Source organism: Ammospiza caudacuta, chromosome 4 (genome assembly GCF_027887145.1).
Source record: "Ammospiza caudacuta isolate bAmmCau1 chromosome 4, bAmmCau1.pri, whole genome shotgun sequence".
NCBI classification, from domain to species: Eukaryota; Metazoa; Chordata; class Aves; order Passeriformes; family Passerellidae; genus Ammospiza; species Ammospiza caudacuta.
Genome location: NC_080596.1, coordinates 58,952,702 through 59,096,880, shown reverse-complemented (window position 1 = coordinate 59,096,880; position 144,179 = coordinate 58,952,702).

Genomic DNA, 144,179 nt, shown 5'->3' with positions numbered 1-144,179 from the left:
ACTTTGGGGTCTTGTAATAGAAATCAGAGTTTCCTCAAAGTAGGGAAGGCTGTTTTGAAAGAGAGTCAGTGTATTGATCAAGGCAATGTGGGGAAGGAGGTGCATGCCCTTCAACAGAGACGTGAGGGCAGCAGTGCTAAAGGAAAGAAGAACTGAACATCTCAGGGTCTCCTGGAAGCCTCTAAGGAAGGACTATGTTCTCCACCTAAACAAAATCTAAAGCACAATTAGAAGTTTTGTTGTGCCAAAAAATGTAACACACTGATTATAATTTATTGAATGCACATATGAAAGAATTCAGTCAAAATGTTTGCCTTTGCATAGCAAGGCCCCAGCTAAACATCCTCCTGTTATATAATATTTTTTGCCTGTTCCAGAGGCTCTCCATTGTGGTTAATTTGCAGTAAAGACCAGAGCTACTGCCTCCCCCTCCTCAACACCAGTTTTAGGAGAGCCATGAGAGCCGTAGCTCCTATTTGACACACCCTGTGACTGACAAGAGCTATAATAATTATTTTCTTTGACTGGATGCATTGAGTATTGGCTCTCTACTCCTGAGAAATTAAGACAATTAAACACTGCAACTGTTAGGCACAAAATCTGCAGTGACAACCAAATGACCATGGCTTTCCTGTCCACCCAAAGAACAAAGTCTCCAGGCACAGCAGGTGACCAGCAAATACTAATGGAGCAGCCAATACACAGAGGAGCCCTTCCCTTGCACACCCCATCAAACTGGCTGAAACACCTCTCATCAAAATGTTCCTGCTGGACCACGGAGCAGTGCCAGGCTGGTGTCCTGTGGAGGAAATACTAGAGAGTGTTGTGAGCATACAAGCTTTTCTTTGGGGAACTCTATTTCAAACAACATCCTCAGGTTTTCTGAATTGTGGCATTTTTAACAAAAATTTGTTTGGGGCTTACCATTGCTGCAAAATGCTGTTTTTACTTTCAGAAATTCAGATCCTTTTTTTTTTTTTTTTGTATTTAGGACATTTTTTGTGGGTGGTTTTGTTTGTTTTTATGCTCCTGAGATGACATTCTGGTTTGGGATTATTGTTATTATTTTAGAATTTTGATTACTATTTCCATTACATACAGAGCGTAATTTAGATATGTTGACATCTCTAGTAGAATGAAAATATGTTTTTCCAAACAGCTGGGAGTGCTTTAATTGCAGATGGGTCTCAACCAGCTCTTGAAAGCTGTTCCAGTGTAAACCTGACCTCTCTGCCTGGCTCCAAAATTTTGTGATGCACAACATTTAAAACTTGGACCTTCCCCCCCTGAAACACTGTGAGTATGTTTTGTTGAAAAATTTAATAATTTTTACTGAATCATGGACATGGAGTAAAAAGAAAATCACTCCCAGAAATGCTATGATCTACACGCATTTTTAAGACATGGAGAGTAAATGTGAAATTAAAAAGTTTTGGTTCAAAATGGTTTATAACAAAATAAACCTGACAGAAAGCTGATGGTTGTCAGGAGCTTTTTGCAGCACCAGTGAGAAAAGGAAGTTTCACAGAGATTTTGGAGTTTGGTACATTCTTCATTACACAGAATCTTCTCGATTTCAGCCACAGTTTAAGCCAGGTCTTCAGGAAAGCAGAAGTACATCCTCCAAAATATTGAAGGCTAATGTAAAATTTAATTTAATTCTCAGTTTAATGCCAAGACAGGGGCAAACAATAGAGGATTTTCTGCTCCTTGCTTTCTTGCTATTTATGAAAAATCAGCTGCAGAGAAAGAATGATGCCAAGCAGCTCCTGCCTGTTGTGCTGCTCAGAGCTGCTCTCAAGGGAGGAGAGGTTATACCAGGTGCAGCCAAATTCCAGCCCTGCCATCCAGCAGAAGGGATTCCATGTGCCAGGGCTGCCCACAGGACAGTGCACACAGCTGTGAAAGCCCAGCTCCTGCTGCCCAGCATCCTTGTCAGCACCACACTCTCTCCAAGCAAAGGTGGGCACAAAGAAACCTCCCCAACATCCAAATTTTGCTCCCAACATTTGTTGTGGTGTCACTGAGGACTTTGAGGTTAGCTGCCTGTTTATTTGTTTTCCATCCTGGGATGCTGTGTGATCTGTTTTAAGCCTGGAGATGGAGAAAAATGCAGCTCTGCCTTCAGCAGTTTGTGTGAGTGACAGTGACTGATGCCTTTTGGAAGAGCACCCCAGGGGCCATGAGATGAGTGTAAATTCTGTCTGGGTATTGGTCAGCAGCATTTGTACCGAGTTAGTTTCCATTATTCCACATGTCAGGAAGAACATTTGTGCTTCCAGGCCACTAGATGATGATGGCACTGTAATTACAGCTGCATCTGAATTAACATTCCCGCATGAATAAAACATTAGCATGATTATTCTTAGCTCTTTAACCAGTGGTCTGTGGTCTCATCTCATTATAGCTACTTTCTTAACCAAACCAAACCACACACTCTAACAAATGAAGAAGAGAAATAAACACAGAACATCTCTTCACCTTTTTCCCATTTAAGACTGGGAGTTGGTTAAATAATAATGAAGTATCTCTGAAAACCAACATGTTGCCAGAATTATGTGGCCATAATAGGATATCTGCGAACTTTAAGCCTTTGCTTCATGTCCATAAAGGTTTGATGCACTTACAGCTGAAGACTGCAAATTGAAAATGCTAGATGTGTGATTATGTCTTTTTCTACACAGGAAAACAATTTGCACATTCAAATCTTAGTATTTTGCATTTAAACAAAATCTTTGGTGGAAGATTTTCCACAGGTGGAAATGTTTTCATAGGAGCTTGGAGTCCTAAAGGGACAAAGCAAAGTCAAGGCCCCCATTTTGATGTGCTTGAGTGCAGGAATTGCCTTTGCCCTGCACTCCTCATGCCAAGGGCTGGACAAGACCCCACAGAGCCTCCAAAGCCTTTTCAGTGTGTCTGCACTGGAGCCAAAGGTGTGACACCAGCTCAGAGACCCATTCCTGAGGTGTGCTCTTGCTGTAATCTTGCCTTTCTCAGCAGCATCAGTAGAGGGAAGAAGGGCATTTTTTGGTTTGTGGGTTAATGACTCTCACACAAGTTGAGCTGTCTGTTGCTGTGATTTTAGACTTGGTCAAAATAGAAATACAAAAAACTATACTCTTCCTGGCTCCCTGGAAAACCCTGCAGTGTCACCACCATCCCCTTCTGTGGATGATTTTTTTAATATTTAACTCATCTGTTTTTACCTCTTTGAATCCCTTTTAATCACTAATAACTTTTGAATCCTCTTGCCCGCTTCAGCCAATGCTTGACATGTTTGTGACGGTATCAAGGTATCATTAGAAGTTTCCTTTAAAATTATGTTTCTGTAGAGAAGATCCTCATAATTTTCTCATCAGAGAAGAAATTGGTAGCAGGAACACGATTTTAGAACACATCAGGGAAACCTCACCTGAGAGAGAAGGAAAGGCTGGAATTGCTCAGAGCTCACATTTATTTACATGCACTGGTTGTATGATGGCTAGACTTAGGAAACCAAGTTCTGCTGTTCATGAAGCTCCTCTGGCAATTTGGGAAGCACAGGTGAGCCTCACACTTCAGCCTGGTACCTTTGTGCAGTGTTTGAGAACCAAGGGCTTTGCCTCTGTCAGGATCTTCCATTGTATTTTTGTAAGGGCTGAGGGCTCAGACACTGCAGGCTGTGAAATCTGCTCCTAATGATGGGTTACAAATGAGCAGCCTGAGCCCAAGCTTGATTCATAATGAAAGTAATTGTAGGTAGCTGCCCATTCCCATTCCAGCTATTGCAGGGAGACTCTTCCAGGGGATGTGTGGTTGTGGCCAGGCTGTGCTGGCTGTTTTTGCTTCTTCTTGAAAGCTGAACACTGGGCTGGGCTGGCAATTGTGTGAGAAAAGTAAACCTAGAATTTCTTTTTATAGCAGCCTCAAGCTAGACCCAGATAGCAGGATGGGTGACAGGAATGGGAGTTCCAGCACCAGGAGGGGACCACTGAGTCTGTCTTCAAGGATTCAGCTGTTTCCATCATCAGCCATTTGACTCTGGTTCAGCAAAGGCATCTTCAAGTATTCGAAGAGACAGATGGGCCAAGCTGAGTCTAGATGTCACCAGTCCATGGGCAACTTAACAATTTGGTCTCAGAAATATTCTCTCTTACAATTAAACCTGATAATTCCTGGCTTCCCATTCCACTGAGGGAAAAGTCTAACCCTTGCAGAGGCTGAAGATATTGGTTATAGATGTTCTGTTGGGAGGATGACAGCTTTGGTCACATAAGAGCTTTCTTCCATGGTAGCTGTTCCCGGTTTAGATTTATTTTTTTTTTTACCAACAACATTTAACAAACAACAGCAGAAAAACCCCTCATTTAAAAAAATGCTGGATTAACTTCCTGAGAAACTGGCAGAAGAATCTGCCTTTGCCCTCCCTTAAATTATATGTTGTGCTCCCCTGCTGGTACAATAAAATAAAATGAAAAAGAATCTTCTCCATTTTTCTTTCACCAGTGCGTTAGGATATTGTCAGGTCAGCCCTGGTGGTGGGGTAGCAGATGACTAATAGCTGTGGTTTTTAATTAAATGTTATCAGAAGAGGATGATAGATTAGCATTACTACCCCCTACATTTCCCAGAACATTTCAAAATTACTTTTTGAAAAATGGACTTGAAAAGAAGAAAGAAGGGGGAACCATGAAACAATGGTGGGAATTCCTTGTCCTTGCTGGACTAGAACAAAAGCTTTCAGTCTGTCAGAGAAGGAAAAGCTTATTTATATATTTGTTAAAATTAAACCAGTGCAGGCTAACTTGTACCTGGCTGGGATTTCTGCAGCAGAGCTGGACCTCACCTTCTCAGGTCCCTGTTTCTGCAGGCATTTCTAAAGAGGAAATGTAGGCATTTGGGTATTTAGAGCTGTGGCACCTGGAAATGATAAAACATGGGATATTGAGTGAACCCTGCATTTCTACTGCCTAGAGGTTTGCTGGGAGTAGGTGGGGGAATATCTGAGCTAATAGAAAGGAAAAAAACCATTAATCCTGAAGTAGCTCATAATTAAAGGCTACCATTTTGTCTCTACATGAAATAAAAGTTCAGAGTATGAAATTTTTCTTTGGGCAAGCACCAAGTTCAAATAATTTCAGTGCAGGTGGCAGGATCCCTGTTTTCTGTGGAGAGATATTTGGTCCTTTCTCCTCTGCTCACCTTTTTGTTACTTCTATTAGTTACAGCACTCAGGTAGTGAAGATAGAAGAACACAATCTCTAGACCCACCTTTGCCTTAAAAAACAGCTTAAGAATATTTTCATCAGAAAACTAAAGGCCATTAAAGTAACTAAATCCTTTCAGATTATTGGGTTTGGATTGTTCTTATTAGAACAGGAGCTGAAACTCTTCTTTAGCTTCATTTTAGGTCCCTGAGTGCAATTCTGGATGCTGCCCAAAATGAACAAGTGATGGGGAATAGGGGTGCAATCTATAAATAAAATGAGCACATCATTAACTTTTTATCATCATTGTAATTTTTATTAGTCAAGGATTTGGCCCCTAGAAGCTGGGGCATTTTTAATGAAAAAGACACAAATAGCTTGTAAGTCAGGCTATAAATATAAGGCACTGGAAAACTGGGCTAGTGCCCAGATAGATGATCATATTTTAGAATAAATTTATTTATATTTCTCCCTTTCAACCAAAAAGGTGCATCAGAGCTTAGTGGCAGAAAAAAACCCCATCTTTATCCTGATCTTTTTTTCTGCTGAGCATGTATTTTTTTTCTGAGTTTCTTCCATCTTTGTCTATGGCAGGCACATCCCACAGAACACAGATACAATTTCAAAGCAGTGGTAATGGCTATTAATGTTAAAATGCTGATTTCCCAGTTGCCTTGTTGAAACAGTCTGAGCTGCAGCACACATGCCAATAAAATCCCACTTTACATATAGTGGTAGGTGAAAATATGATAGAGGTTCCTTTCTCTGCCAGCTCTTTAATTTCTGTCCAAGGAAACTCGAGTGAGGTGCAGTTCTCCTACAGATGCTGATTAATTCTTTGGTCCATTTAGAGCGTGCTATTGCATGAAAACAGAAGAACCTGTGGGAGTTGGTATTTCCTTGATTTTTTTTTCTCCTGGACTGCACTGAGCACATATTGAGTGCATCAAAATGCCACTTCAAGAGTGAATAAAAGGAAAAAGCTGCTACATAGCTGGAAAAGAGCCTGCACCAGAGTTTACCTACTTTGCATTTAGGATGGTGACACAGAGAGGCCTTGTGCTCCTGTCAGGGTGCCCTGTGGCCAGTGACAGAAACATGGGCAGTTCTAAATTGAAAGAGCATTTCTATATTAATTTATCACTCTGCTATACACAGGGCTAAGTATTTTCCAGAAGCTGCTACTGAGCCTCGGAGAGCTGAGGGAGCTTAAATGGTTGTGAAAGAAATACAGTTGCTTTCCTGATGTGATGTTTTTGGCCTCATGAAAGGGCATTTTGTTTAGGTGGTGCACAGAAATCTTAGAAAGTGCCTATGGACACAGATACAGTCCCTGGGGCAAAGCAGCAAACCTGAGCAGAGAAAGGATCATAAATCATGGGCCTTAATGTGCAGCTCATAAATCCCGTGTTTGTAGGAGCTCTGATAAGGCAGGATGATGTTGGAGCACTTTCACTCCACATAACAGAGCATGTGGCACTTGCATCCACACAGCAGTGAAATGAGCTGAGATTTGCATCTCATTTTTCTCTCCTCTGTGCCACTCATGGCTACAGGGAATGTAAATAAGAGAAAGGCCCCTGGTTTCACAAGAGTGACTCCAAATGTAAATCTTCACATTTGGGATGGGGAATACACTCTGAATAATGTTCATTTACATGAGATAATCATATCAACCTGGGAATCTATAAGTCAAACATCTGTGCTTGTTACTCACAGTAATTTGTATGTATACATATGAATGCTTATTTGATATTTGCATATAAGATATTTGCATATTGTGAAGGCAAAATGTGATATACACCAATCAACTTTCATGTGTCTGAGTTGTTACTAAATGATGGCTGGATGCTGCTTAGATAACCAGTCTGATAGCCAAGGAAATCCAGATTTTCCCAAGCAGTCTGTGCTTAACTCCTCAGGAATTAGATGCCCTTCCTAATGGCAACATTTGCAATAATTTTGGGGTTTGGGTCTTTCAGTTAAAGTAAATTTGAAATAAATCTACCCTAAATTTGAAATAAATCTCCCTAGATATCTTCTTTCCTCTCAAAATTTTAACCCGTAGAGAAAAAAAATGAAAGGACAGATATTATTATTGTATTTTCTGCAATCTGAGGAAAATTTTAATGAACAATCTCCCTGTTCAAGGTAAGGTGCATCTGTGGTATCCACTGAAAGGAAAAGAAGTTGCACTGTGCTCTCCTTAAGTGCTAAACCTCCAGGTTTTTCTTGGCTCCCAGCATTCCTGATGGTGATTCAGAGTGCCCTGTGATCTTTATCAGCCCTGTGCATGCCACAGAATGTTTTGGGTTGGAAGGGACCTTAAAGACCATCTAATTCCAGTCTCCCTGCCCTGAGCAGGGACACCACCCCTTAGATTGTGATCCTCAGAGCCCCATCCAACCTTGAACACTTCCAGGGATGGGACATGCACAATCTGGGAGAAAATCCATGTACCTCTCAGACTTCCTCTGTACATACATCAATGTAAGTCAATAGATTTTGACCCTGGGGACTTGTTGTGGGAAAAATATTCTATCTGGCATGGTGCAGGCTAGACAAGTAATCAAATATCCTACCTTCTTCATTCTTTCTTGCTGCTTGGGCATTGGCAGAATTATTAAATAATCCCTCTAAATTAAATTTCTCTTTCATTTTGAGAACATCATATGGATATCTGTGCTTTCAGGACATAACTGGAAGAGTGGCTATGAAGATGATTCATTTTCCTTATCCATTTTAACTTGATAACCACAAAAAGTAGTAGATGCTTTCTATTTTTTCCAGTACAACAAGCAGTAGCATATGTTTACTGCACAATAATTTATTCTCACAGAGGAAGATGATATTTCCCTAATGACTCATGTTTCTGAGAAATATGAATTGTCTCTCCCTTTACATCTTTTCCTCTTCTCATCTCTTTTGGATGAGAAATCATTGCTTTCTTTTATGTCTCAGATGCATCCAGCAAAGTTACTACAAAGCTCCAACTCTCTGTGTTCTCAATGAGCCCATCAATGACATCTCCCTGTAGCATCCAGTCTTTCACTTGTACATTTTTATTTATCTCCTGCAGCAAGCTATTATGTAAAGTTTTGGGTGGGGGTCTTAATCTACAAACACTGTAGATTAAGACCCCCACCCAAGTGGGGTCCTTTAAAGTCTCCACCCTTTAAATTCTCTTGCCTTTAAAGAGAACTCACTCCAAAGTGTGGCTCTAGCTGCCACACAGTGCTCCACACAGAAGTGAAAGCTGCATCAGAAATCTGGAAATGCATGTTGTTCCACATTACTTCTTTCCTATGTCTGGAAGCTTTTTTCTTAATTTTGAAAGGGTTTGGGTTTTTGGTGGTTTGTTGGGTTTTTTTTTAAGCAAAAACAAATCTTTGAATCCCTGGGGCGCTCACTTTGCCCTCTTTGCTGAGCGGTCCTGACAAAATCATTGGAGGACCAATATATGGAAAAACCCTTCAATCTCATGTTTCTCATTTAAAAAGGAAGGGTACTTGTTAGCATATTGTCTGAACGCCAGAGTTCTGACCAAATTCTTGCACTAGTGGAATGCCAATCCTTGGGTGCAGTTTGCAGCGCGCAGCAGCATGTCAGATGTCAGCAGTGCCTTGGGGAGCTGAGCTTCAGCCTGGAGAATTATGTCCTCATGAAGTCAAAGATATTACAAATGAAAAAAACCCTGAGGCCACTCTGCACCCCTCATCTAGGGAGAAACCTCTTCTCCTTGAGCAGAAGAGTTATTTACATCTCTGTGTTGAGATTTTCATCCTGGGAACTGGAGACACCACAGGAAGGACATGGACACAGTGGTGCAGACACATCTCTGTCTCATCTGGTTGTTTTTTATTGTGTGGGATCCTCACTGAGGGGATTCTGTACCTGCTGCCTTCTCTGCTCTGCCTGGCTGTCCACTCCTGCCTGCTGGCCCCCAACATTGCTGCTGTCTCATTTTCTCTAGGAATCACCTACTAACGCCCCTCTCCTCCATTCAGGAGATCATGAGCAGGTTGCTTCACTCCACAGCATGCACAAGGTATCCAAAGTATCCATCCCACCTCCTTTTTCTCCTCTTCTTGTTTCCAGCACTGGGAGCAATGCCTTAACTTAGGTGTAGTTTCTGGCCCACGTTCTTTACTCTGCTGCAGTCATAAACTTTAAATGTCTCTGTGCTATTCTGTCTTTTCTTTTTTTAGGAGAAATGCTTCTCCAACACAATAAAACAACACCTGTGAAATAGATTTCAGTCTTCTCCAAGGTCTCTTTCATTTCTTCCCACTGTTCTTCATTACAGTTCTGTCTTTTGGATTCCTCTCCTTCTGGGAATCATTTAGAGATATAGAGACATCTTCTCTCTCTTCCACAAGCTCTTCAAAGTTTAAATCAGTGCTTGTTGCTGGGAAACAATATTTGTTTTCTTTATCCAGTGAGGGGCCAGTGCCTAGTTCAGGTTGCTGGCATCTCAGAAATCATTGTGAAGGCCTTTTTGGCAATGCCAGGTACAGAATGCAGCATCCCCATCCTTTGGTGGGGACAAGGCTGGTTTCATTGGTGCCATCAGCTCAGGGAATGCATCACACAGGCCAGACCAGAGCTGTCCTTAAGCTTGAAATATGTCAGGGAAATGCTGGGAAAGGTAATGGGAAGGAGAATGACCCACTGCAGAGCTCACAGTGGTTATCTGAAGTAGGGAGGTGCCTTATTGTGGAACCTGTGTGACCCTTCCAGGCTGGTGACACCGACTGACTCCTGGTCCACACAGCCCTTCCCAAACTTCCATGATGGGGCCTGGATCCCTCCTGGAGTTCTAAGCAGCTGTATTTTTTATATCTGGCTTTATTTATTTTGGGGATTTCCTTCTCTTTCTCTCCCCTTGCTTGCAGAGGTGCTAAGTATTAAAATAACAGTGAGGAAGGGGAGAATTCACATCTTGGCATTTCTCAGTGAAAGTCTGCCAGACATTTAATAAACTGTTTTATGTTGAAAACATTTGAAGAATGACTCTGCAAACAGTGATAATACTTACTCATTAAGCTTTCAAACAGCCTGGCCTGACAGCCTTAACCTTTGCACCCTGCAAGTGAAAACATAAGGCACAAGTAAAACCCCTTCCTGCAGTAACTCCAGTGGGCTGAGTAGTGGATTACACCAGGTATGAATTTACCCCCTGGCATTTGGTTCATTTCTAACAGCAAGTCCTCATGGCTTGGTTGGAGCCCCAGTGCCTGATATAAGACTCCCAATAGAGTTAATTATTCAGCTCTTTACAATAATCCATCGCCCAGTCAACCCACAAAGCATTTCGTCACAGTAGCAGCCTGAATGTTCAGTTAGGGGACCAATTAATCAAGCTGGCATTAAAAAAATATAAAACCACATTTTATAATAGTGTAAAACATCAATGTATTCATTTGAGTTGCATTTGGCATATGCAGACGTGCACACAGTATCTCTACAGCTTGATTTATTACATTTAAAACTGAATGGTTTTGGAAATCAATTTTATTAGCCTTCATTATTTTAAAACATAAAATAAAATGAAAGCATTACTTAATAATGGCTTTTAAATTCTAGATAAAGATGCCCAAAGGAAAAATATAGAAACCCTGGAGCATTGTATAGTATTCTTTATTTTTTTTCATGGACTAGCTCAGTGATTTGGAAAAACAAATGATGGGAGTTAAGGAGTGTGTAAAGAGATGAAGCTGTAGGTATTGCCACTTGTCCAGTGTGTGTGGGAATGAGTGGAAGTGATTCCTTTTTCCCCAGCGTGCCTTGGATCAGAAAACACAAATAAGTGGCATCTGTCTCACTTACCAACAGCACCTCAACTAAAAGAGAAACTGAATGAGAATTGTCTTTTAAGAGACAAGAGCACATCCCTTCTGTATTTGCAGCTGTTTCTCTATCCAGAGTTACACTGGGGGGAGGGGAAGCAGAGGGTGGAAAGGGACAGATTAGAAATTAATGGAACAGAGATAAAAGTGTTGCGCCACTGAGAACCTCTGCCACAAGCCGTTCCCAAAGGCAGGTAACGGGATCCCTCTCCACCTGTGCAAGGGGGAGGCCAAAAGCAGAGGTTTGCTGGAGGATTGCAGCAGCCAGGTGGGCAGCATTTCACCTCCAAGGAGTTGATATTACAGGAGCAGCAACCAGTGCAGGTCACGGTGCCTGGAGCAGTGTGTGACACTCACAGGAAAAGTCTTGCCCTGACAGTGAGCGTGGCCTGGGGCCTGAGGTGCCAGGGAGGCTCTTGGCCACACACTGCAGCTCCTGCCTTGTCAGGACCCAGGACATCCCTCTGGCTGCCCTGAGCAGCCAAGACCCCTGCCAGGGGGCCCAGAGACCCTGGCACAGAGCCCAAGATGCCTGTGGGTTTGATTATGACCCATGGAAAAAGTTACCAACCTTATATGAAGATCTGCAAGCCACAACAGTTTAAGTAGAATGACAGTGAATTTATCACAGGGTGGAAAAGTAGATTTTGGGGTTTGTAGAATGGGGGTTCAGGGGGCAAGATGGAGGGATCTGGGCGTGTCCTGCCTTTCTCCTTCTTCTTCTTGGCCTCCATCTTCTGCTGTGACGGTGGCACTTTTAGATCAGTTTAGAGTAGAAGCTTACAGTCTAATACAGGTGATAGGTATTGGAAAGTAATTGTAAATATTGTACACGTAGTTTTTAGTACAAAGACACAGCACTGCTCCAGTGCCTCTGTCTGTCCTGCTGAGCTGACCTCAGCAGGGCAGGAGAAAATATTTTATAGATTAGAAACAATAAACAACCCTGAGACTGAGAAATGAAGAGCTCTGACTCCTTTTTTGACTGCCAGGTGGGGAAAAGAGACTTTTTAACGTTTCTCGGAGTCACAGTGACCAGCTAGAGACCCCAACACTGCCTTTGTCCTCTGCCTGTGCTGCCTTCCTCCACTGGAGGTGAGGAATCTGCTGTGCCTGGGAACTGCTCATTAGTAGAGATGTTAGACTGGGGAAGGACTTTCCCTGAAAAATTCACTGCATTTTTCTGGGTTTTTGATTAGAAACAAAAAGAAGCAAAACATTTTCAATTATTAAAATTTTAAACATACACACATAGGGAGATAAATATAAATATGTATGTATATGTACTTGCCTAAAAAACATCATTTTGTATGCTTCCACAGTAAAGTTTTAACCACTCACAGGTCTTAAAGTACCCTTACTTTTGAGATCTGCAGCAGATAACGTGGAACCAGTGCTGACGAGGCTTGGCTCAGGAGCAAACTCAGAGGCAGTGTAAGACATCTCAATAGGGTTTGGTGCTGATAGAGACATTGCAGCCAGAGGAAGGCATACAGCCATGGAAAGATGAAAAAATAAAATGGTGATTATGGATTTGCTGGTGAAATTCCCATTATCAACATCAATCTATCCTGGTAAGAACTCTCTACATTTCACAGAATCACAGAATAATGAGGTTGGAAGAAACCTCTAAGATCGTTGATCATCTAACATCTCAATCAGACTATAGCACCAAGTCCAGTCTTTTTTTAAACACATCCAGAGATGGTGATTCTACCATCTCCCTGGGAAGACCATTCCAGTACTTTATTATTCTTTCGGTAAAAAAAATTTCCTAATATCCAACCTATACCTTCCCTGAAGCATCTTGAAAGGCAGAAATGGGGATTTCTCTGGAAGACCTGCTGAAGTATTTTTTCAAAAGCAGTATTTGAACACACTCACCTGCTTTTGCCTCAGCAAGTTCCAAGGGGTGACTTCTGCAGGAGAGTCTGGATTTTTGGTCAAGAACAATGCCTGGTTTATTGTGTCTATTGCATCCTGTTGGAGTTGCTAATGACTGCAACAAGGAGCACGGCAGGGCTGAGGGTGCTGGCAAGCCAGGACCTCAGTGAAACCCAAACTCTGCCTTCCCTGAGTGTGTTCAGGAGGCAGCTTCCCGGTGTGCCGCTGTGTTTTATCCAGGGAAAGATCTCTGTCCGCTGCCTTCTTCCTTCTACTGCAGGTTCAACTTCTCAAAATGTGGAATTATTGGGGGAGGGAAGGGTTTTCCCTCTCATACTAGATTCCTTCTTTGATTTTTTGTTCAGTGTGTTTTTTATTTGTTTTTTTAAAAAAAAAAAATTTTTTTGAGAAGGCATAATCACAGGATCTCATCTGAACTTTCTTGTGCTAAGACATTAATCTGCATTTCATAATGTTTCAGAGCAAACAGTGCTGGAGTGAACATAAGCTCTCCCCGTCCATACTTAACTCACTCAGCTCCTCTCTGCAAACAGAGATGACATTTTTGTGCACAGCAAGCACAAAAGAAGTAGAGGGATTCAGTCTGGGAGGGTTTTTGTGTTTGTAAAGTTCCCCCACTATTTTATAAAATGAAGACAAGTCCAGCTGGGCTTCAAATACCAAGAACATGCCAAATGGTTGTTAGCTAAGGGGCAGCATCAGTCCCTCTGGGATGGGGTAAGGGGATGGAGACAAAGCGATTTAGGGGAAACTGAAGCAAATAAACTTTCCAGCCAGATTTATTAAAATTATCCCTCATTTACTTTAATTCTGCTGTTTAATTTTCATCCTAACTCTTTTCCCAGTATTTGTAGCTGCTACCTGCTATGCTGACTGGGGCTGCTTAAGCTGGGCAAAGTCATCTGACATTACAACTAGTCTGATGGTTTCACAGTGCTGCCTTACCAGACCATCCAGGTGTGGCCCTGGGTGGCATCACCTTACCCTAAGCAGGCACTCTTTCCCAGCTAAAGTGACTCCTCTCCAAGGAAAAGGCTCCTGGTGTTCCACAGCTGGCAAAGGCTCTCTTGGCTCCAGGAACAGTGCAGGGCCATGAGGAGACACAAAGCTGCCTGGGAAGGAAAGGGGAAGGACAAGTCTGAATCTATGGACAGTCAGTCCTTCTCCCAAACAGCATCCCTGCCATGAGAGCAGGAGCAGCAGGCTCAGCTCTGTAAGTCTCCTGTTCCATTTTTGTCCTCTTCTCTTTGTTACCTTTTGAGAGGGTCACAGGAAAGAATCTTGCATCCATGATTTGACATCATTCAGCTTTGCATATAGAGCTGAGAAATCTTCAGGATGTCCTGCTGAGCCCAGGACATTTGGGCTTGCTGGGAGTGGCCCTGGGATCTCAGCCTCTCACTTGTTTACCCCTGACTTTTCTTCAGCACCTGCTCTGCAGGCGCAACCAAAGCTGCCAAAGCTGACCTTTGATAATGCTTTCTGTGGCTTTCCAGGCCATGGAAAACTTGTCTAAGCACAGGTGATGGTCATGAGTGGCTGAGTGCAAGCAGAAGACAGTGTTCACGGCATTGCAGGTGGCTCTGCCCAAGCTTTTGGCCTCCAGCTCTCCTGGGAAAAAATCCTTGTCTTCTCTGAGGGCTCTGCCCTGCCTGTGTAACCTCAAAGAGCTAAAATTCATTCCTCCTGAATCCTGCAAAAGCTCAAGCCCATGAAATGAGCTGAAAATAGACACAGGCTGCAAAACCCAGTGCCAGACATGGATTCTCTTAAAGTTTGGTGTATTCAATGCTGGGAATTCGCTTCCACCCATGCCAGAGGTAATGGGATTAGCCCTGAAGCCCTGATCCCACTCCCTAACCTTCCCAGAGCTCAGGGCAGCCTGGGATCCTGCTCTGAGCTTCAGGCCTCTGCAGCTGAAAGTGTTTAAATAGGAATGTCCATCACCCAGCGCGAATAAAAGTGAGAGTGGCCCTTTTAAAAGAGAGCGATGACTTGATCAAAATGCTGCTTTGTCATATCTGTTTCATAAAAATTTGCCCCCTCCAGGCCAATCCAGCTTGATGTCAGTGGTGAACGCCAAGCACAGCCTTGTCTTGGTGAGCACTGCACAAAGCCTTAATTTCACAGCCTTCAAACAACAGTGAAAAATCACCAGGAACTTTCTCCTCGGGTCTGGGATCTCCCTAGCAACCGCAGGCCAAGCATACTGTAATTCAATTTACGCCTTGAACTCCTTCAGGAGTCTCTTCTTTAAAATCTGTCACAGTCAACGTGCCTTGGGAAACTATTATAAGTGCCTGAACCTTTGACCAGCGGAGAAAGTAAAGCGTTGGTACAAATCTCGTCAGCATGTTTGGTCTGTTTTTATGTTGGGAGCATGGTACATTTAACATTCATCCCGCAGCCTCCACCTCTTTTCTGCTTGGGAAATGCACCCTGCATCTGTCACACTGTCTGCGCTGAAACCGGGGCCGGCCATCCCTGAAAGGAGGCGCGGGGGAAATGCCTCCGCTCAGCCAGAAGAATTGCTTTATGTGGAAATGCACTGACATGGCCCTGGGCTCGTTGGGAGACGGGGGTGTCATGGGAAAGATAAGCAGGAGTGACCTGGCAGGTTTGTGAATGTCTCAATCGGGGGCTGAAGTGGGTTGAACAAAAGAGTGAAAGCTTAGCAGGAAAACACAAATGATAATGAACTGCTTGCTGTGTTTAAATAGCCATCCCCAAATAGTTCTGCAGTGAACACTGTCAAGTTACTTGAGTCAAAGTGAGGTTTATAGGCCTGTAATTTTGGGGGTTATTTGTTCATGAGCCCTGTGTGAGCATCTTGAAAAAATTACTGCTTTTGCTGACAAATGCCATTTTTAAATTAACCATACAATACTATGTGTTATAAATAGTATCCTTTTCTGTCTGTTAGCTCTGTGTCTCAAGTGTGGTCAAAAAGAGAAGGGATGAGATTTTAATGAGTAAGGCTTGGTGGGAAACATGTTGGCATTGAAATCTAGGGGCAGTTTTAGGCTAGCATCAGCTGATGGGGGGTACACCCAGAGACAAGAGGGGATTTTCTCCCTTCAGGGTGCTGAGAGCCTCCATGCAGAGCACCTAACAGGAAACGACTGCTAAAGATAATTTTCAAGTAATTACTTGAACATATTCCATATTCCAACTCAATCTGAGTATTTTGTCCCAGAAGCTCATCCTATCAACTGGGAATAGCAAGTCTGTGTACTGAGAGGGTATTTTCCAGAAGGACCAAAATTAGACATCACTTTTCCACCCTCCTCTCTCACTTGGCTTTGGAACCACATCCTAAATAAAATTATGGAGCAGGGTGACTCCAGGATGCACCTATGCAGTGGTTATTATGGATGGCTGGTCCAAGCTGAAATTGCTGATTTCAGAGCATCAGGGAGTAGCTCCTAAGGAAGTCACTCTGTGCTCAGCCCACACAGCCTCTGCTCACGGAGTGGCTTCAGCTCCAGCCCTGCTGGAGACATGGAGCAGCAGCCAGCAGTAAGCGGAGTACCTGTGTGAAATCCCACAACCCCTGAATGGGGCAGGCTTCGTGCTCACTGCAGGACTAGATTTGATCTCAGCAGTCTTTCTTCACATTGCTTAATGCGATCATATTTGTATTTTCAGTCCTGCTGTTCACTTTGATCTCAGGGAAGCCTTGTAATGCAGGCTGGGGATGGTATTTGGCTGGGCAGTAGCTCCATCTACCCTTGGAGAAGAACAGCCTGGAGCTTTTTCCAACACCTGGAGAAGTACTGAGATAAGGACAGTTAAAAATTGGCAAGGGTCTGAATCTGTGTCTGCAGCTGAGTAGAGACTTGGCATCATTTTATGGCTGGGAGAACCTACTCTGTCTCCAGTAAGGCTTACAGGGACTGGGCATTGCAAAGTGGCTGCTGAAGGGCAGACAGGGCTGCCCTGAAATGGCCAGGCCACATGCAAAGCCATGGAGCTGGGCACTGCACTGGGAGTGCAGCAAAGCTGGAGCAAATGCCAGCAAATCTGAGTTGAGTTTAACCTGTCCCCTGGCATTTCTGCTTTTCCCACGCAGTTGTGCTCATTGACCATGTGGGTCTGAGTCACAGCCCTTGTCTGTGTTCCTGTGTGCACTGGCTGGTACAGGGAGGACTTAGGTGTAATAACACCCTGTCACTATTCATTACAAACACAAAATTGCAGCTGGAAGACCCACGGGTTCCCACGAAAGCAAGGCTGTCTTTCATCTTGTTGTCTCTGCTTTAAATAATTCCTCACTGTTCAGGGAAACTGAACAAACAGGTGGGGGAAAAAACATGCATTACTAATTAACTAGAGATCATTGTTGTACACCAAACAATAATATCAAAATTCATCCATTACAGTGGAGGGGGACTGTTTATAGAGGCATTGATGAGTAAAACATTAGCAGCATATCTTTAACTGTTTCATGTCCCTAGGAGAAGTTAAGGAAAATACTGGGATAGATTTCATTCTCAGAGTGGTGTAGAAGTGAGTTACTACATCATGGTTAAAGTTGGGCACCCATTTATTTAAGATAAGTCAGGATAAGTCTGCCAGGATGGCCATCCCCATCCCACAGGTCACTCTCAGAGGCTCTGTGGTAGGCAGCTGAGGTACTGGGGATGCCTGGATGCTCCAGACCAAAACCTGAAGCATTTGCAAGAGCAGGGAAGAAGATTATAGTAACTGCTTTGCACCAGTGGCATGCTGCTGGCTCTACATCAAGAGAAAAAAAAATTAAATATAATTTATCTTTCTCTGAAGAGTTCACCAGCCAAGTTTTGAGGGAGTAATCATTTTACATCTCCTGTTCGCTTGACTGTATAAATACAATACCTGCTTGAGAAAGGAACAACAGTGCTCCTTTCAGCCTTGCAGGATTTCAACTCACAGTAAGTTTATCTGACATCTCTGATGATTAGCTGTGAACTTATCTCGAGCAAGAGAGAGGGGTGGAGGGAGGGCAGGAGTGAAGAAGATAAGCACCAAACAAAAGGTGTTTGTCTCTCTGTCTGGGTGCTGGCTTGAACCAGCCCAGTCTGTCAGGTACTGAAATACGAAGTAGCACATGAATTTTGCAGCAGGGAGAAGGAGGAGAGTGTGGAATCTAAACTCATTTTAGACACCATGTCTTACTGTTATTTTTCTTCCCTGACAAATTGTATGGCTAATTCCATGCACTCAGTGGGGAAAGTGCTATTGGCAGGTAAGAGCTTGCTGTAAAGTGCAGTAGAAGATTCCCAATTATTACAAGTAAGTGTAGGCCAGAGGAAAACTGATTCCATTTCCAGCTGAGTCCTGAAGCTTGAAGACTTGAGGATGCAAGGCAGAGGTTTTCCTATAGGGCCTGAGGGAACCTATGATCAGCTTTAGACCACGATCCAATTCCCAGTGAATGTAATGAGAAAGGTGTTGTCCACCTGAGTGATTTGAGGAGAGATCCAGGCATTTTTGCCCAGTCTCCACCACCTATGAAGCAGCGGACATCAACTGAAGTGATGCCTCAAATGCAGTTCTCACCACCACGAGGTGTTATGGCAAAAGTCCAAACTTACTCAAAAGTGTTTACACAGAGGTCCAAAGGACAATTTCTTCATGAGCTAGTAAACATACAGATGAAAAAAAGTCTTGAGGAGAGCAGGAGATCCCTGAGGTTCAGGAAAGTTCCAGAGGAGGTGTCATGCTTACCTGCCTCAGGCTTCATCTCTGGGTATCTGCTCCTGACCCCCTCTGAAGGACACCAGGAGAGCTGCCCACTTCTTCTATCTCCATTCTTACAGAATCCAAAATAGAAGCAGAAAACTTCTTGTGAAATTGCCCATAATTTTTCAATAGAAAAGAAGAAAAGCTTTAATGAAACGGAGCACAATGTTCAGTCCTGGCTTTGTGCCTGAAAGATAGCTGTTTTCTGGATGCTCTGTGCTGTGGTGTCTCACATTACTCAGGGGCTTCCCCCTGCTGTAGATGCAAAGCTGTTCCAAAATAACCCTGAAGCAGTAGTTGTTCCTGAAATAACTGTCCCTGAGTAACTCCATGTATGGACATTTTATTCCTAATTACCAGGATCTTCTGTTGGTGGATTAGCTTAAAACATCTTTCTTTTTACCAAATAAGAGTCTTCATATATGGGTTATTCAATAACTATCGCTCCCTTGAATTTACCTCACCTTTAACATGACAGACCTTTCAAGTAAAAAGGGGCCCAAGGACACAAGTTTATGTGCTAACTGCTGGCACATGCTGATTATTCATCATTTCACAATATTAATAAAGTTTTAGCACACAAATGGCTTTTTCTGGAGTCACTAAAAGTGCTTTGAGAAATCACAGTGGAGTAAGCAGCCTTATTTCCATTGCACAACCAGGAAAAACTGAGGAACAAATACAATGAGGCGTGATATTCAAAAATGATAAGCAATCTGAGATGTTCCATTTTGATCAAAACCTAAGTGAAGAGCAAGAAGAGACTGAACTTAAGATAATGGTGAACATCTAAACTTGGAAAACAGACTGTCTTAAACGTCCCCTGTTTGTATCCAAGACTGGATACAACAAAACTTTCTTGTCAGTCCTGAAGATGTTGGCTCTGGTTGTGAAGATATTGTTTTTAACATCACTATTGATGCATGCAAATAGAGATTTGGGGGTTCTCATTCCTTACACACTTTTCAAACATGTGGCAGAGTGGTGCCTGACCCCAAAAGCTCGTTCTTCAGACAGAAACACATAATCACTGAAGAGACACTGGTTAGAAACCAAGGCAAAGGAAAATCAGATTTTTCCATTTCTGAGATGCTCAGGAAAGTGGCAGAGTGCTGCCTGCTCAGCTGCTCTTGGGCTGGATTTTCTCATCTGCTTTGGACAAGAGGAAGGAGCTGGTGGAAAAACAAGGGCAGACTTTGCAGTCATTTGGTGGGAACTCTTCATTTTCCCCATTTGGCAGGGAAACTGTCTGAAAAGCAATTCTTGGAAAGCATGGGTCTGGCCTCATCTCCCCCACCTGCCTAGCAACTTCAGGGAAGGTTTGGGAAGCAGCACCAAGCCATTTTCTTTCTCCCTCAGCCATTTCCCCCTCTCCCAGGCCACAGTCAGCATTGGAGTTTCTCTCTTCCCCCCTCTCTTTCTTCTGTTGCAACGCCAGTGGTGTCTCCTGGCACTTTCCAAGGTGAAGTCAGATTTTGGCACCATCTCTTCAGCTGTGATGAAAGTTACAGCAGGGAGGGTAAGTGGAATTTGATAACAAAAGGTCTCGAGAGGCCTTTTCATCTTTGAACCACTGGCAGTGCCAATAAAGTCCTGTTTCTATCTCAGCATCAACATTCACAATTGTGCAAAATAATAAAATGGGAGATAAATAAATAAGAATTACTGCAGTCAATCTGTTAAATGATTTTTCTTTTACTAGATTCCAACAAATTGCTTAAAACACTTCTTAAACTGCCTTTATTTTCAGGAATGTAAATACTATGAAGGACGCATTGTACAGTGGCTGGCATGTCTGGAGTACCAAAGACAGAGTCATAATCCTTCCCCTCATTTTTCCTGGCTAAATATCCTTATGTGGTCAGAGTGACCCTCTGTGCAGTCCTGTCAATTTCTAAGTCGTTTGAGATAAGTGTCCCTTGATCAAAATGGAAAGTTTGTGGAAATTTTCTGAGAAATAAGCATTTTGAAAAACCATCAACAGCTGGCAATGAAGAAAATACACTCTCCTCCCCTGCTCATGCTGAAATTCTATGCTCAAATGTAAATATAATTTGAGCATAAAGCAGTAAATTTTTTGAGCAGCAATCTAAATAGTGGCTAAAGAGGGGAAAAAAAATCAGACTGAACTCTACTGACCCCTGTGTGTATGTATTTGACAATATAGCATCTCTAGCCAAGGTTTAAAAATGGTGCACTCTTGCATCAGGGGGTAGACTGGACCTTATTTCTAAACTGTGCTGCAGTATTAGACAGGCTCATTTATCTTTTGTTTCTTCAGTTGGGTTTCACAGAAATAAAGGGGATGACTTTGCCAAAGCACATTTTTCAGAGTGAATAATGATGAAAAAGCTGTGGTGTTCTGTTTGCCAAAGTGCAGTATTCTGCACTAGTGCACAGAGGCCTCCTGTGATGGAAATGTCCAAACTGGGAGGACCTGGGTCAGGGACAGTGAGTGGTGGGACTGCTTCAGAGGAACTCAAAAGGCTCAGCACAGCTTAGAGAGAAGAGGCACTGGGCTGGCAGCAGCCTCATTTTGCTCTTCAGATGAGGCATTTTTCTTCTGCCCCACACTGGGGTGGTAGGGCACAGCCCCCAGTGTCACAGGCTCTGAGGATGCAGGTACAGCTGTGATTGCTGGGAAAGCCTTCTTCAGAAATGAAATTAGAAATTAGTAACTTTGCTGGATTGGGGCATAAATGTTTTTGCTTGGTTATATTTTGGTTTTAGTCCATATCCTTCTTAGAATCTGATAAAGATTATGTTGATTGTTTTGGGGTTTTATTTAATAATACAAGAATCCAAGAGGGAGAAGAAATTCTGCACTGAGTATAGATTTCCCTGTGGTGCTGATAGTGATAATGGTCTCTCCATATCCTTCTTAGAATCATAGAATCACAGAAGGATTTGGGTGTGAAGGGACCTTAAAGATCACCTGGTTCATACTCCCTCTGCTGTGGGCACCTTTCACCAGACCACGTTGCTCAGGGCCCTGTCCAACCTGACCTTGAACACTTCCAGAGATGGGGCAGCTCTCGCTTCTCTGGGCAATTTGTTCTGGTGCTTCGCCACACTCTGAGTAAAGAATTTCTTCCTAACATCTAATATTCATCTAAGTCTTTACCAGTGCTATTCTGAAAACCTAGGAGAGATTGGGAGTTTCTCCACATTGAGTTTTCCATTCTGTTCCTGCAAACCTCTCACCTATTTCCAGAGAGAGAAGTCAATGGGTCAGATAATTCCTCAGCATGGACATTGCCATGGCATCCTCTTGGTGATGCCTGAAGCATTTGCCATGAATTTCTAGCAAAATTTGTGATAAACGCTTTCTCAGCCACTTCTGGTGGCACATCACCCATTAGCCTCTTGTGTTTGGGCATTTCCAGGAAAACTGGAGCTTTGCAGGACCATACCCTGGCCTCCTCTGTGGTGTATTTACCATCTCAGAAAGAGTGAAGAAAACTTCACAAAGTTACTTCGTTATTTTAGTTCACAGTTGTTTTGCCACTGAAGAATAAGTCACATCTCATCATTATTCCAGATACAACCAAATTCTGGCATCTGTTAAGAGAAGTATATTGTATGCGGACTGAACTTGGTCTGGAATATACAAAGTTGTTCTACTGCTAAAGATTGTGTTGATTGTTTTGGGGTTTTTTTTAATAATATGGGAATCCAAGAGGAGGAAAAAATTCTGCACTGAGTATAGATTTCCCTGTGGTACTGGTAGTGATAATGGTCTCTCCATTTGTTTGCACTCTCCAGCAAAAGGACAGGTTCAGTGGCTGGTATATTTTGCCTTCCAGTCTTCTTTGGCAGCACATTTCTCTGCAGAAGTCTCTGACATGAGTAATACACACACAATAGAGTGACATCAGCCCAGGTCTGAGGGGGGAAATGCTCTCGGGCCTTCCTTGTTTATAACACAGGCCATAAGCCAACTTTCACCCTGCTCTACATCAAATTCAAGGTTAGGTGACATAATGTAGGTCAGGATTCAGCTGTGTAAAATCTGAGAGAGGACGGAAAAGACTGTGCTGGCTTCCAAATGCCTTAATAAGGGCATCTTCCTTTAAAGAGAGGGTTAGTTTGAAGTAACTTCTCTTATGCTAACAGTTATGACTAGGCAACTGTAAGCCCTTAAATCAAGTAGGATTTTCTATGCAAGGCACTGCTAAAGTCCACAGTTTTCAACTGCCTGATCTAGTAGCCCATGCCTGTTCAGGAGCACCATTTGTTAGGGGAGGAAGATTTGAAGTGGAGATCTGTATACAAATGGCTTTAGTCAGGAAAAACAGCCCAAATAGTTCATGGCTATCTTAATGTGAAACTATAAATTGCAAACCCAAAACCTGTGCTTTAAAACAGGAAGAAAAAATCAGAATTTTTGATTCATCAAGGCCTGCAAAATTTCATATTTTCTGCAATTATCTGAGGAGCTTCAGAAAGAAGACTTAATGCATGCAGTGCACACACACTCATGCACACAAGCACATGGAATATATCTCCAGTTACAGGTGTTTCAAACTGGTGCCATGTCACCGAACACCACAGAGCCCTTCACAGAAGGGGAGCTTGAAATGCTTCTTCTGCACTGCTCTTGCACATCCAGGCTTTACAATAATTCATAGAATTGTCAAGGTTGGAAAAAACTTTTAAGATCATTGAGTCCTACCATGAACCCAGCACTGTCTAGTCCACCCCTAAATCATGCTCCCAGTGCCACATCTGCACATTTTTTGAACACTTCCAGGAATGGTGTTTCTATCATTTCTGTGGGAAGCCTGCTCTCATATCTATCCCTGTTTCAGTGAATAATTTTTTTCCTAATATCCAATCTAAACCTGGCAGTGCCAGTCTGATGAGACTGGATAGTCCGGGGTTGGTATTGTTTAGGATTGACCACATTTAATACTTTCACAAAAAAAATCCATGTTTGCACTGCAGGTTTGCTCTGTGGCTGCCAACAGAAGGTAGAATAAATGAAATAAAGGAGTTGAGGAAAAAAATCCAGGGAAAGATGCTGGCTGGTAGAGCTGGCACTTGCCCTTCATTTTCCCCCTGGAACAGATGTAGGTGTATTGGCAAATGTTGTTTCAATTAACACAAAATAGTCCCAGCCTGGATTTGATGTGTTACACCACAGTCTGGCCACAAAAGGAGCATTGATTTAGGGGGCTGGTTTCACAGCCCTGTTGCAGAACAATATTAGTGGGTTTGAGGAGAGATTTGCCCTGACACCTTTTGTCCGTAGCTTGCAGACACCATTGTCCGTGGTGCATAATCTGATTTAGCTTAATCCAGCCCTAATGGGAACTCCCACCTAGGAGCTGGGGGAACAGGAGATATTGCAAGATTTCCAACAGGTCATGGTGGTCTTTTTTGTTTTCATTGTTTGCTACCTAAAAAAGAGAAAGAAACCCAACCTGAGCTCCCCCCGGAGCAGATGGAAAGAGGAAAGCATCTCCAGAAGGTAGTGAACTGATCTCCCATGTAAAACAGGTCTGAGAATTTAACCTGGTGACTCCTTGTGTTTTTGTGTGTGCATGTTTGTGTGCTATTCTTTTGGACCACGAAATTAACCCTATGAAAATCTGAACTAAAGGGTCTTTGCAAAGACCATTCAACCTCCATGGAAAATCCATTTGTCAGGACACTGAGGTTTATGCCAGACTTGAAACACTGAAATTACCCCTAAAAATCCAGCACATACTGCAGAACTTTGCTGAATTGGGACCTTCCAGGGTACAGAGATGAAGGATTTCTTTGCAGTCTTAATTGTTTGTTTCAGTCCTATTCAGACTCTCTCCTTGTTTTGTCCTTGACAGAAAAATGCAATCCCTAAAGCTTCCTTTCATCTCCTTGCTCTGTAAATGATTTTGTCATAAGAGTTGCCTCCGTTTTAAATAAATTTTTAAAAACACAACAGATTACATTTAGTAGTGTTTACTAATCATGCTGATTCTGAGAAAAGTATGGATAAAGAAATTTGTGCAAATCCAAACCCTGGATAACGCTGGGGATCTTTAACCCAGGACTGCTCACTGTTGGAGTAAATAAAGAAGTGAACACATGTTACATTAAAACTAATTTCAGAAGCAAAATAAAATTTCTCTCAGTGGAAACAGTTTTTCTTAGATATTTTGTTTGTATGTCCAAATGCTAATAATTTGTTCTCTGTTTTTATCCCTCTCCTCCCCCTGTCCCTGTTAATGTGTCAGGTTTCCTTATCAGTGATAATGGCCCCGTGCCTTTCAGTGACAGTCACACACCTTGAGGATGGTCCCAGATGAGGCTGAGACAGAAGATTGATACAGGAATTGAGTAAAATGCCACTTTTTATTCTGACAGTGCATTCCCTGAGAGAAAGGGAGAAGTTTTTTCCCTGGGAGCATCTCAGGTTGTAGCTGTCCCCTATATGGGTCTCCCTACATAGTCAAAGAAGGAAAGAAGAGCTTTAGGGGATGATCCAGTCTAGTGATCTCCCCAGCCTCTACCCCTACCAGCTCAGTTTGAGCCAAAGCAGAAGAGCAGGAAGGTATTTGGCATCCTCACTTCTCTCTAGGAGCCCCTCTGCTTGGCTCCCTGTCCTTTTGCTCAACACCAAGCAGAAAGTGATAACAACAACATAACAAACTTTCAGCAGCTCCAATTAAAAGAAAAAAGACTCCACTGTTTCCTCTCTCAGAAGCACAGAGAGCTAGAATGTCAGCCAGCTATCAGCAATACCTGGAAAACATTGTGTTCTCTGCCAGCAAAGCTGATGAGGGTTTTTTATTTTAATGGTTGTGCTCTGAAAGATCTACTTGTTAGGTACATTGTACACCATGGGAATGAGGTGTGGGGTGGTTTTGGCCCTGACACTCTGGTTTTACTTTTTTGAGGATTTTTCCACGGATCTCCAAGGGGAAACAAGGCAGTCAGAGATCTAAAGGGTTTTGTCTGCTGTTCCCATCACTCCTGTGTTACACACATCTGTGTTTCACCATGTGATTAAATCAAGTGTTTGGTGCCAGCACAGTAGCTACAGCAGAAGGAGGTGCAGAGATTAATACACCACAAACTCAGAGAGAGCTTACAGCAAGGACACAACCAGTAAAGGGCAGCACTGTGTCCTGTGCCCCCATGCAGTGGGAGTTTGGGCTGGGAAAAGCGTTCTGGGCTTTTAGAGGGCAGCAGAGCATTGCTGGGGATAAATAGCTATTCTAGAAAATTCAGTCTCCTGCTGTAAACCTGCTCACTGCAGAAGAGCTGGAAGCTGTACAGTGAATCTGGTTGCAGGGCTGCAGGCTCCAAATTTTGATAGTTACTGGAAAAGAGTTTTTTTTCCCCAACCTGAAACCTGGAAAAAAAAAAAAAAAAAAGCAAAATGCCACATTATCCACATGGGTACTGTTGAATCATGTCCTTTTGACTTCCTATCAGATACACTGGCTGCTCACCTGCCCAGGTAACTTGGGCAGTGTTAAGCACCTTAAAGAATGTCCTGGGATTAAGATCTTCCTACATTAAAGAAAATTATTTTCCACTTTCTTCCCCTAGAGCAATCTGCACGCAGCTTGCTGACTGTGCAAGCCAGACTTTGGTGCCATAATTTTCTCTTGTGCCCATTTGCTACATCCTGAGTCACAGAGTTGGTAGAAGCACGGACAAACCATCATAAATTCTCAAATGCACAGGAAACCCAGCATTAAGGGTTTCCTTAATGGGAAAAGGAAGGTGGCCAGGCTGTCATCTGTCCCTTCAGGGAAATGTTTGCCATCTGCCCTGACCCTTCCAGCAGGCCCATAAATGCATCTGTACAGGAAAAGCATCTCCACCCATGTCTGCTTCTGAAGTCTCAGAGCCATGCGCATCACTGATCTCAAAGCATATGATGATACATGATTTTGTGAGCAATTGCTGCTCTCCCATACATTAAGACCTTTGTCCATTAGACTGATGCTCTTGGCAATGAACTTGCACAGTTCAGAGATTAGAAAAGTGCCTATTTCTTGTGGGATGCTTCTGCTAGCAGGACTTTGTGAGACAAAGCTGCTGCTTGACACATAATTTGAAAATTTATTATTTTTACTTACCCAGAAAGAGCCCCTTTTCTTTGACTCAATTTGACTTTCTTCAGAAGCTGCTTCTTCTGAAATTTTTCAGAAATTGTTTCTTTTTTCCCTTGGGTCTCCTAACAAAAATGAAAGCACTGCTGTTTTCATTAGTATTTTCCAGAGAAAAGTTTAGGCTTTTCTCAATAAAGGGCGAGTTTTTCTGCTGTTGAAAGCTGGGGTTTTTTATCTTTTTTCCCTTTTCTTTTCTTTTTAAGTTAGAAATGCTAATGTGCTGCCCTGCAGGAATTTCCATTTAAGTGCCTTATACTTACATTTGCCTCAACTGACCACACTTGCTCAGATCCTCTTTCCTATGACACACCACAGCCTTCTCTCATGATGTGAAAAACCAGTTGTGTTCTTTGTGTTCTGGGAGATAATACTTGGCCAAGCCCATAAAAGAAAATGGGAATATAAAGGCATCAGAAAGTTCCACCATTTGTTGTGGAAAACAAGCTGAATCTAAGCATTTTATTTTCAAAGTAAGTATTTGAATTATGAAGGAACACTTGGCATTTTCCTCAAAAAAGCAGAACTTTCACAAATAAATTAATTCTGAAAAAGAAAAAAAAAATGACCTCTCACCCCAAAATTCCTGACAGCTAATTTTCACTGGAAAACATCTTTTGTGGAAAGTTTTGATGCTCTCCATATTTGTGTACTTAAAACTACATTTGTGCTAATGTGTCTTTGCTGATTAGAACCTCAAAATTTTGCATGTTTCAGAATTTATTTTATATATTTGTTCCCAGCCAAACCATACCATATAAAAGCTGGCTTATTATTAGTAATATCAAAAAAAATTGGCTAACAAGAAATCTTGGATACTGCACACACACTGATGGTCTTTATAGAATAAATGCTCTGTGCTCTGATGTGGCAAAAGAGGTCATTTGAGTGCACTAACTCTGGTCTTCCTCTCCCTGTTCTGCTTGAAAGAGATTTGAATGTGAAAAGGTTTTGGCACTCCAGGCTCCAGGGTTTGGAACAGTTTTCAAAATTGGAGTCTTAAAGGTCACTTTTCTCTGAGGAAGTGAGGGACCCAACCCCAATATCAACCATCAAAGAAACACTAAAGTAAAAAGTTTTTTTCAAAATCATATTGAAGAGGCCAGAGATGGAGCTGTTCCCCATAAACATGTGAGGCCTCTGTGTTGAATATATATTGTTTTATCCCTGCAGCATGACCCTGTCTCTCAGATAAGGAGAAGCAGTAAAACAGAGAGGATGTGGTTGCTGTAGTGGAAGTTGGAAAACAAATTCAAGCTTAGGAGGCTTGTTTTTCCTCCCCTAAAATTAAAACCAGTGCTCCTGTTAGCTTCCTAAACTCCATCCAAATTTAGCTGATGCTCTGACAGTTTAAAAACAGGATTTCATAAGTTATTTCACATTTAACAGTGGTAACAACTGGCTGGGAGATGTGGGTGAAGGCTTAGGAGGGTCAGGCACACTCATGCCACCTTTTTCCCTGCCCATGATGAACCAAGGGAAGTGTTTGACCCAGAACAACTGTAAGGCACTGGTAGCCATGGACACCTTGAAACAAGGGCCATGGTGAAATCCTGCTGGCCAGGGACCTGCCTGAGCCAGCCAAAAGCTGTGCTGGTGGTTGTGGTGTGATGCCACCTCTGTGCCACTCAGGGAGACAAAGGGCTTAATTCTGGGCTGGAGGGAGATACCTGATAGGGGCTGAAATGCACAGCAGATGCTTTTTGAGGGGACTGAGCATGTCCTTTTCCACCCCAGCAGAAGCAGGAGGATGTGTTCCCTACCAGGTGACCTCACCCTGCACTTTACATATAACAGCCTGGTGCTTCCCACAGATTTGGATCCAGATTCAAATCCCTCTTCTGGCAGATGCAGAGCAGGATTTGTGCTGTGCTTTCCTACCTGTCTGTGACCAAGCAAGTTCGGGACATTCTTATCTCTCTTCTCCAGCTGTGCTCCATCAGGTTTAGCAGGTCATGTTCAGAAAATAACTCCCGGGTTAGAAGCCCTTGTTCCTCAAGCAGTCTGGCTTAGCTCTCCAACAGTCCAGCACCAGCAACCATGGCCATGTCCCAGAAGTGTTTGTGGAGACTCAGCTCCTGCACATCCTCCTTCACCTACCACAACTCAGCTCTGGGACCTCAGCTCCATGCCCCAACTCCAAGGGTTGCTGAGGCCAACCCTTTAAGATCAACATAGATCCCGAATAGAGAGGCCTGATCACATTAAATGACACAAGGCCTGAACACATTAAATGACAAAAGTTTTTAAAAATATCAATTTGTTTGATACATATTGTAAATGTTGCTGTTTTCCTATTCAAGCAACCGTGCTTCATTTTACATGCACTTTTTGAGCCTGCAGGAGTATCTCAGTCAAGATTTTGGGAATACTGAATTGTTTGACAGGCTTTCAGCCACAGCTAGGGAGAGGTACTTTGGATGACTGCTCTTTGAGAAGGAATCACTGCTATAGTGAGGAAAATGTTTCTGAAGCCCCCAAACTGCCTTTTCCACCACTCACCAGCCTGCACCCCATTTGGGTGGGCTGACAGCAAATCACTGTGCTCAAGCTGACAGCACACTGAGCGGGTTTTAAATTTCCTGCTCTCTAAACCATGCTGCAAACTGAATCAAAACACTTTCATTAGAGGGATGAAAATAAATCCCACCAAAGCTGCATTTTATCATGTGGATCTATCAGAGACGAGCAGACTGGGTTGTGTGGGGTTCAAGGATGTGGCCATCCATCAGTGCCCAGAGCCAAAAGGGAAGCTGTGGAGAATCTCTGCTGCCTGCCCACATGTTAGACTCAGCAAGCAGTGCCACCACCTAGGAGGACCAAACCTGGCACGCTGTCACTCGTCCTTTGGTTTTTGGGAAGCTTTGATTTCCATCAATGGAATTGGGGCTGGCAGCATCATAAAGCCATCTTTGAATTATGCTGAATTTCCAGAGCTAAAGCAACATTTTGATGGCATTTCTACTTGTGATCAGCATCCAAGCACAAGTGTAAGCCTTGCAGCACATGTTCGAGGAGGTGGGTGGGCTCTTTGGGCATGTCCTCACATTGGGGCTAGCACAAGCCCCAGCTCAGGAGCTGCTCCCAACCTTTTCCTTTTCCCCACTGAGAGCACAATCCTGGTTAGCTGGTGCTGCCAGCTGGGACAGGCTGCCCCAGCAGGATGCATTGCCTAGAGCATCTCTTTTGCTTTCACTTAACAATCTGCCACCACTCCCAGCAAGATTTGGACAGCATTTCTCAGCTCCTAATAACTCTTTCATGCCTTCCCCAGCCTCCATGCCTGCACCCAGGAGAACAGCCCCAGTTTCCTGGAGCTAACTTCCCCAGAGCAGTGTGGGCAGGCACTGCAGCATGTCAGGAGAAACATCCACTTAATTTTGGGTTTGTAGCCCTGGGCCAATATTAGGCCTGATCTGACCAACATCCTAGGTGGAGGTGTTCATATCTGGACAGTGTTTTCTGTGAGGAAGTTGAAGATGTCTTTAGCAGCGCACAGCCCTCTTCACTATGCAAGCACTGTCTGTTTGCAAAAACAATTTCAAGATGCAGCATAATGTACATAAGTCACTGACTGTATTCTTAGCTAGAACAGCAAAAATGCGCAAGCATATAGGCACAAATGTACAGAAATGCATGTTATTGTGATTTACAGCTGTCAGAGCAGTTCCTGACACTGAAAGAGCTAAACTTAATTACCAATCTGGAATGAATCTTGATCTTAAAATATAAAAAGAGAGCAAGCTGCCTAAGTGTATGCACATTCTTTCACTGTAAATAGCTTCCCAAGAATAGAGGGCCAAATCCTCAGTTGGTGTAGGCTGGTGTTGAATTTTGACAGCTAAATCCAGAGAAGTTGGCTTTTCTCATAGGTTCTAGCTACAGGTCTGATTCTGTACATTTTATAATCTTTTCATCAGGAGACCATTCAAATCCTGTAGAAATTTCATGAGGGTGTTTATTAATGACCATCTGCATCCTCCAGCACTATTTGCCTTGGCATCTAGATGGAGCTGAGGAACTCTGGGTTTTATTCCTGTCTGAACCTCTAATTCAGTGTGACCTTGACCATGTCCTTCATCACCTTTCTCACTGTTGGTCACAGCATTCAGACCAGGGAAATCGAACTTCAGCTCACCAGATAGAGCAGAAAATGCCCTCAATCAAGAGGATCCATTGCACAAACACAGGACTGTGTGTAATCTGCCTCTGAGTCCAGACTTCTGGCCAATGCCTCCAAGTGTTTCCCCTGTACTTTCCCTCTCACTGGCACCCCCATTTGTCATTGGGTGGTGATTTCTTGGCTGCACAAGGCAGTGTCTCCTGCAGGCTGCAGAGATGGTTCTGTGTGTCTCCTGGAAATGTTCTGTATGGCACTGGCCATACCCCAGAGGCACTCTGCACCCCCTTTCACAGACTGTGAGCCCTTGGCCAGGGCAGTCCTCCCTGTGTGTTTGTGTAAGACTTCATGCACAGAGGTTCTGCCTCAGCTGGGGCCTCAAAAACACGGCAATAAAACCAGCCATAAATAACAGCCCAAGACAGGGTGTTAAACCCACTGATGGCATCTGAGTCATCACTTCAGCCTCTTGATGGCATGACCTTGGAGGTAGGCTGTTAAGTCTGTAAAAAACGTTTAGAAAAATAATAAAGAAAAGGTCTCTCAAGTCCAGTGTCTTGCTCCAGTGATAGCAAAAAGGGTAACAGGAGACTGTTGTTCTAGCTCTGTGCTGCCTTTTCAGATCTTGTTTTTGTTTTCCTGCAAGGAGCAGGACTTTATTGGCTTGTTTCTGGGTGCACACATGAAGCCTTTCATCAGTGCATGTTTCAGTAACAGGCCCCTGGATATCAGGAACATTGACACATTCATACAATGTCCCACCCCGTGATTTGCAGCGCTCCTACGGCTCCACACTATTAATGAATGAGTGACTCTTTTCATTACCTTGCCATAGATCAAGTGTTGGCCTCTGATTTTGACAGATGATTCAAATACATCTGGTTTTCCTAACTTAAGACCGCTCAGCTCCTCCAGCTAGCGCTAAATGATGTTGTTTGCTTGAGAAGAATAAACTATTTTGGAGGGACATACAAAAGGCACTTTGACTGCAGCACGGACTGGGAGAGAACGTGGCTGTGCCTGAAAAGTGAGTCTCAATGGGGCAAAAATCTACTTGAGTGAATTTTTTTTCTGGGATTGTTGAGATTTTGTTGGGGAGCAGGCAGCTTTGCATGAAGAAAGTCAACAACAGTCCCATTTATAACCTGTGAGGGCCATGAAAGTTTCATTTTCTGTGCACAGTGAAAGATCCCTCTATCTATAGGGATTCCCCTTGATATTATGTGACAAATGCACCCCAGTGTGATGCCAGCAGCTGCATTTTTCTTTGGTTTCTGACATGCCACATCCTAAATTTAATTGCTCTAATTTGTTAACATTATTTTATACTTGACAAGTATCCTTTCTAAGGTTCTCCCTGAGCCATGGCAGCTCACTCGCCACCTTAATGCCTTTGCATAACTAAGAGACCCCTGTTAAGTGTGCTCTGGTGCAGCAGACTGCTGTACCTACTTGGACAAGCATATGTATTTGCTTAAAATAGGAATAGGATGAAATTCAGGAACAAACTCAAAGAGGAACAAACACTTTTTGCTTCCCCTAGAGTAGCCCCAGCCACAGAGCACAGAGGTGTAGTGCTGCACTGTGTCTGACTCATTACTGCAATGCAGTTTAAATACTTTACCCACACTGGAGCAGTTGTATTCAAAAGAGTTGAAATAGGCCCTTGTCCCTCCACATAGCCTGGGGCAGGCAGGAGTGCCCCCAGAGATGGAGAAAGGAATGTTTGCACTCTCTAAGTCAAAGGACCGTGGGTGTCTCAACTCCTGGAAAAGAGTTCAGGTGATGGACAAAGGATGGGCAGCATGGGTGGCCATGCAAAGGGAGTGCTCCCAGCTGTGCTTTGGGAGTCTGGTTTAATGGGCACCACGAGGAAGAGGTTCTGCACACCAGGAGGCACATCTCCATCTCCCTTTGCTGAGCTAGTCTGGCACCCAGGACCAGCTCAAGAATGGGCACAGAACTGAGAATGGTGCTGATGTTACTAAAAAGTGGCAAATCCTAAAGCTGCACTTGGAGCATTCATTACCTTCTGCTTCAACATCTCCCTCCTCCAGCAGCGTCCCCAGCCCACTACTCCAGCACCTCTGGGCCCTGCCAAGGCTCTGCCAGGGACACTCCTGTCTGGGTACCTCCAGCTGTTTTTTGGCCTCAAGAACTGTGTGTTGTGTATCACAGACAATGCAACCAAAGAAACTCCCAGCTCTTCATTTGCTGCTGGAATAGAGGAGCTGTGGTGACTAACATATGAGAACAGTGTGCAGCTCTGTTAGACCAAGCTAAAACTGACCTAGCATCTTTGGATGCCTCAGCCCCTGCAGTGTCCAAAGCAGTGGCTCTTTGCAGCATCCCCTCTGCAGGATGGGAGGGATGAGCTGTGGTGCTGCTCATCACCAGCTCCCTGATGGAGAAAGCAGAGTCAGAGCCTTGCAGATTTTGCATTTGCACTCAGTGTGAAGGTATCCTGATAGTCTTGGCTTTCCTATGAGACCTTTAGGCTGAGGAAGCAGCAGCTCAGACAAATGTATCTCACAGTAAAGGATATCCTGCTCAGCCAAAATAAAATCTGCACGAATTCAGATGACCAGGAAAGGCTGGGCTTTGCAACACTAGAAACTTCATATGATGAAATCCTTATCCTATCCAGCTCTTACCATGGGCCTGAGAGATAATGCTTCAGCCCGGGACCCTGGCAAGACTCTTACCTCATGCTGAATGAGCAATAAAGGCTCTTAAACTACTAAAAGATTTTCAGGAAAATTTCAAAGGCATTTGGATTTGAAGGGATGCAGAGGGGAATTCTTAGGTACTTATGTAGTTACATGCCTGAGTAGCTCTAAAAATCCCCTGTTTAGTCTGCAGCTAGCAGAGAGCAACCCAGGTCTCCACGTTGCCACCTGGATATTGGCCCCTGGCTGCACCTCAATTTCTGTGTCCAGTTTTGTGCCCTGCACGACTAGAAGGATGTGGAGGTCCTGGAGCATGTCCCAAGTAAGGAATGGAGCTGGGGAAGGGTGTGGAGCACAGGTTTTATGAGGAATGGCTGAGGGATCTGGGGGTGTTCAGCCTGGAGGAAAGGAGGCTCATGGGGACCTTCTTGCTCTCTACAAATCCCTGACAGGAGGTTCTAGTGAGGTGGGGGCTGGCCTCTTCCCCCAGGTGACAAGAAATAAGAAAAGAGGAAATGGCCTTAAATTGCAGCAGGAGATGTTTAGATCAGATGCTAGAAAAAGTTCCACTGAAAGGGTGGAACAGGCTCCCCAGGGAAGTGGTGGAATTGCCATCTGTGGAAATCAGAAAGTGTGTGTGGATGGCACATGGTTCAGTGGTGAACACGCTGGTGCTCAGGTAATGTTTGGATTGATGATGGTAGAATTCCTTTCCAATCTTAATGATTCTGTGTTTCTCTGATTCTTGCCCTTCACTACCCATGGCACAGCTTCCAACCCTGGTGACACAAGTATCTGTGCTCAACTCAGGGCATTGATTTGAATTGTGGCTGAAAGCAAAAAGAAAAAAATGCCAGGTGATAAGGATTTAGGAATCTCCCTAGAGAAGAACAGTCTTTTCAAGATCAAAATGGCATAAAATCCAAAAAGCAATAAAAATATTCACACTTCAGAGCCCAGACCTGCTCCCTCTGAGTGTCCACTAGAGGGGTTCTTGTACTTTCCACCAAAATGCCAGCACTGCTGGCTCTTGGAAGCAGATGGGGGATTCCAGAGGCAGGATGGATGCAGGAACAGCAAAGGGACACGAGAGTCTGTGCCCATACTGGCACCTCAAAGCAGAACTAGTGTGTGGAGGTGCACCAGTCTCCCATCTATGCAAGCTCTGTCCCTGGCAGGAGAAAGGGCAGTCCCATCTCTGCGGCACCAGCTCTAGAAGGGCTTCATTAAAACTCACAGGACAAACATGGCTTTTTCAAAGAAAGTGCCTGTTCCCATTTATCTGATTGAATTGCCACCTCATTTAATGGTCAGTTCTCACACTCAGGCTATGCAAAACTCACCAGCCCCTTCCTGGCACTGCTTTTGCCCCTCTGTTGTGGCACAGTGATGAGCCAAACCTTCTGCTGCCCTTCTGTGCTCCTCCCTAAAACCTGGTCACACTCATACCAGGAAGGGGGATGAAACTCATCTCCAGATTTGCCTCTGATGTAGGAGAAAGAGGCAGAGGAAAGGGACAGCAAAATGGTGATTTTTGAGCTTAGAACAAGTATTTATGAGATATCATTACCCAAATTAATTTCCTGCTGCTGCTGTACTCACAGGAACCAGTCATGCACGCTTCAATTACTTCCCCATGGCCATGGAGGCTTGGCAGGGAGATGGATTGGTATGAGAAACAGTGCTTCAAAAAACCATCAGGGGATATTTCCCCAAGTGCTGCAGGTACAGGGTGGCAGGGTGCAGTACTGAAAGCTTTATTAGTTCCTGTGTACAAACCCATAGACTCTCTCCATCTGTCAGAAGTGTGAGCATTTTAATCTCTAAGCACTTGTGAAGCACATCAGCATCACTTTCTCTTTTAACCATTAACAGAATAGCGCTGGAGAAACGTGAAGTGTTTTCCTTCAGGCCATCCAAAGGAATGAGGACAAAGGTGAAGGAGTCACTTGCAAATGAAAAACAAAAATTCTTTATGTACGTTAAATTACGTACTTTGAGTGTGTTTTTTCAAAATTATAATATAAAATTGTAATATAAACCAAATAAAAAAAATAAAATACAAAATATAATACAAAACAGAAAACCACAAAAGATGGCAGAGGAATCTGACAAAAAAAAAAAAAATCACCATTTCCTTAAAAAGCTAAGTAAAAGATTTTGATTTGATTTTTTTAAAAAAATAAACAACAAAAGTGAATGTCCCAACACAACCCTGAGCTTTCCATGACAAAGCATTTTTGGTGGCGTGGATCTGGTGGTCAGCTGGGGGTCTTTGGCTGTGCTGCTGAGCCCTGCTGGTCGCCACTGGCAGGAGAGGTGTGATGCCAGCCCAGGGTGCTCTGTGTGTGCCAGGGGAGCTGTGCCTGGGTGACTCTGCATTGTCATCAGGCTGGTTTGGGAAATCCCTCGCTGACACTGAAGGCCAGGGTCAGATTTTCAAAGCACATAGTGCCCATAATTGGAGCCAGATTTCTGGAGGAGCTCTGCTCCCATTTAAACACCTAAAGAAAGTGACTGGATTGTCTCCCCCAGCTGCCCCTGCAGTGGGAAATAAGAGCTGCCACAGGCTGACTCCAGCCCTAAATAAATAATAATGAATGAAAGTCATTATAGGGGGTGAATTTGCAAATATTTAAAGTTTCAAAGCATGAATTTTGTTAATTAAATAATGCTAATAATGCAACATTGGTCTGACCTAAAGGTTAATGTAAAATTGCTGTCTTTGGTGAGAATCTCCCTCTTCACAAATTCCCTGAAGTAAATGAAACTTTTTAAGGTTTCATCTGGCTTTGAAAGCTGAACTGATTGAACTGAAACTTTTCTATGGGGTTCATTCATCCCTTCTGTATGCTTTCACACAAGCCTGTGGCCATCAAGAAATAATACAGCCTGCACAGATTATAGATTAAAAAGTTTACCTTTCTTACTTTGTTTAATCCTTTTTTTTTTTCCTGTACTTGTTTTACATGTGACTGTATTGTTAAAGAGAACTATGATTATTTAGAGGGAATCCAAGTTAGGATTTAGAAAACCTGGTTACTTGTGAAATAAAGGAATAAATGGAGCAGTCTCTCATTATGTAATGTAATTAAGTTTAAATAGTTTAAATACTACCAAAATAATTCAGTGACTCTTGTTTAATTTGCCTGGTTTTCACTATATTCTCTTTTTCCCTCTCCAGACCTTTTCATATGCAGTGAGGGACACATATCATAGTGACATGTGTGCTAAGGAAACCTTAGCTATAATATTAGAAAACTCCATTTAATTTGATTGTGGGTGTCATTGGGTTCAGAAATATTTTATGATTTTGTAGATGTTTCAAAGTAAGGATGGTAATTTCCCTAATTTAAAATTATGAAAAAGCCTTTAAAATTCAGGAGTAGTGCTGTGCCTTTAGAGAGGGTTTTGGGAGCAAAAATCCTCGTTTTATTAGAACATTCTTTGGTAATTTCTGTGGGACAGGATTTTTAAAACAGAGACAAAGTGTCTATCCATTCACAATCTTTTCAAAACCTGACCTGAGACTTTGTGCCTCAGTTTCCCACCTCTAACTCCATATCAGAGTGATGTGATGATAAGCACATCAAAAGCTGGCGATGCTTAGATAGTGCAGTACTGGGTGAGGTGTGTTTGCCCCTCCCCACAAGGCACAGGACAGGTCCCAGCACAGCACCAGAGGCAGGAGTTAGTGGGACAGCAGCTGCTCTGAGAGGTTCCTGCTCTGCCCAAGGGGTTTCTAAGTGTGAATGTGAGCTCCCAGCTCACCTCTCCAGGCTGTGAAATGTTTGCTGTGGGATGTGTACCCTGGCGGGCATGGGTTTCAAGTGACTTCTCCTGTGCCCATCAAGAATGAAGACATTGCAGGATGAAGCACAAAAATCAAGTTTCAAATATGCAAGAGTAATGAGAAAAGGAGCAGGTACTTGCATCTCTGTTTAACATTTTTGGCTCCATCTCTAGTCTCTCTACACTGTTTGGAAAGGTTGGAGAGTTTTAAACCCCTCTGTTTTTTTGCCTGAGGAGGGTTGCTGAGCGCTGGGCTAACACATATGCACAGCTTTTGACAGCCAGCCTGGTGCCTCTGGGCAGAGCTCCCCTGATTCCAGAAAAGTATGATCACTTCACTTCACTTCACTTCCAGACTTCTCACCTGGGTCTTCTTGTGCATTTATTGGGCAGAAATGGATTCTCCTGTCCATTAGAGTTCAAAGTCAGTGAATTCCTCCATCTCTCTCCATGCCCCTTGAAGACACTCCAGATAAGGAGCAGCTTCTGATAGCCTGCAACCACACAGCACTTATCACTTGCCTCCAAGAGCAGTCAGATTTTCTGCACTGCTTTGGTCTGGCAAGGCTCAGATCTGGATCCAATATTGTAGGTCATGCTGAAAGCTTGATATCACAGGTCTGCAGCGGAATGGAAGATCACACTGTCTAATTGCAACCTTGTCCAACCACTAAATAGCATTCTGTGGAGATAAAGCCTATCTTTAGTCCTTCCCAAAAAACACTGGGCCTTTGCCAGGAAGGGAAAATGCTGGGAACATAGACATAACTGGAGAACAAAAAATAGTAGGATTGAGAGGAGATATTTTCCAATAGACAGCCTGTAATTTGCCATGGATGTGGTAATTTAGTCAAAATCATTGAATTCTAAGTCTTTCCAAAGGGTGTCTGTCAGTGCTGGCACACTTGGGTTGGGTGGTTGGTAATATGATATGGAATCTTTCATCTTGGATTTGCTTCTCTGAGAACTACCCCAATGAATTTTGTTGATCATAAACATCACCCAGTCAGAAGCATCATAATTGTTCTCCTGGGTGTTTTTTTTTGGTGGTATCTGTGAAATACACAAACATTTCTCACTCCCCAAGGAAAGGAACATGCCCTTCACATCCAAGAAACACCCCTTCTGGCTGGTAATCTCACAGGACTATAAGTTACCCAGGTACTCTTTGAGAATCTTGGTCACAATGAATGGCAGCCAGCTCATATGTTCCAGGGTTTGAAAGGCAATTTTCTGCTGAGTGGACAGACAGATTCCCAACTGTTTCTTGAGGAAACAGAGGAAGGACATCACAGCTGTTTGAAAGTGTTTTGTAGGTGGAGAAATGGAAAACAAGGCTAGAAGAGATCTTCAGAAAACATTTCATTTTCCCTGCCCCAAGGCAAGCTCAGTTGGACCTGGCCAATTTCTTACAGAGATTTCTCTAATCTCTTTTTGAAAATCTCCTGGGATAGGCCATGCATGCCTTGCTCTAACTCAATCACTGGCCTTTCTCCTAATACCTACCTGGAATCTTTCTACCCTCCTCTTCTTGTCCCCAGGGTCACATGGGGAATGGCTTATTGCTTTTTTTAAGGAGTGTTCTCTCAGTCAGAGAGATTTGCAACCAAATGATGGGAAATGACTTGCAACACTCTCCCTGTAAGTAAAACGTCTTCCTAGGAAATAGGGTAGGGTTGGGATACTGCTGTGAGCAAATGTAATCAGAGTGAGAGTTCATTTATGTAAAGTACAATAACTACCCATCTGGATACTGAAAATCACAGATTTCATGGAGGCAGAGACTCTTTGATATACTTCACTTTTCCCTACAATTCTTCTCCAGATTATTTTCTTGGATTCACAGGTGATCTTGTCTGTCTCACAAGGGCTTATGAACTACCTGCCCCACTTGCTAAAGACCACACCTATTCCTGTCAAATCCTTTCCTCTAATTAAGGTAAACTGGATGGAAGAAGACAGAAATTGCTCCCAGCCCCTGCTTAGTTTTGAAGTGAGCTGCTAAGTTTCCTCAAGACCTTGATAGAGTACCTCTGTGCCCACCAGTGTACCTGCTTTTCTTAAAAGAATAGTCAATGGGCCAAATTGATCCTCTTCCAAATCCTCATTGCTCACAGAGGAGGCTTAAAGTCCATGGAACTTCAGTGGGTGGGATGTGCTGATGCCAAAGGTGTACCAGGAATCAAAGTCCAAGCTCAGGTGTGCAGGGCACAGCTGCCTATGGCTTGGGCAGGGCCACTGATGCTGGAAGCTGCTTCAAGAAGGCAGCAAAGAGTGTGGGCAGAGACTGTGGGCTGCCCAGAGGGCATGCAGATGGATGTGAAGCTGGAGATGGAGATGGATATGGAAAGAAAGGAAAGGTAGAATCAACAGAGAAATAAGAAGGCAGCAAGAAAAAAAGTCTATTTAGAAGAGAATAGTCCCATTCTTCCCTGGAAATGCCTCTTCTTGTCCATCTGCTGCTGAGCCCTTTTTCCTACTCCTGCACAGCCAAGGGTTGGATCTCCATCAAGATTTGGGTGCTTCACTGCCCTTTCCAGTTCCTGCTCCGTGCTTCCCTCCCAACCCAGCATGGTTATAGGTCCTGGCCTGAGAACCTCACAGGTGTTTAAATGAGAAATAAGAACTACCCTGAGGCTGGAAAAGCCCAAACTTGCCCCACTCCTTTCCAGCTTTGCCATGGAGTATTGCCACTCACCTTAAGTGACTTCTGAGCTGTGGGCAAAAGGAGAACCAGGGCCAATCTCTCAGCCCAGTGCCTCTCTCAGAGATGTTATCTGTCTTTTTCTTTTCTCTGTTGGCCTGACCAAATGAAGCTCCCTGCATGTGTACAGCAGCGCTGTGGGAGCAGACTCCATTGTTCTCTGGACTGAAACCTGCTGACTATTTAAATAAAACAACTCATTATCTGCCACTGCCTCCTCTGTAACCTGAATTGCTGTCAGAACATACTGTCCCCATAATCACTTCCCTCCTGCTGGGACATCTTTTCCTGTGTTTACCCATGTTCTTTAAGTAATGCTTAGAGCCAAGTGTCCATGCTGTGAGAGAAACACATATTTTAATGGTTTAGCTTCTGTAAAGCTTGGAGCGTTCAGCAGAAAGGAGAGGGATTGTTAAACCTCAGTGAAACGCCTACAGATCTTGCTTTGAATCTACAAGGATGTTAAGCAAAGTGAATTTGATAAGGGCACTCTCAAACTGAGTAATTTTCCTTCCTTCTGTTTAGAGGAAGAGCTGTAGAGGCAGTGAGTAGGACAGTGGCATGCAGGGTGTTAGTGCAGCATCATCTGGTGCAGTGAGGCTGTGAAATACCTGAAAAGGTCCTAATGTGACATAGCCACAGACCTAACCACAAATCTGGATGGTGGATCAGGATAATCAGGGATGGTGGAGTCCTGGGGTAGATTCTTATAGTGATGGATTAATTGCCTTTATTTCTACAACACCAGAGATCTCCCTGAGCACCACTATGACATGAAGATCTCGATGAAGAAAGATAATATTAATTTCTTTCTAACATCAACCTGTTTAACATATCACAAAAACCTTCTTTCGTGAAAATTCTGCTAGTAGTCTGTCTAGATACAAGTAAAAACCCTGAATCATTAAGGCACATATTTGAGATGTTCTATATGGGGACTTCTGAACAGTTTGCCTGAGCTCCATCTCTTTTGCTATGCACAGAACAACCTAAAATTAACAGCCTCTGCCCTTGGAAATTCCCTGCATGGGAGAGCAGGAGCAGGTGGCTTTGCACAGACATTGGGTTTATGCAAATGCACTTTGATCCTCATGTGAACACAAATTAAATAGTGGCCAAACACTCTGCTTTCATTTCTCCATTGTTAGAAAGGGGTGGGGGAACGCAGCAAAAACCTGTTCTTTCAGTGTTGGAAACTGAAACTGCACAAGCTGCACTGTGTATTGCAGTCACAGATCCTTGCAAAGGTGGGCAGTGGCCAGAGCAGTTCCTTGCATCCCATAATCTGAACCTGTAAGTGCAGAGGAAATTATCCTTCAAAGCCAGCAGTAATGTAATGCTCAATAAAAGTTATGCCAGGCAGGGAGCTTAATGTGACACAAATCACACAGTAAAACGCCATGTGGGGAGGACAAGTGACTACATAAATTAAAGCTGAAACATAATTTATCCCTTTTCTGGAAAAGTAAGGAACTGCTGACTGTACAAGGAGAAAACTAAACTGCATGGGCCCTGACTGCATCAAGCACTGTTCCAGTTTTTGTCAGTGACAGGTTATGATGGGAGCCATATGACAGTCACTACTGTTTGAACAGTTTGTTGAGGCAAACACACACTTCACCATGATGTCTGATAGCCATCATGCTGCCATTCCAAATGGGACTTGCTTTTGTCATTGTGCTTCCATCCTTTCCAGGGGACTATTTTTGTTTTACTTTCCAATTACAGCAATTCCGATCTTGGCTCTCCATCAGGCACAGTGAAGGCTCTGGGCTTGAGGAATTGTGAAGTAACTCTATATCCTCTGAGGCTTCAGAAAGGAAATAGTCACAGATTTATTGGGCTTTAAGGCAGTTTGGGGAGGAAACCAGATGAAGGCATCGTGCATCCTGGCTTAGATTCATAAGAAAGTCAGTATGTGTTATTACACATTAAATATGTCATTTAGAAAAATTATTTGAGAATAAAAGTAGGATGGATACTTAGAAAAAAGTTAATTACAAAATGCACTTTTATATATACAATTCAACATAGAACATATCTAAGCTTCCAGTTCTTTTTTCATCTCCTGACCACATGCACTTTTATTATGAAACAGCAATTGTGATTTGAAGTTATTTATCAAGTTTTTCAGGCCAGCTTTTTGTGGAATCTCAAGTAAAGAATAGGTGACCTTTAAATCGAGGAGTATTTCGGCAGGACATGGCTGTGTTCCTGTATGGTTTCCCAGTGATTTGGGCCAGCACAGCAGGGCCTATTCATGGCTGAAGCAAGGGACTGTAAAAGCCATGGCAGTGCAGCACTGTGCAAGTGTCCAGTGTGAGGTCAGACACCACAGAAACCAGAAATCCACCGTGCTTGGAGGGAGAGCAATTCCTCCTCATCTGGCTCACACCCTGGTGGGACTGGTTTGTTGTGGTTCATCTGGTTTTCTTTAATTTTCCCCAGGTGCCATCACTGATGGCTGTTTAGGAAGAGTGAGAGAAGGTTTCAAGAGATATCCCAAAGATCTTCCACTGTGTCACTGCTCACTGCAGTGACTGTGTCACTTCAGACCTTCCACTGTGTCACTGCTCACTGCAATGACTTTCACTGCTTGTCTTTTCATGGTTCAATAATAGATTGAGCTACAGTGTTTGATCCATGTTGGCCCCTGAGGGAGAGGGAAACTATCTGCATGTAGGAGGAGCCAACCCCTTCCATAAAGAGCATTAATCATGTTTTTTTGGGGGATTTTTTACCTGTCTTCACAGCTCTTACTTGCCCAGAACTATCTCACTCTCTTAGCTCCTGAGACAGAGTTTGCTGAATTCATTGAGGATTCAAAGAAGGAGTGGAGAAAACCAGTATAAATCTTCTGGAAAGCTGTGTATGAGGTTATTCCTGGCTTAACCAGGATAAGCAATATCACAGACTTTTATTTTTTTAGCAGAAAAAGCAGAAGGAAATGGGAAAAAAGAAGGAATACTTAGGGGTAAGGAGCCCAACTGCAGAAAGAGAGAGGTATCAAGATATCACACCACTCATCTGTGCTCACAAGTGTGACTAGGATAATCACATCTCTAGTCAGCAAAAATGGAATGCTCTTTAAAGGAATAAACATGAAATTTAATAACCAAACTCAGTCATGCTACTTCTTGAATAAACTGAATTTCACCTAACTTTAGGTGCAGACTACATGGTGAGTTGCTTCTGGTTCTCCTCATGGAAAGAAAAATACTTTTCTAGAACAAGATTCATTTTGCTAGAGAACCAGTTGAATTTCATGACCCAAGATGTTGAAGCTCCTATTCTTCTCCATGGAGCATAAAACAAGCTGAGGGTGAGTAGCTATACTGGAGTTAAGTCAGAAGGATTTTTGAGATTATTTCTGGGACAGGCATACCAATATAATTTACTTTAAAGGTTCATAAATTTGTATTTAACGATGAAAAACTCAGAGTTGGGTATCAACTATTATATAGTTGGCTTTGAAGAAATTAAAGAATAATTGAAACTGAAGGGTTTGCCTTACTCTGCAAAAGTGAGAGTTAGGGTTATACTTTAAAAAGTGATCTCATTACATGCTTCCAAGAGCTGTGGCTCTGAGCTCTGCTGTCTTCTCAAACACCGAGTCATGATTGCATCCTCCGTGGCAGTTATGTTTTTCTGGACTTGTCTAAGCCCATCTGGAGAAAAGGACCTGCAAAAATGTCAGCAAGGACTAAATCTGGACATCATGAGGTTGCACATAATGAAGAGTGTTTGGCCTCCATCACTGGTGGTGATGAGGCAAAGGAGGAATAGAACACAGCAGGGAGCTGGCAGGGCTGCCAGGAGAAGGAGAAAAATGTGTAAATGTAAAGTATTTGCTACAAAATATAAGGAGAGACCAAAAACATGGAGGCAGAGGAGGTGTGCGCTGATATTTGCTGTTTAGGGGAAAGAAGGTTTTTGCATCAATGGCTCTTCCTATCTGCATCTCAGCATGCTTTGCTTTCTTTGAGAAAATGGGTGAGGATTGATCTGCAGGCATCATGATGGACTTGCTCAGACATGAAAACATCTCTCCACACTTTGGAAAACACCCCTGTCATGCCACAAAAAATGTGGCAGTGCTTACAGCTGAGCAGTGCCTTTCCTGAGGTGCCTTCCAAGACAATCTCATTGCTTCCTGTCCATCCATATCCATGTTGGTTCTTGTCCTGCTTATATTATAAATATTTTAGAGGTGGGAACATTCTTTTAGCAATATGTTTGCAAAGTATTTTGCACCTCAGGGCTTTCAAGTGTCACTGCAACAGTAATATTGTGTTCTGTTGGGACAACCTGCCACATTCCTGGTACAATCAGATGAGCCTGGAGAATGAGTGGAAGTCATTCTGCAGAAAATGTTTAATTTCACAGTTCCAGGATCCTGCAGGTCTCAGCATGACATTTCTACACCACTTGGAAATCTGTATGCTGAAGCTGTGCCTGTCCCAGTAAAGGAAATGACCCTGGGGGTGTCCCTGGCTCCAGGACCAGCTGCCTGCTGGGAACAGCTTCTGGAGTGCTCTGTCACACTGGGGCATCACCTGGGAATGTTGTAATTGGCACAGGGTGAAACATCACAAAAAAACCCTTCATTTTGGTGACTTTACAGGGTGAAGGATTGTGTTTCATTTAACCACCAGTGTGGGCATAGCCACGGGTCAGAGAGAAGGTTCCTCTGTGCAGGATGGCACAAATGGAAAGGCACAGGACCCCACTTGCCACCACTTTCATACCCGTACCAACAATATGACAATTTGATTGTGCTGGGCACATCAGGCTTCCCAAATGGTGAGGAATATATTCACCTGAACTCAGCTGCTTTCTGGTGCCTCATTGACATAACAACCACTGGAATTACCTAATCAATTGTGTCCTGTAAAACCTGCATCATGTTTAACCACTGACTTCATTGCTTTTCCAATGTGCCTGAATGATTTTCCAAGTAACAGCTGTGTGAAGTCAATACAGTGGAGTATGAACCAATTCAGCAGCTACAAACAGCCCTTTATGTGTTACAATTTTCAGCCCTCACAGGGTATACAGCTCTAAATTTAGCTGGTGGCCCATTTTGGTATGTGACTGTTTTTGCAATACTGCTATAAATTTACAGAAATTTGTGATCAGGAGAGTAGAGGGAAGTTTTTATAAATATTCATTCACATTAAGTTTTTGAAAGTTTCCCTTTTTTTAATTACAGTGATGACGTTCTTACAAGCCAGTGATTCAAAATCCAAATCAGTTTCTAGAGATCTGTGATCATTTGGTATCTCTTGAATTCTGTTCCTTGAGGATTTGTGGTTATGCATAAATTTTTACCAGTGCTGAAATAATCTGAGTGCATGAGGGGACTATAACATTGGAGGCAATTAGTTTATTATGCCCACAGAGAATTTTGTGAATGAATTTGCCATATTTAGCAACAAAAACAAGAAGTATAAAGTATATGCCAGTTTCCATCCATGAGACCCCATCCATGGTTGGGGTCACTGGCAGCTTCTGGGATGGGATTTGGGCTGAGCTGGTATTCTGAGGCTGATCTTTGTGACTGGGCACACTTGTGCCATTTATCTGCTGGTTCTGGGCATCTCTCAGTGACTGATATCCATTCACCTGGAAGGTATCTTCAAAAAAGTCCTCTGGGATGTGCAAACACAAGATTATTTCTTGACATTGTTTCCCACTGCAGCTGGCTCTGGCTGAGGCCTCATGGTACATGGGGAAACTGAGGAAGGAGAAATAAAAATACTAGGCAATGTGTTATGAGATGTTTATGGCCTGATTCATCTGAGAAATCCATTTTATTAGACAGTATTTTGAGTTCAAGATCAGATGTATCATTTCATATTTGCTAGAATAAAACACTTTGAAAGGCACTAGTTCCAGAAGACATTTAATTTGTGTGACTGTGCCTTTCAGCCTTTTGAATTATTTTCAACTTAATTCTCTATTTTGAGATACATTTAGCCTTCACATGCGTCAGCCTGGTTAAAAGCTGAACAGGAGCTTTTTTCACTAGTATAAAACTTTTCTCTCTCCCAAAGGTCAGGATTAGAGGTGGAAGGTATTTTTCCCTTGGTGTATATATTTTTAGCCTAAAAAATGCAGGTCTGGATCAAGCAAAATCATTTACATCTTACACATTGGCAAAAAAATCGCCCCAAAAAATAACCTCCGAGTCTACCTAACACAAACCTTTCCACTCAGGATCTTTATTTTGGTCAGCAAACTTGGACTATGTCATAATTAATGTCTTTCTACTGAGCTCCACAAATGTGGCTTCAACATGTGTCCTATGTTGGTGAAAAAGGCTGTGCTCCAACTTCCATGTTTTCTTGTGTGCTTCCATGCGTTCTGGTTCGTTCCACCATGTACCTGTCACTGGCCTCATGACTTAGCTGAAAAAAATAAATATTTCTCAAAAAAATCTGTCAGTGCTGCTAAAAGAGCAGCTTGTCACAGCAGCACTGTGCTGAGCTGCCAGGCTGAAGCTGTCCTTTGGAAAAATGAGCTTCCCATGGAAAATAAGCATCAACTTCCCATAAAATATACAGTCTTGTGACAAAACACTTCTTGGTTCAGACTTGTTTAGCCTGAAGTTATGGCAGCATGTAGAAACCTCCAAGGATTGGTTTTTACTGTGAATAACATGGTTGGGTTTAGTTAAACAATTATTTACAGGGTAGGGATTTTTCACCTATGCTTGGGTAGCTGAGATTGCAACTTTGCATACTTTTTTCGCATATTTTTTATAGATAAAACAGTGAAAAATGCCCAGACCACATTCAACAGTCCTTTTCTATACAATGTTTACCAGCATCCAGGAGAAAGTGCTGTTTTTCCCAGCTGGATCAGCATCCTTGGGGTTTTGTGAGGAAAATTCCTGGCCTTCCCTTGCCACAGAACAGGAGCTTTGCTGAGCCTGGCAGCCTAAAGGACATTGTCCAGCATACACAACACAAGTCACAGCTTCCCAGGAGCTCCCTCCGCCTCCAAATTACAAATTACTGTGGCACGTGTCACAGTCCATCAGCAGGGCTTTTAAGAAACACAAAGAAGAAAAATGGAACAGAAATTAAAAAAAAAAAAAAAAACAAACCAAAACAACAAACAAAAAAGGAATTATTGCATTAGAAACAGTGCAAAATGCTGCCTCAGCCTTCACATATCACAGCAACCCTGATACAATCCTGGCCATGAGCTGCTTTCCACCTAAATGCTGAGCATGGCTTGGCAAATCATGGGTCAGGAGAGCAGCTCATGAGCAGCCAGGGAAAGCTCTGTTCTCAGACAGGGGCTGGAGCTGCTCCAGAGTGAGGGCCCTCAAACATGGAGCAGCGTGGAGATTGAGTCCTTGACACCAAGTGGTCAAATCCACTCCTTGCTGGGGCAAGGAAATTCTCAGTGTGAGGCTTAAAAGGCTCAGGCTCTGCTACCAGCTTTCACTGGGGAACATCCTTCACGTCCTGTCACATCCTTCTCTTCTGCCTCAGCTTCTCTGCCTTATAAACATGGGTAATGGTACTAATAGTCTTCTTTAAAATAGCTCAAGATTTTCTAATAATAGAAACAATTACAACAGCAATGACATAATTTTGATATAATTATTATTGTGCCTCCATGGCTAGATAATTGAAATTATTTTGTCATATTTTAATTTCCTTATTTTAAAATTTTTTTTACGCCCTATGCTTATAAGACAGAAATCTGCTTTCTTTGGAGTACCACTCTACATTTAAAAAGGAAGAAAACACAGCAAAGCATAATCCAGCAACAATAGTCCATATCTTGCAAAAGTATAGTTTAAATAAAAATATTTGCACAGTTTGTGCACTGGGATCCTGCATCCCATGACAGTGCTCTTGTGCCAGATTAAGGCTTATTCTGCAGCTAAAATGCTGCTTGTAGCTGCGCTGAGTGATCTCTTGTTCACCCTGGTGTGAAGCATCTTCTATTAAATGGCAAAATCTTACTGGAATATAGAAATCTCTCTTGGTCAATGAGTCTCTCTAAGGCATAGAACCATAGAGTCAGAGTATCTTGAGATGGAAGGTCCTGTAAAGATCATTGAGTCCAAACCCTTGGCTCAACACCCAGGATTGTCTTCAAACACCAGTTTGATCTTGGCACCACATTGACTGAGAAGAAACTATGAATAATGTGTTCCCATCGGATTTCATATATTCTCTGCTGAATCAGTACACACATAACACAAACTTTACTTCAGAAAATTGTTCCAGGCCCTCATGCTCACACTCCTATCATGCTAAAGGTCACAACCTGAACAGCATCAATTTGCTTTTTTCCTAGACTTCTAAAATGTTTGCTATAAAACATGTCAGAGGGAGTTATGGACAAATGACAAAACAGGTTAAAATGAAGTACAGGCTGAGATTTTAACATTTGAACAAACACATATTAACCAAAAAAAAAAAGTTAACTGATGTCTAATTTCCCATGGTAGCTATCTGAAGCTTGAGATGTCTTGAGGCTGGAAATGAGAAGAGAAATTTGCTTTACACCATTTGAATGTGGCTGTGAATAGGTGTCACAGTCCAACCTGGAAAATGGGAGATTGTGAAATGGCTCCACCCAGGGAAGGGTTGGTTGAAGCACTCACCAAAGAGCCAAGCCTGTATCTGCAGAAAGGGATGTGTTTGGTTTAGCTGGAGGAGTCTGGTGAGAGGGTGTGAATACCTGGGGTGTCACTGCAGAAGAAATAAATTCCCTCTTGCTCCACATCTTGAAGGACCACTGCCACCAGCAAAGATCAGGATGGGGAGAAGATCTTACAGGCCCTGTGTGCTAATGCTGTGCACCTGGCTGTGCAGACAGAGAGGTAACAGAGACTTGAGTCTTCTCTACTTTGGACAAACAGCCACTTCCATCTTGTCCCATCCTTCTCTGGCAGAACAGGACGAAGAGGGAGCAGCAGCCTTCCTGCACCAGCTGGATCCTGCTGTAGGAGATGGCGTGGACATGTCTATGGTGCTTCCAGCTAGTAGAATTTATTTTTTTTTAAACTACCAACAAAAGCAGCTATACAAACTGAAGTTAAAGCTCCCTGGTAAGATCTAAAGGCTTCCTCTTAAATTCTGGGAAATTTTGCTCTGAGTTCCAGGCACAGTGACTCAGATTCACCTCTAGCAGTAAGATGAACTGTACGGCAATATTCTCCAACACTGCTTCACAAATAAATCATCTTGATCCACCGCTAATTGAATGTATATTTTCACATTTTCGAAATGGTTTTAGTTTCATTCCATGCATTTTTTGTTGTGAACCCAGGCTAGTTGTGTATATTAAATTTTATATAAAATACTGAGCTGAACCTTTCTTTGGGCTTACAAAGCAAACCCCAGCATTGTGAGTGGTAGGAAACAGGTTTAGCTCCTACTCCAGGAAAGTTGTCTCGAGGTTGCCATGCTGGGAAGCACAGAGAAGATTGCTTATCAGTAGCCAAAAAGTTATAGCAGAGAGGATATCTGGTTTTTTTTGGACATTGTGATACAAAACTAGGAGGTGAACCGAAGGCTAAGGAGTAGATTGGGCCTTGCAATGGCCTTGTCTCTAACCTTGTTTCCTCATAGGATAAATCACCCATCTCACTACTGCTGTGCTGTTAGTGATGAGCAAGGACAGCTGCTCTGGAGATGTGTGAAGTACCTGGAGGTACCCACATGTGAAATAGTAAAAAAATGCCGTCCTCATTGCTCTCATTGCTGTATTTTTGTTCTGTGAGTGGTGCTGCTTCTTCCATCTGGAGGAAGAAACTCCAACATGATAACCCAGTTTTACGTAAAAACAATAACAGATCTTCAGGTCTGTGAACACCCAAAGTGTTGCACAGATGATCTGCAAGGAACCCTGAGTCCTGTGAGTTATCCAGTGGAGGAGCATCTGCATCCCATAGGAATGAGCCTGGTTCAATCAGCCTCGTGCCTACAATGCAATGAGTTATTTATTCCTGTCCATCACTGCACTGGGAGCCTACAGCTCTGAATCACAGCACCAAAGCCATGCTCTGGAGCCATCATGTTCAGCAGGAGCATATCATCTCTTCTGTGGAGCAGAAGTAGCTGAGGATGTGCCTTGTGTTGCCAAGTGACCTAAACACTCTCACACAGCCACTCCTCTTAAGACAAGATAATCTTATCTTGCAAAATCACCAAAAAAGTCCTTGGGGATTTGCTTCTTCATCTGTACTGGCCAGATCTCAGCAGCTGAATGGTGGAAACTGGTCCAACATTTTTTGTGAACTTTCCCATCTTTTGTCTCTGCTCCATGTGGCTTGAGAAATATATCACAATATTCCCTCTCCTGTTGGCATGTAGGGAACAGAGGGAAGGGGGTCAGAGAGGGAAACCTTAATCAGAATTTTTCCAAAAATCATTTTGTGTTTGTGGTAAGAGATCCATTCCTCATTCTTTTTAACTTTACTAACCTAGATTAGATCTTGGATAACAACCAAACGGTCATGAGAGAGAGGATAGCAACTTGTGGTAAGAGGAGAGAGAAGGGATGGGTGGCTGTGCATGGGAGTGGAAAAGCACTTCTGGTACTGGTTCTGCTGCTCAGCATGTGCAGCTTCACCCCAAGGAGCTCAGCAGGAGCCTGGGTTGGTGCCAGAGCTGGATCCAGCCCCACTGCAGTGCCAGGACCCCTCAGCTATGTCAGCACCATGTGCTGTGCTCCATGGGCAGGACTCCTGACAACTAGCAGAAACACAGTGACCTCTGATATCTCTTCCTTTGTAATTAATTTGTTTTAGAGTGTTATCTTCTACCTGGGACATTTCTCATTCATTTATTTGCCTTTAAGTGGCTGTCTCCAGCACTCTGTCTGCTCTGCCTGACATATCCCTAATCTTTTTTCCAAGGAGTGGAACTTCCTGGCTTTCTTTAAAAACTAGATATGTGTCTATATGCATAAATCCCTAAGCCACAATAATTTGACTGCTTGATTATCTTTAGGATTGCCATTTTCATTTTGCTTGGCACAAGAGAAACAGAGCAGAATTACTGCAGCAGACAAGCATTGGCTCTAGAATCTCGTAATGGCTTTTGTTTCTGATCAACTGGAGAAAAAGCTGGAAGTCTTTTAACCTGTTTGACTACTCTGTACACACCTTCCTGGCCCAATCTGTACCTCTGGAAGAGGTTCCAATCCCCAGCTGACCTTTCCTCTGTCTCTGCTCCGTTGCCATGCCCTAGTGTCTTCCAGCAAATCAGAACATGCAAATTTGGTCTGTGACAGTTCAACAAGCTCAGCCCTGTTAGCTGAGCCCAATGTTTGAAAAGGCTGAATCAGTCACCTCAGCTTATTTTCCTAGAGGTTGTCAACAGGTCACCCATGTGAACTGCTCTGCAAGTGGGGCTGGGGATTACCCCCAGCAGCCTCTGTGACAGGGGATGTTATCTACCAGCACAGCTCAGTCTGGTGTGCTTGCCAGTGAAAGGCAAAACAAAGCAACCCCTGCTCTTTGGAGGTTAATGATTTCTGGTATTTTCTATTCACTAAAGGGTGATGAGGTACTCATCATCCCCTGCTGAGACAGATGGGCATTGCTGTACACTGGAAAATGTCTTTGCTTCCATTGATTATAGGAACTTTGTTAGACCAAGGATCAAGTCTTTTTTCATGCTTAGAGCCAGGCCAGATGTCTCCCACTCATTCACTACATGATTTGGCATTGTAAGACCTCAGATATGTAAGGCAGCACACTTGTGAGCATCATGAAAGCAGACTGGAGAACCCTCCCATATGAATCCTCTGCAACTGCCATGGGACATGGAAGGAACAGGTGAGTGGATGTGCTTTTTCTTGCTTATACACACTCACTATAAACTATAAAAGTGTTGTTATTTCTCCCCTCTCCTTAACAGCATCCTGGGTGATCAGCAGATGAGCTGAAGGGAAGTGGAAGGAGAGGCATGGAAGATGCTGCTACTCCTTTCCATACAGGTACAACGGGATGAGCTTGTGGCCCTGTACGCACAACGACCACTACAGCTGAGCAGCTGGAGAGTTCATGCAGGCTATTCTTACCCAGATCGAGAACCAGAAAAAAGAGCTAAACAAAAAGAAAGTAAAAGAAAAGAAAATACAAAAAAAAAAAAAAAAAAAAAAAAAAAAGGAAAAAAAAGAGGAGTCTGCTTCTTCCTGCCCCAGCTCTCTCCCAGGCAGTTCATCTTACACTGCTCCCTCCTGGCCCACAGGTCTCAGGCTTGGATTGTGCATGGGCACAGAGCAGTATGCTGTTCAAACAAACCAATGCACCATTTGAGATGCCTGTGGCCCCTGCTGAGTCCCATCTAGATGTATTAATAGGTCACAAGTTAAACCTGAGTGTCTGCTTGCTCACTTTTTGAAAATAAAGCTTATGTGCCAGGCGTTGTACTTAAGGTCACTCGCACAAGGCGCCTATTTAGTCTCAGAGTCAGCAAAGCCAGATCAGTGGTCTGGGGAGAAGAAAAAGCTACTTGAACTTTATAGGTTAAGAAAATCCCCAGCTAAAGTGGATCATCGTTGTAAAGTTTCCAGTTACATCCAAAGAAATGTCAACACTGATGTTTTGCGATCAGGATGGTGAGTAATTTTACCTACACACAATTTTTTTTTTCAGACTTTGGTCTTACAAGGTGTTCTCAGATTGGAGCTGTATTGCTTCTTCTCAGATCCAGTTTGCAGATTCCATGTGCAAAACAGAATTTCATTCTTCCACTCATTTCTTTTTATATCTAATCTACTCTTTAAGAGGATCTTCAAAGTCTCCTGGTTTGTTTTTTTTAAGCAGCAAGTCATTGCTGACAAGTGGGAACTGCAAACAGGATCTTTTGGGCTCAACTGATTTGTTTTTAAAAGACTCAACTGAACTGTGACTTCACACTAAAACTGAGCAAAAATCAACCAATGATTCAGTAATTTTCTGTTGTCAGGCTTTCATGTGCAGTAATAAAAGTTGGTCTGGAGGGACAGCTTGTATTTGTCTATCATGATTTTACAGAAATTAATTCATTACTTAATTGTGACTTCCAGAGATGCATATGAATGATATTATGAGACACAATCAAAAGTCTCATTGATGACTGGCCAAAAAAAAATCACAGAAAATTAACAGAGCAGTGGCAAACTATTTAAAACATCCAGAGCTCAAACACCAGTGGATTTGTCTGGGATACCTACCACATGGGTTGGCTATTGTTCTTATTCTTTTCCTTATTACTTATTTATGTCCATATATATATATGCATGATGCTTCATAAAAGAAATCAACCTCACATGCAGGAATATAGACACTAGACACACTAAGAAGATTTCCTTTTGTTGGTTCATATAGACATTTAGGCCAAAGACAAAAAGTTTATTCACACCAATGAGCCAGTCTCAGCTTCCTGATAGACTCATCAAAGGGCATAATTACTTTCCCTGAGACCTTTCAATCTGCCCCAGCCTTACAGCTGGAGGAGGAAATTGCTTTTCCACCCTGGGAAAATGTAGAAGGTTTTGATTGCTTCCTCCTATTCAGAGGGATCCTTGGGATGTATCATATTACCAGCTTCCAGCACCCACCACAAGGACTCACAGAGAGCAGAGAGTGCTGACCAGAATTTGGCCCAGGTACAGAGTCAGTCCTTCAGCCAGGATCAGTCTCAACAGACTTAAGCTGAATGTAGATGTGGCCTTGCTCAAAACAGTGAAGAAAAAGCTGGTGAAGTACTGTGGTCCTAAGTATTGGGGTTTTTTTCCCCCATCTCTGAGATGGGAAAAGCCTTTCATCTGCTTCAGGACAGAGAGTGAGTAGAAAGAGTAAGAAGAGAGCAGCAGTCTCCCATGCAGCCCCCAACTTGGGAAAGCAGGTGGAGTGGAGAGGAGAAGCCACCTTTCAATTGTGTTTTAATGAACAAGTTGTTTGTTCTTCTGTGTCCTTTGATGAATGGGTGTTTTCCTTCAAAAGCTGACGTTTGTCTTTCATTATGCCCAGCATATGCTCTACTAGGCAGGACCGTTTTTCTACACTAGATAAATAAACATGAAAATGAATTTATCTCACAGAAGCATGTTCTCTTTCAAGTCTGGCACAAGCCTGCCCTCTCCCCCAATAAATCTCTGTGTAAATGTGTACTCCTCAGCAATCCCTCCCCCTTACATCAAATGGAGACATTTTGTAAGCTCCCATCTCCACACAGCTCAGGAAAGCTGCCACTGACTCCAGGCACTTAGTGGCAGTGATTTAAGTACAACTCACAGCTGAATTTGAGAGCTCTTTATCATCAAAAAGAAACTTTTCCAAACCAGAAAGCATCCAAACCCTTTTCCCAGCTAGTGGTAGATAGCATTTTAACCCTCAAATTATGGGCCTGATGTGAAACAGCACTGCCTGCAGGCTCTGGCATGGGATCTGCTTTTGGATGGAAGTTGGGTAGTGTAGTATGATGTCAAAGTCTCCCCTTTGAGAAACAGACTGTTCATTTGGTGTACAGGCCTGTGGATAAAGCTGGTTAAATTTTCAAAGGCATTTTGGTTTCCCTCCAAACTCGGTCCTATCTGCTGTTTGTTCTGTATTGGTTCACCTGATCCTGCACATAGTTTCTTTGGGTTTAGACATGGCAAAACATGTCCAGAAATGACAATTCCCGAACGTCTCAGTCATTGCATGCCTTAAACCCACTAAAATGTACACTGAAACCAAGGCACACTGAGGCACTTTGCAGCTTCTCACCTTCAGCACATGAGGGACACGTCTCTTGAACCAGTTCAGACAAAGAGAGAAAGATGGGTGAGTAAGTCCTTCAAATCACTCAGCCTTATGTCAATGAAGCTTTTGCAATCTGCCAGTATTTTCACAAATACCTCAAGTAGTTTGGTCAAATAATGGTCCTGATTCATGAAGGTACTTTTCAGTATGTGCTTGGTTCTGACTGCACATTGGTGTCTCCTTGGAGTCAGTGATACTGAGGTGTATCTGTGATTATGTGCATGTTTAAGTGCCTTTGAGCGCTTAACTGATGGCTAGAATAGGGCTAGCATTACTCATTCAGTAACACCTGTCCTACTACTGGACAAATAATAAATCAAACTGGTCAAGCTGTCTCTGAGCTCATCTGTGAAGCATGTTGTGATGGCAACCACTGAGAGTACAGATCCTCAAGCAGGTCCTGACTATTACAGGCACATCCCTGATATGTGGGAGGTGAAGAGCATTCCAGGACTTTCAGAGAAGTTTGACTTTGAAACAGGACATACAGACTTGAGATTAATCTGTTTCTCTCACTCAAGATTTTTTATTCTGAGTCCTACAAGAGAAATTAGTTCAGCATAAATGGGATTGTGCTCCTTGAAGATTTCGAGCTGCATAGCAAACACATTACAAATATTTTGTAAGCCCCTGCAAAGTTTCAACCTCCTTGATTAAAGAATAGCAACATTGAAAACAGCCCTAGTCATTGCAAAGGTTGTTGTGGTGGCTTGGCCCAGACCATGCCTCAACCTCACCCTCAAATTTGCAGCACGCCCACATCTCTAGCAGCACAACTGCCTTCAATTTGTTGCTACTGCAAGGGAGGTAGAAAATCACTTTACTTGGCCAAGTTTTACTCCATTCTCCCCCCTTGAAAAGGATGACTTTATCTGGCTTGCTGATGATTTCTTTCCCAGTAATGTTTATATTGATCATATGCAAGTGTTAAGCTATGTCTCACTCAGGCTGCATTCTGCTCTTAACTGGATTACCATACAGAGAATGTTACAATGAGGCGCCAAGGGCTGCCGGGTCAGCCTGGTAAATGATAGCACCTCTTGAAGCTATAATGGATGAGACTATCCTTGATAAGATTTGACACTTGTACTATATGTGCTGTCACAGCAAACATTTTGCTTTTTTCTTGATGTTTTTAAGGCCATAAATACTGGTCTCTAATGTTAAGTATGTGAACCTCACATTAATCACACTGCCAGGGAGAGCAAAGCGCTTTGCTCATAAACTGAAATGGAGCACAGTTAATCTATCAATGTTCTGTAATGAGGACTATTATAACAAAGTATTTAGGTTGATTTACTCATGGCTACACATCTCTGGTAATGGTCACACATCAGTAAAAGAGCAAAGGGGCCATCTGGATCACCAGGAGTCTGAGATTTATTGAATAATGTAAAGATCCCTCTTTATCTCTACTGTAAAGTTCTTAAGCTCATTCTTAATCAGTTCACTTTCTCAAGATCAGTCTGCTCACCAGGGCATCACTGCCCAGTGTACATGTTTGGGTAGCCTAGCCCCTCAATTTCAGTATTTTCAAATACCTCCTTCATTTCAGAGACATGACAAGAGAAGCAAAGGTACTTTGCTGATTTTAGAACTGCCTCAAAATAAATAAAGGAATTTTAAAAAAAGCTAAAATCAACTATCCTGAACAATACTTTTATTTAGTCTTTCTACTGTGTAATCTGTGTCTAGCATCTTCCCACAGATATTTGATCCCTGTCAGAAATAGATGTTAAATAGATACAGAATGCATCTGCCACCCCTACCTTGAAAGTTTTAAATCTGGATATTATCAGGTAGTTAATCAGAGTAACAATTGTGGGCTCAGGATGCAGGAATAATCTCACTTTCCCTTAGAAATCTGCATTAGAAATACCTGCACCCAATTAGCACTTACCCATCTTTGGCTTGATATATGGTTTTTGATGAGCTGTGGAGCATCTTTTAAATGCTCACATGACAGCAGGTGAACTATGCTCATTGAGGTATTATTTTTCCTTCTCATGAAAGATTTCTGCCATAGGGTCACTATCTCTGTGCAAGAAACACCAGACAGTACATTGGCAAGCCTAGGAACTGGGCCTGGGGGCACTGTCTTGGGGCAGCACTCTCAGATGTACACAGTGGGAAGGTAGTGAAAAGTGAAGAACCAGCCCTTCTAAACCCCAAACCAGTTTAATTTAAGGTGCTCTGCAATAGGATCAATATTCAGAGCACCCATAAGGCTAGGAATTAAAGCTCCTCTTTCAACTCTGCTTTATCTAGGAGAAACTTCAAAATATTAATATAAACATACTTTTTTAGGATGCTTCTTCTGGTGGGTGTTAAACTGAAAATACCAGGTTTACACACAAACTCCTCACCTTTCCCACGTGGGACCATTTGTGCATCATCCACACAAGTGTGAAGATGGACAGTCCCTTTCTCGTATGGAAATAGTGCTTAGAGGCATTTTGCTTGCTGCAGGTGAATTCAGTCTTGAAGGGAGGTCAGTAAGTCTGATTTTCAGAAACCAGTTGATAAAACTTTGAGTTCATTGAGGGCATCAGGTGAGTAGAGCAGACTTTAAAAGAAAAAAAAGCAAAAAAATTCCTTCCTCCATTTGCACAGGCAGCATTGGAAAGAAATGACCTCTCAGGAAAAGAAGGAAATTAGTTCTCCAAATACCATATTCAGTTGTGGAATCAGGCTTCTCTTGCCACTGGATGCAAAGCAATCACCCCAGCTGCACACTCACCAAGGCAGGCCAAATTTGGTTGAAGAAATGGGACAGGAGAGGCATTTCTTCTAAAAGGTCATCAGTAATAAAAACATACTTCTTAAAAGACCTTCTTAGTCCCTGTCTGGCTCCAGTTCCACAGGAGAGATGATTGTGTACACCCTTTGCCTGTTCTGTCAGCGCAGCTCTGCTCTGCACTGAACATGTTGTACCACCACTCACTTGTAATGAAAAGCTGCTGCCTGCTCCACACTGGCCAGAGGATGAGAAGAGATGGCAGATCAGAAAATAGAAGTGGCCACAGAGTGTCTGGGACAAGAAGTGCTACTGAATGAGAGCAACCAAAAATACACTTTTCTCTCACTTGGCACATCCACAGATATCAGCCATGGATGAACACCCAAGAGGAGAACATGCCAACAGGAACCCAGAGTGCAGCCCCTGGGGAGGGTAAAAAGAGTTGGCAGGCATTTCTTGCAGTACCTTAGATGTAAAGATTATTGTGAAGCTGTATTTCTTTAGCAGACTCAGAGACTGCTAGATTGAGCAAAGGGATATCCCAGGAAAAGGTGTTAGAAGATAAAGCCAAAGGAAACATTCAACCAAAACTATTTAATAAAGTGCTTTGCCTTGCCTTCTTCAGGAAGTAGAAAAGACTTTTTCTCCTACTTTTTTGTCTTCACTTTTCATCATTTCCCCTCACTCTCTCTGTTTTCTTCTTCCCCTAGTTTCGGCATTTCTTGAATTTGAATACTCCAAGAGTTCTGGATGTGAACCCGAATTCTGATCCATATTTCACCACTTGCTTCTGTTTTTCTAGCCTGGCACTCTGAATGACAATGTGCTCAGACTGTGGGGGAGCACAGGCCAGATTTCAACCTGTGTGCTGGGGTTAAATGTCAGATCTGATTCTTGTATTTCTCATCTGACAAGGGCTAAATAATGCTGAAAGTCACTTGATTTGAATTTTTGGAGGGATAGGAGAGGTGTATTGGTAAGGAACAGTCCAGGCATAAATGCCCCAGCTCCTTCCCAGTGCATCCAGACCCCAGGAGTTCATCATCCACTGCAAGCCTCATCTATGAAAGCAGCCCTAGGAGTTCTACATATTTCTGTTTGTTGGCTAGTGATCCTGACAGGAGATTTTTTGGACCCATTTTGAACGGATGACCAAAATTCTGACTGTCCCCAGAGCACTGGGAAACTGTAAAGCAAACAGCATTTCTCTCTTGCTATGGAGCACCTGTGAAGCCTTTGCTTATCTCAAAGGTGCCAGGGAAGTTAAAAGTAATTTGTAAAAGTGCCTTGGTCTGATTTATATGTTGCCAATGCTGCTATTTAAACAAGAGACACAATCACTCAAGGTCTTCTCCTTAGGTAGCAGAAAGAATGAGGCACCACCAACACACGTGAGGCAGACTGGCTCAGTCTGGGCAGCCTCTGCACACTACAGCAGCAGCCTAAAGTGAGTAAATTCAGCTTGAGTATTCCAGAGAAACATCTAGGTTTGGAAAGAAATTAATCTGGGTTTGTGAAAGTGCTATATTCACTTTTTGGTAATGTCACTGGAGCTTAAATAGATCATAAAAATCTTCTTTTTATGTTGACCTAGACTGGAAGCTAAAACTGTGATGTGCCAATGTTTATGATGATTAATGTTTCCTAGTGCCTTACCAAGAATAGCTAATTTGCAGGTAGGGATTGATGGGAATTAGGACAATGCTAGAACATTTTACCTAGTGCAAAGTTGGAGTAGGAAAACCCTTGAATGGAAGACAAGGCATGTCCCACTTTTGGCAGACAAATCATCCTGGAAATAGATACAATGATATTTAAAATAGCCTTGCTTGAATTAGGTTTATTCAACAAGCCTGGAGGGTCAAGGATAGCTCAGAGAATATATGGCTACATATGGGCTGCCATATATTCTGTTCTTTAGAGACTTATTTCTCCTCTGGAATCACAGCATGTGTGCTATCCAAAAATCCAGCTCTACCCTCAGCTGCTGTAAATCAAGCAATTACCCTGGGGCTTGGTTTGCTTATGTACTCAGACAGTGAAAAGGGCACTGGTACAGACAATATCGGGCCCCACTTCCCATGGAAATCCCAGCCATGTTTTCCTGCGTGTCTGTCCACTGGAGAGGCTGCCTAGCAACCCTGCTTTGTATAAACAGGCTGGTGAAACCCCAAGAGCAGAGAAATATATTTTGGGTCCAAATTTGGAGTTGAAATAGAGCAGAGCCATCAGAAAGAGTGTAAATCAGAGATGAAATCCCCACTTAACCCTGATAATGAGGTCTAATGAATAAGTGCCCAGCCCTATCTTGACTTGCAACGCAGTGCTCCCCCATTGAGCTCCACCAGGACCCCCAGATTCTCACCCTCTCAACTGCTGAGACACTTTTTTGAAGGGCAATGAAAACTATGATTTATACACGTTAAAATTTTTAAATGAGTTGCAGAGTTAAAATAGGAGACGGGGCCCAAGCACCTCTGTTGTCTGACACCTCCTGGATCAGCCCGGCTGGTCTCCAGCCCGGGCACTACACAAGTTGTCAGGAGGGAAGGTGTGGGAGAGCAGGAACACTCGTTATCACTGGGAGGGCAGGGAAAGGAGCCAGGCTGGAGCTGAGTGCCTTGGCGAGGTGATAAGTGCCATGGAGCAAGCCGGGTGTGTCAGCCAGCAGACGACCCTGCTTGCCAAGGATGGAGTGCATGGGGATGTGACAGCCAGCTCTGTTGTTATTGTCATGTCCTAAGGAGTAAGTGCACTGGATTCTACATGCCTGTGTGTTTGATCAGGAGAGCACCACTGACAGACAATAAATAAACAGAGATAAAAACAAGATTAAGCAGGTCCTTCTCCTTATCGCTGCTCCTTTATCCCTATTGATCTCTGCCCAGTCCCTTTTCATCCAGCCTGGAATTCCTCACATGCTTGAACCACGAGCTGTCACATCTAATTAAAAATATGATGCAACGTTTTGCATGCAACAGCGAGTATTTTCCAGTGATGGGCAGCTGTGCCTTTCTCTATGAACACTCATCTTGCCATTGTGAAATCCAGCTGGGTTTGTAGCCAAGGGATGGCAGACATGAACAGGAAAAAAACAACCTGCTTTTTGGTTCAATCTTCAGGAATTGTCCAGCCTCAAGAGTGGAAATGGTGGTCCCCTTGTCTAAGCCTCATACCCTGGCAGAGAAAAGTTGGCTTTCTACTTTTATCTGTTTATTTGGGACATTTCTCCCTTCCAAGGTCTCTGTGGTAGGTGGGCCACAGAGACACATAAACCCTTCTCTCCTCCTTGCTTGCTAGCCAGCTCTTTCATCCATTTGGATGAAAGAGTGTAGACTGAAAGGGTCTTTCAGGCAACGACTAAGATGAATGGGACAAGTTTCTTCCCTGTCTTACAACAGTGAAATTTAGATTTCAAACACTATAGATCAGGTTTTCTCTTCCTACCCACTCTGTAAAGAGGCTTTGACTATTTTCTCTTCTTTTAAATGATACAAAGGAAGGATGTTTCCAAAGAAAAAGTCATCACTGGCTGATAACTCCATTTCAACCCCATCCCCACTCCTGCATGTTGTAAATTTTCCTCATCTCTCTGGGTTAACTGCTGCATTCATGCTCATCAGATCACTCTGAACTCACTGAATGAACTTTTTTTTTTTGCTTAAAACAATTAAAATACGACAGGTAAATATCATTGGGGCAGTGTGTCCTTCTTCATAGAGAAGATGTTTTTGTACACTCAGCAGTTATGGGCCCGTAAATACCACAGATGTTTAAGGTCTGCATGGATTTCTAACAACACCCAGGGTATGGCTCTGACGTGAAAATGAAGTCCCTCATTTTGTGCACCTAACAGTTGAGACAAACAAGGCTAAATTAGGAGGTTACCAGTGTAAGGGTAAACAACACAGAAAAGGAAACACAAATAGCACTGTATTTTCTGCCTGACTTTTTCATCTCTACATTCTACCATACTCTGTTTGATTTTGTTAAAACATTCAATAAAAAAAATCTCTTGAACATGGCTTTTCCTCATGCTTTCATGGTCTCTGGAAACTATTAGAACTCTGGTTTTGGCTTTGGTTTATAAAAGTGGCTGGTGGCTTTAGATGAGGCAAGATTTCTGAACATGGGGGCCAATGTTATTAGAGAGATTGGTGGAGCTAGGGAGTAAAACCAGGCATGATTATGGAGACACAATTTGATTCCCCCAGGTCTGATCCCCTCTAGGTACCTTCATTTTTCAGGGCTAAAACATGTTTGCAATTTGGAGACTTTGCTGAGCTCTTCCCCCTTCTGAAGTCAGACCTGACTGTGTCTCAGGCTGGGCATCCAAAACTATAGATATTTTGGAAAAGATAGATCATGTCACTCCTTTGATTTTGCAACTTTTCTGCCTGTCCCTAGGAATAAGACACCTTACCTCAGATTTACTATGTGATCCAACAGGCAATCAGTGTGAGCAGGATTTTTATTCATTCTTTCCTATGCCATTATTCAAGATCCCACATTTTATTTCTCGCCACTAAAACAATATCATTAGACATGAAATATATGTTGCCAGGCCCTCCTCCATCTCACTTCTCTCCCTCCCTTTTTTTCTGAGGATAAAGAAAAGAAAACTTCTTTTCAGGATACATTGTAGGGAGTGCTCATGAACTGGCAATTTATTTTCTCCTAGGTCTGACACTGCCAGGCCCTTAGTGCTTTTATTGACTCTGGCTAAACACAGTGACAATTATTTTTGTTGGTTTCAAATCACCTTCTCCAGCAGAGTGTGAAGTCAGCAGGTTTTTTTTTGCATGCTGAGCATGCCCTTTCAGACAACCTAAGAGGAGCAGAGGGAAAGATGATGGGGTTTTTTTCATTTTTATCCACTTGCACTTTGGCATTCTCTGAACTGACCTTTTGTTTTGAGGCAGGGAAAGCAAGGGAGAGGTTCACAGATGAGAAATGGGTTGATGGTCAAGGATGAAAACAGAACTGGGACATCCTTATCTGAAAGTTCCTACTTGCAGAAACCTGTTTTTTCCTGCATGTCCCTTCTGGAAGCCCCACACATTTCCCTCTGTGTATGCACACACAACACACCCAGAGAGTGCAGGAGTCCTCTCATCCCTCCATGGTCATGCAAAACCACCCAGCCAGAAATCTCCAGCCCTTGTTTTCCTCTTTCCTCAAGAGCATGGTGCCTTCCAGGTCACCATAAACCCTCTGCTGGGCTGTGAGGGGCCAGGATGATGGTGAAAAGGAGCTGTTTCTCAGAAAAAAACCTTTAAACAACCCTTGGCAAAGGTCTCCTGGAGCATTTGTGGCTTGTGGGATGTGCATTAGTGCAAGCATTTGTTTAAAGCATTTCATGCTATCCCCTCCATCTCCACTTATCTGTTCCTGGCAAGGTCCAGGAAAAGCAAATGGCCCCAAAATAATGGCAGTGTAGACTCAGTCTGTGGGATGCCTCACAAACTGCATATCAGTTACAGCAATTTTGAACATGATTTGTAAGGGTTTACAGACCAGCAAAGCTGCTTGGGAAGGAAATAAAAATATAAGCCAATCTTTGAGTCTACCACTAGGATGAATAGAACAAGTTTCTTCCCTGTCTTACAACAGTGAAATTTAGATTTCAAACACTATAGATCAGGTTTTCTCTTCCTACCTACTCTACAAAGAGGCTTTGACTGTTTTCTCTTCTTTTAGGTGGTACAAAGGAACAGTCAGTTTCTGGAAACACAGTGGATAGATCTTCTCTGGTAGAGGAGCTGGAGAATCATCCAAAAATGATCTTTCATTTAAATTATTTCTTCAAACTTTTTTGCCACATTAAATAAAATGTCTCTATAAAATTCTGAAAAATGCTAAAAATTAAAATTGCTGAAACATACCTCTCAAGTAAGACATCATAGTGAACATTGCTGCTTACTTGGGAAGAAAAGCTTCCTGTCAATTAAAAAAGCATTTGTTAATGTCTCACTTTTACAGTTGTGATAACGAGTAAAGTCTGAAGTTTCCATTGACTCACAAGGATGTTCAGCCATAACTATCACCTTGTCCAAACTGTGAGAAAATGAAGATATAAATAATCTTTTCCAGACGGTGTGACCTGCTGAGGCACTTGAATTGATCAATAGACATCAATACCTCCCTTCAGACAGAATCTGTCAAATGCAGAAGGGTTTAATTTGCGCTTTACACAGGAAGTTAGAAAATCCCTTAAGCTAAAGAACAACTAAAGGACAGTTTTAAAAAAACCCTGGTTGTGGTAGAAGGGTTGGCTTGAGGCGTTCCTGTTTTCTAGAAATCCCACTTGTTCTTGCCCATGTGCTACCATTAGGTATTGCTTCTGGTGTGTCAGGACAGGTGCTTCAGGTCATGCAGGACAGAGATCTGAGCAAAATTCCCTTTCTCCCACACAAAGGACTTGATGCTTTTGGACTGAAGACACCTCGCTGGTTTTGAAAGCAGCATGGATCATGTCTCCAGATGGTTGGCTATTTCAGCAACAAGATAGGGAAATTTCTATTTGCCTACAAGAACAAACATGCAAATGCACATTTCTGGTTTTGTTGCCTCTCTGCCTGTGCACAAAGCCTCAGGAAAGACTGTGATGACTGTGCAGAAAACAGACTTCCTCATCCCTCCATGTGCACCTTTGTGTCCCACCAGCCCTGAGAGGTTTTCTCCTTGGATTTGCATCACAGATCATTGGGTTGGTGCAACTGAGGGCTTGGCCCAAGGCAGACTCTGGAGCTTCCCCATCTCCATCTGCCCTCACACTGTTGCCCTTCCCTGTCCACAGCAGCTCTCAGGAGATGTCTGTGGTTCTGATCCAGCTGCAATCTCCTGCATGAGCCTGCCAAGGGGCTCTTCCAAATTGTTCCTCATTAGCTGTTGTAGGGCTCCTGACAGCAGCTTTTCAGCTTGGACTGAAAACTGTTTCTAGTTGGTGCTTCCCCACAAGGGCATTGTTATTGCCAATAGGAGTCCAGTGTGTTTGAGAGCTGTGGATGAAGCAGGGGAGGGAATATCCCTTTTAACCAAGGGTGCTCCACAGCAACAAGCCAGTGTCTAGTCAACAGCCTCTCCAAGCTGCCTCTCCACGCTTTTTGCTTTGGCAGGCCCTCCCTTCCACCATGGAAGCACAACTGGCCCCAGCCACTGTGTGCCCCCAGCAGGCAGGGACAGCCAGCCAGGCACCTCAGAGAGTGCCCATAGCAGCCACCAGCAGGGGTGAGATGACCTGCCAGAATTTCCAAAGCTTCTTGAACTGAGCATTAAGTCAATTTGAGAGGGATTACTCTGCCAAATACAGTAATTAATTAGAGAGACATGCTTCAGCACGGAGCTTTTCATTATCTAAAGCGCTCAACGTGCCTTTGTGGGGCTGTGCCAGCGCTGTCAAGGCCCATCAAGCTCCAGCCCTTCCCACCATGTGTGTTTTGCCAATTCAGGTACTATTTCCCCCTCTTTTCCCTTGCAGTGCCCATATTCAGCATCCTTGCTTGAATAGAATTTTAAAATGGTTTGGGTTGGAAGGACCTTGAAGATCATTTAATTCCAACAACCCCAGCAAGGGCTGGGAAAGATCTTGATCTCTCAAAGAGTATGGCTGAGGCTACAGGGAATGTTTTCCTGATCCACTCTGAACCAAAGCAAACCTGGCTATGGGAGAGGTGGGAGTCATGCTGCTGTGTTTGATGTGAAGGATGTTCTGAGGAAGGCAAAGGCACTGCAGCCCAGCAGAGTTGTTCTGGCATTGCAGGATGCATCTCCTCTTTCTGTGCTTTCTAGCAGAAATGGCAGCCTCATATTTGGAGTCCAGGCATGTCCCTACTTCTGATCTGAAGTTCCAGTGTAGCTCTTCGTGAGTCACTTGAGTTCCCTGAACCCTGCTCTGTAATGTTGTGATGCAATTTTCATCCTCTCTCCTAGCCAAAAATGTACAGTTTTGAATACTTAAATTTGACCTAGTTTAGTCCTGCTTTCAGCATCTATTAAGGCACTTGGCATGCTGGTCTTCTGCAGGACCAATGAAAGGTCAGTCTCCTTCTGTGTCTTTTTAGCTCAATGACAAAACTTTTTTTTATCAATGTGACCAAGACAAGGTGCAGTGTCCTCGCTGCTCTGTGAGCACACACTGAGAAGCAGGTCCTGATGGAATCAGTGGACAGAATTTTTAACAACAGAAGTATTGCTGTTGTGGTCTAACAAATAGGGCATGAGGCAAACAGGAAGTCCTTTGCCAGAATTCAGGAAGGAAATTGTCATCACGAGCAGTAGAGAGAACTTAGCTCTTTCATGACATCTCAAAACGAGAGCCATCATCTGGGATATTTCTGCCTGACTTGAGGCAAGCAAAGGCAATAATATTTTGGAATCAAATGCTGTGTAGATCAGCATTTTCAATTCAAACTTTTGAATTTTTGAAAAACAAGTATGGATTGGCAAGTTAATAGAGAAATACCGACCGTGTTTATTTTACCTAAACTCTTAGACAGTTTAGTATTAATGGTTGGTATGAGCATTTCCAGCAACTGATCTTTGGGAATTACAATTCTCAGAACAGTCCCATTCATTATTTCAGCCCACTTCACTTGAAGCTCCAATTTCCAAATGAAAATTGAAAGAGGGAAAACACACATTAAAAGAAAAAGTAAATAGAAGGATTCCAACAAGTGATTTTCATTTGAGCATCTTATATTGATTTTTCTCCTTTATAATTATGCAGTGTAGAGTGCATCTTTTCTTAATTCATAGAGTCATAGACTTATTATAGTTGGAAAAGGGCTTTATGATCATTGAAACCAAACATTAACCCAGCACTGCCAATGATAGTGGAACCCTGGAAAAAGTTAAAGATAGAATCTAAAATGTTAGGCTTTGTGCTTTCCCAGATCAACTGCACCTGCGTAAGCAGTATGATAAATTATATAATTGTTAGATGTGATGATTGTTTAGTAATTAAATGTAATTATTATATAACCATAAGAAGAATAGTGAGAAACTATGTTGGAAATTCAGAGAGGGGCTAAATTTATGTATACAATAGAACAATATAAGTTTAATAATTAACATGAAAGTTATGTAACGATAGAGTATAAAACATGATCATTTCGGATGTATGGTCGGAGTCAGGTTTGGGTTGAATATACCCCAATTCCCAGAGCTCTTAATAAAAAGCACCGCATATAATCCCCTGTGATTATGTGTTTTTGAACGTTAACACCAAGTTCACTCCTAGACCATGTCCTCAAGTGCAACATCAACATCTTTTAAATACCTCCAGGTTTGGTGGTTCCACCTCTGCCCTTGAAAGCCTGTCCCAATGTTTGAAAGCCCATTCCATGAATAATTTTTTCCTAAAATCCAATCTAAACCTCCCTTGGCACAACTGGTGGCCATTTCTTCTTGTTTTGTCACTTGTTACTGGTGAGAAGAGGCCACTCCCACCTGGCTACAACCTCCTCTTAGGGAGCTCTAGAAAATGATTAGGTCTCCCCTGAGCCTCTTTTCCTCCCGGCCAAACACTCCCAGCTCCCACAGTTGCTCCTCATCTGACTTGTGCTCCAGACCTTTCATCAGTTCCATTATCTGTTTGCACTCCAGCCCCTCAATGTCTTTTTTGGAGTGAGGGGCCAAGAACTGAGCGCAGGATTCAAGGTGAGGCCTCTCCAGCACCGAGTGCAGAGGGTTGATCTGTGCCTGTGTCCTGCTGGCCACAGCACTGCTGATCCAGCCCAGCTGCCATTGGCCTTCTTGGCCACCTGGGCACCCCTGGCTCGTGTTCAGCCACTCTCACCCAGCACCCCCAGGTCCTTTTCCATGGGGCCCTTTCCAGCCACTCTGGCCCAGCTGTGGCACTGCAGGGGTTGCTGTGACCCAGGGACAGGACCCAGCACTCGGCCTTGTTGAACCTCAGAGCCCTGGCCTTGGCCCATTGATCCAGCCTGTCCAGATCTCTCTGGTGTCATCTCAATCCCCTTGTCCAGATTACCAATAAAGATATTAAATAGGGCTAGCCCCAGCACTGAGCCCTGGGGGACATCACTGGTGATGGCCCCAAGTGAATGTAACCCCATTCCCCACACTCCCTGGGCTCAGCCATCCAGCCAGTTTCCTGCCCAGTGAGCAGTGCACCTGTCCAAGCCATGAGCAGCCAGTTGTCTCCAGGAGAATAATGTGGGAAACAATGTCAAAGGCTTTACTAAAGTCTACCCAGAGTGCATGAAGAGTCTTGGATTTTTGCTGTCTCACTGAGTGGAAGCATTCCTCCCCTAGGTGTGCCCACTGCTGCTGGCCAGTGCTGGCCCTCCTTGCAGCCCTGGTGACAGCGTGTCCCCACCACAGAGAGCCTGGGAAGCTGCCTCAGTTGTGCTGGTGGGTGCAGTGCTTGCTGCCCTGTGGGCTCCATGGCTCCCTGTGGAGCTGGCAGGGCTCCAGCGCCTTTCCTGCACACCCTCCTGCATGAACTGCCCCACTGTCTACCCATTAAATGGGTAATGACTGGTCTGGTAGCCAGCAGAGAAGTGCCTTCAGAGAAAAGATAGTATTTGAAAGTAGAGGTTACACACAGAGCCCTCTCAAACAGATCTTTGTGCCAGAAGCTTTGTTTTGATACTAGAAACATTTCCACTACAGCAGCCTCTGATGGCAGTCATGTGTGGGATTAGGAACTGACTCCATTCAAATAACAGACAGCTGTTTGGAGTGAAAACTCGTCTCTGTCAATTTGCACTCAAAGAAGGCAGAGGCAAGGGAAAAAAAAAAGACCCTGGGCCTGGGAATCATTGTAGCTTAATCCCTCCTTTGGCAGGAGATAAAACTAGGGCTTTCCAATGCTCTATAATTTCTTGCATTGACCTGGAAAGAGATTTCTCTATTCACTGGGCTGTAAACCTCCTTTTTTATATTTACTACATGATGTACAAGAACTGAATCTCCAGCAGAGAAAACATGCCATGTTGGGCTAGGAGCCTGGGAAGGAACTTAGGCTCAGGTTAAATAACTCAGTACAGCAGGGACACACAGTAGCTGCTAAAACCACTTATGGATTGGTCTTTTAACTTTCAGCGGAAGGTTTTCTCATTTGGTGAAGAATTGGCTGAGATTTCCAGAAATGACTAATGATTTACGGTGGTCTGCTCTTTCAATGCCAAATTTCAAACCCTGGAGGAGGGCCTGATTTTTGAGATCGGGTGCACAGCCTTGCAAAAAGTCAAATATCTTGTGCATCTCAAGACCCTGGTATGCCTAGTCATTCATGCTCTCTGATTTAGAAAAAAATAAATGTGGTAGAAAAGCAGAGCAAAACCTTTAACCATGCTCTGCCAAGCACAACTGCAGACACAGCAAAGGGTTGAGGTGCACTGCTCCAGTACAGCACACATGTATTTTTGGTTAACCTGGTGCTTCCTGTCAGCACCATAAACAGCTTCTTGCAAAAGGTTTTTCTGTTGTTTTTAACAGGAAAAAGTGGCTGTGCCAAGGGATATTTTCAAGTAGAGCAGACCAAGAGGCAAAGCTGTTACCAGGATTCAAGCCTGTGTGCACCTGGAGTTGTTCATTTTCCCTAGTTCTCCTCCTGTGTTTTAAAAACTGAGAGAATAGTATTTAATCCATTAGAAAATGGATTTCATTAGAAAATGAATCATATCCTCTAGGACTATTTGAAAAAGCTTTGAGGGAGGCCTTCTCAGAAATGAAAATGTCACCTTAACTGAAAACTTTTTCTCAACCATATGAAAAAGAAAAGTTCTGACAGTGTCAAAATATGCTATTTTGACATATTGTAAATTTTCTTTGGCTTTTCTTTTGATTGTAACTTTGGATTTAAATTTTCTCTTCCTGTGCCACACACCGTGTTATCAAGCTGACTGTGACATCCCCACGACACAGCTGGTGGAACAGTGCTGGAGCAGGTGGGTGTTGCCCTCCAACCCCATCACCCACAGCCAGATCCTGTAGAAGCACTCAATATCTAAGAGAAAAACAAAAGCCATTTCCTTGAAACAAACCAACTTGAATTGCCAAAGAAAAAATATTTATTTAATTAATTCCCTGCTTCTCTCTCTATCTATTTTAATGGGTTGGGCAAGCTTCCTTTATGGAGCATTTAAGAGAAGGCTGGGTTTCACAGCCATGGGAAATTAGGCCAATTTATGAAATGCTGAACCTTTCTATAAAACAGCACTTCTTCTCCAGAGGGCTGCAGAGTTCCACACAGAGTGCAGCAGAAGCCAGGCTACAGCCAGGAGAAACATCCTCTGTCAACAAGATGCAAAGAGTGGTAAGGAAGGGGATGGAGAAGGGATTTTGCATAACGCTTTCCCTGAATTGTTTGGATTGGAAGCCTCTCACCCTGTGTCCCAGCAGACAGCCTTTGGATCACTTGGAAATTGTGCCCACTCCATTCTTGTGCAGAGCTGAAGCTGGGGCTGTTTGCAATGGCTGCTGCCAGGGAGCTCAGCAACCTACAGGAAGGAAGGTCTTGTTCTTAAAAAAAAAAAAAGCCAAAACTGCCCCCCTTGAGAGCTTGGGAGTGAGGGGACATGGATCCTATTCCAAGCACTGTGCTCATTCTGGGTGGCCTTGGACATGTCACAGTGCTGACTGTTCAGCTCTGTCTGAAAAAGCAGGATGAAGGGCAGCAAGGGGGTATCGCTCCCTGCTCGCTGTGCTGGGAGGAGTGCTACACTCCAGGAGCTGCTGGCACAAGCCCTGATGGATGAAATGGGCTTTGTGGCTTTGCTTCAGCTGCCTGCCACTGCATCAGCACTAGTATCTTGGCACTGCCCTTGGATGGAGGTCCTGAGAGGATGGAATAACCTGTCAGGATGTGGCTGGGAAGCTGCCACAGAGGCAAGCTATTTCCTCTGAGTGGGTTTGGGAGCAGCTGTGTGCATCAAAGGCAGGAGCTTGGTGTGGCACAATGGCACAAGGATTGAGGATTTCTGTTTCCACATCTGAATTTTCCAGTACCTGCTGCAACAGATCACAATGCTGTATTATCAGGATTGTTCCCACTGACAAAATTACTGGTGATCTGACTGCAGCAAAAGCCCAAGGCAAACTGATCTTGGTAGTAGCTGCTGGATGCAAGCTGGTATCACAAAAATGGCAATTGGAAGCCTCAGTTAAGGAATCTGGATCTTAACTGTAATGCTGACATTTTCTTTATTGATGTTAACCCTCTAACCACTGCAACAAGAAATTGTCCAGCCACTCTCAAAGTCAAAGCAACTGCCCTTTCACGAAGTTCAAAAAACAGTGATCCACTGAGATGAATCATCTCGGAGTTAGACTAACAACAACCAGCTTAAATCCTACTAATCTGGATTTATGTCCAAAATGTGGAATATCCTTTTGGGGTGCACAACCTGGAAAGAAAGTAGGAAAACCTCCCCTTCCTTTCTTTTAGCAAAAGATGAGAACTTTTCTCTCAGTCATCCCTGTTCTATTAAAAACTTCTCTCCCAGTTTTGCAGGTTTTGGCCAACTCGGTCTTCCAGTCACTTTGCAAATGCTCAGGTATTTCCCACACTAACCAAAGCAGGATCCACCTGTGAGATGAGGCTTGTCGGTACTGCTATTTTCTTCTATTTGGTTCTGAGCACTTCAAAACGTAGATGGGGAATTTTTGGTTCCTTTCAAGCAAGTACAAGTTCCTGTACAAGCAAGTCTAAAAAAATATGGGACCTCTCACTACTCCCCTGTCCTCATTGCCATCAATCTCCATCTCCATCTCCATCTCCATCTCCATCTCCATCTCCATCTCCATCTCCATCGCCTCCTCTGCAATGTGGATGATACCGTGTCTCCATTCCTCCATGAACTCACTACATTTCAGGGATTATTGGAAAGATATCAATGCTTTCACCTCTCTGAAGAATCTTAGACCTGTTAGAGAGATAACACGAAAAACTCACAAGAGCAGCTGAATTCCTTTTTGTTTTTTAAACACTGCAGTTCCCTAGTTTTAGAGTCTTGATAAAGTCATTACAGTGCCAAAAGGGGAAACGTGTTGTTTCCATGGCTGCAAGCAAACATTAAAGATAACTACATCTAGTGACGGGATGCTTCAAAGAATATGATAACACATTCATGTTCTTTACTTGCATGAAGTATGTTGTGGATATATTTGTTGTGGATATATTTTCCTTGGAAAATGTCTCTTATAAAAAATGAATATTTATTTTAACAACAAGGCTTGTAACACAAAGTTTCAATCTGAAATTAAAACAATAAAATAACTCATTTTCAATTAAACACTTTTTGTGTATCATATTGGGAAACATTACTATTTTAAATTAAAGAATTCTTCATTTGTGTACTATTCTTCCCCCTTTCATTACAACTGAAGGAAACACTAAAACTTAGTGATTTTTTCCTTCCCAAATCTTTCTTCTTTTAGTCTGTGATTTTTGAAATTATCTTTCCATTGGAAAGTTATAAGACTGTGAGATTTCCACTCTGCAAATTCTCTAATATCAAGGAAGCTTTGAGTATTGACAACATGTTCACTTCCTATTTTGCCTTTTTGTAACTTCTGTCAATGTAAAGGAAATTTTAAGACAAACTATGAGTATTAATGCATCCACTGCTGCAGATCTGATGGATGGAGGTGATGGCAGGTGATTGATTCAGGGGTTTCTCTCTTCTGCACTTCTGCCAGGTCCTACACATTATTTTATTTGCCAAATGCTTCCACTGGACAATCTGTATTTTCAAGAAAATATCCCATCAACTTTTAATTTTAAGAAGAAACCTAGTAGAGCCAGAGAAAAAGTCAGGCCCACTCTCAATATACATTGGCTGTATAGATTGAATTGAGAGGACTCTCTCTTCAAAGAATTATTTATTTACAGATAACTTTTCTAATTCATGTAGTAGAGATCAAAACCTCTCTGCAGAATCTTCGAAACCACAAGTCACAACAGAACTTAACCCTCCTCTTAGATTTTGGAACATCATCTTTGGAACATCACTTGGAATAACATGAAGGGGCAATGGTTTTGCTATTTTTTCATTCCCCATGAGACTTGCAGCCACAGTTTTCAGTACTGTAATGGAAGATGTGAAGATGTGTACATAGCCTTGAGTTACATGGGATCATGAATTCCCCTGGAGGAGGAAGAGATGGCTCATATGGCTGTTAGTTCCCCACATCAGGCTGGTCTTGGTGTTAACCCCCCATTGCTCCTGCACTCACAGTGCTTCCACATCTGGAAGTGAAAGCCCAGAACAAGGCAATTTTTCATGCAATGGAACTGTCAGCACGTGCACAGCTCAATCAGCATGGCCTCGTGAGCTACAATAATCCATGGAGAATGGTGTCAATAAGTGAAAAGCTGCTGCTATCTTGGTCTGCAGACCTTCACCATGTGTCTGCTGCCTCTGAAACCTTGTGCTCAAGCTCAGCCTTGAAGTGGTGGACTGTCAGTGTTACATTTATGGTTGAACTCTGCGATCTTAAGGGCCTTATCCAAGCTTAATGATTCTGTGATTCCAGAGCTCAGTGGTTGCAGCCATTCTGCGTGGTCACCATGCTGCCTTTTGACTCTGGATTCAACAATTAGGCAGTCTGTCCCGTCAGCTCATGCATCAGAACATCCCTGAATTATCTCAGCTAACTCTGGCATGCTCCTCTCCCCCTGCACTCAGGTCACACAAAGAGGGCTTGGCCATGTGAACTGCTACAGTCACTTGGACATCACACAGCACACTGGAAATGTTCTCTCTGCTTCCTTCAGCCCTTAACACAGGTAAGACTGAACGTGTGTAAACACCAGATCTTCTAGCATAAAAACGTGCTGCTCCTCTCTGGGGTTATCAGCTGGAATAGGACTGCTCAGAGGTGTTCATGCTTTGTGCTTTATACACTCCTATCATTCAAGTGGGGACTTTCCAGCAGCCTTTCATAAGAGTTTTGCTTTTGCACTGCTGTTGGTTTCTGCAGGATTACACAAGATAACTGGTGTAGCACTGGGGATGGTGTTTGTTGAACTGAATGCTGTTATCTCCATGCTTCAGTTTCCATGTGCCCAAATCCAAGGGTAGTGATGCTTTCCAGCTCTGTGAATGCCTTTGAACTCTGCTGCCAAGAAGAGCTGATAATGTGGATAGCATGGTTACAATGAGGTTTGTTGCTCAAACACATCCCTGGGGTAAGACAAATAAAACCAGATAAATCCCCTATAAATACACTTCTTACATTGGAGAAAAGCCATGTTCTGACACCCCCAAGCAGACCACCTGATTGCCAAGCAGCTGGAACCTGCATCCTCTCTGAGGGAGAGGCAGCTGTGAAGAAGTGCAGAAGTAGTTGCCAGCTGATGGGCTGGTGGGGCACCAACATCAGGGGTGTTGCCTCATGCTGATATCCACAGAACTGTAGTAAGAAGGTCTGAAGATGCATGGGAATGCCTTGTTCATGCTCAGTGTGAGACACAAAAAGTAAACCCAAATTTGTCTTCAGCTTGCCATGACTACAGGATGTTCATGAAGTTAAGAAAAGTGGATGTTAGGAATGAGCAGGAGACAAAGTCCTCTGGAACATCTCTTGAAGATCATCACCAGGACACCTCCCTGGCTTGTAGACCCTTGTTCTCTGAGATATTGTGTCCTGCGAGGAGACATGCTGAAGAAAAGGATAAATAGAAAAGGTAGAAAAAAGCTGGAAAAGGATAGATTCAAACCCAAAGTTTCAAATATCTAAAACTTTGTGCAATGAACCCCTGAGCAATGGATGGAAGACCCTGGTGACTTAGCTATTTCTCTCTTACACTCATCTATAGACTTACTTTGAAAGCTGCAGTAGGTGACCGATACAATGAAATAGAGTATATTTTATTTTTCTTTCATCGTCTTTCTTTTCCCTTTAACAAGGGAATTTAGAATCAGCGGGAAGAGACAGGTGGAAATAAATTAAAACCAAAGTAAAATTTGTTTTAGTCCTTTCAATAACCTGCTACAACTGTAAATTTGAGAAACCAAGAAAAATCTTAACTTCATTTATGCATTTAGTCAATAATTACAGTTCCTAAATAATAAGTCATTCTGTAGCCTGAAGTTCTTGTTCTGAGTATATATTTATATTAGCGGTTAAGTATACTTTTCATGGGCAATTAAGACATTATTCCTTCCTAGCTATTCACAGGCATCTCAGGAGGGAATGGGGAAAGACGCGATTGTAAAGCCACAAAGATAATAAGAGCCAAAGTCTCTTTCCTCATCTTGTGATATTGATTTTCATAATATAAACAGAGGCACAGAATCCTGAATCTTGGTAATATACCTATTTTAAATGCCAGTTGTTGAGCAAATAGACCTCTGTGGGGATATGTTTGTTTGAAAAGTCCTTTGGGATTAGGGAATATTAGCCCGGCTTTCAGCCTGAGACCTATTTTGTGAGGAGTCTTTGTTGCTTTGGCAGCTTTCTAAAGCCTTTTATGATAGGTCTTGGCCCTGGTGATATTTATTCAAGTAAACCTAAGAATAAGAGTTAAGATGCAGCTGTTCCAACATTGTGGACATGTTTTGGTCTCCGTGTGTTTCGAGTCAACCCTGAAGTGCAGGACACCTCAGAGTGACTAACAAAGTATTCACACTCAGGCCTTCAGTTTAACTCTTATCCATTTTCCACAGACAGTACCTGCTTCTAATTAATTCTGGCTCTGAATCATTTTTCCTCAGTCACAAGAACTGGTTAGTTATTTACTTTCCAGCAGTTTGCACACAAGGCCCAGGGTTTGAACAGGGCTGTTCCTGGCACTTTCTTACAGCCCTGCATTCTGCCCTTCCTCCAAGGAGTACAAGGTTTATATTTTTTGGTTTTGCCAGCCAAAGAAAATAAAACTAATCTCTGTCAAACAGGGCATCCTCTAGCTCCTTGACTTGGGTTTGCCACATGGGAAGAGCATTCCCAGGCTAGACTGATCTTCCCTTGCTTGCTATTACATCAGGGTAGTGAAGCCACTTTTATTATCAGAAGTTAATGAAAGGCAGTTTTTGGGGTTTTGCTGTGGCTCCCATTAAGTTTTGGGGTTTTCCAGCTAACCAGAATCAAAATTATTTCATCCTTCATCATTTAATTCAGGCCATGTGATACCTGATGTAAAATTGGAAGGTGAGTTTGGCTGTGTGATAGCTCAGAGTGGGTCGTCATCAAGAAGAATCTTTTCATCACAATAATAAATATTTCATCAGGCCCTTGACTGTTGCATATGAAGAATTTGACTTTTATTTGTAATTTGAATGTGCTAATGGTGTCCAATGAGGGAAAAGCAAAATAGATTATTAAAACCTTCAGTAAACCCAACTGGATGACAGTAGTTCTTCACATAGTGTATCTACCCTTTTATATACCACACATTAGGTAAATTTAAAAATACAAAAAATACAAAATTGATTTTTGTAAGAGAGGTCATTATCTGGACTTTACTACTATGCTGTGTCACACGGGGACTGAAAAATCATAGGACCACAGATGACAGAGGAAAAACAGAAAATGAGGACTCCTATAACAATCTATGTTGCAATCCCCTAAATTGTTCCTGTCCCTCTTTCTCTTTTATAGACAAAGAGAAAAAGGAATTTTAAAATTCCTGAGAGCCAAAACTCTCAGGAAGGGGAGTGGGCTGCTGAGGCCACAACCCTATTGCATTGTGATCATGGTGACATCACGTGAATAAAGACAAAACTAGGGAGACATCATTGCAGAAAAAGCAAGGCAGCCATAGCTCTCAATTTCTGGGACATGGTGTGGGTTTGACCTAATGTTCTCAGATTGTAACAAGTAGTAGGCATTAAACAGCACTGCATTTGCAATCAGAAAAATATTAAGGAAATGTGAAAAATAAAGGTCTAGGCCTGAGCAAAAGGTACTTAACTGGGGACACGTGGTGGTAATTAATCCTATAAAAGGTATGTAAATTATAGTAGATTAAATCAAAATCAGGTATCTAACTTTAGACATCTACACCTATATGGGAGTGATCTTAGCTTAAGCATCCAAATAAAACCTCTGATTTTCCTACACCTCACCTCCGTAACAGGAGGCTCAGGATATTTCTCCCTGTGTATGTCCTGGAGGTGTTTTTATTACATAGGTACTTGGAAAGAGTTTTGAAGTCCCTGTGCAGAAGAAACTACCTTCCCCAAGTGTTATCATGCACACCCAGCCCCCCCAGTGCATTTGGAGAGGGTGGTGTTCCATTTCCATGGCAAACCCACAGCTGCAGCCTTGTTTGTTTCCACAGGTGGATTTGAAGTGGATGCCATCTTAATCACTGACCGTGAGAAATCACGGACCCCTATTCCAGAGGCAAGATCTTCCACAAACACAGGGTTTGCTCTGGGAAGGTATTTCTCTGAGCAGAACACAGAGGGATTGTAGGGTCAGACAGACACCCACTGTTAGGAAAGTCAAAGAGAAAAACCTGGGCAGAATCCAGAACTTAACTCAGGTAAATAAAATAGTACCTTTCTATGAAAATATTCACAAATAAGCAAGATTTTTAAAATAAACCCTTTCTGGAAGCTGCAGCATACAGTATTCTCTTCCAGGAATGACAGTATAAGATATAAGCATTACAGCTTTCATATTTACTCACTAAGTACAGAAAAAAAGAGTTGGAACACAAACTAGGATGGAATTGAAATAATGCTTACAGTCTATTCTGCTCTGAGTGCTTAGAAAGCAAGTTTTAGGGTTCCTTCCCCAAACCCAAGTCTCCTCTAAACTCAGGTAGCAATTCCCAGCTGGTTCCTTCAGCTCCCTTTATAGACACAGCCAGAGGCAAAAGGTGCTCTGCCCTCTGAGGTTTTTGGGGAGTTCATCTCTGTCCATTGGCAGCACAGGGAGCTCAGCCCTGAGTTTCCCTTGAATTTGCAGGGAGCAAAACTTTGGGAATTCCACCCAGACTGCAGCCTCCCTGGCTCTGGGGCCAAGAATCTGCTCCCTTGTTCAAGAAAAACATATCTAAGTAGTCACTTAACATGAGCACATACCTGAAACTCAATGGAAATTAGGTGGATGAGGAAGTGTGTTGCTTAAAGCACGGCACATGAATATGCAGGGCAGGGAAGGGCAGAAAAACAGTCTTTTACATTCATTTAGGTTAAAGAATTAATTTGAATTCGACCACAGTCACTCTCTGTGACTATTCCACAGCTGAACTATGTGAGCATGGAAGTTTGTCTACAGAAAATGTTCAGCTATTTTGTGAAAGCAAACGTGGAAGTTTAAAATGTGGGCTGTGTTTAAAATTTAGGTTACTTTCACCAACCAGAACTGCTTGTTGCTTCTTCTATGTACAGGGCTGAGTACACTGGCAGTGCTGCCAGAATGAAGGAACAATAATTCTTTGATGAGATCACCAAGTAAATATAAGTATCATGTTCATGGACTATTCATATAGCAAAAAATAACAATAATCCAGACAGAGATCATCTCTAATATAATTACAGCACTGCACCTCCCAACCATTGTGTGCTAACACTGGTCATGTTGACCATTTATGTGCACAACATTTTACTGGTGTCTCCATAAAAGAGAGAATGTTTTCCTTGTGGGCTTGCAGGGAGAACTAATTAACAAAAATAAATCTAACCCTTAGAACTAAGTATGTCTGCCAGTAAATTATTAAATTCAACCACCTCATCATTTTGTGCTACAAATGACCTTCTGAAAGCAGCTCTCAGTGGACCTCAGCAGACAATTCTGACAATCCCCTTCATCCAAAGGCAAGGATGCTGCTGTCCTCAGTTTCTCTCTGTCACCCAGGCATGGGTCTCTCACCCTGTATCTGACATGATTTTGAGGACTTTTCCAGAGACAGTATTTCTGACCCATCCCTCAAGTCCAAGGATGGGAAGATAACACTTTAACAGTGAGATATTCTTGGGGATGTGGTGGCTGCCAGTCAAATTCTGGTTCCTGAGAAGGATCATTGTCAAGAAAGGTTTCCAAATACATCCTATAAAAACTTCAGTCACTCTCACACTGCTCAGCTGTCTGCCTGTGCTTATTAAACTGTTGTGGTTTCTTCACCACTTTCCTAGGATTGAGGTTTTTCTTTGGTTTTTTGTTTGTTTGGGTTTTTATTGTTGTTGTTTTTGTTTTGTGGGGTTTTTTGTTACTAACAGAGTGCATAAAATACCAGTTTCTGAGATGAGGCTGAGGGACTCCTGTGTTATCCCAGAGTAACTTCACTAAACTTAAGTCATAGAAGACATCAAGTATAATTCAGTTTGGCAGACTCTTTGAAATACAGAAACAAAAGCTATTTTCACAAACATTAAATAACATTTTTCCCTTTACTCCCCTTCTTTTCCCCAATTTTCCTTTTTTTCCTTTTTTTTTTTGCCAAACTGTTATAAAAATTGTGTCAGGTTTTTTAGCCAAACCATTATAAAGATTTCACTGAATTAAATTTCAATGACAGGAAAACACCATTCCCAAAACTGCACTTAGAAGTGAGACACACAGAAGTCCCAGGCTGATGCCCAAGGTTCCATACATGGCAGGAAGGAAGGTTTGGGTATAATGACTCTGAGGAAAATATTAAATAATTAGACAAGGATTTTGCTCTCATGTCCACAGAGAAATTGTATTGCATACCTTTACAACAGAAAATGCAACAAAATATATAACGTATATCTACTTCTCAATTAAAAATAAGTCCTTATGGTTTTATAAAATCCTCTCTGTGTTCAGTCATCTGTCACAGCACTACCTTGTCCCACAGAGATGCTGTAGGAAACAAAGTTTTGTGTACATAGGACAGATGTGCAGAGCACTCACACCCTGCTGTAAACGTCCTCAAAAGGGGGAATCCCCTGCCATGTGTGTTTTTAATGTAAAAAGTAGTAAGTTAGTTCTTTTCTAAATGGTACAAATACACCTGTAAAGCACTGTTACCCTGAATCCAGCCAAATCTCAGCACCCATAAACTTTTCTGTCTTTGCAAATGCTTTGCAATAAATTACAGGGCTGTTTCTGACAGCTCGGAAGAAGGCATGTGGGAAATGTTCCTTTTGGAAGCCATCAGTAGGAAGTAGCCCAGACACACAGATGGAGAGCATGTGTCCACAGAAATTAAATGGGGCTGGGGTAACACACCCAGAATAAAACACTCAGCCTTTTAGTAGTGGAAGGCCATTAAAAGAGTTTGGTGATGACACTTGTGCAACCCAATATCTCCATTGATGATATACATTTATTTCAACCACCTAATGAAATCGGGGGGGGGGGTCATTACTTTATTGCTTTCTTGAATTCAAAAGCATATGAAGAAAAAATTAAATGACCATTTTCTCCATGGCTGAACCTCTGTTTTCAATTGGTATCTTGTTTCATTAATTTTCTTCATGTTTAAATGCTGTTCTACCTCCCTACACTGGCAAAGTCTGAACAAATATACAACCCACCAAAACTTAGAAAAAGGGTTTCTGTTTTCCAGTCTAATCTTATTGATCCCAGCAAAAAGCCATCTTATGGAAAGATTCAGGAAATCTCTTAGGAATGGTCATATATCTGTCCTTACTCAGAAGTCCTTATGGAATGTGCTTAGCTCCACTTCAGTGGGAATTAAGCACATTCCCAGTGCTTAAACTTCCCAGAAGTTAAAATTCTTCCCTTTAGGAGGTTCCCCTTGGTCTACCACCTGCTTGCAATGATTGGTGTCTTCATCCCTCAGCCATGTAGAACCAAGTTTTGCTATGGCAGATGCCAAACCACTAATTCAGCAGTGGTGGAGGGCTCAGTGACAGGAGCCTGGGCACCTATTTTTTTTTAATTCAAACTCTCTGAATGTCAGGGGACTGTGGGTTTACTCCAAAATCACATATTGGCAAAAGCAAAAAAAAAACAAAAACTCTTGAAATATTTAATAGGTCCCTTCCAACCCCTATTCTGTGATTCTGTAAATATCAAGGAGACAGTAGGGGATGGGAAAACTGATGTTTTTCTTGTTTGTCATCTTTGGTGTCCATAAAAGTGGAGTGTTCTGGAAAATAGGCACACTTAGGCTTTGCCACAGCCATAGATCTCTGCTCTGTCATTATAATGAGACAAATTCTCACCTTGTTCCAATTGCTCAGTAGAGGGAAACTGAGGAATTTTGTGGATCATCTGCTGCTGTGCATCCTCCCTTGGCTGAGGAGCTAGAAGTGTTTAAGCCCATGAGAAGATAAAAGATTCATAATTCATGTTATCCTGAGCTGACACACCTTGCCCTTACTCACCTTGCTCTCTTACACCTTCATTTTCAGAGCTACCTGCCCCTCTTTGTTTCCTGTTGTACCTGTAGTACCTCAGACTGATGTTTTGGACCATTCTTGCACTCAGAGGTGCAAATCTGAAATGGATCATTCCTGGACAAAACATTCATGTACCCAGATACAAGGGAGATGCTGAACTTTTCCAGCTAAGCAAGTCTTGGTTATTTTTCCTCACTTACACACCTCAGAGGAACAGTAAATCCATCATTAGTGTTGTTGCACATATTTCAGCAATAAAGTACTTAATGCACTGCAGAAATGAGAATCTTACAGTGTAAAAATCAGTTTGTCACAGAAGGAGCTGGCAGGCTGCCCTGCCCATTGAAACAACAAATTGACACCAGTTATACCCTCAAACCAATGATTCAGCCAAGGGATCCCAGAGGCCTGAGTGTAAGCTGAAGCTGTGAAATGGCATGTGGAAAGGTTACCAATTAATTTATATTGAAAAAAATAATGAAAACAATCAACTTCTTGTAGCCTTTAGCAATATTTTGAAAAAATATGATTCTTGTCCACCTACAGACTTTCTGGAGACTTTTTCAGAAGCTGAAGGCAAACTTATTAATGGAATTTGATGGCCCACAGGGCTCCTGTTCTGCAGACAGGAAGCACTTATTTTTATAAAATACACAGAATTAAGCCCATATAGGAGAAATGTCAAGCCTCTATTTTTGGGTGCCTGTCTCTGGAATCTCCAAATTAGGACTTTACAGGTGACAGAGTTTAGCAAGTCTGCAACAGAGAGAAAAGACAAGGAATTGATAAAATAAATAGAATGAACAGTGACCTCAACTAAACCAATTCTATTGATTATTCACATTAATAGGAATTAAATTGTCCTCCCCACTGTCTGTGGTAATTCAGTTTGGAAAAATAATAGGCAAAGAGCCAAATGTCCCAAGACTGTTCCTTGTGAGCTCTTAGTCTTCACTTTTCTCACTTCACATCTCTGGCTTCTCCTGCTTCATGGTCTCCATGGGCAGAGCCTCACTTGGTCCTTTGGATGTGAGCATCTGGCACCATCAAGGCTCTTTATGAGATCAAAAGAAAGGAAGTTTAATTAACGCAGGCAAGCCTGCAAGTTCATGTCCAGTCCTTCCTATGGGATGTGACCTGTGCCTTCCACTCACTCCTTCCCAGTGGAAAGGAGACACTGAAGATCTCAAAGAGGAACGTCTTCTGCACATGGATTTGAAATGCTTTTCAAGGTTCAGATATGAAATTCTCTCCCTGGGCCCCAGCTGAGCCATGGTAATGTGTCTGGTGTGCTTTCTGAGGTTGCTGCAGATGACAGCTTAAATAGCATCCTCTAGGGCTCTTGCTGAGGTTTAAGATGGGTTTTATTTCCCCTTCACTGAAGGTTAACAGGGTACTCAGGGCGGTCCTCTGTGTCCCAGATGACTTGCTGTCACTTTGGGAGATGCAGCTGCTCCACTGATTGTTACCACTGGACATGACCACTTGATTTCACCAGTATCTTAGTCAAGGTCCACTGGATCTTGACTTCAGGGACATGTACCAGCTTTGGAAGTCATTCAAAGCTGAGAAACTACTTCCAGCCCTCTACGAGCCCATTTTGGGGAAATTCAAGCTCAGCATTCAAACTTTCCCTGAGCTGCAAGGGAACCTACAGAAATACCTGACAAAGATAGACCTGGTAGATAAAACTTACTCCAATAACCATGGGCTCTCCACCTGGCTCCTAGGAGTTACCCACCATATAATTTCTGTCCCTCTAGTTCCTTCCCTATACATCTTTTCTCTACAAGTGCCTGATACCTTTTCTTTCAGAAATGGCCTATGATGTTCAGTAAAGCAAGTGTTGCCCATTTTTGTTTAGCTTTGAATTGTTGCTTCTATTTCAGATGTGTACATCTGGGGGACAGGGCTTGTGTACACAAACACTTGTTTAATTTTTCCAGCTGTGCTATATGATCTAACATAATTGAACACCTCATTCTGCTAATCTCACCCTGTTGTCCTAGGGATAGTCACACAGGTAGAGCTGTTGTATGAGGACAAAATATGCACCTCTAACAAGCAACACTCTCTCTCTAGGTCTTGGAGATTCTGTCTCAGTGACTTATTGCCAAGCTTGTACAGCAATCAAAAATTAATCCTTTAATGTCTGTATTTTCAAGGTAAAGTGATTAGGGAGCCTTTGACTGTTAAATCACAGGTGAGGGAAAGCCTTCATGAACCCAGTGAGTATTTGTCTGGTTGTCCAGAATCTGTTAATTCCCCACAGGTTTGACTGTCCCATCCTTAAAGTCCTTTGGTGACAGAATATATGCAGCCTGCTCAAACAACCCAGATAAGTCCATCTTTCTCTTTTTCCTTAGAAAGACTATTTTTCCCTGAAAAGATGTGGACTTCTTTATTGACCTCATTTAAACCAATAACTTGTCACAGTCACCGCTAGAGTTCTGAAAAATGTGTCAATGTCTGAAATGTCTCTACACAGCATTCATTTAACGAACACCTTTGTCTTTCTTTGTACATTAAGGAATCTTTTTCTTGCACTTTTTTATTGGGAGAAAGAAGTGTTACCCATGTGGGAGCTGAACCCCTGATCACAGGTTGGGAGATCAGAACCTCGTGCATGAGGCTGCTCATACACAACGTATGATTTGGATTAGAAAAATCTGTTGAAATTCTCTCTCTGCCAAACTCTCTTCCATGAAAGCTACACTCTTGGACAAATTTTTATGTTTGGTAATTGAGGAAAAATTATGTCATCATTGGAGGGAATAATTTTGGTGCATCTTAGCAGAGGGAGCAGGACAGCACAATACACTGGATGGATGAATTGAATGCTGACAACATAAATTGGACACCCATACAGATATTCTTCCTTTTAAAGCTGCATAAGTGAGAAAAAGTGATCTGCACATTTCTGCAATCAGGGAATGTTGTCTGTTTCCTGATTCTGGCGCCAACTCTGCATTTAAATTCCAACCATATTGTTACAGTCCATTAATTTTTGTAGACTGAAGCTGTTGCAGTGCCACACAGGGAAAATATGTAGCACAGATGTGTTTGCTGTTATGAATTTGTTTCTTTTTTTTTTTAATGTTTTTAGAAATAGCTATAAAATAAAATAATAAAACACTCCAAACAATTCATACATGGACTGAAATTAAATCCACATCACTCTCAGAGCTGTAGTGCTAAAGTTGGGAACACTCCTGCCACCTATTTGCAGTGTAATTAGAGTTCATTTGAAGTCTGATGGAATTTCATTCCTATTCTGAAGGACATCTGTTGCAATAAATTCGTTTCTTGGACCAAAGAAAAACTATTCAAAAAATTAATAGCAAAGGGCAGCTATGCTGCAAGCATCTGAGAGGGGTCTAGCTTGCTCAGCTTTTTATGGATGGAATACAATTGCCATTAAAAGCAGCTCTAGAGCATTTGCTCAGAGGAACTTGTCCTATAACATGTTTAGCTTGTTGCAGTTATTCTTTCTCCCTGTGCCACTAATTTTGAATAGCAGGATAAAGGCACTTGGAGGACACCACCACAACAGGCACAGAGATACTTGTTGTCAGAATAATTCCCTGCATTAGGAAGGTGAGGTAAAAAGGCACAGGGCCAAACCTGCCTTGCATTAATGCCCCTGTTAACACATGACTTATAGAAAAATATCAATAATGCTTGAATGTGGTCCCTCCTGTGGTCCTCCTGTGCCCTGTGTACCAGCAAAACCAGAAGAGCTTGCAGAAATGACACTGCAAATTAGGCACTCCCTGCCATGCTTTTTCCATTTGAGTTTGTTGCATGAAGTAGGAAAGATGTGAATTCCTTTCGATTCCCTCCAGATCTGGGGTGTCACTGCTGTTTTATGTCACTATAGTATGTATATCAGGTTTTGCCCTTTTATAACAAGAGAAAGATTATGACCTAATGAAAAACCCATTGTAATTTTCTATTAATCCCTTCATCCAAAAGGGCATTTTTATACCCCCAAAAGGTAAATTAAACATCCCTCAAAGACATGCATGATATCTTCTATATACACCATACAGACACCTATCTACATGCTTACAGCAAACATTTACCTACATGTACATAATTGCCAATTAGTACTGAATTAGCACAGGAAAAAGACAATTAGTAGATTTTAATTTTAAGTAGATTTTAATACAGCACTAGTATCTTACTTGACAGCTATACAAGTTTAATATTGTGTTACATCTCACCACAGACAGCAGGAGTAACTTTATTGCACCAAAAGAAACTGATACACACTTTGCAGGTTCCATGGTGTTTATAACATCCTTTCCATACAGCTTCATGCTTTTTTTTTTTTTTTTTTGTAAGGCTTTATTCAACTCAGCTTGGCAAGCGCAGTCGTCATGGTCCTGTTGACTTAATAGGGTGATGACAATTTTCATCTGCAGAGGAGGAATCCCAGGAGAAAGAGGAACTTCCTTCAGAGAAAAGTGCTACCAAAGACAGAGTTTATCAGGAAAACCTGCACAAGCAAGTGTAGGCCCTAACAAAATGCACATATTGCATTGATTTTCTGCTTCACTGAGAGAAGGGAGTGACTACACTAAATACAATTTCTTCCACAGTATCTGGAACATACTTAGCTGTGTCATCAGAAGTAATTTTTAACAAAATGAAGACTTTACCATAGCTATTAAAAATGTAGCAATAAAGCAAAAACTCTTATGAGGTGGTGACATAAGTGGTCATGATTAATTTTTATGAAAAAACAATAAAGTGCAGACTGAGCCAGACTCTTCTTAGAGGTGCACAGTGGGCAAGAGGCCATGGAGACAACTCACAAGAGTAGAACTTCCAGCTAAGTATTAGGAAAAAATCTCCCAGTAAGGGTAGTCAGCCATTTGAGCAATTTGCCCAGTGAGGTTGTGCAATGTCTATTGTCTAATGAGGACATTCAAAACTCAGCTGGAATAAGTCCTGAGTAACCTGATCTAAACTGGCTCTGTTTTGAGCAAGTGGTCAGACTATGTGATTTTCAAAAGTCTCTTCCAAACATTCATTGTTCTTCCATGACTCTCTGATGAGATTTAGTTAATTCACAGGAATAAAATAGCTTTGCTGTATTCCCAGTTCTTAAACAGGCTTCTCTGACAGAGGCAGGAAAGCCACAGAAATTCTCAGTTTTAGTTGTCCTAAGTGAAAAATGGAAACTAAAGTATTTGCCTAATCACAGTGGCATTTGTGTAGTGTAGACCATCATTGTCTACCAAGTGCTTCAGGTACTTAGAGGGCTGATGTCACACACACATTTAAACACATTATGAATAGCTATTAAATAGTAAGAGCAACACTTGAACTTGTTTTTAGAAATCATATATATCCTGTCCATTGGCAAATGGATTATAATTCTTGATGGTGTCCTTTCAAGTATTGCCTGGAGAGCTGGGACAAGCTCTGGGTTGCCTATTACTCATATGTGAAGTTTGTGTTCAAACAAATCCAAAATAGGTGATTTTCATACCTTCACCTGCCCCATTACATCAAGCCTGCTTGAAACTTGGTCTGAAAGTTTTCAGGTGCCAAATGAAGGTGAAACAGGTCTTTAGACAAATAAGGGAACTCCCACTATTTTGAATACCTGACTGGTATCTAAGTAGGCTTATTTCATTTCTGGTCATCGACTAAAGAGACACCTTAAAATCTGATGATTAGTAGGTGACCAGCAGTGAATCCCAAATATGCAGCAGAGGAGAGTGAAGAAACACTGAGTTAGACATAACTACCCTGTCTCACTTCTACAGAGCAGGTATTTGCAAAGGCTGAAGTTCACCTCACTCCAGAAGAGGCATGGAGAGCACTTGAGAACCACTTAGGTCCTTAAAATGGGACTTAAGTGGGACTAAAGGGCTGTTCCAGCCATCTGTGTGGATGAGAATACCACCTACAAAGAGCAGCATGGCCCAGACAAAGACCTGTTCATGGGAGAGCTCACAGATAATGAGTAACAAGAGGTTTAAATGCAGCTGAGATGGATAACTGACCAGAACAGGAAAGAGATGCTCAATGCTTTAGCTAGGCTCTGCATCCTGCCCGTTGTACATGTGTGTGGGAGGGGGTGTTTGCATGTATACAGGCAGAAAAAAACACTTATAAAACATGCACACACACACACAAAGTTATAATTGTGATGTCCTTAGCATGCTTGGGAAGGTTGAATGAAAAAATAATGTCAGACTTGTTCTGTATTCAGCTATGGAGAAGGAGAAATGCTGCTGCTAATAAAGGCAGATTTGGCAGCTGCAGAGCCTTGGCAAGGGTACAGAGTTCCTTCGTGTGCTACTGAATAACTCCAGCTGTGCACAGCTTGAAATGGATCTTGGAAGCACTGAAAGACAGCTGTCCTGCTCACTGCCCTGTTTGCCTGGCTGAGAGAGGATGGGGACGCTTTTAATTGTAAGTTTATGCTGTATTTTGGGTTCTTCCCCTGCTCGTTCTCCCTTTTCCTGGTCAATAACATAAAAAAAGGATGTGTCCATGGGACAGCCAGCAGGTAGGGGTGCTACAAGTCAGCCCAATATAGGATAATGGCACTGCAGATTTGATCCAGGTCCTGCTGTTGGCAGACAGAGAGAGATGACTGTCAGAGGCATGCTGTGCATTATGGCAGGGTTTTGATATTCACCCAGCTCCGTCAGTTATGGGGATCCTCTGTGGTTCTGCTTCTCCAGGGGGATAAGATGAATGTTTTTCTTTTTGTACTGTGTATACAATGAAGTGAGCAAGGTGGGAGAAAAAGGACAGTGTGCTAGTGTTTCATGTCCCAGTGGAGGACGGTCTTCTGCCTCTTGCAAAAATGTCAGCAATGTATTAGGGAAGAGATCTTAGGAGTGGTGGCCATGTCTTCCACTCTGCCATGCCTTACAGAGTCTGCTCATCTCTACAAGAAATTGAGTCAGCAGGATAAACCATATAGTTACATTAAATATAAATGCAGTTGTCAAGAGGATCAATTAATTAGTGCTTAACACTTGCTATGTCAAGTGGCAAATATATTGGTTTTTTCTCATCATTGCAGCTTCTTCTGACCGTCAGAGTGGGCACAGCTCCATTTCTCACTGCCATCCCATCATCCAGCCCCACAGTGTAACAAGATGTTTTCCACTCTTCTCTCCATGGAGATGCTGCTGAGAAACCTGTGTTCTGATGGCTAGAAGTCTTCTTCTTGTTTCCAGGTGCAAGCTTATTTACAACCATTTCCCACTCTTTTCTTCTCATGCCAATGTTGTTAGAAACAGCTCTTCTTCCTTCAGGTGTTTCCCTGAAACCTTTTGTCCAGGTGAGTGGATATGTGGGCACATGGGTATGTGCACACACACTGTGAAAACTCTACAGAGACACCTTCACTTATCACATAAAGCAAAGCTGAGGAATGTCTGCCCATTTAGACTTTCTCCTTCCATTTTTGAAGTCCATTAGAAGTCTTCCATAAGGAAAGCCCATGTTCTGGTGCCCTGGAGAGCCCTCATTAAAGCACTGCAGCTACTTCACCTTTGGAGTCACCACCTCTTGGCTCATGAGCCAAGCAGGATGACCTGGGCAACTCTAAAGGAGGGCCAGGAGACTCTGGGTTGACAAGACTGACTCAAATGCCTTGTTTTGCTCAGATCAAGGTGGGAAATTTTGGTCATGCTTTCCACTACCATCTGAAATCAATTTTTCCAACAGGGAAAAAAAGTGTCAATGTCAACAAGCTGTGAAAAAAAAAGAGATATTTTTCCAAAATGTAAAATAAAAGAATTTTTCTTTTTTCTCTTCTTGCTCACTGAACACCAGGATAAAGGCAAATATGTTGTTGCATCCAGGGATATCCTTTCAGGTGACCTGTAGGGTCAAAAGTAGGGTTTGGTTTAGGGTAGCAGGTAGATGGAGAGGTCATGGGACTGGGCAGGGGATGCACTGCCTAGAAGTGGAGTTGCTGGAATATGAAATAGGGAGTTAAAAGAAATCCTGGGGAATGGGCCAGTTTAATTAGAATTCTAGTGGGGTTATAAAAAAATGCATTAACATGCTGTTCCTTAAGCATTGGGACTTAGGGAATATTTCTTGGGCTTCCTGTGGCTCCCTTCCATGTGGATTCTCTCATGTTGAATAACTGTGCTGAACTCATATTGTGACCTTTTCCACTAGTTTAGTCTCTGTCCTGCACCCCACTGCTAATTTTCCTAAATATTTTAAAACATAATACTGTGATGCCTTTTCCTTTCCTTCAAACTGCACTGGAACCAGTCAACAGACTCAATAATTATTAAATGGGGATAAACCTGACAGACAAACAAACAACCAGAGCACAGCTGCATAATACTCATTTCCTCAGGAAATGAAGCAAAATATTACAAACAAAGTCCATTTATTAAAGCTATGTAATAATTTAATAAAAGAACCTCAATGTTCCCCCATTGAGACCTTACTTGGCTTTTAGGCTGCCCTTTTTGTCTTCCTTTCACCTTCCTCTGAAGATTAAAAGCTTGATTGCAGCTGGAGATGGGACATAAAGATTGCCTCAAAGTGTCAGGCCACACCAAGACAAGCCTGAGGATCACATGCACCTGGTTAAACTCCCTGCCAGGTGCTGGGTCCGGGAGGAATTGCTCCCCTTCCTCTGCAGAGTGGGGGGTTGTCCCCTTCCCAGCCTCATCTGTGAGTTTTTATTTAGGGAATAAATGTGTTTAGCCTGACACTGCCAGAGCTAAACACATGTCTCTATTCCCCTATGGAATGTCACTGCTCCAGAGGAAACCCAACACTGAAGCTCTGGCATTTTTTAGTATTTATTGATATGCACCTGATGGACCTACTGTGTCTGGCAAGATCACCTGAAGAGGCAGAAAGGGGGACTGGTGATTCAGATGGGACCTTCAGGGATACAGTTCTTAGGAGTTTTGATAGGGGCTTACAATGGTGCCCATGGCTTGTCCCTTCATTTCTGAATGATGTCAAAGCACAGGCTCAGACACTCCACCAGCAGCTGCCAGGGACTTTGCTCAGCTTTCCTTAAATTCCTCAGGGAATTTAAACCAGGTGACTGAGTTTTGGAGACAAGACATTTTAACCTCATAAATTTATTATGAGGATTAAATTAGTGATATTTACATGTTTAAAATTAATTATATTTTTGTCACCTCATTATATCAGCTCCACATCTTTTGAGATGCATTTAATTGTATGCTACTATTTACTAATTCTCTTCTTAATGATTTTAATTGCAGCTGTACTTGAGATGTGTGAGATGCTTTCTAGAAATGGAAGCAGGTCCTGCTTTAAAAAGCTTACTCTGAAATAGATGAGGCATATAAGCATCTTGCTACATGATATATATATGTAATCTAAATATATATAAATAGCACTATTAGTAGTGATTCATAATATGCTACAGGAGCTATGGCAACATCATCAAACACAGGCAATGCTTTTAATCCATTTGATGCTCTAGCAGGAACCAGACCATCATTTGACAATCTAGATATTTATTGTTTGATGGGGCACATGAACCTTTTTCTGTACAGAAGTCCAACTTAATGGGAGGGGTTCCTCCAACAAGAATGGAGGATGGGCATGGCTGTTTGTCTCCATTTACTGATGTATGAGAAGTATGTTATTCACAGAGCTGGTCACTTTTTGTTGGCCACCTGTCTTACAGGAACTGCCAAGGTGGTGATGTTGCAGAGAGATAAGACTGCGGTGTCCCTGGCAACCTGCAGACAACTCATTGGCTGAGCAAACTTAAAATCCACCTACTTTTGCACAGAAGTGGCATTTTAAACTCTCAGCAAGTTATCTAAAACCTCTATTTTATGGTAACATTTCCCCATTCCAGTCTGTGAAAGCTGGAAACTGAAATTTTCACTAAGTACAACATTCACTGGAGTTGCTGAAAGGACTGAATAGCATTTTCCAGCGTCAGATGACAAGCAGCCAGAAAATGTAGTGACTTGCTGAGCAGTCATAACTTTGAAATGAGCTCCAGCTGAGCTGAGGGAGGTGACGTGTTATCTGGGACACCCAGAGCAGATGTCTACCCTGCACAGTAATGTGCCAGTGTGCACTCACAGCCTCTTCCTGTCCCCTGAGGAGCACTCTACACACTGTATGTGTCCCTGTAGCATCTCTAAAACACAGAGGAGAGGATTCAACTTATCTGCTTTAGTGATCAAACTTTAAACTTCTCAATCCAGGCTTGTGACCAAGGTGCGTGTGGTGGTAGTAGAGAGTCATCTTCTCTGGCTTATAGACACACAGAAGGATCTCAGGATCACACTGAAGGATGTTTAGAGGAAAGGGGGACATGGGTACCTAACATAGGAGACTAAAGTTTGGTGGGGTGCAGCTGGTACTGGTTTTCCTGAAGCTCTCCAAAAGAGATGGAGAGATATTTGTTCCTCCAGACCTTCCTTTAGGGGTGTAGCCTAAATCAGACACTCTGAAGCACTCTGGAAGACTCTTCCCTCTCTGGTGGCTACAGATGGAGTCTAAGGAGCTCAGCCTGTTCATCCAAATGTAGAGGAGAGCGGGTACCATGAACATCCCCCAGAGAGGGGAACCTGGAATGTGTCCAGAGTCCCAAAGCAGTTTGTGGCTGGGTTCCATGGCAGCCTCGACCCTCTCCCATGGTGTCAGGATGTTACAGACAGCAGCCTATGCAAAAATATTTCAGTGGAGACAACTGGACACTTCGTGGGGACAAACTGGAGAAATTAATAACCTCCCCATAGAGACAAATGCCCTACATTCAGGGGAGGACAGTAAAAAGAGAACTTTCACCTCATTTATAAACTCCAATTAGTGTCAGAGTTACAAATACTAAGAAACTGTGAAGGAGTCCAAATAAAAGATAAATGTCTTCAATCTTTAAATTCATTCACAGGCTGTGTCTCAGCATTTTTCTTCAGGTCTTGCATACTTGAAAGCTTGCCAGCTCTTTTCCAAGCCTCTTAATCATTTGGACTAATAAAAATATTATCTCTTTCTATAAACCATGGTTTTCTTGTATACTGATGCCATCACAGCTACAACATCCATCTGTATAACTCCTCTGCTCACTGAAGTAACCAGTGATGGTTTTTTGTCCTTTACAAAAGCTCTTTCCAGCCTCTGGGTTTGTAACCCCTCAACCACAGAGGAAGGATTGGCAGGAGCCAAACCCCACACCTGTGTAAAGGCAGAGCAAGCCTTTGTCACTGTGCTCACCCCTCTCAGTGCACGAGCAGGAGGCTCAGGTGTAAAGACACATGTCATCAGCACAGCTCAAACACATGGAGGTGCAGAAACAAGCTCTAACAGAGTTGAAAGGTTGAAAGCAAATTCAAGTGATTTGGCACTACTCACATCCAGCTCCCTGGAGCTTCCTGAGCTAAGCCAGTAGAAAATGTGTAATTCCACACCATTCAGCACAGACACGAAGCAAAGAAGAAGATCTAGATCTGTAATTGACTTATTACTAAGACCCAAGGTTCTGGCAAGAATGGACCTGCTTTGGAATTTGAAGGCCAAACATAAACATCTCAAATATGGAAGCTTCATGTCTGATGATTTATATCTGTGCAAAAGAAAGCATATGGTTGACTTGGGGATTTGGTTTGTTTTGGTTTTTTTAAATGTCAGGCAACAATGGCATTACCAAAGACCTGATTTGTCTTGATAAGTTTGGAATAACCTAGAGATTCAACCTGATTCAGAGCTCTTAGCACTTCACAAACCAGCATGAAAACACTGTCCCTGACCTAAAATCCAAGAGAAGTACTACTGCCAAATGCCTGGGAGATGGAGGAGACAAGGAAGTGCACCCCACATTGATGTCCAGATGTGGATATAACCAGAGTGACTGGCAGGTGTGTGGTGAAGAATCTGTGACTGGGAAAACAAGAGCCTGCTCCCCTCTGTACCCATGAGCTTTTGAAACCTCACCAATCTGAGCAGCTTTTCTGGCCTTTCCATCTCTCAGTCCACTTGCTGCCTCTTCAGAGCAGTGGGATCTCAGCTTCACCTAACCCAGGGAAATAAACCTGTTGCTGGACAACAAAACTGCTAACATAATTATACAAAATTATATGGGAACCAAAGCAAAGACAGGCTGAAGGTGAAATCCAGACAAAGAACCATTGTCAGTGTAAGAAGATTCTGCATTTTGGGTTCTTCACTGTTCCACTTGCTTAGGTGTCTTTATCAGGTAGTTTCACACTGTATTTATGTGGAAGAAACACAGGAAAGCTGTAACACATGTTCTGAGATGGCAGCAAGGTCTCTGTGCATTTACTGCACAGCCACCTCTTTCATGATGCCAGAAAATTGTGACCTCATGACAAACTTTGTCAAGTATGCAGTCAGCCAGGAGCCAGTAATAGCAGTGGTGTCTAAACCACCAGAAAAAGGACAATTCAAGACAGAGAGAACTGATATTGCTTGTAAAGAAGTCAAATTAAGCCAATTCATAAACACAGACATTCTTATTAAAGTGCCTAAACTAACACATCTTGCTATTTCCAGCATTCCAGTACAGCACATATATCCTAAACCACAAGGCAGAAAGGATGGGGTTTCTAACCTCATCGGCAGCATGTTTTTTATAACACCATACAGCTCATGAAAAGCTTGGCATGCACTGCTGGGTTCATTCATATCCATTAGAGAAGACCAGATGAGCTTGACAGTTTTATTTTCACTTGAAGATCTCTCAGAACAGCAGGCTGTCCTGATGGCATCAGGCCCCCCTGACAACTGAAGTATTGCTCACCGAGAGGAATCAGAAGGACCATTGACCACAATGGACTGAAAACAGTGGTGGAAAATTGCATGGAATTTGCACAGAAAGAATGTGCAACCTAAAGCTACAAGCTTATCTCTTGGTCCAGAGGGGATAGAAGATGTTGCTTCACAAATTTTCATCTAACTTTGGATTGAGCTTTGAAAACAAGGATCCTGCTTGTGTTTCCAGGATTTCCAGTGAAACTTTTTCAGAGCCCTGTGGTGGTCCTGGTTTGCATCAGGAGAAGAAAATATATGTTATTTTCCTTCTAACTGCAGCCTCCTATGACTTCACATAGGAACAGCTTTCAGTGCTGGATTCCTCAGTTCCATGACTTTATTGCTCCTATCTGTAATTTAATTCTGAGGCATTCAGAAATCTTTTAAGTGCCTGCTGATATGCTGGAATAGAGAGAAGAATGCAAAAATCAACATTGTTGGTTACTGCAGTTTCCATAGGAAGAGGTTACTATGTTTCTGGGAAGAATACAGCCAATTTAAAGGGATGCATTGAGAAAGTGACTCTAAAGATATTTATAAATTTTGATTTATAAAAGACATTTGGTGCTGTTCTTCCACTGGGGCATGCCTTGCATTTCTCCAGGCGTCCCCACAGATTCCAGTGGGAGTCTGTGGAGTGATGTCTCTTTAATCAAAGTATCAGAACCTGGTAGTTTAGGCTGAGTCTGTGGTTGTTAGATTTGTTGTTAAAATCAAGAAGACTCTGCTAGATTGGGACCTTCATTAAATATTGAGTTTTCTTTCTAATTTAGAGCCTTCTGTTCTCCATTCTCATTCCAAGAGAACAGTGTTAAATATTTTAACGCCATATATGCTGATGAACAGGGTCTTCAGTCAGGCTAGAAACAGAAAATAAATCAGATTCTGATATAAAGGCCCTTCACTGGAGCGAGATATATCAATTTGTTTACTGTACTTCTGTCCCTGTGATTGCAATTTTCTTAGAGTAAGTGATTTCCTATGTTCATAGTAATAAACTACCTGTCTATTGACTCCAGCAGTTTGATTCTGTCTTCTTACTTTAAAAAATACACATTTTTAGTCATTTAGACTTTAACACTTTGGATGTGATAGGATTGCTGCAATAGTTCATATAGTCCATTGCCAGGAAAGGATGAATCCTATGTAAAAGAGGCTAATTTTTTATCGACAATTCTGAGACAAATATTAATAAATCTAGTTACCTTCTAGAAGTGGAGTAATGTGGGATTCTGCCTTTAAAAGTCATGAATCTTCCTAGGGTTTTGTCTACTTTTAAATGTTCTCAACAGTTTTCAGGTTTCAATCTGGCTTTTCTATAAAGCATCATGCATCCTCAACTCATATTCATTTTCTTGAAAATTTTGCTGTCTTCGAGGTTTTCTCCCACAAAACCACAAGCAAATTCAAAGCTTCTTTTCACCTTTGAGAGGGTATGTTGGTTAACAGGCAGGACAGGGAATAAGATCTTTCTAGCAATGAGTTTAAAAACGAAAACAACACAAAACAAAATAAAATGAATCTAGAAAAACTCCAGAATGACTGCACAGGCTAGAGTGACTACCAACATGTGTATGAAGCCCAGTGGGCAGTGGATTGGGAGAAAAAGTTAATATTTTCTCCTTTTTTCCCCCACTCCTGCTTTTTCATTCATTCTATATAAAGTTTTTTGTACACTGAGAAGCTCAGTTGCCATAGGGGTTAGCTCAGCTACGTGGCTGAAAATAACACTCTAAACTACACCTTGAGTCATTTACAGACAAAATTAAGCTGGGAGGTAAAGGCTGAGATTATACCAGCAAAACCAAGACTGAACCAGCATCTCTGTTGATTCAAATTTTGGGCAGTTCCAGCAGCCCAGAAGGAGCCCCATGACTGCAATAGCTCTGGTCTAGCCAGGGCACACTGAAATGTTGGCAGGGAAGGTTCAGTCTGTACCTCACTGGCAGAGTTTGATGCTTCAGAGGATCAGCATCAAAGGCACATCTTCCCATGCTTTTCTTTTGCATCAAGAACTGTGAAAGTTCTCTTTGTAATCTGTGTTTTTACCAAGCTGCCTCTCCCCAAAGAACCCTAAAACACTTTGCAAGCCAAAGGCCTTTTTTGGATCTGTCTTATACTGGTATAAATGAAAATTACCCGGATGGTAGATCAGAATCAGCCCTTTGTGTAAACAGCATTCTTGAAACTCAGCCTTCTCTTGGGCAGAAATCAATCAGGCTGCTTGTTTAACCTTAACCCTCCTGTCATAAGCAATAAACTTATTGCACTGGGGATTGAGAGGGTGCATCCAGAAACCACTTTGTGTTTGATGCTCTTGGGCTGATGAGGTAAAATTCCTTAGGACAGGAATGGCCTCTTAGAGGAGGTCAGAAATTGCAAATATCACAAATGCAGTACAGCAGGGGGATGTCAATGCCAGAGTCTCTCCTTGGTTTTAGTGCAGATGACCTTGTGAAGTCACACCTTGCTACAGGGGTAACCAAGTAGTTGGGTATTTTCTTATTTTCTTACAGAGGTGCAGACTTCAGTATCAAAGACTTGTGTCTCCTGACCAGAGACTCATTCTCCATTTACATTCTTTTTAGAGCAGCTCATATGCCCATAGGGATGCATTGACGTGCAGTTTGAAAACCCTCGGCTGAAATCACCAGCTTGTAGCACAGCTGGGGCTTCTGAACACTGCTGTGATGAAGAACAAAGAAATAATTTTTAGAGGGAAAGAAGAAGAAATATTGATAACCAAGTGACATGGCTTCTGTTGAGTTTTCAAGCATTAGTTTTCACCAGTGCCTGCATTTGCCTTCATGGTTTCAGCATCCTTCCTCTTTAAAAGCTATCTGGGGACAGGAACAGACATCCACTGAAATTTGTCTATAGATAACTGCAAATGAAAAAAGGTGGGGAGGAAGAAACAGAAAGAGGTTGCAACCTTTTTCCTCTTTCGGTCCTTATTTCACTCTATGTAAGTCTTAAATTGCTCAGTAGAAAACTCTTTCCATGGGATATCCTGGGCATCAAATAGCCTCATTTTAATTCATTGGCATTTGTTAGCCAAGGTAGAAGAAAAGCTGGAGTGCACATGCATGTGTAGGGGGATGTGAAAACAAAATAAACAAACAAAGGCAACTCTAGGGAACAAAAGAAACAAATAAATATTTACCTGGGTTTGCCTTCAAAGCAGGAACATTAATAAGGAGTTTGGTCGCTCTTTCTTGTGGGGTGTTTCTGGATTTTGCACTATAAAAACATCACATGGAAAGCATAGAGAAAAACAGGTTCCTGACCTGGGTTCACATTCTTCTTCCCCTCTAAACGCTTCAAGTAAAATGCCCCTACCTTGAAAGCACAGAGCACATTCTGAGGTCCTGGCGTCCTTATTGGAGAGCTCAGATCTCTCCTTGCCTTCTCCCCAAAAGGGTTGCTAAAACAAACACTGATGTGCTGTAAATAAATCCAGGATTGTTTTCCCTGGAAAGATATCTGAGGATCATGGGCAAGAGCAGAATGAATGTGGAAGAGTGTTTCAAACCAGAAGGAAAAGATATGCAGACTTTTAGCTAACTTTAGTTAACTAAATCAAAGGGACAGATCCAAAAGGCCCAGTGGGAGTGGTGCAGACAACAGCAAGAACTCTGCTGCTAGGAGAGAGTCATTCCCACCAGCTCCTGCATTAGTGGTGAATGAACACTCCTGATGCCTGAGTGTCTTGGTCTTGGGTAGCTGGTTGTTAATTGCTGCCCTGAGATGCGTAGGATGTCTCTGCTTTGGCCCGCGAGGCTGAAGAACGAGTCTGGACTCTTCACTTTTCTGTCTTGAGGTAGTTTATTAATTCTTATCTATAAAATTTTCTTTCTGCCCAGCTGAGATCTGCTCTGCAGGGCAGCCACGGGCACTCTGACCGCCCCCAAGGCAGTGTTGTCCTTTTATACTACAAACTACATATATCATATTTACACTTAATTCCCAAGACTTATCACCTATGTTAGACAGTGCACTTCTACTCTAAACCAATCCCAAAGTGCCAACATCACTGCAGAAAATGGAGAACAAGAAGAAGAAAGGCTAGACACGCCCAAGTTCCTCCATCTTGTCCCCATAATCCCCATACCAAAAATCTACATTTTCACCCTGTGATAATTTTATTATTACATGATTCAAACCTCTGTGACTTTCAGGTTCTCATACAAAGCTGGCAACTTGCTCCAGGGGTCAAAATCAAATCCCCAGGTGTTATGGGCTGCGTGCCAGGGTCTCCAAGCCCCCTGGCGGGGTCCTTGGCAACTCTGGACACCCAGAGGGATGTGCTGAGTTCCGACTTCTTGGTACAGGAGAATTCAGGCAGAGCTGTGGGGCCGCTCTTGCTGAGCAGCAGGGATGGGTTGTGATCGTGTGGCTGCAGGCAGCAGCTCTGCTGCGGTGTCAGACGGCCCCTGGAGAGGCTGGGCTGACGCCTCGCAGTCCGCTCAGACGGAGCCACATTCCCCCGTGCTGGTGGCAGTGACACAGCCACCACAGCAGCTCATACCAGCAGCATCTGAAAGCAATAAAGCAAAGGAAAACTGCGGGGAAGCGCGAGCTGCAGGAGCCCGGGTGGGAGCAGCCAAGGCGTTTGGTTGTATGGAGAGAATTCATTAGCAGTTGTTTTTGTACTCAGAGACATTCCAGTGCTGGAGATAAGGTTCCTGTTGAGATATTTCCTTGTCATTCATAGCTTTTAATCCCTAATTTTCATGTCTATTTGACTGCTCTCAGACACCAGACTCATCTCTTCCCTCTCTTACCAAATGATTTTGCAATAGCAAACTTCTTGGGGATTAAGAGTTTGTACCACTCCGATGAACATTCACAGCCCCTCCAAATATCTCCATTCCTGCAGCAAAATGACACATATTTCCCTCCACTCGTGCAGAGCCAGTGCTCAGGGCAGTTTGGCAGGACAGAGGCTTATAACACACCCTGGAAATGTCCATCCTGTGAGGCCTGCAGGACTGGTACCCATTCCCATGGTAAAACAGCCTGGAAAGTAGACCCTGGAAATGTGCTTAAGCCCAGATTGGTTAAACTTAACTCAGGAATGTCTCTTTAGTTAATTTTTAGTTAATGAATGCATCATAGTTTTGATTGCACTGAAAGCACTCTGCAAGCCTTCCTTGGAGTCTGTTTCACAGGAGAATTGCAGCCTGAAATATTTAATACAACCAGACACCTGGGCTTCTGAAATATGAGGGGATTGGAGCATGAAGTCCATTATTTCCAAAAAGCCCATCTAGCCATGGGAGGGAGATGGAGCAGCAGCAACAAAAAATCTGGGAATTTTTTCCAGAGTTAAAAATGGAAGTTCAAATCTTGTCAGTACTGCTGGGATAGCCAGTAATCCTGAAGACATTGGTGTCCCTAATATTTGGCCAAGGGTGTCAAAGGTAGATGCGTATTTTGCTATGCCATTTTCAATTTGCTGCAAGAGCCTCAGACAGGCCCATGTGAGTCTAATCCAGGAGATTCTCCAAGGAAATTGGTATTCAAGGGAGTTCGAAGCCTTGGGAAGGATACCAAACTCCTCTCTTTGGAACAGGATTTAACACAGATTGAAAATCTTCCATACACTTCAAGGTTTTCTGCTTCATTCCCAGACATGCTTTGCAGGCCTGTCAACCCTGATTAAATCATTCCAAATAATTAAATTGTTTTTGAAAGTGATTTGTCAAATATATATATATATATATATATATATAATTTGTAGCTTTCATGATCACAGTAATACATCAAGTTCCTGAAAGTCATTGAGTCCTGCATCAAATTGCTTTCAGTCTAAATGGTTTTATTCTGTTCAATTGGGTTATAAAACCTTGGCCACCTAGTGAATCTGGTAGTGGCTATAAATCTCTGCAGCTGGGAAACTGGAAGGCAGCCCTGCCTACCTTACAATGAGAAGAAACCCTGCTTCCCATTCCAATTCAGCAGTGCCTGCAGAGTATAAAGACCTTTCTGAGCAAAATCCTTCAAAATTAGTAATAAAGAACCGAGGGGAGCCCGGGGAAGAACATGTAATTATAGATGTTGTTTGGAGGGCTCTGCTGTACTTTGAAGGACATTTTGAAAGACACAGCAGTGATGGGATGGGATTTTTGCTCTGCGAGAGCACCCATGAGCACCACTGTACCACCAAGATATATCACTCTGTTGTAGCCACTGTTTGTAAGGCCCTTAGAAACCCAGTGAGTTACAGTGAATGTTGCTGAACATCCATTTCCCAAGCCTATTGAAATAGGATTTTTTTTTTATTTTTGGTGAATGGCCAATGAATAAAACAATCCTGACGGAAGAAAACGAGCCAATTCCTAGCTTCTGTGTTAGGACTGAATAAAGAGGATCAGCTCACACAGTAGGTGAAAAGGATACAATATACTTGCGATTAACTGGTTGCCTTTTATCCCATTTTCTTTTAATTTCCATGTGGTCAGGATTTTTTCCTTCAAAAAATTATTATACAACCTTGTATAACTTTAAGGTCAAATTAATGGCTCAATAGTCACCCAAAACATCTCATTCTCTTCCTGCTTTTCTTATTTAGCCTTGGGACCCAGATCCTATTTACCAGTTACATGAACTACCCATGATTGAATGAATGCATCATTGCTACTGAGCTAGCCAATTCACACTCTTCTCCTTCCAGAATTTGGGGACAGAATCTATCTGTCCCCAAGTCTCTTTTCCTCCTCCTATGTGGTCATTCCCATTCTTATAGCCTCATCCTCATTTCCTTTCATTTGCAAATTCACCCAAGTCCTTAACCAAGAGGAAAGTGGTGCTGTCACAGGCAGCTGGGCCAGGCTGCAAGGGGAAGGAGCTGCCTCTCTCCTCCTTCACCTCTCCATGGCCTCACTCATCCCTGGCACCAACCTGGGTACCTGTGGATCAGTTTTCCAAGCTGATTCAACTAGCTAAAACAGCAGGAAAACTCTAGCCATATGTTTTTCTGGGGTGGTTTGCCAAGGAGTTAAGGAGCTGGTGCAAGACATGGGGTGAGGCTTCGTCACCGTGGTGGGGAGATGGGAAAGCACAGCAGAGCCTCTGCTTGCTGGCAGAGACCAGTAATCTTTTAAGCCATCTCACCCTATCTCACAGAACTGCATCCTGAGGCAAAACATTTATCCAGTTTTGGTGCCATATTTTTAATCTCCATTTTCTTTCTCTCCTATTCCTCCTCCAGCTGAAAACCTGTCTGGTTTTGATTTAAATTTCCCTTGCAAGGTTCAGCTCAGCTTGACAGTTGGCAATTCTCACAAGCTGTCTATGCTTTCTGATCTCTAAGATGTGCCTTTTTTGCTGGTCAGATATGGTTTTAATCCTTATAACCCTTTGTTCTGCCCAGTCAAAATATCCTGTTTGAAGGGAACCTTGCATTTGACTCAGTCTGGAGCCTTCTTCTGTAATATTGGTCCTCCTCCTGAGCAAGATACAAGAGCAAAGGGGTTTTTTTCACCCTTGCCTGTAAAGTACCCTGCACACAACAGTCCTAGAGCTCTTCAACAATGTTACACTGTTAAGGAGAAAGTATCCTATCCTAAAGGTTTGTGGTATTTGTATATATGTTGTTTGCATATCTCTTTTGCAGAGGTACACTGTAGGGCATTGAGAGAAGTAATGACTTGTCCAAGTTTCCCTGACAAGCCAGAGATGAAGCAAGAAATGGAATCCAATATCTTCATTTCAGATTCTCTCATGTTTTTTAATTCTTTCAGTTTTACTGAATATTAGAGATTAGTCAACATAAATGTTGGTTCTATATTAAATACATGCAGCAACAGCAGAATTTCCCCCTTTGGACCTAAGTTGCAGATCCCTCTTTTAACACTTTCATTATATTTACATGGATTCATCTCATGATCACAGGTCCAAAGTCATTGTGTTCCCAAGAAGTCTCACCATTTACGAAATCAAACCTAAAATCTCATAATCTGGTGTTTGTTGCATAACTGAGTGAATGAATGAGTCAGCCCAAAGGCTGTATGGGCCTTTCTTGATAGCATTTATTTTCCAGTGCATGTGTGCAGAATTAAAGCTTCCATAACAATACAATTCTCACTTGGTGTACATATTGATCTCTCTCTGTCTGTCTCCCTCTCTATCTCTCCCTCCATATAGGAAGGCAGTCTTAGCTTATACTCAGCCTAGGAACCTCTAGGAAATTGCTGGAATGACTCAGTCTCAATGTCTTTTGCCATCTTACCCTATATCACTTGGACCCAAAGGGGTTTTGCTCTGCCCATGCAGTTCCTGTGCCCTGGCAGTCTCTCCTACCATCAGACTACAGCATTACTTCTCTCTCTAATCATTGCTTCTGCCTCTCCTGACCAGAACCTATCCCTCATTACCTGCATTCCAAAACCAATGCCATTCCAAAATCCTTCTATTATCCTTACAACATCCAGTGCTACATCCTGCTTTGGTAGATAAATCCCTCCATTTTATTGCTAATGCCTCTTTAATCAATAGAAAAGTATTTCAATGCTTTTACTGGCCAGTATAATTTTTCTACCTACATCAGACAAAATCTTTTTATTATCAAATTATCTGTTTGATAATACCTTGCAGCAATAATTTTTTCTTTCCACAAAATCCATTTTACTGTCCCACATCCCAGCACACACCATTTTTCCATTATGCACTGAATCTGCTTTCCCTCTGTGCTGAATCCAGGTGTAAGAATTTCATAGATATCTCCCCAGCTCTCTCGTTCATTTCTCATGAGGTCTTCACACCTGCTAATTTTATTCCTACAATACCACTCTCTCTACTGAGGTGAGAGCTGAATTCCACTGGATATTCCACTGAATATCCTTTTCCTTAGTAATGCCCCATAATCAACTGTCTCAAAATCATCCTTCTTGATGATTATTTGAGGCACTTGCTGACCTCTATGTGGTGACTTTTGTACCCTTCCTAAAGGCTCATCCAAGACTTACTATGTATTTCTCTCCTAAGTGGATATAATTGTCCTTGATTCCCTCTCACATCCTTTTGGGACTTGCTTTAGCTTCTAAATTCACATTGTAGTTCCCATTCTCCTCTGAATATGTCTGCAAATATGGGAATTAACTGGCCAAAGTAATTTCCTCTTTCTGGTCATTGAGGCAACCAGGGACCACACTGTGGCTTTTGGAATTAAATTCTGGTTTCATCCACGTCTCTTGAGCAGCAGGGTAACCTCGTTTACCTCAGGCTGGAGCCACAGTACGGTGCTGTGAGAAAGGTTTATGTGAAGAGCAGAGATCTGGTCTCTGGGTAGCCTGAGCCTGGGGTTTGGGTTTGGTACCTGCAGGGTGAGTTACTCTGCAGAGTTTCTGCAGTGTTTCATAAGGGCTCTACTCATGATGCATCTTCTGTCAATGCTGTCTCTTTCTTCTCCTCAAGCAAGTTTGTAAAAAACTTGTAGGAGCTTAATATCCCTGAGAATCCTTGAAAACTTAGCTGAAAGGAACTATGTGGCTGAGCAGTTTTTTAGGGAAATGAGAAAATACACACACACCACACATAAACCCTAACTATGCTACAAAACCAGGCAAAAAAGGTGCTAATATGTATTCATCTTTAGCTAAGCACTGACAGCAGGGCAATGCATTGTCTTTGCCGATCTTATTTTCACTTGAATGGTTTTCCTTTTATTCCCTGTGGTGTTTAAGGTCTTCCAAAAGAAATACAAATGATCATTGGAAATGAATAGCTGGTTGTGCACGGGTGTTGGGAGAGTGCTGAAAATGGGCTTTCACTCTGCATTCAGTGGGAAAGTGAATCACTCTCACACAAAGCTAGAGCCTCGAATGTGAGGAGGGGAGAGAATGAAAGCAGGATGTGATTCTCAAATGACATTTGGTGCTGTTTATCTAGTGGAACAGTGCATAGATTCGGTGTAGAGGAAACACAGCATCTCACTGCTGGGAAGCAATTGCATTAATTTTGAAGTGATCTATTAGTTCTCAGGTCCTTTAAGAAAATGGAGAATAACATGAAAAGAGACAGAAAAGCAGAGGAAAAAGCAGAAGTTGTCCAGTCTGAAGGCTCTGAGAGACTCTGGAGGAGCAGAAGTTGGGATATAGTAGACTGTTGTCTGCCCCAGATATTTCTGTAAAGATGATTTATTCCATTCTTGAATTTTGCATAAAATCTCAATCTTGCACAAAACCAGAGTCTCAAAGTTGAAGATAAAGTACCAAAGAGCTAACTGGAGGGTCTGGTGTTGTATAGGCTTAAAACCTACATCATTACTCCATTTAAAGCAAGGATGGGCTTAAAACACAATCATTGTGTGGGGTGAGTGTGTGCAAATTCAGCCTGTTTGAAAAACAAAAGTGAAGTACAGATGAGTGTAACAGATGTGCTGGAGGCCATCCCTTCCTTTCCTTGTACCTTGCTCTGCCCAGCTTCCCTGCTTCCTGCCCACACCTCTGACATTCACCAACAGGCCACGAAGAGCTGATCCCCTGCACGTAACCCACTCATTGCTAATTTGGAGGTTAATACCTTACTGTGTGAAAAGTCTGGTTGCTCTTGGATTCAACCCCCAATTGATGTAGGTCAATGAATCTTCATTGATTTAATTTCCACTAGCTTAGGTGAGCCACTTCTGAGAGACATGAACACCATTAGCCCCATTTATCTCCTAATTTCTTCTCAAAACCCAGTGTTCCAGCACTGCAGGAGCATTGGAAAACTAATGACTCAAAGGCAAGAAAAACCTGTTCTTGAGTTTAGATATTTTAGCAGCTGGAACAAGGAGCACATATTGTTTGTATGAGCAGGTGGAGCTGAAGAGCTGTAGAGGTCATGTCTACCTTTACCTGCAGAACTCCCTGTGCACCCTACCCAAGGTGGCATTTGTACCAATAATGGGAGTTCTGAGATGCTGCTCAGCGAGGGGACAGGAGAGAAAAGGATGGATTGTTCAGAAAAGGAATAACTCTCCGATGCAGCTTTAGTGGGGAATGATCATCACTGTTTCATTCTTCCAGGCAGTGTGACTCTGTCCAGAAATGAGGTTCTGCTGACCTGTTGTACCTTTTTTTTCAGGGCAGTGGTGAGTGGTGAGAAAGAATGACTTTCTACATGTTCCCAAGGTGTAGACACTCCATTAAAAGCATGCTGATGGGGGCAGAAAAGTGGAAGATGGTGCCACCCTGAGGTTTGCCATCTACCCAGTTAGGTGGGAAAGTTCAGAGGGAGACCTGCAGTCCATAACTTTCCTTCTGCCAACCCCAGGTGGGCACCTGTGCCCTGTCTTCACCACACCAAGTGGTCAATGGGTCTGTTTCGTTGAGGGGAAACTGGTTTCTGAAAATCAGATTTTCCCATCCCAGTGCTAAGCCATAGCTGAGATTGTACTGGCTGGGCCCTCACTGCTGGGTTTGGGTGCTCTCTGGGAGGGGGTTCCCAATGTCATTCCCCCCATCTAGGCCTGGGGACATGCCAGTGCACTCTCTCCAGGTCTGAATTTTCTCCTAGCAGTAATGAGCTGTCCATGCTGCCTGCCCTGTCACAAAAAACACATCCATCCCCACAGAAAGCAGGATACCACAGTGAGCCTGGCTCCAGCCCTCCTGCAAGCCCTGCTTGAATTTTAATTTGTAGATTTGTTAGGCTTTGACTACCACTGGCATTTCATACAGCATAATTACTATTTTTTCATTCTCTTTTTTATTGGTGCAATGAATACTTATTGGTAGTTTGTCAAATTACATGCAGTATCTATCTTGTGTAGTGATAAAAAAACCCAAGCAGCTTGCTTAAAAAAGCAATTTAAAATTATCTGCAAAGGTGCTTCTGCTGGGTCAGGTAGAAAGGGCACAGAGGCATCTCACTTTCCCTTTTTTTTTATTTTTTTTTTTTTTAGTAGCAATGTCAGGATGGTGGCTCATTATCAGTTGTAAATTACAGGGGGTGGGGAAAGGGACATGAATGACAAAGTTCAGAAACAGCATCTGCTGAAGAAAAACAAATGAGGTGGGGGGCAAAGCAGAAAAAAAACAGACGAAACACTTTAATTGCTTGGCAACAAGTTGCTATTGTAATTTAGAAAATTGGAAGCATCCGTTCTCAAACAGTTCTAGCTTTATTTCGTTCCTTCTTTCCTTTTGAGTGCAGCCCTTGTTCAGGATCAGCTGTGTCCTCCTGCAGGATTACTGGCTCTCCCTGCACGGAGCAGTAATGGACCCCTGTGTTTGGTTATGGGCCATCGAAGAAAAGCATTTTGTGATTGTTTCGCAGTGCAGTCATTTAACAAGATTAGAGATAATTTGCCCCTTGGAATGCAAAACTGTTTCTACAGGTGCCTAAGCTTCCTGGCTTTTGGATTAGAGGCCTCATTTTGTTTTGTGCCATTGCATTCAGGAGGTCTCCAAGGACTGTAAATAAATGAACAGCGACCCTCTGCAGCTGGGAAACTAATTTTCCAGCCCAAGCTGCAAGAGTTGCGGCTCACAAAGCTCAGTGGATGCAGATAAATATGTGCACACTAATGTATTAAACGTGCTGATTAACTAATACTGACTGTGCCTGAAAGCCATTTGCCAAGTGGGAAACAGGCCTGGCCAGAGAGGGAGCAGGTTGGTGGAGGCAAGCAGGAGGTGCAGGGGTGTCAGAGGTGGTAAAAGGGGTGATGGCCATTCCCACTGATGCTGGCAGAGCTGCTTCACACCTCCCTGCTTCCTTCTCCCACAGGGGAGAGAACAATCCTGGCCTTTGGCCACATCCAGGAGGACGAGAAGTCTCACCAACATCCACTGAGATGTGGAACCTCAAGGATGTAGGGATGCCATGGACTCCTTCCAAAGGAAAGGAGAGACCATGAACGCTCCTCTAGGGACACCTAGTTCTAGTCCTGCCAAATAGATGTGGTGTCTGGAACAATTCTCCAAGAAGGATCATTGGATAGAGAGGGACTTCTGGATGGACCTGGATCATGGTTACTGGGGATCAGAGAAAGCCTCATTTATTTGACTTCCCTATTCTTTTTGTACGTCTTTTCCTTTTCTTGTAGTGTTTCCCTTCCTTCTATGTGTGTAATTTGTTTATTTGAGTCATGGGGAAAATTGGATTCATTCAACTCTTATTCCAAAGTCTTCTATAAATTCAGATGCGAGATGAAAATCAAGACTGCTGAAATTCCCCAGATGATGAAGTTACTTCTCTCTGCTCAACCCTGCAACAATTCTCAGTTTGGGGAATGTCTGAGCAAGTCTAGCTGGGACCAGAGATTCCCCTGCCTCAGATATCCCTGCTGGACCCTGTTCGCTCCCTGGGATGCTCAGGAACATTGTGCTTCTGCAATTCCCAGACCTGTGAGGCTCAGAGCACCAAGGATTCTGCCAAGCTAGCCACCATCAGTGGTTTGGGGGCCAATCCAAGGTTCAGAAGTTTGTTGTTTAAGATCTTTCTGTGCCATGGGTCATCTGGTTACTTTGAACAAAATGCTGAAACATTTTAGTGTACTCATGAGTCAGGGGACAGAAAACCTGAAGTTCTACAAGTTTACAGTTTCACTAATAAAGAATTTCAAAAGTGATTTAGGTGATTTTTTTTTTTAATGTAGATTTTTACAGTCTTCAGATATGTAAAAATGAAAAAGAAAAATTTTGCCAGAGGAGGCAAAGGTATGTTCAACTACAAGATGCCACCAAGAGGGTTGGCTCCACTCCTGTGTAACCCTCACTGCTTGTGCCCACCTGCCCGAAACCATCTACTGGTGGTGCAGCTTGGGTAGCATTAGTATTTTGGGGGTTAGGGTGTACAGTGGGGTTAAATAAGCATTGGCATCAGGCAAGGGAAGCAACAAGAGTCAGCAAATACAGGTGAACATGATAATTTCTTCTGGCACCAGGTACTCCTATTAACTTAGCTCAAAGGAAATAAAACTTCTAACACTGTCCTTTTTCTGCCCATTTTTTTAATAAGGTTATCTGAGCCTTTCATAATTATCTACAATTTTAATGAAGGCCAAACTCTTCTCAGAAATGTGCTTTTTTTGGTTTTGGGATTTTTTTCTTTTTGGCTCAAAACATTTTTCACCTCTACCCCAAGAGATTTCAAGTGCACAGACAGCTTCAGTGATCAGAAATGCGTCTTTGGCAAACAAAATATTTGCAGAGAAAATTTTGCCCAGATGCACTCATAAGAGTTATTGAAAGCTTTTCACGCTGTTATTCTTCTAGTAAAATAGCAAAATAGAGTGTTCTTCTCTGACACAGAGATTACAAGAATAAATGTTTTAAGAAATGTGACTCACACAGTAGGAGCCAAAAAGACAGGTGCTGTAAATTGTGTCTCCTGAGGAAATAATAATAATAAACATCCTTACAGACTGACAGGGTATCACATGAAAAGAGCAAATTCCCTCTAGTTCATCTGTTTCAGCCATCTGAGCCCTGGACTCACCAGTGCACAGTTTGGTACCTGCCTTTTCACTGATGAGTGGGAGGAGATTTTGCATAGGAGGCATTTCTGCATGAGGAGTGACATTGAAGTTTCCTTCAAATTTTCTACAAGCCACCAGGCAGCCACTTGACAAGCAGCAAAGTTCAAGGAGTAGCAAGCAGGTAAAGAAGGAGAAAAAGGAGAGGTAGTACTAAGAAGTCTGTCCAGAAAGCACAACTCAAATAACCAGACCTACTAACTAGACAGCCACATGAAGAGCACGTACACATTCAGAGCAAGGTGATGCCAGTGGGGATTGGACTCAGACTTTCCAGATGGCTGCATATATTGCTCAAACTTCATGCAAATACTATTTGCATGGGCTTAACTGGTTGTGTACAGAAAATCCCACTCATCCCCCAGATGAATGGAAAGCAATGGAAAGCAAGAAGAAAAATATGTCTGGCGGCACACAAGTAAATATGCAAGATTTATATGATGCAGTGCTTGTGAATATCTGATTGCAACCCCTTCATAGCCAGCCCCTGGTACCCAGGGTCTATCACCAATGCTCAGCCCCTATTCCAGAGATTTATTCTGCAATAATGTCCCATTCCAGGTTCACCCCACTTGTTTAGGTGCTATGAGCTACCATGGACCCCCACAGTTCCTGAAATTCAGGCAGATGAAATGTAAGAGACCAGAGAGGGCACAGGCAGTTGGGGAGGTTTGTTCCCAGAGACAAAGATTTCTCTATGCTGTTGGGAGCTCTTTGCAAGCACCCTGACACAGAGGGACCTTAAAGGCAAAAGGAAAGGAATTCTAAAGGCTGCTCCCTTGGGAAAGACTAATACTTTGGTGGCTCATCTCTCCTGAAGGAATTCTACCTTTAATTCTGTGGTGAGTCCAATCACATTGAAGTTTAAATGCAAGTCTGTGAGGTTGTATTCTATTTGCTATACATTTGTCTTTATGGAAGAGGCAGAAGCTGCTAGCAGTGAGCAAGACCCGTCCTCTGTGGAGACACCCTGGGGCCTTCTCACTGAGCTCTGTCCAAGTAAATCTGCAATTGGAGGTAGCTTAGCCGAGCCCATCTTCACTGTTCCTAATTTTAAACATGCAACAAGGGGTCTGTGTTAGAAGTCCTAACCCTGGCCTTGCTGTCAGTGCTGGAAGGGTATCCATCCCCTCCAAAGGGCAGATAGGATCACTCCAATCTGGTCTTGGGTTTCTCCCTTTCCCTTCTGGAAGCAAGGGAAGGCACTTCAGGCATTTTTGGTGGGGGACCAGACTGCCTTGGTAGCTTCCCTGGGGCAAGGGCCTTCCTTCCGCTGAGCATCACCACCGAGTGTTTTAGGGCAGGTTATTTTTCCTGGGAGTTGCATGCAGCCCTGATTGCCCAGAAGAGCATAAGTGAGCATTGTTTCCCCCACATTGTTCCCTGGCTCTCCACTTTTCCCAACTCCTTCTTACCTCATCCTCCCCTTGCTGGCTAGAGAGCTGTAAGCCGCTGATTAGCACTTCATTTGACAAACAGGAAGTGGGCAAGAAAAGCATCATTTTCAGAATTAGAGCCTCGGAATGAATTGAAGAAAGAAAGGGGGAAGAAGGAAAAAAAAGAAAGCGAGCCTTGCACACTTTCCTAATTGCTCGTTAGAACCAATGGCCTTTGTGGTTCCTTCCCCCTGTGTCTTCTTTATAAAAACGTTTGCACAAGACATTGCTATTGTCTGCCAGACAGCCTCAGGGTAGGACAAAATGAACTAATTGATTTGCAGTTATGTCGTGATGAATAGTGCTAAACATCCATCTGCGGATTCCTTGTGAGGAGTGATTAATAATTTGTACTCCTGGGCCTAGAAGACTGAATACCCTTTTTTCATGTAAAACTGAAGCGTTTCATTCTCTCAACATCACAGATATCTCCTCGGCATTGTGGGTTACAAGGAGGAGGTCAGCAGTGCCGCGCTGGCGATGGCGCTCGGGCGGGTTGTCCATGTGTGGGTAAAGCCCAGCACGGTGGTGAGATTAGTGGGAATTTGTCAGGCTGACACAGTACTGTACAGCACTCCTGCTACGGCCATTCCAGTGCAGATGTTCCCAATTCCTTGTCATTGTTCCAGAGGCAGAGGATTTTACATGTGTTTCCAAAGAGAGAGCTGGGAGACTTAAAATTTATTTCAAACACAGAACCAAAACCTAAACTGGGACAATTTAAGGAATTGGATTCAAATTTCAAGGCTTTTCTGGGCAGTTTCTACAACCTCCAGAGGGAAAATCCCAGCACCAAACACACCCAAGTGCTGAGGAGTTTCAAAGGCCAATCCAAAACATTTTACTCAAATACCACCTACATGTAGAAAGATACATGCAAAATACCTTAAGCTGTCAAGTAAAGGGGAGTCTGCAAGACCTCTCTACAGGAGCTTCTGCTCGTGGACCTGCTTTACCCGGGTATTCCCCCTGTGCAGTCAGGGCTGCACACTTTCGTACTTTTAATTGTGAGCCCGAGGCCGTGGGCACTTTGTCTGAGCTCAGTCAGCTGTGACAGCCTGTGATCCTCTCTCCCAGCCACATCCTAGGGTCTTCATAGTTGTGTTCCCAGCTCCACCACTCACTCTTGGTCCTTTCCACCTCCACCTGGAATTAAAAGCTTGTAGCTGCTCTCTGAGCCATTTCCTGCTTCCTAATGAAATCTATTGGCCTCCTGGGGGGAAAAAAAAACATTGACTCAGCCAACTCTTAATGAAGTCATCTGTTTTCATGGTGTTACTGGTGCCCTCTACTTTCCCAGCTCATTAAAAAAATTAACAAACTTTAGATACATCCAGAGATCCAGAGATGAGATCTACTTGGTCAGAGTATGTCACTTTCAGTGGGAAAAACCACTTGTCTTTCCCTTCTGATCCATTTTTACATTTTCCCAGATTGTCTACATTTTATCCCATGCTTTGAACATTTTGGCTGAGTGCATCCACGTTGATAAACAGATGCCTGTGAGGCCTTGCCTTGCTGTCAGCTTTCTCCCTGGCTGGTTTGGACTGCTGCTCCTCTCTGAAATCAAACCAAGGCATAGTTCTGGGAATGGCTCTCTCCAGGAACTGATCTGATATCTCAGGTTTGGCTCCCTTTGTCATTCACAGTCTTACAAACCCACCTCAAACATACCTCGAGAGATTTTGCATTCTTAAACGTGCCCTGATGCTCAGCTGTGTATTTACCACCCATTCCATTCATGTCCCATGCCATAAAAACCATATTGTCAGACTGTCCATGCCCCTGGTCTGAGGGACAAGGACTGGCTGCTGTCCTTTGGGAGAGGCATGGACACAGTTTATCCCTCTGGGACAAATAGGCATAAGGTGCAAGATAGATTTGTTTGGTTATGCCATGCCTGGGTCAGTTTTCCTTCTTGGAAGCCTGGGATGAAGCCCTTAGAAGCACTTCTCTCCTGGCAGTAACCAGCAGAGCAAAAAGAGACAAAGATTTTTTTAAAAAGAGTGCACAAACCCAAAGCATTTACATGGTAGAAAAATACTAGAGCGTTTAATGATTCAATTTTCTCAGACTCAAACAGTCAGCCTGGTGATACCTGGTTGTTTTCCTCTCCTGACAGGTAAGAGCTTCTGGGGAAATTATCTCTTCTGAATAAAAGTAATTACTGTAAGTGCTTTGCAAGAGTATCTTTGGGTAATGTATTTAATATAGTTCTGAAAATTATTTTGTGAGAAAATAATGAGCTAGAAAAATACAAAGTGCCTATTTCAGAGAATTTTCCTATTACCTTTCAGGGGTGATAGGCTCTGGCCACTCATTAAATATAATGCAAAAGCTTTATAAATATGTGGTGCTGTAAAGGAATGAGATTAGATTGGATGGGGCTTTGAAAAAAAGTATCCATCTAGAAGAGTGTTTGCAAGATTGATGATCTCAGGGAGTTCTGCAGACCAAGGGAAGGAGCAAGGCTATGGTTATACTGTCGTGTTCTTTCTTTTATTTTTCATTTGGGGAATCTTGGGCTGATTTAGCACACTGTAACACAATGACCTGAGCTAAAACAGATTAAAAGGACAGGTTCGGATGCTTTATGGTGACACACTGTTTATAATCCATGTTCTTGAATGACGGTATGAGTCCTCCTTATTCTGAGAGTAATAACAGAGGGTCAGCATTTCCACACTGCTGAGCTCACTTGTGAAACTTATTTCTACAGTAGATTACTGAGGTTAAGAGTATAATCCAATTCAGAAGAATCAGTGGGAACATAACAGGAAGCATCATTATAACTAATGATGCTTTCTGTTATGTTCCTACTGATTTTTTCTGAATTTGACATGCATTTGTCCAAATCCATACAGTTCCACATCTTGAATACTGGAAGCAGTTTGTGTCTGTTCACCTCCAAAAAGACACAGCAGAAATATGGACAAAGATAAAGAATTGCCCAGATCAGAATAAGCTAAAGAAGACAGCTCCTTGCACCATGTGTGATTCAGTTGAGGAACCCTTTGCTGTAGAAGTGGTGGGTGCAGAAAGGGAGTTTAAAAAGCATTTAGATATGACGGGGAAAAAAATCACTGGGGACTATTAAAAAAAGAATATAACATCATTAAAACAAAAAGGTCCCAAAGTTCCATGTTCCATACTGCTGGAGTGAGAGGAGGATGTTCTAGAGTGGAATCACTGTATGTTATCCTAAAACTTTGCTCCTCTCTGTGCACCCTCTTCAGCTGTGGAAAAACAATGGCTCTGTGGCAGTAGCAGAACTAAAATCCCCCATCTCATGAGTGCTTTCCATGATGACTGTGGGCAGCTGACAAACTGAACCCACCAAACCTAGCTTTATCCCAAGCAGGAACACAGAGTCAAAAATCTGGGCTTTGTTTAGTGAGACAAAAGTCACTGAAAAACGTTCAACTTCAACTTTTCGTGCAGAAAAATTCAACTCTCCGCGCAGAATTGCAACATCTGGCAGGCAGGTAAAATGAGCCAGCCAAAACGAGAGGTGTAGCACTTGTCAAAGCAGAAGGGCAGCCCCGGGAATGGGATCCTGAATGTCAAGTATGTCTGGGTGTTCCATCCCTGTGCCCGGCCAGGGAGGAGGAGATGCTCTGGGGACATCCCGGCCGGGCTGTCCTCTGGCTCCGGGCAGCGCTCAGCCTCTGCACCAAAACCCAGACAAGAACCAGCGCTGGGGCAGCCCGGACAGCACCCAGCTGCAAAATTCCTCCCGTTTTTCCCGGCTTTGGTAGCAGCGGGGAGAGAGAGGTCGGACGTGCCGCGGAGCGCTGGCGTCTCCGGCCACTTCAGACGGGGCCATTGAGCGGGCGGGGAGCTGCGCTTTGTGCCCCTTCCCAGAGCGCTGCCTCCTCTCCATTTGTTTACCACACATCCTGTCTTCCTTTCTGTTTGCTTCACACATCATCGCCTTCATTAATCGTCCTCCCCGCTCCCCATTTGGGCCTTTGGATTTTCGGCTCGCCATGGGTAATTCTAATTACCTCAGACATTAAAAAAAAAATAAAATAAAATAGGAGCTTAAGTAGGTGCACTTCATTCTTTAACTGCCTTTTACAAGCAGTTCAGTGCTGGCTACCAAGGGAATCTGATTAAACTAATTACCCTGATTGGCTTGTTTAATCAACTGCTTGGTTTAATTGGGCCTCGCTAATGCGGAGTGGTGGAGTCCGTGGTGCGTAATGTGAGAACCAGGAGACCCGTAACAGCGGCGGTGACACCGCCACAGAAACCAGGCCGCATTCCCAGCCGGACGGGGCGGCTCGAACAAATGCAGACCTCAGCTGAGAGCCCAACTGTATTCTCAAGTGCCTGAATGGGCTGGAGGTTTTAGTGATAATTAAAATTGCTAGGGGAAAGAAAAAAAAAAAAAAAAAAGGGAAAAAATCCCTCAACCCTTTCTCATTAAAGGATTTGTCCTTTTCCCTTCCCCCCCTCCCGGCCTCCGAACTCGAAGCAATATCGGGAATCCTGTCTGCCTCTTTCAAACAACACTTCAATTCATCAGGGCAAAGAATCTTTCCTCCTTCATCTCCCCCCATCCCTGAGATTTTTCACTCCCATTTACAGCATGCATGGCCCAAAGTAAATACACAGACAACAGGGTTACAAATTACCTTGTGCAAGGTAAATCCACTCTGAGTACCTAAGGAGTTTGTGGAGTACAAACAGCTCCTGTGTAAGCATCCCAGCAATAATGGGCATTCCTGTAGCTCTAATTACTAGAACAATAATAACCTGCAGAGCATCCTTTTCCTCCTCCCATCCCAGGGCCGACTCCCCACTCCCTTTCCTGCCCTCCACTTGCTCTCTCAGTGGGGAGGATGAGGATGAAGAGCCAAACACACGGCTGGCTTAGCAAAGCTCCGCTCATCTGGGTCCAATATGTTTTATGGTGACATGCAGACTGAATTTGCTACTTCCTGAGGGTTTTCTTAGAGGCAATGATGTCCTGCAGACCAGTGGCATGAGTGTGACATCCCTGCAATCAGTACTGTAATCTAGCAAAGGTATTCCCTGTGCCACAGTGCATGCCACTTGGGCAAAAATAAATGGCATGCTCAATTGTCATAATTCTCCAATAAACCATCTGTAAAATGGAGACTATAGCAGCAAAATGCACCCACCTTTAGCCATATATATAAAATATATGTGGCTAATATATGGAAAATACAGCTATATATAGGGAAAATATAAACGTATATATGTGATTTAGCAGCTTTAACCCACCTTTGTACTTGATGAAGAGAAATGGGCATTTATGTCTATTTCTTTTGCATTTATGTCTATTTCAGATGTTCACCTTACCCTAGGAACACCTTTTTCTTCTGCTTTGGGTGTGAAGGGAACTTCAGGTGATCTTGGAGTTACACCATGGCCAAATGACTCCTGCTGTGGCTCTTGGGATGAGGACCTTAGGGAAGTCACCAAAGCTCCTTGCAGGGCCCATCCTATGCTTGTGAGGGTATTGGGGACCTAAGCTCTTACCAGCCTGGCATCCTCCCTCTGCAAGCCAGCAGAGAAGACTGGGCTTGCTTCCCACTGTGGTCACTGCTTTATCTCTGAGCTCTGCTCACATGCTGGCCCAACCTCCCCACTTTTGATGGGTCAGGGGCTACCCACAGGCGTGAACAGACTTACAGAAGGGGTCTGGTCTTCTTTATGGTCACAAATTGTGAGGGGAAAAAAAGACAGCTCCTCCAGAAGTGGTTGGGTGGACTCCTGTGTTGGCCCACATATCACCTGGTTGCTGCCACCTCATACCTCAGCACCATACACAGTGAATTGCTTTCAAATTGTCTCCAGTTGCCACATTTTTTTTCCTGAACAAAACACTGAAATGTTCTGCAGATTGGTAAAATATATGTTTGAATTCTGTAAAAATTCAAATGTGTTGGGATTTTTTTTGTATATACTTTTTGTTCATATATTGTGGAAGTCTCTTTTGCACTGTCTGCCCCGTAACCCACAGCAAATGAACCTCATGGTTCTCCAACCTGGCTTCAATTTCTCTGGAGAGGTCCCTCCTTTAAATTTTGTGGTTTGCTCTGGGCTGAAAAACGTCCATATAAGTGAGTAGGTGAAAGCATTTTAAAACCACAGGGAACCCCAGTGTTGAGCTGAAAATAAAATGAAAAATTTTCTTTATTGGCTGGGGTGTGTTTTAAATCCCAACTGACCATGCTGGGAAGGTCATTAGACCCTGATCAGCTGTGGTTATCTCATTGACCATCCCAGAAATACGAGCTGCAGGATGCCCTAGTTAAAGTCACAGCAAAAATCGTTACCATTTTTATGAGGGAGAGTGTGGCATTTTTCACTGGAATATACCTAGTCAGATATGCTGCAAAGTGGGGGGAAAAAGCAATAACCATGTGCTAATATTTCAGCTCTTTTAGGGTCACTAGGGTAGTGCTGTGATGATCTCCCTCCCCATCCTCCTGCCCGGCGGCATCCATCCGGGACACCTAATGAATGATTGGTAAACATAACTTTTCCCAGCAAGACAAAATCTGTTTCTAACTCGTGACCTGCTGACACTCATTCATTATGTGACCGTCTTCTGCCAGACAGGCTGTTTAGGAAAACCATTGACCAGCTGCATGCCCTGTGCAGCTATCCCTTAATGACAGGACAGACTCTCTTGGTAAGGGGGTGATGCTGAAGGGTTGCTGAGCGGATGTTACAGAGGGGAGATTGTGTCCACCGAGTGCTCCACAGGGCCGTGGGACCCACTGCAGAGTCCATGGGGCTGCAGGAGACAGCCTGGCTGGGCCTCAGTGCTGCTGGAACAGGGCCATGTTTCACCTACACCTTCCCACAGCCTTGTGTGGGGATTTCACCTAACGCCTGTGGAGATCAATGCACGGTTTTTCACTGCTTTTCGTCGGCTTCGAGTGAGGCATTGTTTGAAATTTTAGGGTACGAATTTGTTCTTGTGAAATCCTTCATGTTCACAGACCTTACACTGTCCTTCATCCAGAGGAACTGGGTTTGTCAGGGACCTCCCTCTCCTGTAGGTAACGTCCCAGCCTCAGCTAAACATGGCATGCAGCAGTCTGTGGTGTTGCTCTCCTGTTCCTCAGGGATGAGAAAGATTCATCTAAAGCCAATCACTCCAGCTATTTCTTGCTGATGAATTAATTAATGGCATTGCAGGGAGAACTGATACTTAACAAACACTTTCACTTCCCACTCTTCCCACTGACCTCTTGGGAATTGATGTGAGCTAGAGAGAGTGCTGTGTTTTTCCTTCCTCAGAGAGTCTTCGAGTTGTTCACCTGGCAAGGTAAACAACCTCATTGATCTTATGAGGTTCAGATGAAGATCAAAGTAATTTGGGGATGCTCCAAGCTTTAGTTTTTTGGGTTTTTTCTAGAGCCACTTATATACCAGTTTTTAATCTTTTTTTTCCAATTCCAAAGAGCTGCATTAAAACACCTTATTGCCAACAGGAGGGGAATATCTCCATTCCAGTGAATGATGCCAAGTTATCATTACATTCAAACTGCATTTTAACAGCTTTCTCATTTTCAGGGCTTTTCACCTTCGCATTAATAAACACTCAAAATCCAAGAGCTGTTGATCTCATACCTTTCCCCATATCCTCTGTGTGTTTCCTAGAGGCATGACAGCAAGAGAGATTTGATCAAGGTCGAATTGAATCAAAACAATGGAGAGCCAGACAGTTGGTTCTGGAGCCTTAGCAGTGCCAGAAGCAAATAAAGCCTCTGTGTGTTTATCACTTCATTCAGTCCAGATGGGCTGTTTTCCCCATCCTGCAGTCATCATCCTGTATCCATACAAAGCTCTGAGTGATATTTCTATAGCATGTTGGTTCAATGAAGCTGTCCTAGAGTGGCTGTACCAGCGGTTTTGAAGTTGCCTCTGTGTCTCTCATGTGGTTAGGCTTACAGATGTCTTCTGTGGTCTCTCTTTCTCTATCAGCCATCATTTCATTCTCATGCCTTCCAGATTTCCAGATACCTCCTGCCTGTGTCTGCTTGAAGAAAGGCACCCTGTAAAGCCCTCCCATGTATTACAGAAAGATCTGCTTCTGGTTTTGCTTCACATAACGCAATGTATGTTTTGCAAAAACCTAGGAACTGACAATCAGATTATTGATCACAGACAACAGTTCTGGCTCCTCAGTGTCTAATCCTACACTCCCCCCTGGAAAGTGGTTTTAGATTTGTTAAATGAATTGGAGGCTGATGAAAAGCTAAGGTCAGACGTATGGGCCTTAAGCAGACAGAATATGGGGAGGAACTTCTTATGTCATGTGCCCTTCTAATTAGACTCAGTTGCATACTGTACAATTCCTCCAGCTCAGGCTATCAGTCTTACTTGGAAAAAAGCTTTTATCTGCCCAACATTCTGCACCAAATCAGGTCAGATTTGGCTCATTTGCAAATCTGGCCCATATTTTGCACCGGAGAAGTTCAAGGCATTGAGCACTCCTGCCCATCCATTGCTCCCATCTGCAATCTGGAAAGGGACTTCATCAGAGCAGCTGCTGTCATTGGGCTGGCTCCCTCTGAAAACAGACTGCAAGAAAGGGACAAGAAGGAAAGATCAAGGCAAGGAGCTGGGAACTGGATGACTCAAAGTTAAGCTTACATTCAGACATTCAGCCACAGTCCTCCTCAGGATGAAACATTTGGGGCACATGCAAAGAACAGAGTAGAAAATAATATACATATACCTCGAATCCAGGGGTCTGGACCCATGAGAGTGAATCTAAGCAGCTCAGTTCATGCAGGGAAGATAAAGTCCACCCTTTCAGGAGCTTTCAAGCTCAGCTGGCACAGCTCCTGAGTATTGTATCCCTTCATTAGCAATAAGCCTCCTAACAATTGGGTTTGCTGTTTTTAACACAGACACAGCACTGCCCAGGTGTGTCCAGAGACCAGCTGAAACCAAACAAGAACATGTGTCTGCACTCTGTTCCTGACACAAGCCTTTAGTGCCTTCCTGGCTTTACCCCTCTTACAGCACAGGCTTTGCAGGGACTTTTTAAAGCAGGCCTGATTATTTGACCACTCCAGAAATCTAGCAGAAAATGAAATTGCTGGGCAAAATCAGAAAAAAAACCCAGTAGCATGACCATCCTCAAGGCTATGATACCACAAGGGAACCTATACCACAAGCTGGTTTCAAGGTGTTTCCTCTCCAAAACCCTTTTTAAAGAGCTGAATAACCTCATGGGCTTTGCACTGGGCTCTGAGCTGGTGTGAGCAGGGCTCACAAGGTACAACCAAGCACAAAATATGACCCTGGCTTAGCCCAGCCTGACTCTGGCAGGGCTGTGCACAAAGCCACAGAGCCTGTGTGAGAATGCCCTTAGTCAGGCTCATAAAATGTTGTAGTTTGCAGCTGAGAAGGGATAAATTAAACTAACAAGCATGACAGCTATTTAAAAATAAGAAATCATGTTTCATGGGGTAAAACAACATCTGAGGCCCCAGAGAGTCTGTACTTTGTATTTTTAATAGTCCTCTCACTGCAACAACGCTCTCCCCTCCACTTAGCCCGGCTGAAGACCCCAAGTTCAAACATTTCCCCACTGCTCTCTCCGTGGCTTACTGCAGCTCTCATCTTTACTATCACTCTGGATAACCCTCTTTTTTGTGAGGAGAAGGGCTCATTAGCCAGGAATTGATAAACAAAAAGGAGGGTGGGAGCAGAGGTCCCTGCTCCCCAAAGCAGGCTCCCCGGGGGTGGTGGTGCCTCCCACCCAGGAGGCTCCGTGCAGCCCCCAGCTGCAGCCTGTCTGAAACGTGCTGGGGACAGGCTGTCAGAGGGCTGTGCTGTCCCACGCTGGCCCTCTGGGGGAATCATGTGCTGAGGGTATGAAAAATCTGTGTCTCAGAAGATTCTGCAAATGCAGAGTGAGGCTGTTTGCCTTGGGCCAGCATGTGCTGGGTTCTGGCACCCAGTGGGTGAGTGCTGGTGGCTTTAGGTTACAGAAACAGCAGAAGCTCATGAATCCCCATTGCAGGGGAATTGAGCACTTACCTTCTACAAAAGTCTCTTTTTTTTTTTTTTTAACAACCATGACACCCACACCCACTGGTGCTGCCTACACACTTCTAGCACTCTGCTGCTTAAAGAGGAGGGGAAAACAATTGAATGCCAATGTAAATGCAGTTAAAAGTAGCTTTGAGGCAATTTGGCAATGATTGCTAATGGCTAGCTTCTTCAAAGGAGGATAAATTTCAGGATAAATTCCTTGTGACAAGATTACATTCATGAAATGATCATCATGTAACCAACCAACTTCTTATACACAATCCATCAGTGCTGATCCTCCAGATGACAAAATAATACTGTTCTCTGTGGTTATTGGCATTGGCAAAGACAAAACAAAAGGTGTTAAACTTATTTATGGCAAAGCAGAACATTTTTTATCTAGAATTGTCCCATGGTGACTGCTATTTGAATTGGGGAGCTGAGGCAGGGAAGTTCAGGGCTCGTTACATGGTTTATTCTTATGCATGAAACTCTCAGAGGCTGTTACGATTTAAAACTCTGCAGAGAAGAAGCTGATCATCTTTTCTGAAGTTCTAGCAAACCTTCGAAGAAGAGTATTTCTTTGTGAGACATTTAACCAAGGCAGATACTAACAAGATAAGGAGCCCAGGTTTTAAACTAAGGAGGAGAGATTTAGATTAGTTTTTAGTAAAAAGTTCTTTACTGTGAAGGTGGTGAGGCACTGGCACCGGCTGCCCAGAGAAGCTGTGGCTGCCCCATCCCTGAAGTGTCCAAGGCCAGGTTGAATGTGGCTCTGGGCAACTTGGTCTAGGGGAAGGTGTCCCTGCCCATGGCAGTGAGTTGAAACAAGAGGATGTTTAAGGTCCCTTCCAATCCAAACCATTCTGTGAGTCTGTGATTCTGTGGTCTGCCTTTTGAAAGCAATTCACAGAGACCCAAAAACATGGTTAAAATAAAAGTCTGGGTGAGTATAGAGCATTTACCTTGCCTGGTTCTCTAAGTGAACCAGGAAGGAAAGATAGGTAGATAGAACAAGATAAGAAACAGGGGTGTTTGATTTTATCTAAAGAGGAGTTGAAAATGAGGAGTTTCATCACCCTCTGTGAATATTACAGTTTTATCCTCCCAAAGGACAAGAGAAACATCAAGTCCTGAGCGCCAGGATTGTCAGATTCAACCTCAATATGCCCAGGTGCATTCGTCAGTACTGATCACTTGGTGAAGCTGAGCAGAAACGGCAGAAACAGAGATATCCACAATGAGTTGCTTTCTGCAAACCCCCTCGATCTTCCCATGGAGTAAGAAATCACTTTTCATAGGCAAAACCTGATTTTTGGGCTAATGACAATCTGCATGTGATCTGAACTGGAGATAATCTGTGTGCTGCAAGTGTAAGCCAACTACAGAATGCCTCTCTGCAGAACTGGCTGGAACATTTGTCATTAGCAATGTCTGCTTTTGATGAAAAATAGATTCACAATTGTGATAGAATTTTTCGCAGGAAAAGTATCTCTTTTTTTTTCTATTTCTTGGATAACAAGACTGAAAATAATGTGAAAGCCAAGGCTTTACTCTGTAGTATTCTCAGAATTTAACTGTTAACTTTCATTTTCCTTTCTTCTATTTTTTTCCTTTTTTCTTCCTTTCTTGCAAAGAAAATGTACACTTTATTTTCTACCTTTGCATAACTGTCCTTTTTCTTTCTCTTAGTTGACAAAAGGTAAAAGAGAGGATAACAGTGGAAAAAAAGAAGACAAACTATATCAAACACAAGTATTTCAATTTTCTAAGAAACTGAAATCAAGAAGAATGTTCTATTCACAGCATGAGCCTTGTCAAAGAACTGCCACCACCTCTACTTTATTTAAAGGTTAAAAAACTTTATTTCCTTATGCATGTTGATGGCATTCGTTCCTTCTATTTTTCTTTTCAGGACTGGTCCAACTCCTAACCCTTATATTTTTCTTCACTTCTCCCACTTTGCACCGGAGGAACATTTTCAGAACTTCCCTGGGACTTGGAATAGAAGATCCTGCTTTGAAGACTAACACAGGCTCTGGGGAGCTGCATCAGACCCAGCTGGCCTCTGCCAATCTCAGCTTGTGCCCACGTCCAAGATCTGTGACTCACTGCCATGTCACTGGGCATTTCCCAGTGGCTTTAATCCAATGAGTTAACAGCAACAGTAAAGTGCAAGAAAAGAGGAATTAGGGGCTGCATCCCTTGGGATGCTCCAATACAGCAGCCACATCCTAGCTCTCCTTTCCCAGGCACATCAGAGGCAGCCAGAGGGTCACTTTACCAGGCAGGACCAGCAGCAGTGCAGATGAGGAATCTGTAAATGCTTTACCAGTCCAGGATTTTGACCCACTGGACCAAAAATGGCCTTTGTTCCAAACAGAGAAGTCCATTAAAAACAGTCACAAGAAATAATTGGATCTAATGGGAAACAGTTTCATCAGAATCAGCTGTGGAAGCCTGCATTCCACATAAGGCACGTGCAGCAAGCAAAGCACTTCTTGAAGGAAAAAGAAAAAATGTAAATAACCCAAACACTGACTAATACTTCCAAAACAAAGGAATAAAGAAGACTGTGTCTTGCAATATCTGAACACCCATTTAAACACCCCTTTTTGCAGAAACATTAGGCTTCCTGCTGCTTCCTTAGAGAATATGAATTTGGATATTTGTATCCCTGTTGATCCGTGGACTATTCCACAGCCTTGTGATGTGATGAGAAACAAAAGGGCCTGAGCTGTGTGGACACTCACACGTCACATTTAACAGTGTTTGCTTTACACCTGCAGCCTTGCTGCCAAGAGAGAGTTCTGCCAGGAGCTTGGATGTGCAGGACTGGCTCAGACTTGTTCCTCTCCCCTCATTGTGCCTTTAAAAAAGGGACCCTCAGGGAGTGCATAAAATTAAGCACATACATGCCTTAAGATACATTTCTGTACAACAATGGTCAAATCTCAAGGAGTATTTTCTAGCTTTACTTCATTCTTGTAGATGAAATTTATAAAATTGCTTTCCTTCTATGTTTTAAGACTTTTCCCTGCCTTGGCACAATGTATGATTTTCTTTGCTTAATGGGAGACTTTTTTATAATTAAGAATAAAGACACTCCTACGAAGCTAAGGAAGTTGTAGCTTTCATACTCACATTGACACATGCTGCATTTTATGACTAGAATATTTATTTTTATGCTTTTATTATTTATTTTAATTTTTATTTTCTCACTTCTCCATCTTCCAACCCTTTTCGAAATTTTTCTCTAGTCCTTATTTTTAATCCCTTCCAGGTAAAATGCTCCCCAGCATCTCATACCATGGTTTTTGGGTGTGTTTAAATTTAATAAAATTAGTTCATCCATCCCAGCAAGAGAGAACATGGTCAAGTGGCATTTAATAATGCCACTGAACACCCAGAATTTATCAACAGTCACTTCCAGTGAAAGAAGCTGTTGGTTTCTTTGGTAAAACAGGTGCAAACATTATGTGAGTTTGTCAGCCAAAACCCAGCTAAATACCCAAATGATGCTGCTCATCAAACACATCTGCCCTTTCATTTTGAGTTGCTTCATAAAATGTCACCAGCCAGTCAGTCTTTAGCTTTGCCTCCTTTTCCTGCAGACCTTGATGAACACCAGGCATGGAAAACATGAATCCCTCTCTGTATTAGTTAATTATTCATCCATAAGAATGGCAGAGAGGGATACATTTAGTCTGGTTCTGACTCTCCTATTCCTGTTCTAATACAGAACTGTACCCCTTCTCAGAAATACTGTGGTAACCCTTGGTGTGAAAATGAACTGTCTCAGTTGTGGAGACAAGTTGAAAACAGCTAAAAAACAGCTATCAGGAATGTGATCCCCCAGGACTTTCAGAATGGGAATTGCTATTCTGTTTGTGAGATAGGGGTGTGGGAATTCTCCTTATCAAAATGAGTTAACACCCTTTCACTGAAAGTTGGCCATCTTGAATGATAAAAAGAGTAGGGAAAAAAAAGGGTGATTCCTATATCATTAAAGATTAAAAAATAAATTCTGAACCAAGGAAAAACCTGATAGTCATGAAAGAGAGGGCAATTTTATATTATCTCTGCTTTTATAGTTGGTTTTCTGGAGAATCCATGTTGCACTGAAGTCTCAATGCTTTTTTCCGTCCTACAGGTCAAGGCCAGGGTGTCCTTCTGTCTTAGAAAACATTGTGCTTTGATAACTTTTGAAGGCCTTTTGCATTCAGGGCATGTTAGAGCAGCTCTTGTCTACTCTATTTCATGCCCACAGATTAAAGCATTATGGGAAAAATCCCAGGATCTACAAAAGCATGAGATTGTCTTTTGGCCACTAAGCTGAGTGGTGCATAAGCCTCTGGATCTGGCCCTGAATTTTCAATGTGCTCAATGTTTGGGCTCTCATTTTACCTTTCATATCTAGAACAAGACTTGTCAGAAACATCACAAAATATTTTTTTCTTTCTAGAAGTTCCTGGCACCATTTTAGTTGACACAGATGCCTCACCCTTCAGTGTGTCCTCATCCATGCTCCCAAAGCTATGCAGATTGCAGATTCACCACTGCTGTGCCATAGAGAAGTCAGGACCCCAAGCAACATCACTAAAAGTGGTTTTGGGTTCATATGAGTGTTCATATGTGTGATGTAACTTCAGCTGAGATAGGGACAGGGTGAGACACACAATGAGTTCACAAAAATGCAGGGCTGAGGTGGCCTGTCCCACATGGTGTGCTGCAGATCAGCCTTTCCTCCTCAGTGTGGTCTCTGAGCAAGCCATGCATGACTCCTGAGAGCCTTGGCACAGCCACTTCCCCAGGGAGTCCTTCGGGAGGGCTCAGCTTGAGCTGCCACCCAAACGGAGCCATGGAGCTTGGAGTGAGCGGGGTGTGACGGTGTGGGACATGGAGCTGCAGAGCTTGGAATGAGCGGTGTCTGATGGTGTGGGACATGGAGCTTGGAATGAGTGGGTCTGACTGTGTGGGACATGGAGCTTGGAGTGAGTGGGGTGTGACGGTGTGGGACATTGAGCTGCAGAGCTTGGAATGAGCGGTGTCTGATGGTGTGGGACATGGAGCTTGGAATGAGTGGAGTCTGACGGTGTGGGACATGGAGCTTGGATGAGTGGGGTCTGAGGGTGTGGGACATGGAGCTGCAGAGCTTGGAATGAGCGGTGTCTGACAGAGTGGGACATGGAGCTTGGAATGAGCGGGGTCAGATGGTGTGGGATGTGGAGCTTGGAATGAGTGGGGTCTCACGGTGTGGGACACGGAGCTTCGAAGGAGCAGGGTTTCACGTGTGGGACACGTGCGCACCGGCACACGCACACCCGGCAGGCATCTGTGAGTTACGAGGTGATAAACCCTGCACAGAGCCCTGCTGACTTCATAAACCACAAAAACGATGAAATTATTGCCACATTAGGAGAAGTGATCCCATCTTAGTTTTACATACTATGTGAGGCAGGAGCCCTGATTCTTTCTCATGTGCTCTTTAGGAGTTTCCAGAAGTTTCTCTGCTTTATGAAGTTGAGATTATTTCACACCTTCTGCTGGTGCTTTCTCCTGCAGCAGGACCCCTCTCTGTTGCCACCAGTATGGTCACAAATACCCTGTAGCTGTTCCTGAACAAGTCCCTGCAGGAAGAAAGTTGCAGCCAAGCCAGAATTTGATTCCCTTATATTGCCTCTGGCATTTCCTCATCTTGTAGTAATATTCATGCAGAGGACTTGCACGTTAAATTGAAATTAAAACAGAAAAGAGGCAGCACTAATAGTTCAGATATTTGTCTTAGTGTGGTTCCTTGCTTAGAGCCAGAAGCTGAGAGCTGGGGCACAGCAATTCTGGCAGAAAGAGATCCAGTCTTGAGAGGAGAGGGGTCACCTCCATCCTCAGGGGCTGTTCCAATATCTAATTATCCTCAGCATAATAAATTTAGTTTTTATTTCCTATTCAGATTTTTCCTGACTTTGTCTTGTGACCACTAGACCCTGTCGTGCTTATGTCTGTGTAATTAAAGAGGAACCTTCACCACCCATTGCCTTTACAGGCAGCCATGGCCCATGACCAAGACACCTCTCAATCTCATCCTGATCAGCTAACTAATTTAAACTATTCTATAAAACTTATTTAAAATATTCTAGAAATGCATGCTTCAACTAGAATAAAATCAAACCATAGGGAATTTGGAGCTGTATTGCTGAAGTAGCATAACACTGGATGCTGTATGTGTACATAAATATGTACATTTTAAAGTTTCTGCAATTAAAATACCATGTAGACAAAACTGTGGAATAACTGTAAAAGCAGAGGCTTTTGTTTTGATATTATGTGACTCATTTGTCTTAGTAAGGTACTTTTTGTTGCTGGAATATTTTTGGGGGGGGTGTATTTCCATAAACCTTAAAAACTTAATTTTGGTCAGTCCTGTCAAACAAACCAGAGCCACACACAGGCTGGGTTCTCAGTTAACACCCTGCTCCTGCATGGCTCAGGAAGAGGAAAGGACTGCAGAAAAAATACAATTTTTCCCTTTCTGCTGGTTGCTTCTGCGGGCAGTGGTCTGTAACTTGAGCACCAGCGCATGAAAGCTGTTGGTGTTCTGCTCCCTCCCCACTGACAATCCATAATGGCTCATGAAACCTTCACAGGAGGTATCAAGAGCTGTCCATAGTAAATAACTCTGCTTTCATGTAAGCTACTTAAAGACAAGATTTCTCTGCCAAGATCAAGAGATTACACCAAAAAGAAAAAAAAAAAAAAAGCATTGACAGAACATATTGTTTCAAAGAGATAAAGAGCCAGAAGAAACACAGATCTTGAAGAAATTAAGCCCATTTAATTTCAGACTGCTCCACAATCATTCTCTCCCCTCTTCTCTACTCTTTCCAAAATCCCTCTGTGATTTTTCAGTTTTACAGTCTGCTTTTCTTCTATGCTGGTTCCACCTAAACCCGCCTGTCCCAAAGGTCCAGTTGGAATTGCACAAAGCAAGGAACAGCTTTGAAGGCTGAAGTGCTAAAAGGGCTTCCATCAGCCATAAAACTGACCAGGCTGCACCTTGGCATGGAGTGGTACCCATCCTTTAGCTTTGATGGGTGTTCAAAAATGTCATCTTTCAGCCAAAAAGAAGAAAAGTGGCTAGAAATGCAAATATCACAGACCAGTTCTAGATCCACTGCTTTCAGAACTAGAGATTCCCAGAAGTGAGCATATTGCTCATATATTTCTTCTTAGTATTATCATGGGGGTTGAGGTTTCTTACTTGATTTGCCATGTGTTCAACCTTGTAATTGGTTAATTGCATTTCTTTATTGGTTATTCCACAAACCACATCTAAAAATCCTAATGCCAGAAGTGGTAAGGTAGTTTCCAAATAAATTCTGGGAAGGAAAAGCTAAAAATCAGATAAAAAAAAAAAAGTACCAATCTAGTTCTATGTATTTTCAAGTACTACAACTTCCCCTAATGCAACTGCTGTGTTCTGAAAAATTCATTAGGACACTGTAACACTTCTCTACGTGGCAAAATTCCTGTTTGTGACAGCATGGAAATATACAAAATACAGTGAAAGACATTCATATCCAAGTTATGCAATTGTCAACGTGTTCATATTTTAGTCAAAATTCACCAAGTGATGGGAATGTGACGTGCCTTTGAACTGATTTCCAGTTTTTTTGTTTGCAAATAGTTCGAAGTCATTAATCAACAGAGCTTCCTTCAACCATTAACAGAACGGCTGCTCTGCTTGGTTGTTTCTCTTTGAAGGGGATTACAAATCATTTGTTGAAGTTTCAATCCACATGGGTTCCTGCTCTGAATTGCATGCTAAGTTTTGGGATGGAGCAAATTCTTCATCTGGTTTCATGTCAAAACCATCTGAAGTCAGAGAGTTTTGCACAGAACTGATGCAGAGTCATAAATTGTCCAAGTTCAGTGTGGATTGGCCCAACTGTGTTTGCTTGAAATAGGGTGGGAACTGGAGCAAATCCTTGAGGGAAAATGAGCTAAGTTTCAAACAAAACTCAAGACTATGCAAATTTTACATCATTTCAGGTTTCACAGCCAGCATGTTTAAAACTCCTTCCCTATCCTTTTCTCTGGGACTTGGGACTTGGCCCCCAGTGTTCTTCAAAAAGGCTAGCAAAAGAGCAACTGAAGAAAGAAAATTTGCCAAGTTTCTCTTGCACAAAGTTCCACATATTTTTACTCCAAATTATTCATACTTCTCTTATGTTCACTTCCCTAAACAGACACACATGCGACCTGGTGGACCTGACGTGTCATTTCCCACATTCAAATGTACAGTCTAGGTTCAGTTACAGAAAATAAAGGAGGATGCCATCATTTGTTTGGGCAAATAAAAAGCTAGCCAGTGTGCATTGGGTGAGACTGAGAAAAAAATCCTCTGGTGTTTAGCAAAAGTATACTCCTGAGGAAAACAAAGTCTCACTCTGCAGCAGGAAAAAAATTAGAAAGCCTATATGCTTGGTGGATAAATCAGCTTTGCCAGATTCTCCATTAGCAAACCAGAGCACAGCTTGGTTTTATAGTACTAAAATTATTTTAAGAAATATGTATAATTATTTTAAGAAATATGTATTATCAAGAATTATTTATTTAATGTTCTTCATGAATTCCTCCTTCTCTTTCAGAAGTTTTATTGCAAAGCAAGAGCTGAAAGTTTTAGACAGAATGTTTAAATTCTATCTCATTTTCCTGAGCTGCTTCATGTATGCAAAGTATCAATTTCAATTCAGCACAAGAAGCAAAACAAAGCTTTAGAAGTATCTCCTGCTAGAATAATTGGTATAACTGGAAAAAATAGATAAGCTTTGGGGTGTACAAGCAGGACCTTTAAGTGCCAAAAAGCATGTTTAACATTTTCCATTGATAGAAGCCATTACTCATCAAAGTGTGTCCTTCTGCTTCATCAAAGCACCATAAATCTAAAAAAATAAATCCAGCTAGCACTGCCTGTGAGCAGATATGTTCAAACACTGTTTGTTGTCCCTGCAATGATGACAGGGTAAACCTGAAAACTGTGTCCATGATTTGATTCGCCAAACATAGAATTCCAGTGTTGTTTGAGAGAACCTAAGAGCTATAAGACACCCACGTGGGCTGGGGCTGTGTCTCACAGGACCTACAAAGGGTCTGATGGGGGGCCAGGTGAGTCACAAGAGTATCTCAAAGGCTCTGGGTTACCACTTTTAGGCAACTGAGTTCCACTGGTGTGTCACAGAAGAAAACATTGAAGCTCAAACCAGAATTTATAAGAGAAGAGGCCTGCAGTGGTGGTGATTTACATTTTTTTAACCTAGATTGGTTTCATCTGGAATTAAGTTTTAAAATGTCATGAGAGAATGGATATAAATCAAACATTTCTCTCTTTTCCACAGTCTTTCAACAGAGGAAGATGTTATTGAGGTATTGGAAATATGATGGTTAAGTTTCCTAGAAAAAGACATGTACAGGGCAGTGCATAAACCTGGCTATTGCTCTACCAAAACAAGCTGGAAATTAATGTGAAAGAAAACAGATCTCTTCTGATTGCTGAGATCCAAACCCAACAGAGTTCTTGGGCTCCCAATGCTTATTTGAGCACCTGACTTTGTATTTAGACCAAGAGGAATGAACTGTTGGTCTTGTGCCTATGTGCTCTCTGGACAGCACCAGTGCACCTGGATATCTTCACTCACTAGGAATAGCAACACAGCAAGTGTCAGTTCCATGTGGTTTTGGGGTTTTTTTCAAAACCTTCTCCAAGACCTGACACTTCCAGGAATAGAAAATACAATCAATATTCTCCTGACGTTTATAACTACTCATGTTGAGTGGTCATGTCACTAGTGGTGATCATCTCAAGCTTCTCCAGAGCTGATCCATGGCTTTAGTAGACTTCTCCACAGCATGAAATCTCAGGGGTTCTTGTGGATTTGCAAGTGCTTGAGCTTGAGATGGAGAGTTTGATCTGAAGTCCGGCTTCATCTGCAACAGCTATGAAAATTTTATAAAAGCCCACAAATGTTTGCATGATATTCATGGACATGAAAAAGGTACCTGTTACCTGCTTGACCCTCAGCAATCCTAAGGGATGTTGTGGACTTAGGGCAAAATCACTTTTGCAGGACTTTTCTTTAATATTCTTCTACAACCAAGTCAGAGCTTGTTGCGCACCTGCAGGTCTCCCACTGAGCCACTGTCAGGATTGCACAGTATTAAACCAATCTTGGCGTTTCACAGTGTCCACTAATTATAAGCACATCTGTTTAAGAGAAGTTAGAGGAATGAAAATCCCAGCATCAATGTGTTTGATGCATGTGTTTGCTTCCCCTTAGAGTGAGGGTGGGAAAACACTACTTTAAAAATCTGTAATCTTCATTTCTCTTCCAAACAAATGTAAATGCTCCTGCAGCTCCCCCGGGGAACATCACTGGAATACAGAGGAATCTCAGTGAAGATGAGCAGGCCTGAGGGCAAACTTTTTTGTAAATGTGTTCATGCCTGTTAAAACTGATTTAAGATAAAAACAAAATTTGGAGAAAGCAGCCAAACTCAGGTCCAGGCAGAGGTCTTGCATCTGGGATCAGTGGGAAATAGCAGTCACTGCAACATCAGCAAATTTTGGATCATATAGTTATGTAATATCTTCAGTTGGAAGGGACTCACAAGGATCATCAAGTCCAACTCCTGCCCTGCCTAAGGCCACCCCAAGAATCCACCATGTGCCTGAGACCCTGTGCACATCTCTTGACACTTGTCCAGTTGAGAGCTATATGTGGCTATAGATGGTGTCCCCTCTCACTTCTTGAACCCTGACTTGGGTCCAGCCTCATGTTTCAAACTGTCTTGCTCAGAAGCAAGTTTGTGAGACTGAAATATTCTATTGTTTATCTATTTTAGCAATGAAAGCAGTGAGACCAAAAAGGTTACCATTTCATTTATACAATTTTCCTCATTCACAGTAGATGATCTTGGCAACAAGACCTCTTATGTTATAAGACCGGTTTTCATATTCAAACAAATATCACATTACTACAGACAATAGCATATTACTACTTGGTGGTCTGAAATCCCATGTCCTGAACCTTTTGTATTAATGTGGATAAGGACTAATAATCTTGGAGTCAGTAGTGTCAGTCAGTGTCACAGTCAACTGAGAAGGGGATGCTTTGTCTCAGTTTTTGTTTGAACTTCCAGCTCCCATGGGAACTTAGCTCACACTGGGCCCTTCTTGACCCAAATACTTCTTGTCTCCCTTCACATGTCCCTTGTTAAAAGTAGCCAGATAGCCAGTTAAAAGCTATCAGCAAAAGAGTGCGTTCTCCAGACACGACGCTGTCTGTCAGCCTTTGGTCCTGCGAGCAACACCAGCCCAAATTTCATCCCACTGACCCATCCCTTTTTATCTTGCATTTAAATGTATTTAACAATCAACAGAAACTGTGTCAGCCTGCGGTGTCCTGCAGCTATTTTTTGGGAGAGGATACAGCTGGTGCAGGGCAGGCAGTGGTTTTGCACCACGGATGGGTGAGCTGCAGTCACAGCAGCCCATTCATCAGAGACATCAGCCTGCTGATGGCTCCATTCACTTCTCAGCCAGATACTCTGGAGTCATCCTGTCTGCCTCCCAGTGCTCAGGGTCCTGGCAAGCCAGTTTATCTCTTTGCACAGACACTTGCAGACCTGCCTGGACTGAAGCTGTGGGGCTCATCAGCACATTAGCAAAGCTGAGAAGGAGATCTTAAATCCTTCATGACCAGGCTCTGGTACTTGAGATGACCTGGGTGGGAGATGGGGGCAGAGGAATCTGACCTCTGTGAGTCACCACCAGTATCAGCAGCACATTGCTCAATCCAGGGGATTTTCCCTGGCACCGCTCATATCCCCCAGCTCTGCAGTGCTTTCCTGGGGAAGAAACCCAAGGTGGACACTGTATTTTGCCATGCCCCCGAATAAAAGCCCTGCACTGTTCAGGGACACAGCTGAAGTGAAATTCAGGCTGACCCCCACTTTGCCCTGCAGGATAACCAGACCTTGGGCTTGGCTATCTGATAGTGTAGTCAGCAAAGGCTGTTTGTTTGCAGGGTTTTGATGAGTACGTGGACAATCAGGTTTCCTGGGAAGTGGCACCAAGCCTGCCAGAATTCAATAAACACTTGGACAATGGTCTCAGCACATGGTGTGATTCCTTGGTTTGACCTGGGCAGGGTCAGGAGTTAGACTCAATGATCCCTGTGTGTCTCTTCCAACTCAGGATATTCTATGATTCTACAAATCAAGGGCAGTCCTTGGCTGCAGCTGCCATGGTGGCAGAGGACAAGAAAAGGAACAGGCTGCAAAGCTGGCACTGTTTCATATGCCATGAAACCAGCAGGATATCCTTGCTGGGTCACTGCATTGAAATAAGCAGAGGATCAAACCTGTCCTGCTAATGACTCAGGTGAGGCCTCTGAGTGCTGTGCTGCTATGCTGAGACCATGAAGCTGGACGTGAACAAAATTCCTGTCTGGTTAAAATAGGGTGAACTAAAGGACAAAGAAACAACTCTGTTATTGTCTAGACCTCCAGATCATATCCTCAGAGGCTATGATGCAGTTTATTCAGCAGAGGAAATAAAAACCACTTGGATAAAATCTTACACATTCCCATGCTCTACTCTCTTGTGAAAGTGTTTTAAGTGTAGCACTACACCACTATAATTATGTGCACTCCTTCAATAAACAAGCATGACTCACACCTCTGCACAGGAGATAAAAGATGTGTGGAAACCATAAAAACACTAAACCAGCATGTAAAGCCAGAAAATCCATTTATCTTCATGGAATATTTCAATGTCTGTCTTGTTCTTCTAGGAAAGCTATGGGACAATTTAGGCCTTTAAAGGGCCTCAGCTTGTAAATACATATATCTAAAATATCTTTTCTAAAGCTGGTTCTGTAAAACAGTTTTAAAGGACTGATATGGGGTTTAACAGGGCGTTCTAGGTTTTAACACCCTGTGTGTTGTATTAGCCACACCTTCCTCATGTACAAATATAATGGAGAGGAGGCAGAAGAGCCTCCAACAGAGATGGCAAGCAGAGAGGTGATGTCAGGGTGTGTCTCCCTCAGTATGAATCCTAAATGATTACTGGTGCCATAGGCAAAGACCCCAGCTCCCTGCTCCCTCTTGCCTTGTCTCACCTTGCATGGGGGTCATGCCTATTCCTTTGGGCCACCTTTCCCTCTGGAATCACTTGAACTGCACCCCAGCAAATCTTGGCCCCTACCCCAAGTGCTGTGGAGCCTCATGATCAGGGCTCAGCTTGGCAGATCCATGTCTCCATCCTCCTGGGAAGCCTTTAACCACAAGCCTAGCAACCAAAGTGAGGCACTGTCACAATCTGGCTTTGATCTAAACTTAGTGCAAAGTCTAGGGACCATCATAGGCACTTGATCTCATTTTTGGGTTGCCCCCCAAGGGATATATCCCCTTCCTCATCCTCAACTCACAGTGAGATGGGGTTCCCAGAGCAGACATCTCAGTGGCTTTTGGTACCATTTGACATGATAAAAAGTACCTGAGAGAGTCATCAGAGTCTGTGGTGGACACAGAGGAGCTTTTGTGAGCTGGAGGGCTGAGAACACCACACTCAGAGTATTTTGGGCTCTAATTGTCCAAAAGTTTAGACAATTTTTTTCCTTTTTTCCTTTATGAAAAGTTTTTTCCTTCCATGTACTTGCACACACACACTCACAACAATTGTCATATATTCAGTGATCTGTGGCTCTGCTGAGGGTGACCTCAATTAAAATGTGTCTTTGCAGGCCAAGCATGGTGATGCACAGAGGTCTCCAGGGCAGGGAGAGTTCCTGGATTTCCATGATGTTCATTACAGGCATCCATGAAGGTGACACAGAGTTTGCTATTAATCTTTGTCTGTAGAACTCTTATTGCACATCCCACCGAACTGAGATTCACTAGACATCATATGGCCTAAGTTGAGACTAATTTAATCTGTTTTAGAAATGCCTGGTGTATTTTACTGGTGTCAACCAAAGCTGAGCATGCAGCTGAGTCTGCAGACAAGGAGGGGAGGGTGATTTGCTGTGACAGGACTCCTTTCCTGGCTAGCAGCAAATCAATAGCATGATCATTTAATGGGGACATCACATATTCCATGAATGTTCTGATGGAACATAAAAATCACAGGCAGCCACCCAGGCTTGTGTGCATAAATATCTCCTAGTTATGGAGCTGCTCCAGATCTGGGATCATGTAAGGAGATGTATGCATCACTGGTTAGAGGTGCCTAATTTAGATGAAAAAATTGGGATTTTATGCCAATGGTGGAAAGCAAGCCTCTTCAGGAGGTCATTTAGGATGCTGAATTAGGAGGCTGAGCAGGACTATAGCCAATGTAGAGAAATGAGTCTCCAGACTGAGGTAAGCAGCCCCCATGAGGTCCCTGCCCCACTGAGAAAACCCTTACAAACCTCTAATCACCAGTGTTGATAAGACCTGTGCAGGGAGGGAAGGTCTAAAGCCACACAATTAAATCACTTTAGGATACCCACAATTTCTGTGGTTCATCAGCAATGTAAATCCAAGCTAATTTATATTTTTGTAATAGCTGTAAAGTGGAGGCTAAAAGGCATTTTTAAGATATTAAAGTAATAAATATCTCTTTAGTTTGTCAAATATCCCTACTTTGCTATTCTCTCTCTGTCAGTAAGCTCAGCTCTGCTCAGCTCCAGCCCACCACCCCTTTATGGTGTATAGAAAAGGGAATCCATTGAGATTGTTAAATAATTTTCTGCTTAAAAGTTGCTTCTACCACTTACTGCACTTTTCTGTCTCGCTGCCAGGCATGTGACCACTACTTTACACATCCCAAGAGATTCAAGCATGATTCCAACTCCTTTTAAGTAAAGAGAAAGCAATGAACAGCTTCTCCCTGCTTTGAATCATGCCATGGATCACATCAAAGTGACTTCTGTGCATCTAGTGGTATGCTGGAGAAGAACTGAGAGCTGCTCTATGAGATTTTGTCAAGGCAGCACAGAGGGATTAGCATGCCATTAGTAATGCTGTTTGTCACAGCGTAATTTATTGAGGCTGATTGGTAATTTCATCAGTCATTGCTGTTGTGCAACACTTAAAAATCTGCAGCGTTACATGGAGGAGGCAGTTCAGTGGGCCATAATATTTAGCAAGGGTAAAGGCAAGGATAAAACTATGTAAAATTGCGGGGCAGTTCTTGTCAGCATTGGAGAACAAGTGTGATTAAGAGCCATCTCTGCTGATGAGGATGCTGAAACAGAGTAAGAAGCTTGAGCACGTATTTTTGATGAGCATAATACTGCCCTGTGCAGGAAGAAGGAAAAAATCACATGGGGGGAGTTGGAGTCAGGCTGTGCAGGGAGGGGAGGGTTTTTGAAGGTTGCTTCTTGGTACTTGGCTCTCCAGCAGAAAGGCTGCTAGGAAAATCTACCCACAGAAATAGTAATAGCACCTGTGCTGGGAAGCTTCTTGAAATTAGCTATTTATTCTCTGTACCCCCTGCCTCCCCATTACCTGACTGTCATAGCAAACCTCAGCTTCTTTCCAAAAGCACTTTTAGCTGCTTGACCTTCAAGCATTGCAGCAGAGCAGAGGGTTACTAGCTCTCCCTCAGAGGCTGCATGAGCTAAGGCTTTTATACTGGAATACCTCTGAAGAAACTACCATTCATTCACTGAGAAAATTATTAAACTGTCAGACTGCAGCACACTGAGTTGTTCTTCTGCAAAAGGTGTCATTGTGCTCAGAGCATGGATACAGGAGAAGGAGGTGATACTCAGAAATAATGTCCTGGAGAATTCTAGGTCTGGCACCTCCTAGAATCTGTCAAAACTTCTAATATATCTGGGCAGATTTTTCCCTTTTAACTGATATCTTTCCATCTTTCTATCTGTCTTCCTTTTATTTTTATCTTTTTATCTTTTTGCTTTTTCCTCGTTTGTTCCCTTTTTTCTTCTGCCTCGGTACCTTGCCTTGCCTAGCCACCTTCCTAATTCAAACACACCCAGCTTACGAAGTTTATATCTGTTAAAAACATCTTCACATGCAGAAATAAAGTCACTTCCAAGCTTTGGCATTTGCAGGAGTTGAGCCTGAAGTGTTAAAGTACAAACACTTTCTGATCAGCCATTCCCTTGATAACAGATGGCCCAATCTATGCTCCAAGATTGTCTTTAACTCTGTCTGACCCAACATAAAACCAAATGTTCATAAACTGCAGTTCTCCATACCCCAAGATGTCCATTTTTGGCTGTAAATCTGGAGCACATGCTGTTATCTGAGATTTGTAAGTCATGTGTGATACAGGGAGGTGCATTATCTTCTTGGGGGTGTCTGATCCGCGCAGGCAGAGCAGAGCATCCGCCAGCAACCTCGGCTTCTCCAGGGAAACTTTCCCTGCCAGTGTTTGCAATGTGATAAAGTCATTTTCCAATTTCCCTGGATAATATCTCACCTTGTACCTTGGATAAGTGTAGCAAACCCAAGCTGTGGGAATCACATGGATTAAAGGCCACAGGAATCACACTGTGCTTGGGTGCGAAAGGATGCCCTTGCACTACGCTGGAATTTTGGTACAAGATCTGCACGGATGAAAGCTGCTTCTTTCCACTGGCATTAGTGTTGCCTCTAGGGCAGGAGAGCAGAGAAAAAATGCCAGATGTAGTGCCCATAGAGCTGCTGAAATAATGCCTCAAAGTTAATGAATTGTGAGGAATCAAACCACAGCTCAGATGTCTAGCTGAAAAGACTCTTCCCCAGCATTGGTTCAGCCACTAATGGGTTGTGTCACACACTACTGCTGAGAAAGGAACAGGGAGATATCTCCAACTGGGTGCTTGGCACACCCTCATTTAAGGAGGAAAAGGGTTGGATCTGCTCTTTCTGATAAAGCCACAAATCCTGTTAATCAAGTGGATGCAAAAAAAGTATTATCTTTCTTATAGCACATTAAACTTTTGCCTCAGGCTTCAAAATAAGAAGATAAGAGAAAATTTGCTTTTAAGGTATCCATAAAATAGACAAATGTTCAGGCTTCATTGATGTGAAAAAATGTCTTTTCACAGGCATTATTTTTTGCAGAGCAGGGGGAAGGGGAGCTCCTAATCTGTTTATACTAGGATTAATATTAGGAGTGAGTTAGTTTTTCCAAGGTTCATTAGAGCATGAGGGGGAAAACAAAACAAAACTTATTTTCAGGAATGTTTACCAATGGGTTCTGGTCATGATTTGTGTTTTGAAACTTGGGAGGCCAGTTTTTGAGCTTCTCTGTTAGTGTTTAATTTAAAGATTAGGAATTATTGAGTTAGGTTCATTAAAATAGCTGGATTTTGTCCTTCAAAAATTTAAGAAAACATGGTGTAAGCCTTGGAGAGAAGGTCTCTTTCTGGGTAACAACAGCCTCATTCAGCTCTGAGCATATGGCTGTCTTTGTTTTAGAAACCTGTGTTAAAATAGGGATAAGGCTCTCCATTCCAGCAGAATCATCCGCTCTGTTCTCAGGGATTTACATAGCTCTCAATAATACAGCTTTAAGCCATGAGAAATCTACTGAGATCCCAGCATATTAAAACTACTGGTAAGTGTGATGGGAGTAATTTCTCTCCTAAATTTCATGTTCAGTTCCCAGTTTGAAGAGAGGGGAATGTGAAGCACCAACATCACAGACAGGATAAGGCTGGCAAAGGGCAGCTCTGAACTCTCTGGGTGAGTAGAGGATGAAGATGCTGAAATATCAAAAGAAAACCCACCCAAACCTTGAGGAGGGACCAGTTCCAGATCTCATCATGAGGACATCCTCTTGGAAATGCATGAATAGGACAAAGGTGCTGGTCCTGTTGCAATGGGCTAGTCTGCAAAAGGCAGAATGAATTCCCATGCCCTGGCACAAGGAGGACAAGGCTCCTCCAGGACCAGACCTCACCCCTTGAGCTTCCCAAATTATTTGCAGCAGCCTTTTGCCAAATGCATGGCAGGATCTTTGCACTGCCATTCTCAGCAGGTCCAGTTCTGCCCTCAGCCACTTTAATGTACCAGAATTCAAAGCAGCTGCCTCCTTACAGTGTAGACTAGGACCAGCCCAAACTTGTCTACGTGTGGTTGTGCTCACAAATGTCCCATTAATTGAGAGCAGTCCTTAGTGGGTTTTCATTTCAAGAAGAGTTTTAGAAGTTTGGGTCACTGTAAACACAACTGTGCTCTCCTCTGTTTTGGGTGTTTTGCAGCAACTCAGCTCTTTTTTTCTGCATCCTAACCAGCTGACTGTAGCTGGCAGGAGGACAGTGAATCCATTTTACGATGACTTTCAAAGTTTCAAAATGAGTTTTGGATCTGCCTTGGAGTGAAAACAAAACCTTTTGAACTTTTTTGTACTGTGAAGTCATGTCAAGACCATTTTTGCCTGGGAAGACTCTGAGCTTCCCTCTTGTGAAGACAGCCTTGGCATTGCTGCTGGGTGTCAGATGGCAGCTCAGAGCTCTGGAAACAGCAGCTCAGTAATGTATAGAAGAACCTGGAAACCTTCAAATATGGCTACAAGACAAGCTGGTTCCTAGACCAGAGAAGCTGTGGATGCCTCATCCTTGGAAGGGCTCAAAGCCAGGCTGGATGGGGCTCTGAGCCACCTGATTTAGTGGAAGGTGGCCCTGCCCTTGGCATGGAGGTTGGAAAGAGGTCATCATTCATGTCAGTTCTGTGATTCTGTGATTCTACTCTGGACAGTTTCTCCTAGGTGGAATAGCTGCCATGACCTTTCTCAGGAATGCTACAGCTCTTCCTAATGATGTAAGGTCACAGTGACATTGAATTTCTGTGACAACAAACCAGCCATGGCCAAAGTGGATTTTAATCCTGATCCCCAGCTTCCCTTTTCAGTTTTACTCACACCACCAACTTGCTGATGTAGATACCACTCTTCTCATCTTTCCATGTTTAGCAGGGGGAGACACACTATGCAAAAACTAAATAAAAACAAAGAACAAAAAAAAAAGCCTTATCAGGCTTGAAACTGCCTTGTTTTCCTTCCTTGTGTTCTTATATTCTTCCAGCATCTCTGTTTCATTTGTTGTTTAAGAGAGATATTCTTACTGAAAAATGCAAGCTCTGGTCCAGAGAATACCAATTCTAAGTTAATATTTCCAGGAAGAGACCCTGACTATGCCTTATTTGTACTCAGTGGTGTATGTCAGCTGTCACATACTTTCAGACCTGTGAGGAATTACACCAGCATTGGATTATGGTGTACTTGATTTTGAAGAAGGGAGAAGCTGTACTACTGTAATCATCATTTACACCATATCCTTTTGATTTGTTGGATGCCAGGCTACCATTCACATGTAGCATATCATGCAGTCAAAAATAAGGGGCCTGCCTTTGAGGGAAAAAAATAAACAACACTTTTTTTTTCAGATGAATTACTCACTTTTTGCATAAAAAACATGATTTCAGATAGAGAGGGAGAGAAAAAAGTTTGAAAACATGATCTTTGGAACACAGGGGGCTTCCTGTGAAAAACGACTCCATGTGTCAGGTGCTGTGATAGCACAAAGCTTCTCCCTGAAGAGCTTTCAATCTGAAAAAAAAACCCTTAGAAAAACACTGTATTTTTAGTATAGATTCTTATATGCTCCAAATGGAGAAATAGACCAGTGAGAGAGTGGATATTTTATCAGAAATATGTCATGTTGAAAAGGAAGCCTCTCTGGGAAGGCAGTCAGATGCACTAACCACAAGATTATCATTCTTAGTTATTATCTTTTCGAAAGATTTCACATCATAATTTCTGCCATTCTGGTTAATACCACATTAAATGGAAAAAGCAACCTACTTGTCACATAAATCACTAGGGCAGAGCTGCCACCAGTCACCCTTAAGGAGGCACTGCCTGTTTTACATCCTTGGTGATGCTCTGAGGCTTATGAAGTCCATGTGGTTCACCCAGGCATTACCTCCACACAACCTTTGCTATCACCTTCTGCCTCACACACCAATTATTTCCACACGTTGTTGTAGAGCTCATCTTGCATGCTAGAATTAACTAAGAGTCAGATTCAGACCTGGTACCCAATCAAGCTGGACATCAAGGAGCTGGCAAACACCAAAAGCCCAGCAGCCCTTCCAGATGGAGATTAGTTATTTTCTCCTTGCCCATCCATCTCCCTGTTTCCCCATCAAACAGAACTGGGCACCTATGATTTCTTAGCCACAAAGTACATGGTTTATATTTGAAGAAAGGCATTTGTGAGGAAGATGACAGATTCACGTAAGCATCCAGTGAACTCATACTGTCTTCTTCAATGTTTATATTAACTTATTATGCTCTACTGTTCTCAAATAATTACATAACTATCCACAGTCATTTCAAACAGCCCTTCAACCCACATCAGCCTCATGTATAAACATTGGTGCTTTATACAGTCATTTTGTATGAAATTTGTCTGCAGGGCAACAGTTTGCTGTACTGTATGCCTTTTGTGAGATGAGTCAGGCAGCAGTTAAGACTCAAAGTGCTTTTGATTCCCTTGCAAACAGTCTGTCTGCCTTCCCTGCTGTCTGAAGCCCAAGATCTAAGAGGGGTTGTCCAGAATGGTCTGTGTCCAGAGTCCTGCTAATAAATCACTGAGCTGCAAATAACAGACACAAACAGATCCCAGGCATCTGGACCCCTCTCTCCATAACTGCAGGCACAAAGTGTTCCATCATTTCTTCTAAACAGGTCCAATTCCAGCTCAAGCACCCATTGTTAATAGCTCAGGCACTGCCAGGTTGCAAGAATATGGTTCTGTGCCCAAGCAGCCCTAATTTGTGTCTCATTTGGGGTCATTAGCTTGGGCTCAGCCCTGCCCTAACTATAAATGAAGGAAAACACAGCCTATCTGGAAAGATTTGGTGGCTTTCTGCCCTTTGAGGAGCAGTCCCATGCAGTAAAATAAAAAAGATCTGAAACTCCAGAAAATTATGCAAAACAACTTAACTTTCAGAGAGACAAAGACTGCCTCTTTGGAAAAACTTCAGGCACTCTTAAAAGCAAGAGAGCACAGGATGAGTCACTGTCTGACTTCCCACCCTGCTTTTGGGCAGGGAAGGTGGAGAAACAGTCCAGCTGAAAAAAGTGTGTCATCATGAGAAGCCTGTTCATCTCTCACTGTAAAAAGTGCCCAGGAGACAGTGAATCTCATCAACCAGGAGCAATTAGGCACTGGGTGTAAGGACTGGCAGAAGACATAAGCATAATGTAATTCCAGTTTAAGACCTTTTTAAACATATAAGAGAAACTTGAGCCAGCATTGTTGGCCTGGGTACAGATTCATGTCCCTCCACCTTCATCCTGAAGTGTTGTGGTTTTATCTCAAAGGGAAGAGGATTTTGCACAGCATTAGCCCATATTCTTATTTTAGAGGAAAGCAAGGATGAAAAAATTCTCAGGAAATTTTACTGTTTTCTCTACAAGTTTGAAGAAATGGACACTTCTGCCTTTCTTCTTACTGGCAGGAGGGGGTGTGGTCTTTGTTCTTTGAAAGGGAGAAAGATGAAAACCTCTCTTCTGTGTAAAGAACATTTTTTAGTAGTTGTGTCTTCCTCAGTGACACATCCTCTTATTGTCTGTACACACAAACACACACACACGAACACACAGACACACATTTTCTATTTCATTAAAAAACATTCTGCTAACAATCAGAGGCAGCTCATAAATGTCATATTTTGAAAAGCATAATGCGTGATTCCCTCCTTAGGGCAGTTTTTATGACAAACAGTATACCAATGTTTGTGTATAATTTCTGAGACTATAAAATAACTTTTTATGGTTCTTGGGCTAATATCTGAAAAGTAGAGTACATTTTCGTATTAAATTCTTTTGCAGTATTTAAAGCACAATATCCTCTGCCAGTCCACCCTCCCTCTCTCTTTTCTTTCTATGCAAAACCATGTGACAAAAAGCAAAGTGCTTTTAAGAAACATACCTCTGGCTTAGAGCCAACTCCTCTTTTTCTTTTTTTTTTTTCCTTTTTTTTTTTTTGTTTTGCCAGTTGAAGCTGACAGATATCTATAGCAAACAGTTAACATATATAAACATGTCAGCTGTAAAACAAATACACTTTGAAAGAAAACAGGGAGCTGGAGTGGTTTATGCTGCAAGACAATGTTGGTGCAATTAGCAGATGCAGGGTGTGGGGTCTTCAGGGCACATTTGGCAGGTCTATCCAAGGTAGAAGTACTTTTCTTCTTCACTCTGTCAAGTCCTTGTGGATGGCATGGAAGAAAAGACAGGCCCCTGGTGTCACAGGCACCATCTGGTGCAGATGAAAAGGAGGCATAACCAGTTTTTGATGCTGAGGAGGTGTGTGTGAGAGACAGCTGCAAGCAGGAGTTCCAGGGATATATTTCTCAAGTCAAATAAGAGAAATTGTCACTGAACTGCAGCCACTTAGAGGCTTGGATCCTGCAAAGCTTCTGCCAGATGCTGTGCCCTCCTCCCTCTGCTCCAGTGAGGTTTCCTCCGCTGCTCATTATCGCGTGCCGCTAAACGAGCGGGACTGAATTAATTAGAGATGGGAAAGAAAACCAGTCAGGAAAAACAATTAACAGTGCAGTGCACTGTGGGCAGGCTCTCAGCACCCCACTAGTGAGGAGTCACCTGAGCACCAAAGTCACTCACAAGGTCATGGGATGAGGACCACAGAGGGGGGGATGCACAAGGTTGGGTCAAAACCCAAAGGGCGATGAGCAGGGAGGGAGGGAAGTGTGGGTCTGCTCCCTGCTCTGCTGAAGGGCACATCCCCTCACTGAGCACTGCCTTTTACTGGGACAAAGGTGTTCATGGGCCCAGGCTTGTCTTTTTGGCATTGTTGTTATCAGACTGAATGAGGAAAATAACAATTTTAGCCTGCCTGTAAAGTCAGTGAGTGGGACTGGCATCCTTCAGGGTGGGCTTTGGTGTCCAGGACGCCATGAGATGGATCCAGGCTCTGCTGAGCTTATGTCCAGAGGTTCTCCTTCTTGGTGGGCCCTATAAAACAGTCTAGCACAGACCAGACACCAGGATGGCTCCAGGCCATCAAAACCTAACAATAGATTAAGAATAGACTAAACAGATAATTAAACAGATTAATTCAATTCTCAAACAGACTAGGAGTGCAATTAAATGGACTCTGATTCCCCAGGCTGGGAAAGACACCACTGAAGGGGATGTGATAGAGATCGCAAGACTGGAAAATATGAATAGAAGATGACTGTTTGCTGTCTTTTCTAATACAAGAGCCAGAGGACATCAGATGAAACCAGTTAGTAGCAAGTTCAGAGAGAAAAAAGAAACAAAAGAAGAGCTATTTTCCCCAGTGTGTAGTTAAGAGGGGGAGCGCTTTGCCATAGGGCTACTGCATACAATTGTGGAAGGAAAATAATTTAAAGGCTATTGAAGGCAGAAATGCCTCCCCTGGCTCAGGGCAGAGCTGAGGCTGACAGGGTGTGGAGGGTGCAGGGCAGGACATCCCTGGGCACTGGCTCTGCTCACACCTCAGCATCTGTGGGGACATAGGCCAGGTCTGCCTTGGAGGGAGGATCAGCTCAGGACCAGGGGCTGTGTCCTGCTGGAACAGCGTGAAATTCACATCTCAAATCGCAGCCCAAAAGGTTATTTGCAGCACAGATGCTGCCTGGAGCTGGAGGGGAGGGCACACACCTCAGAGTCCTTTGTACAGTCCAGCCAGCAGTACCTGAGCATCCTGGAAGCTGAATCTTCTTGAAAAAATTAAATGTGGGGTAAGGAGGGGCTTCATCTTTCTGATGCCTTCCAGGGACACAGATGAAACCTTTCTTTTGTGACAGGAAGAAAAGAGGGATTAACAGCAGTGATGGGTGAAATTCAAACACTTTGCAGGTTTCGTTCAATTTGGGTAAGTCTAAAACAGATCTGGAATGGAATTTAAGCAATACACAGATTTCAGAAAATGCCTTCCATCAAAGCAATTTCCCACATCTCAGCTTGCTGTCATTTAATGCAGATATAAATAAGGATAAAAGCAAATGTTTTTGATAGCAAGAATACGCTTAAGATGTGATTCATCAATAAGAAAATATTTTGCAGAAAAATAATTTTCAATTACCTTTTAATTTTTACCAGAAAGGTAAGATTTTTGAAAAGCCATTTTTAAATGAGTTCGATTTTTAATTCCTTTTCTTCTTTCTTTCTTTCCTTCTTTTCTACCTTCCTTTCTGATTCACATTTTTATGCTCACCCTACTCCATCTACTGCTATTCCCTCACCCTACTCCATCTACTGCTGAAAAAAAATAAAAAAGATTTCTGAACCCTTAGAGAAAACTGCTGTTCACTTAAACCTGCTGGGAAAAAAACAGAAGAAAGAATTTTAAAATGTGAAACTGCGTGGAAAACAAAGCTTCTTTTTGAATGTCTTTCTAGCTAAAATGTGAGGGGGAAAAGCACATGCAGGAATACTTTGAAAAGTAGGATGCCTCCACTTTTGCCTTTCCCACTGCAGGCACAGGAGATTTGATAGATCACACTCATTGAGGGCCAACTGAGATGTCACCTGCTAAAGGATAATATTAGGGATGCCGAGGTTCCTGGTGAGATCTGTTT